Source organism: Strigops habroptila, chromosome 15 (assembly GCF_004027225.2).
Source record: "Strigops habroptila isolate Jane chromosome 15, bStrHab1.2.pri, whole genome shotgun sequence".
NCBI classification, from domain to species: domain Eukaryota; kingdom Metazoa; phylum Chordata; class Aves; order Psittaciformes; family Psittacidae; genus Strigops; species Strigops habroptila.
In genome coordinates, this window is record NC_044291.2 from 10,711,446 (window position 1) to 10,855,624 (window position 144,179).

A 144,179-nucleotide genomic window follows, 5' to 3' on the forward strand; every position below is an offset into this window, starting at 1 on the left:
CCTTCATCGAGCCCAGAGACAGGCAGCGCATCCGGGATCACGCTTGTCATCATCAACGCCTTGAAACTCTCCATGCCAAAGCAGCGCTCCAGCTTCCGAGACAGCCAGGCCTGCAGCAACCGGAGGAGCTGTGGGTGCCTCTGGAACAGGGACCCCAAGCAGAGGTCGGGAAGCCCTCACAAACCCTGGAGCCATTGTGCAGGGTTTGTGCACCCGGGTGATGCTGGCACTGCCAGTGCGGAAGGTCCCTCCTCTTGGGCACTGCCCGACGATGCTGCAGGTGCTGCTCTGAGAAGTTTTCAGAGTCATCTCCCCACAGCGACTGCCGTGGGGGAGCCACTGGATGCAATATAAGCAGCGAGAGTGGTGATGTCACAGTGAGTGGCTGGCGATGGCACCGTGCAGGGCTGGGGCATTTCACAGCGCGTGGCTGGTGATGTCACAATATGTGGCCGGCAGCTGTCACTGTGCATGGCTGGGGGCTGTCGTGCTGCATAGGCATCTGTTGGATGCTACTGCAATTAAAGCAGATTTAAACCCACCATTTTTTAAATTTACTTAAAACCGATTCCAGCAGCAGGCCTACTGCCTGCCCAGGGGTCTGGGAACTCAGCCCTGGTGTCAGCACTGGACTCCACTGAGCCTTGAGACCAGCATCAGCCCTGCTCCCTGCCCTGGGGTCCGGGAGCTCAGCCCCCAGGCCACTGTCAGTTCCTGCTCCCACTGAGGAAGGTAGTAGCTCAGACCTGAGGCCAGCACGAACTCCAGTGCCTGCCCAGAGGGTCCGGGAGCTGAGCCCCGAGGAGAGCACTAACGTTACTGTGTGACGGGGTACAAGTAGCTCAGAACGATGCCAGCACCTGATCCACTGCCTGCCAATGGGGTCTGGGAGCCAACACCAGCCTCGCTGCTTGAACTGGGGGGGCTGGGAGCTGAGACCCGGGGCCAGCACCAGCCCCCCTGCCTGCACAGTAGGGCGAGGAGCTGAGCCTCGATGCCAGCACCAACCCTGCTCCATGACTGGGGGGACAGTAGCTCAGACCAATACCAGCACTAGGTCCACTGCCTGCCCAAGGGTGCTGGGAGCTGAGCCCCGAGGCCACCGCCAGCACCGCTGACTGCCAGGCTGTACCGGGAGCTGAGCCTCAAGGCCAGCACCAGCACTGCTACCTGCCCTCGGGTACTGGGAGCTGAGCTCCAAGGCCAGCATCAGCCCTGGTGATTGCTGAGGGGGACTGTGAACTGAGCCCTGAGGCCAGCACAAGCCACGGTGCCCGCCCAGGGAAACAGCAGCTCAGCGCCGAGGCCAGAACCAGCCGCACTTCATGGCTGGGGGGACTGGAGCTAAGCCCCGAGACTAGCACCAGGCCCGCGATCGGCCAGGGTGGGCCGGGAATTCCGCCCCGAGACCAGCACCAGCCTTGCTGCCTGCCCAGGGGGGCCGGGAGCTGAGCCCTGAGACCAGAATCAGCCTCGGGAGGGAAAGGTGAGCCGAGTAGCAGGACAGGTAAGAGAAGGCAGTATGGGGGGCATAACAATGCCAGATGCTTCCTGTCATGCTCATGAGTTTGAGGAAGGTTTTTGGGTGCAGAGCAGAGCCTTCTGGTCCTGCGGGGTTGGTGGGTGGCCTTGCTGCTGGCCCGGATCCTTTGGTCATCTTGAGCATCACCGGCAGGGCGGCTTCTTGGCGGGTGCAGAGCAGTCCTGGGAGCTGCTGGCCTTCCTCTTGCAAGGGCACCGGGGCCCTGCCATGAGCAGCCTCTGCCCAGGTGGGGAGCAAAGGCCCAGCCACAGTCTCCCCTGGCTCCTGCTGCAGATTTTCCTGCTGCCCTGAGGTGGGAGCAGGGATGCAGCCGGGGCAGCCAGGACTCCCCCGCAGGGCAGTGGTTGAGGTGCCTGGGACTGAGCCTGCATCTGCTGCGGCAGCACTGCTGGAGGGGGCTGCTCCAGGCCCAGGGGTCCGGGAGCTGAGCTCCGAGGCCAGAACAAGCCCCACTACCTCTTCCCCAACAGACACCCCATGCTTCACAGCCATGGAGAAGTGCTTTTGGCAGCATAAAAACTGCCCTTGACTGTAGCATGTCTGAGGCTGCGGTAGGCTGTACCAGAATTGTCTCTGCAATCACAGAGTCATAGAATTACAGAATGCTTTGGGTTGGAAGGGACCTTAAAGCTCATCTAATTACAACCCCATACCACAGGCAGGGACACCTTCCACTAGACCAAGGGGCTCAAAGCTCTGCCCCTTCCTGAGAACAGGAGCACATGGTGGGACCAAGAAATACCCATCAGATGGAATTTCTGCGCACTATGTTTCCCTCTTCCCAACCAAGTCGTTCTTTTCTCAAGCTTAGCGAGATGTGCTGGACTGCTGTGGGTCAGGAATCTAGTGGCAAACTTGGACAATCTGTGATTACAATGTGTTTGTTCCCCTCTGCTACTGAGATGCATCATACATCTATGAAGTGCCAAGTGCTTTACATCCCATGGTACCCTGAAAGCAGAGATAATTCTGTCTGGGTAAACACATCCTGCTCCCAATGCAGCTCCCTTTTTTATGGGTGAAAGCCATGGCACGGGCAGGTGAGAAGAAGCAAATAGTACATCAGGATGTACTTGGAACAGTGGATGCTAATGGAAGAGATCTCCCTGTCACATTCCACATTAAACACAGTCACTCTCCCTCGTGTACATGTTCCCTCACTAACACCTTAGTTTCCACAAAAATATTTATAGATAGTGTTTGTAAACCCTCCAGTAATATTTATAGTTATAAAACACTTCAAACACACTTAAAAGAACCTGCTCTGGAAATATTCCCGATGCTGGGAAGACACTGAGCAAAGCATCTCAGTTTGGTTTTCTTTGGCTAAAAGAACCACCAGCATGTTTTCTCTTCTTCTTGGCTTGTGCCATTCTAATCAGCCTATTAAAAAAAATCCTAAACAAAATACTTCAGCACATCTGAATGACTCGAAAGAATGAAGAAGCCAAAGGAACACTTGTTTTGTCTCCATTTGTTTAGATGGTTGCTCAGAGTTCAGTGGTTTCCAACAGAATCCATTGTTCATCCCATCAATTAGAAGATAACGTACTCCAAGTATCACCCCAGACTTTCCATAGATTAGTCTGTGTTGCTCACACCATTAAATCTGTGCTTGAGGGGTCTGGCTTGTATTTATTTGAACAAGCAACATCTGGGAGCAATTAAGTAATCTGAAAATCTGCCCCTGAGTTTGAGATGTCCTTCTGAGAGACACATTAGCTGCTTTGTCCAGAGCTTATGCAACATGCTGGCAGCACCCAAAATCCAGTGCTTTTTCATTGCCACTATCATGCTGTGGTTTGGGTGGCTGTCAGCAGGGAACTGCTGCAGCTGTTTTTATTTTCTGCCATCCATTGTAAATAAATTTATTTAAGTAATAAAGTAATTGAGAAGAAGTATGTTAGTAAATAAAGTAATTCAGGGGATTTAATGAGCAAAGCTTGACAGCAAATTAAATAGGTCTTGCTCAAAGTCATGAGGCTGAAATTACAGGGAATAGACAGTGTACTTTTCGTATGAAAAGGCAAGGACCAGACATTGCTCTCTGGGATGTGCCTTTGAAGTCCTTCTGATTTGAGTAGGGTTATCCACTCAAGCTAACAGCAAGGGTTTTCCTTTAAAGTAAGTCCAGCCTATGGATCTCTGATCTCTCTTTATGTGGGTCCAGTTATCAGTAAACTGATGGTGTAAACTTAGAATGAATGACCAAGCTCACAAGAAGCCATTTACAAAATAAACACTTCAGAGACTAACCTGAAATCAGTAATTCTTCACATGAGCAAAGAAACAGTTGGTGTCTAAATCAATTACAATGTACTAGGTATGTTTGTGTCTAAATCAATGACAATGTACTAGGTGTTTGCCTACCATTTGGCAGTCAAAGCAATAGGATTGCAGGGATCTTAATCTCTCTGTTTAGACAGGCCTCTGAAACATTGGCCATGATAACGGCAAGATTCAATATGTTGGCTCATGGAAGATGAGCCATGACCTATAAATGGGGATATACCCTTCCAGAAGGTCTCCCAGATGACTGCATGAAATAAAGGTCTCTCTGCAGGGACATAGGAGGGTGGAGAGAGTACCACAAGTCTTACAGTCAGCACATGGACTTGGAATGCCAGGTTTTCAATTTGCTCCTCATGCTTTGCAAAGGCTGTCGGGGTGCACTTAGCTGTGTAGCTGGTAAGTGCTGGAACTTCTTCCTTATATCTAATCTCAATCTCCCCTCTGTCAGGTTAAAGCCATTCCACCTTGTCCTGTCCCTGCAGGCCCTTGTCCAAAGGCTGTCTCCAGCTTTCCTGTCAGCCCCTTTAGGCACTGGGAGCTGCTCTAAGGTCTCCCCTTAAGGAGCCTTCTCTTCTCCAGGCTGACCCAGCCCAGCTCTCTCAGCTTGTCTCCAGAGCAGAGCTGCTTCAGCCCTCTGATCATCTTCATGGCTTCCTCTGGACTTGCTCCAACAGGTCCACAACCTTTTTATTGGGCTGCCTGCCAGAGTGACTCTTATTTGTTAGTTGTATCTTGGGACATATGCGCTTCTTTCTGCAGCATGCAATCATGGTGTGACCAAGTGTTATGGTTTAAGCCCAGCCAATAACTCAGAACCACGCAGCCACTCGCTCACTCCCCTTTACCATCCCTCTCTCCCCCCTCTGCCCTGCTCTCAAGGGATGGGGAGGAGAATCAAAAGAATGTAAATCCCACAGGTTGAGATATAAACAGTAATGCAGGTATAATACAAAACTACTACTGCTACCACCAATAATAATAATAATGATAAAGGAAATAACAAGGGGAGAGACTATAAAACTAAAAGAGGAAAAGGAGAACAAACACAAGTGATGCACAATGCAATTGCTCACCACCCGCTGAGCGATACCCAGCCTGACCCAAGCAGTGATCTGGGCCTTCCGGGTGACTCACTCCAGCTTCTATACTGGGCATGACATGCTGTGGGATGGAATACCCCTTTGGCTAGTTTGGGTCAGGTATCCTGTCTCTGCTTCCTCCCAGCTTCCCATGCACCTCCTCACTGGCAGAGCATGAAACTGAAAAGTCCTTGATCGGAGTAAACATTACTTTTAGCAACAACTAAACACACTGGTGTGTTATCAGCGCTGTTCTCAGGCTAAAGTCAAAAACACAGCACTGCACCAGCTACTAAGAAGGAGAAAAATAACTGTTACAGCCGAACCCAGGACAGTAAGGAAGAGTGGTGGCATGACACGGGTTCTCTTTTACTCAACTGAGGCAAACTGAGACAGGCTGTCCATGGGCAGTGAGCATGGCAGGGATACTTCAGCCCATTCTCCTTCTCATTGCAGAGTCAGCAGCAGCATGGGAATCTGGCAAATGTATCAGCTTTTGTTTTCTTCCTTCCCTTCTGCCTCATGAACAAAAAACCATCCCTTGGTTAGCCTTTGGGATGCCAGTTCAAGGAAACAGTCTGAATCCAATGGTCTCTTTGAGTGACCGCTCCTTAAAGTCCAAGTTTCCAGCTGGGGATGAAAGAATGGCAAATATGGGGTTAATTTTGAGAGAGCAAGAAACAGAGGAGCGGAACAGAACTTTGTATTTAGCATTTGAACAAAGTTTGGACAATGAGAAACTCTGTCATCCACATGCATATTTGTGTATATGTGTTAAATATGGACTGAGCCAGTCTGATGTGAGACCTCATACACAGCTGTGTCATGCACTGGGGTGTCATTTCCAGCATTTCTATAGCACAGAAGAAAGCTAGCTCTTTCCCTGCACAGTCTCTTTTACCATGCCTTGACTTCTTCACATCAACTAGGCAGCCCAAGACTGCTGGTCGATATTCAAGGATCACCTGCTACGTGCTCAAGAGTGTTGCATCCCGACTAGAAGAAAGTGCAGCAGGAGGGCCAGGAGACCTCCATGGATGGATAAGGAGCTGCTGAGGAAACTTAGAGGGAAAAAAGAAGCTTATAGAAGGTGGAAGCGAGGACAGGCAGCCTGGGAAGAATATAGGAGCATTGCCCGAGAAGCTAGGGACCAGGTTAGGAAAGCTAAGGCCCAGCTAGAATTAAGTTTGGCAAGGGATGTAAAAGATAACAGGAAAGGATTCTATAGATACGTAGCAAATAAAAGACAGACTAGGGACAATGTGGGCCCTCTCCAGAAGCTATCAGGAGAACTGGCTACCATGGATTTGGAGAAGGCTGAGGTTCTTAATGACTTCTTTGCCTCAGTCTTCACCAGCAAATGCTCTGACCACACCACGAAAGTCTTGGAAAGCAAATGCAGGGACTGTGAGAACGAAGACCTTAGGCCCACTGTAGGAGAGGATCAGGTTCGAGACCATCTTAAGAACCTGAACGTGCACAAGTCCATGGGACCTGATGAAATCCATCCACGGGTCCTGAAGGAGCTGGCGAATTAAGTTGCTAAACCACTGTCCATCATATTCGAAAAATCCTGGCAGTCAGGTGAAGTTCCCGATGACTGGAAGAAGGGTAATATAACCCCCATTTTCAAGAAGGGGAAGGTGGAAGACCCAGGGAACTACAGACCAGTCAGTCTCACCTCTGTGCCTGGCAAAATCTTGGAACAGTTTCTCCTGGAAAACATGCTAAGGTACATGAAAAACAACGAGATGGTTGGTGACAGCCAACATGGCTTCACTAAGGGGAAATCCTGCCTGACCAATTTGGTGGCCTTCTATGATGGAGCCACGGAACTGATGGATGGGGCAGAGCAGTTGACGTCATCTACCTGGACTTGTGCAAAGCGTTCGACACTGTCCCGCATGACATCCTTGTCTCTAAATTGGAGAGACATCAGTTTGATAGATGGACCACTCGGTGGATAAAAAACTGGCTCGATGGCCGCACGCAAAGAGTTGTGGTAAATGGCTCGATGTCCAGTTGGAAACCTGTAACGAGTGGTGTCCCTCAGGGATCGGTGTTGGGACCGGTCCTGTTCAACATCTTTGTCGGTGACATGGACAGTGGGATTGAGTGCGCCTTCAGCAAGTTTGCCAACGACACCAAGCTGTGTGGTTCGGTTGATACGCTGGAGGGAAGGGATGCCATCCAGAGGGACCTTGACATGCTTGTGAGGTGGGCCGATGCCAACCTTATGAAGTTTAACCAAGCCAAGTGTAAGGTCCTACACCTGGGTTGGGACAATCCCAGGCACTGCTACAGGTTGGGCGGAGAAGAGATTCAGAGCAGCCCTGCAGAAAAGGACTTGGGGGTGTTGGTTGACGAAAAGCTTAACATGAGCCGGCAGTGTGCACTTGCAGCCCAGAAAGCCAACCATATCCTGGGCTGCATCAAAAGAAGCGTGACCAGCAGGTCGAAGGAGGTGATCCTGCCCCTCTACTCTGCTCTTGTGAGACCTCACTTGGAGTACTGCGTACAGTTCTGGTGTCCTCAACACAAAAAGGACATGGAGCTGTTGGAGCGAGTCCAGAGGAGGGCCACGAGGATGATAAGAGGGCTGGAGCACCTCCTGTATGAAGACAGGCTGAGAGAGTTGGGGCTGTTCAGGCTGGAGAAGAGAAGGCTGCGTGGAGACCTCATAGCAGCCTTCCAGTATCTGAAGGGGGTCTACAAGGATGCTGGGGAGGGACTCTTCCTTAGGGACTGTAGTGGTAGGACAAGGGGTAATGGGTTCAAACTTAAACAGGGGAAGTTTAGATTAGATATAAGGAAGAAGTTCTTTACAGTGGGGTGGTGAAGCACTGGAATGGGTTGCCCAGGGAGGTTGTGGATGCTCCATCCCTGGCAGTGTTCAAGGCCAGGTTGGACAGAGACTTGGACCACGTGGTTTAGGGCAAGGTGTCCCTGCCCATGGCAGGGGGGTTGGAACTAGATGATCTTAAGGTCCTTTCCAACCCTTACGATTCTATGATTCTAAGTCCTGCAGTGATCAGGTAAAAAAGCCCAGTCTGCTTGCACTACCTTAAATTTGAGTGAAATATTTATGAAGACTCTGTCAGCCTCCAGAAACTCTGGGAGTGGATCATGGTTGTGCATTAAACCCTTAGGCACTGAAATATCTCATGGCATGGGAAAATGTAAAGCAGCAGCTAACAGAGGACTCTGACTTTCAGGTTCTTAGTCAGAGATGGAGAAAGAGAAAATATCAGTATAAATGGTTAAAGGATGACTCAGAGTAAGTCACATTGTATCTATTATTCCTGGTCTTTTTTTGTGGAAGAAAATTGCTTTCTTTGAAAGAAATTGGGAATTAAGACTATCCATCCTCCCAAGCATCAAAATACACAAACCCTCATTAGGTGGGCTGAAAAGCAATTCTCAGGCCTTTATCTGACAAGCCAAGAACATGGTTCTGTCTGTAGCTTTTAAGGGGAAATGATGATTTCCCTGGCATGGGTTCAATGTCTGAGCTTGGCATTGGATAAACCCATAAAGAAGCTCGAAGCCAATCAAGCCACTTTGTACAAATCCTGCTGACAAGGAGCCCTTTGGAGGCACACAGTAAGGACATATACCAATAAAATCATTCTGAAAATAATGATGAATGTCCTATGCAAGAACATGTGCTTGGAGGGTGGTTTACAAGAGCAGCTGGGCTCAGAGCCTGGGAACACATGGCTGAGCCATGAGAGACACTGGTTGGCAAAAGGAAAAGGGAAACAATTTGGTACAGGCTGTTTTCAGCCCCCGATTTGAAAAATAACATGGTTTAAATGTGATGCTGTAAGCACTTTTATGAGAAATAAATGCTTCTGGTAATGGAAAGTGATGGAGTGGTGTGAATGTGAAAGGCTTGCTGGTGCTGGAAAGACTGTCTCACTGCTTTCCTGAGTGAAACTCTGCTGCAACTGTATTTCTCAAAGTCCATGTTTCCTGAGATACTTCGATATTGTCACCTCAGTGGTAGACCCTTGCAATGCTGAGAGCTGTCCTGGAAAGAAGTTGTTACTGCTGACCTTACAAGCATGTCAGGTACCACACCAGGAGCTGCCACTGCCATCCCTGTGCTTTCACCTCTGACACTAATGAGCACTAGGGGAGTGAGTGCTGTTCCCTAACAGCAGTGTCCCCACAGCCTGGTGCTGTCCCCTGATTTCAGTTTTTGTCCTATCTCTGCCACCGCCCCTGCCCATCCCAGGAGCCTCTCCCAGCACAATTCCTCTTTTGCACTGTCTCCTCATGGGTAACAAGGGGCTGCTGAGGTCTGACCCAGGCCAGGCAGAAGGTTTGCATCTTGCCTGGTGACCAATGCTCCAAGAAGGGCTGTACCCGCACCCTCAGATGAAGTGTCTGGAGGGTGCAAGGCTGGAAGTTGCTCCTTTTTTATCACTAGCATTCCTGCAGATAGTTGACGTGTACCCAGGCACCGTGGTGATGTCCTGGGGATGCCGGCTCTGGGTGATGGAGGGGTGGCAAGGAGGAGGGAGCAGGGTGGGGGGCTCACAGCCAGCTCTGTTCCCCACCAGGTCGCTGGTCTCAATCAACGAGAAGATACTGATCCTGCCACCAGTGTCCTGTCATGCAGGGGTGTCGTGGCATCAGCTGCCGCCCGTCCCAGGAGGTGACAGGTAATCACAGGACAACCACCACTGGGTGGCCCAACTCTGCTGGAACAAACTGCTGGAACACAGATCCTCTCTTGCTTGGTGTTGGCTGGGGGTGCAAGGGACTGTGCCGTGGGTTGCAGCATCAAGGGGCACAACCTGGTCAGTCTGTGATTGGAACGTGTTTGTTCCCCTCTGCTACCAAGATGCATCATTTAGTCTTGGCATCTGTGAAGTGCCAAGACCTTTACATCCCATAGTACATTGTTCCTGTCCTGAGAACTGACTTGGTGGAGCTGGAGAAACCCTTAGCTCCTCTGATAAGGTGCTAAAATCCCTCTCCTCCATGCATCCCCATCTGTACATGGTGGGAAACACAGAGGTCACAAGCATGGGCTGAAGCCAACACAGGTGAGCAGTCTGCAAGAATGCTACAGAGGAAAGGAAGTCCTGATGGTGACAGTGGTGTCTCTGTGTCTCTGATTCCCACCTCATCTCCAGTCTTTCCCATCCCAACTTCTACCTCCTTAAAACAGGCTCTGAACAGTCCCAGGAAATGGCAGGAGGCTGGATTTTGCTCTATATGTCCAGCTCCAGCTCATGCATATGCATTACAGAGAAGAAAACCAGGCATGTGGCTGCGGGGAGGAAAGTCCTTAAGAACTCTTCTCCAGTGGCCTGAAAGGACAGCAAAGCCCATGAAAACAGCTACTGGCAAGTAGGGGACAGGCTCAGGGGATGGGCAGAATACACTGACCTCTCAGCAAGGAAGCTGAGCTTTCAGCAAGGAAAAATAATGATCAGAAGAGAACTGCCCTATCAAAGCAAAACAGCGCCTGTGCACAGCTATGAGCTCCTGTTCTTCGGACTATCAGTGGAGACAATCTTATTTCTCTCCCTCTGAGCAGGCTTTCATATTAAATCTCTTATCAGTGGGTTTGTGCCAGCACAGCACAATGTGTGTCTGCGTAGCCTGAGCGGGTGAAGTCTCAGGAGACAAGTGTTTCCAAACATCCAAGGGTAGAAATGAGCCATGGGAAATGAGATCTGCAGGTGGATCTCATGAAGGAGCTTCTGTAGAAACCCAGAAAGTGGGTTTGCAGCCCCACTGCAGGTTGCTGATCCCTGGACTCTGTCAGACTCAGTTGTGGGGGAATAACGGATCAAGCACAGCCCTAAAAATCTCTGCAGTGAGAAACACTTGGGCCCATGGACTCCTTATTTATCTACTACTTCACACACCATCCAGGGCCTGTTTTGGCTTTAGGCATAGAAATTTGCATGTATCTGTCTACCAAAATGACCTTTCTTCCAGTTGTACGCATACTCCCCCATTGCTTATTCAAGCAGGAAACAAATTCCACCCCCCCTCCCGCGAGCACAGCCCATTTGGAGAAGCTCCAGTTTTCTCAGTTAATGCAAGAAGTGCTGGTAATGAAGCCACTCAGCCAATGTAGTTTCCAGCTTCTTGGGAAACTAAAATGTGATCATTTTTTCTTCTTTATTATGGCAGCAAAAGAGTTTATTGTTCTATCCCTAAGGAAAGGACGGGGCAGAGGTGACTAAAGCAGAATTTTCAGGCAGCAGCACCTACTCCAAGCATCAGCCCAGACGGATTGGTCACCTCAATAAATAAACTGGCTGCAGACAGGAACGTTGTTGTCTAACACTCAGCAGAGCCTTACAATAGATGTGATATAGGGAGTGTATTTGCCATCTGTATCTCACATCATCAGAATTAAACCCTGACAGCAAGTAAAACTAACACTGAGGAATCTGATCCCCATGGGACTGGATTTTGGCAGCAAATGCAAGATCAGGCACCACGTGCGTCACAGGAGCCACACGTTGTGGGGGTGACAGGGGGTGACATGGTGGTTCCTGCCACAGAGGGTAGATGTAGTGTAGGCTCCTGCTGGAGACAGTGGGTGCACTTCTGCTTCCATGAAATTGCCTTATTCCCAAATGGTAGTGGGTGAGCCTGGACTCCCTTGGGTTTGTCCCCAGCTGTACCACTTTGCACCTGTCTACACCACATTTCCTCCCCCATTTCACCGCCTATTCAAACAGTTTGGTAGTGTCCTCCTAAAGCTAGTTACATTTTGCTCTTCTCTTTACTACTTGGATTATCACCCACAAATGTAGGCATTTTGCTGCTCACTGCCTTCTCCAGGCCATGAATGTGCTGGACAGCCTAGGCCCCAGCACAGAGCCCACAGGGTTGGCTAGAGACCTCCCCACCATGAAAGCTGGCCGTTCACCTCTGCCTTTTCTTCTCCACCTGCTATCAGCTACCGGTCCATGCAAGGACCTTCCTTTGTCCTCTGTTTCTCAATTTCCTTAAAACTTTAGATAAGGATTTTGTAAAACATCCTTCAGAAACACAGGTAGACTTTAACAACTGAATCACCCTTGCTCCATATGCTTTTTGGTGCTTTCCAAGGTATCTAGAAGGCTGATGAAGCAGCATTTCCACTTTGGGCAGCCACGCTGACTCTTCTTAAGCAGATCATGTTTCCTAGGTGCTCACTCATTTCCAGCTGAACAGGTCTAACACGGCAGTTTGACCCCCCTCCTGCTCAGCCCCAGTGCACTCCTCTAACAGATCTGGGAGCTTGAAACAGCCCAAGAGATGGGCTACCCACCTTCTAGTGGAAGGTGTCCCTGCGCGTGGCAGGGGGTTGGAACTGGATGAGCTTTAAGGTCCCTTCCCACCCAAACCAGGCTGTGATTCTATGAAACAGCGAGCTTTGAAACCCCTCCTTGAAGACAGGGCTGTCCCTTCAAGGACGATGAGACCTGCACTTCATACACCTCCCTGCAGGCTCCAGAAGGAGATTTTGGGAGGGAGCGGATGGAAGGAAGGTGTATATGGGGGTTTCTTCTCTGCAGCCCCTCTCCCTCCTCATGGAGCAGACGCGTAGCTCCCCTGTGCGCTCTGGTCCAACTGCAGCCTTGGCAATAACCTCAACCTTTCTGGGAAGCATCAGCACAGCTTTTGCATGGCACGAGTGCCCTCTAGTGCAGACCCAGAGCTCTCCTTCACCCCAACCTTGGTGCGTCTCTGAAAAAGGGACCCGAAACCTGAGCTCCAGGCCCTGAAGGAACTGCACTCCCCATGGACCATCTGCACTGATGCCTTTACCATGGGAGTGGCAGGAAAGAGGAGGGACAGGGAATGCTTTAAGGAAAATCACCTTATTGTAATACTTTTCAAATAGGTCCGAGATTTCAGCGTCATTATGGAAACTTCCTTTCTGATTATTTGTTCCAAATTTTTGCACACTTGGTGTCTGGGAAGAAAAGCAGGTGAGAAATGTCTCCCATCAGGTGTCACTGAACAGCTAGACAACACCAAAACATGTCACACTGCAGGATGTCACAGCAGAAACCCAGATTGTCTCCTGAAGGGAAAAGTCCCACTGAGAAGGCTCAGACCATGTGGGAAGGCTTCCCTAAAGGGTCCCCCCACAGCAATCAGTGAAGAGCAGACCTGGGTGCCAGGCCACCTCCATCCCACTGAGATCCCTGTGAGTACTGATGTCAGAGGCATTGTGCTGCAGCGACAGCAACTTGGTGCGCAGGGCTGAGATCCTGGGATGTACCCTCAGATGAAGCATTGAGGCACAGAGGCTGTAAACAGGCATCACCCTCAGAAGAGCCAGGCACTGGCTCTGACCAGGATCAGGTCAGAGTTTTATTGAGACAGGCACATTGCCAGCTCTGAAGCTCCTGGCTCAGGACAGAAGTCCTCAGAAGCAATGATTTGAGTCATTCATGACACTTTACATCTTCTGCTGACACTGATACTTGCAGAATGTTATAAACTCTCCATATAGGCTGTTAACATCACACAGGGCAGTGTCCTCCAAGGGTGTTTGGAGGGCTTCAAGAGGTTTGGGGGAGGGGTTTGTTGCCTTTGCTGTGCCAGTTCCAAGGTGTGGTGCTGTGAGTGGGCATTGCCTGGTTTCTGGAAAGGAAAGGCTTTAAAAAGCATGGCCAAGGCAGGCAGGAAGGAGGTGCTTTTCCTCAGGAGGACTTGTGTGAAGTTATTTTCCTTGGAGCCCTTGAGCCCTGACCTCGGGGCAGTGCCAGCAGATGAGTTCAGGCAGAATGAGGTAAAAGCAGCCTTTTTGCACAGAATATGGATGATTTGTCTGCACTGATTTTTGACAATTCCTTCAGGCTGAGTTGGCTTTCAGGGCAAATGCTAATTTCCTTTCTCTTTTTATTGTTTTTTTCTCTTTAATCAAAGAAAATTCTAGTCTCCTTTCCATTTTGTGATCTACTGCTCTGTGACTATTTCTAATATCCCTCCTTATCCAGCTGAGACAGGACAGGGATGCAGCACCAGCAAAGGTTGTTCTTTCACACTGGTAGCCTTTGCCTTGGGTCCCAGGGATTAGGGAGGCTGGAGTATCCCTTTGGTAGTCTGGGCAAGCCAATTCCTCTCTCTCTGTCTCGTTTGTAAAGCGGGATAATGGCCCAGTCCCACAGCCCAAAAGTGATTCTCTGCAGCAGGGATCCAAAGGCTTTAGCTAAATTTCCTTCAAAAATCCCTAAGTGAAGCTGCCCTAAATTATACTATTTTGACTAATATGACAGCACCCATGAAAATTGCATTTTCCCAAATTGTTGGCTCCTCCTGAATTTGTGAACATGTTAATTTTCTAGAGCAGCTAAATCGTTTCCTCTGATAATTAAAAGATGAATAATAATAATAGCAGTGTCCGCCTTCCCGAGGCTCATGTAGGACTTACCAGCAAGAAATTAAACACAGTATGAAATTCCTTGAAAGAGTTAGAAAACAAATGATTGATACAATCTCTCCCTCCTTCCCGGCTCTGTGATCTGCTTTTAGAATGATTATGAAACACAGCAAAATTCATTTGGTGCTGTAACATGAACAAGACAAATTACAGTCTCTGGAGCTCAGTTAATTGCTAAAGATCATACTGACCCTCTGCAGGTTCATCAGTTATGGTAACTAATGAAGAGAAACGTAAGCCTTGCGACGTGGGTCTGCAGCAAGGCTGCCCTCCTGCTGCATGCAGAGACAGGTCCACCTCAGCCCTGTGTCCTCTGGGGTAAATCGTAGAATCATAGGGTTGGAAAGGACCTTAAGATCATCCAGTTCCAACCCCCTGCCATGGGCAGGGACGCCTCCCACTAGACCAGGTTGCCCAAGGCTTTGTCCAGCCTGGCCTTGAACGCTGCCAGGGATGGGGCAGCCACAGCTTCTCTGAGTACCCTGTGCCAGCGCCTCAGCACCCTCGCAGGGAAGAACTTCTGGCTCATATCTAACCTGAACTTCCCCTGTTTTAGTTTGAATCCATCATCCCTTGTCCTACCACTGCAGTCCCTGATGAAGAGCCCCTCTCCAGCATCCTTGTAGGCCCCCTTCAGATACTGTAAGGCTGCTCTGAGGTTTCCACACAGCTTCTCTTCTCCAGGCTGAACAGCCCCATTTTTCTTTCTTTTGGTGTGAAACTAAGTATCTGCACTACCCTACTGAGCAAAATAGGATGTGGGTGCCCAGGACCCATTGCAGGAATGAGCGATTCAGTGATCAGGCTCCCACCTTTGACTTGCTGCAGCTAACCTGAAGGATCTTGCTAAGTCATTGAGTCTTCTTGAGGTGGGGCTCATCTCACCTAACTTTAGATCTTTGGAAATAATCCAAACTGCCCATTGGCTTCACCAATCCCCAGGAAGCCCTGGGGGTATTTTCCATAGCCCTGACTCCCAAGGGCAGGCAGCAGCTGCCCTGGCAGTTTCACACCTTCCTGAGGGTTTATCAGTATGACCCCAAATCTCATGGCAAGTTGACTTTGAAATGTCACAAGATCCCTAAAAATCACTGGCCAATACGTAGGGATGGGGGGGTGAGGCCACATTCAGTTTTGGTGTCATCGCAGAGGTGGAAGTTTGAGCTTGCACATGGACTCTCTGTGCTCAGTGCAGGCTTTGTGCATCACAGGAGTCATGAGAAATTCATGAGTGCTGACAATGCCGCATGCAGTTTCATAACAGACCCATTGCTCTGTTTTCGTCAAAACATGCCCAAATTATTTTTTCTTTTTTTCTTGTTCATCATTCTATTGTATTAGACCAAGATGTAAAATTATTAATAGAATAGTCCATTAATTTTATGATATTTCATTATTCAATTATTTCCTCCATTATTCTTCCACATTAAATCTGAATAATTTATTCAGTGAATTTTGCAAGCAAAATGTTCAATGCATAATTTTCTCCTTTGTTAATATTCTCCTAGTTCTAATTGTCCATGAGAATTTGATGTAATATTTTACAGAAGAGCAACCTGAAGACAAAAGGCCCAACACAGCACTGTGCTGAGCATGACTGTTGGTGGTTATCCCCCATTGAGGCACTCGATGCACCAAGTGTGTGCTGTGAAGCCAGCAGAAGGAGGCAACAGGCTGTTTGCCTGGACCCAGGCAGTAGGTCCAGGGTCCAGTAGGTCTCACTGCATGTGAAACAGTGTCACTCCATTTGGGAATGTCATACAAAGCCTTGAAAACAGCAGAGTAGGAAAGCGGCAATATGCACAACTCACTTGTCCCAACATCATCCTCTCTGATCCTGTGCAAAGTGCTCACAACCTCTGGGGGTCATTAAGTTGAGACAGAAATAACTTCTTTCCTACACCGTGCATCAGATCTGTGCTGATTTCCACTGGAAACCTCAGGAAGAGAAGGCAGCTTGGCTCACCAGGCTTCTCTACAAACATGCTCTGCAGCCCCAAGCCCGTGTAGGGTCCAAAAACTTCATATCACTGAGATCCCATGTTGGCCGTTGGACATGCAGGATGGGCAGTGACTCACCTCCTGCACAGGCAGACTCTGGTCCAGTGCGCATGGGCTGTGTCCGCATCATACCTAAGGCCTTTCCTGTGGAAAGCAGGAAGTATGAGCACTAGGTAGTGACGATAAGGGCAGGATTAGCACCGTCTGTATTTGGCTGCCTGACAGGGTGGGTGCTGTCCAGACACCCTCAACCATCAGCCATGAGAGAGCAGCTCCTTCTGCTGGTCATTCAGGCTATTTGACTCTATGTCATGATAGACCAACAGCTCTCTGCAGGTACATCTGTCTTTCCTACACAGATGATCAGAGACCAAACATTGAAAAGGCAGAAGTTAAGTGGCCAAAACTCTGCCCCATCACGAATAACATTGACAATTTCTTTGCAAATGAGCGGATCAAGTTTTAGCTTCATTTAAGGTTTGCTTCCAGTTTTCTGTTGTACGCTTTTCAAAAAGAGCCTCACCCTGCCTGATCCCTGTTAGCAGTTACCAGTCTGCTTGGAGGACTTCCAGTCTGGGCAGTGCCTGTGAGCAGGGACTGAGCTGGGGAAGGTGGGAGACTGGCAGCACATGGGCTGCTCCCTGACATCGGTGCATGAAATGTTTTCAAATGACACAGTAGAAAATAATAAATAAGGAACTTTTAAGTCAGACTAACGTTTTCAGACAGAATTTTGGGGAACTTTTGGAATTTACCATAATTTCCATGAAAGCCTCAGCCGTTGCTGGGATGTTTTTAGCAATATGGTGAACTCTCACAATTTCCCAAATGAAAACCACAAGCAAACTGGGCCCTTTTGTTTTCATTGAAACCCATTGCCCAGCCAGTCACTTTCACTGTTTACTCAGCTCAGCTGATGTGCTGATTTATAGACAATATCCAGTTAAAACAGGACACCCTAACTTCATATTAAGAGACTGCCGGAGTCATGATGAACTCAGTGTTGGCATCGTAACAGTTACAGTTCAGGGAACAATATTTTCCCTAGCCTAGTCAATAAATTAGCGGTAGAAATAGTGGTAACGTGAAGTGATAAAAATAGAGTCCCACAAATGCAAGTTTTCCATGGTAAAAGCTAATAACTGCTTTTTTCTAAAATAACATATTAGTGCTTACCAGCTCAGCAGAAACATATGGACTGTATCAATCCATTGCAGGGTTCTCACCAACCCACACAAAAGGAGATTTTCTGATCCACTTGGACAAAAGTCTCCAGAAATACATGTGCCTTGAATTGCCCTGAGGGCACACAGAATAGTGGGGCTCCAGTTAAACCCAGGTGCTCCAGCAACTTGAGGAGCCGAGTCACCAGTTGGAAATATCCATGCCAAGTCCTGCAGAGTGTGAAGGCAACAGCTGCAGACCCTGCTCTCCAGGGAGGGGAATGTCACCCGGAGACTTTGTTGAACTGAAATTGTGTTGTGCCTTTGTGGTTTGTGGTTTGTAATGGCCATTTACAGTGGCCAACAAAAACCAGCCTGGAGTCTGCATCTCTCCAGGGAACTCTGGTTTCTGCCAAGGGGTGTCTAGCTGAGCCATAGCTGGTGCCTCTGGGTTAGTCCTGATAGATGTTTCTCTCAGCAGATCTGGGGCTGCCCTAAGCTCTGCAGGGGCAAGCTGGAGAACCTCATTTGCTCAGGGGGTGAATAGTTTTTGCTACTGGCAGCCAGTGTTTAAGGCACTGGAGAATCTGGGCTGGAGAGAGAAGAGGGGCAGAGAGACCAACGGGAAATATTTCAAATGACTGTCTTCACATGGAAGACTTATCGGGGCAGCATTAAAGGTGTTGTGAGGTGGTTGGACTTCCCCTTCCTCCTGCCTTGTCCAAAACAGACGTAAAAATTGGACCAAGGAAAGAATGCTCGTTTAAAGGCTTCACACATTGTCCCTGCCAAAATTGAAGTGTTAGGAGTGCAACCAAGTACAGCCATACACTACAGGCACCCAGAAATAATGAGCCAAGTTCCTCAGTAGGAAGCCGTGTGTTTTTAGGAATCATGAAGAAAACATGAAGTGTAGATTATAAATAATATTTTCCATGCAACTTGGAAACCACCTTAATTCTGACCTTGCTGCAGGAACTGAACTGAGGCTCCAACGGGCTGAGCAAGGAGCACAGCATGGTGGAGCAAGGTGTCTGCAGTGGGCTTCAGATGGGGATGTCAGCTGTGGTTGCAGTTGTGGTTGCAATAAGAGAGTTTTCTTACCCAAGTCTAGGCATGTTGCTCATAACAGGGGAAAAAGCCAAGAAAATAAATGAAGGTAAGCTTTTCTTTTTAAGTATTATTTCATATGAGGAACGAGTGAGACACTGCTATAAGAGCAATGTCTGATAAGGACTATGACTGTAGACACAAGGACACTAAAAGGGAATATTAGCTTTTTTAATTGAAATCGAAAAGCAGAAAACAGACTTGATACTGTATCATGCAGAGAACTTGGGAATCCACCTAGTACTTTGGAGCCATTAATTATTGCTTAGTTAGAGCAAGGAGCATTTGCAGGATATGTGACAGCAGTTAACGGCTGCTTCTCCTGAGAGGCATGGATCTGAGTACAGAAACAGCAAGTTCCTTACACAGAGAGCAGCTGACTTTCTTGACTGATCGAGTGTGTTCATGAACAGGGTATGTGTTCAAATGGTGGAGCCACATGAGCATGCTTGTGCTAACACCAGTCCCAGTGAATGTTTTAGAGAAATTAAGGAGAAAAGGAAGTGACCTATGGGAGAAGCCTTGGTGCTGGCACTCAACATGTATCCCCACAGAGGACTGGGTTCAGACTCATTCCTGCTCAGCTCTCAGCAATGACACAAGAGAAATTCCTTTCCATATTGTCATTTTGTGTATACTGGTGCCTCTCAGGCCTGGCCTGATGATGGTGGGTGATACTGGGCCACGTGGACATGGGTCAGAGTTTGCAGAAGCAAACCATTGGGCTGCAGGGGCCAGGCATCACACTGCAAGCATGGGGGAATGGCTGCATGGGCCATTTTACATCTTTCATCATTTGGCAGTAATGTTACTCTGACAATTGAAGCAGAAGATCAGATAAAACCTGCAAGAGCCAATAAACCAATCTTTCATTTGGAGTCAGCTACAGCTGTTCTCTAAGTTCCAGTATATAAAGACCATTTGGATTGTGGCCTCCTCAACAAGGTGAGAAAAATATTTCTTGATATTCATCAAAACCCATTAATTTAAATCTGGTTATCTCTTGTGCAAAAGTCAGACATTGGAATTACGACAAAGCTTTGATTTGCTTTTTTGGAGTAGTGTATATACTATTCAGTGCTGTTTAGAGTAAGAAGGTACAGCTGGCTTTGTGACACCCTCACTGTCTCTAGCCATCACTTTTATCCCCTTAACAGATGTGTTTGAAAACCATGGTGTGTCCTAACACCATGTCTCCTGTTGGCAAGCTTACATAACTTGAATCCTGCTGTTCAGGGCCTTCTGACTCCGAGCCAAATCTGTTCACAGTTGTCTACACAGTTCTTGCTCTGTAGAGATCCATTCCTTCCTTAAATTCACTCTGCTGTTTAATTTATAAAGATCAAGCACTCCTCTTCCAGCTTGGCTTCACAAGCCAAGCTTTTCATCTTCTCCTGGAGAACAGACCCTTCATGCCTCTTTGTTGCTCTTGCTCCAGTTTCTACTCACCTTTTTGAACTGCAACTGTACATGGTGTTTCAGTTGAGGTTTGATCAACAGCTTGTTCATCAACATTTACATGCAAAACCTCTGTGGAAACACTTCATCTCTTATTGCCTCATGCCTTTCAGAGTTTTCAGTTACATCATGATAGTAGCAATACGACGACTATGTTTAAGTATTTCTCTACCTCTCTTGCTTCCAGTTGAAAGCTCTGTAATACAGCAAAATTCTGGTACTGAGCCCACAAATGCATGACCTAAAGACTTACTTGGGAATTTCATTACATTTCTGTTGTGCAAGTCCTAAAATTTGCCAAGTTCCTTGGATACGCCCCTGAACCACCCTCACCTTTCAGTGACTTCATGACCTCATACCTGCTTCTCTGCCAAGGTCACTGAGTAGAAGATCAGTTTGGTCTTCTCCAAGGTTGAGTCCTGAAACTTCACCACTCCTGTCTCCAAGCTCAACAGCTCCCCTTTCAGCACAATGTGTGTGTGTTTTTTCTAGATAAATCCTTAGCTCCTTAAAATTCTTGCACTAATCCCCATCTTTTCCAGATTAAATAATAATTTCCCAGGAGGCACTGTATCAAATACTGAAGTCTGTGCAGATGAGATCTGCATTTCCTTTGCTTATAATACCTGGTATCTACCTGAAAGAAGGTGCTGTGTTAGTCTGTCTTGAGCTATCTTGGATAAATAGGTGTCCCTTTTCCTCCTAGTCTCTACCTTCACTTCTCTCATCTTTCATTTGAAATTTGTTTTAAACTCCCACATACCATGGGGGTCAAGTGGGATTGTTCCTTCAGCTTCCATACTACCTTTTTTCAGTTCAGCACAGAAATTCAGTGTATTGAGTGCTCTGATTCAGGCTTTCTAAAGATATCCTTAAAAATCTTAAGAAGATTGTAGATCTTCTTGTGAAGATCTATAATTGCTATCCAGTGTTCATACTAGAAAACTACTAAAAAACATGTTCAAATTCACTCAGATACCCTCTCTCCCTATTGCAGCTTTGCAATGAGATAGATGGTGACAGATGAGCTTATCTGTGAAGAAAATTCATTCATCGATAACTTTGAAAAATTATGAACCATCATCTAAAGACTTTGAAATGTGCAGTAATTTTCCAGTACAGTGCTTAAACTAAACATGCCTCTGCTTAAATCAGTCGTCCATATTGTCTTGTGGTGGACACAGTCTCCAGGAGAATACACAGTGTGTTGGCACAGGGAGGGCAACACACAACTGGGCAGGAATCAGCCTCTGGCCTCTGCTGGTATTGTGCTTTAAATATGATATTTATTAGCAGTACCAGGGGAAGATCAAGTTCAGGTACAGTGACCATGACTGTGTAATTTTAATAGACTCCTAATTTCAGTTTTCCCTGCTTACAGTATTTTAAATCACACTTTAACTTTACAGTCAAGTGATTTCTACAGCCACAGAGTGCAAAACAGGATTAGATTGTTATTTCATGTTTACTGAGCCTTACTCAGAACCACGAAACAGGGACCAGATCCAGCTTTGTCACAGGACATCATCTGCTTATTTCCGCATCTTCCAAGGAAAGAAACAGTATTTGAGGCAGTCAGCGTGACAGTCTCCCTGCAAAGAGCTCAGATGGTTGGGGCTGTACCCAAAGGATGGAGCTGTGGGCATTTTCATGGGTAGTGCTGCCCACCCATCATCCCGCTCATTGGAGCCCGTGGAAGTTTGATGGGCCTATTCAGAAATGCTTCACTTTCGGAAGAGCTCTCATTGCCTTTGGACCGCTAGAGGGAGGCGCCCGTGCTGATGGGAGCTCCGCAGCCCAGAGAGCGCTCCGACTTTAAAGCGGTTGTAGATAACATGCAAACATCAAAAGGGAACTTGAATCTGTGTTACAGGGCTGACAAATGGCAAATGCAATATAAAATAAAAGCTGTCAACTAACAAATGTGCTGCTGAGGGTACGGAGAGCTATCGAAGGAATCACATGGGAAGGGAAGGCTGTGGGTGCAGCTCTGCTGCTGGGTGACGATGGGGAGGGAGCTGGGGGTGAACGTGCCACAGAAGCAGATGGGAAGGAAGATTTTAAGCAGAAAAGATGCCAAATCCCCAGAAATTGCTCTGCAAATTCCACTCTCTGTCAGGTGTCTGGTCTTGAGCATCAAGAGTCCTCCAAACACCAGGCTTTTTCCTGTCTGTATCCCCCAAAACATCACAGCAAAGCTGCAGGGTAGGCTTGTGGGGTGGCAGGGGAGCTACGGGGTGGCTGCGGGGCTGTGTCGACTTGAGCAAGCAAATGGGCTATTGGCCCAGGTCTGGTTTAATCTCACTTTGGGATGGAGGAAGAACCTCACCCAGCAGCAGGGGCAAGAAAATTATTGCATTTCTCCAGCCTCGAGTACAGCAAAGCTGAGAAAGAAGAGGAAGAGAAAAGAGGGCTGCAGTGAGATGGGCCAAGGAGAACTTGTTCATATGGAGAACAAGTCTCACATTTCAAAACTGCTGCGGGGAATGTGCTGTGGCATCTGCCCCCAGTTTTATCAAACTGTAGGTATTCATGTGAATCTACCTGTTCATGTACTTGACCGCCCACTGTCACAGTGCACACCCTGTCTGTGCAGGGAGGGAAACACCGTGCTGCTGTCACATGCTGCCTGCCACTTCCATCCAAGCATCCCAGCCTTTCCTTGTCTGTCACTTTGTTATGGGGAATGTACAGCAATTAGCAGCTCAGACTTCTGACTGTTTCCTGCTTTTTGCTTTTTCTTTCATATATTATTCATTTTTCCTACTTGTATTAGATGTTTGCAAGTCTTCCTCCTTTGAGCTGTGAAGAGATCATTGGGCTTGAAACGCTTGATGGTGGTGACACCTTGGATTTTTTATGCTAGTGTTTGCTTGAGCAATTTTGTATATGAAAGTGGAATTGATGAGGCAGGAAGAGAGGGGTGGGATCTGTGAACCAAGCTGCATCGCTACTCCACTAAGAAACAGTCCTGGAGGATGCCATGCCAGGTCTATCTCAGAGATGCTGAAGAAGAGGCTTAAATGCTTTTAGATGATGAATAATTTTTTATATACTTTCTGCAAGGTATCTGTCCTATAAAGTCCCTTGTGATTCAAAATACCCAACCTTTGTTCACCCAAAATACAAGAGACTGAGCTCTGTGCCCTGTGGCATTGAATTAATTTGTTTATTGCTTCTAAGAAGGTGCATGTAGCTTCTGAAAAATTCTTATATCTATTCCCAAAAAAATTATTAACAAAAAATGATAAATAATATGTATTTTTTAAATCATTTTAGTGAGTTAGCTCACACTAACTCACCCTATTGCATTTCCCAAAACCTCATGTGAACATGCACTTCTATCAGCACCCAAAATGAGCCTCTATGAGGTGCTGGGGTGAAGTATTTCCTGGAGAAGGTTGATAGATAGGCAGCATGTCCAGCCAGAATGGCTGAGAAGCATGTTTCCAGACTCAAAAGCCAAAGCTAAGGTGATATGGGAAGGAATATTAACAGCACAGACTCCAATATAACTTCTATTTGGAAACTGCCAGGCAGTGATTTAAAAATGCACCATCTAAAAAGATGTTTGCCTTTCAGCATTTAAACAATGAATTTAAATTCAGTTCACACAGCAATAATGTTGTTTGAACACAGGACCTGGCATTTATTTCACCTGGAGTAGCAAGCGCTGAGCTCTGGTGAAAACAGGACTCGAGAGCAGAGCTGTCCACAATCCTATTAAAACCCCTTGTTCTTAAATCTTTGAAACATGCTACATGAGTTTTGAAGGGTCTGACTTCAGTGCTAGACATACTCAATATTCCTTTAAAATCTGATTATGGCCCAACCATCACTGTCCTGCTGTTTCAAACAGAGATTGTCAGAGAACAGAAGATTTTGTCAAAAAATTTTGAGGAAGGAACATACGGATGGGGCAATTCTTCGTTTTGTCAGGTGAAGAAAACGCCCGATTTCAGTAGATATTAGACAAAGAATGGGAAGGCAGAGCTGGAGAACTTGTCTGATTTTTCAAAAGAACCAAACTAAACTGCTGCAAATGACCCTTCCATGCAATGCTTAATTTGATCAAAACAAAAAGAACAGCCTCACTCAAGTATTTTCCTTCAGTAGTAGTATTGGTGATACTTTTTGCTCTTCCAACTGTCCTTGAATGTTGTTGGAAGTAACAATATGCCTGTATATGATTTTAGTGGTATCACTGTTTTATCATATCAGAGGAGTGGGTTTATCCATTCTTACTAAGATCTTTGTTAATGCATTCACGTCTGGTGGACTCAGTTTTGTGTCCCCAGAACTTCCTCCAGGAAGAACTTAGAGACAGATATGGAGAAATGCAACAAGTCAATCCCATCACACTGATGATAGAAACATTCAGAGGGAGTTTGCTTTGGTCAGATCTGTCCTGAAGGAATAATTATTTCAAAGTGGATCAAATCATGCCATACGAGATGGACTCGGATGCAATGCCAGGAACTTTTTGCCATTCCACAGAGATTCAGACCTGTGGGGAAGCATTTTTACAGTGGTGGGACTGGCTGGGGCTATCAGGCAGGTTTGGGAGCAGCAAATCTCAGGGGGTTTTGAGGGAGATCGTTTTTATATCCACCACTTCTCCAGATGCATTTTATTACAGTTGCTTTGCAGCTGTGTAGGAATTTTAAGCAGGACGGAGACTGGAAGGACCTGGCAGTGATAATTAATGTGGGAGCTGGGACTCATCTGTGTGAGAAAACAATAACAAAGTTAAAGCGTTTCAGCTCTGTCTGCAGCAATCTGCAGGCTTGGGATAATTCTGTTAAAAAGCCTAAAATATCTTTAGCTATAGATGGTCTGTGCCATTGTATCCACCACATAAGAACCAAGGAGGAGAAAAAGCTGTCCTAAACAAAATAAACCAAATTAAAATCTACACTGGCTTTTAGGATGGAAAATAGAAATGAGACCAAGAAGAAAAGAGGGGGACTTAAAAGGATCCTGTTATGGGGGACAGAGGAGGTGGGGCAACTGATGAGGAGTGAACCTGGGCATCACAGGTTTGGTCCTCGTTCTGCTTGATGTGGTCCTGCACTGACCAAGCAGCTTCCTGACCTGTTGGGGTTGTAGCTATGTAAAGAGACATTACCTGATCTTCCACCTCATACAGGGGGTTCTGCACCTACTTCCCACCATCTGCAGAATGATAGCCAATATGATGGAGAAGGTCAGCAACACCTCAGCCCTGGAAGTCCTCCAAACAGAGCAGTAGCTCAGCACCAAAGGGATCAAAAGCCACTTTCCCATCATTGGGAGAAGCCGGGGGGGGCGGGGGGAATCTGCCTTTAAGAAAATGCATTTGAGGCTTAGTTTGAGGCATGGCACAGGTCCATGGGCTCCATTGAGCAAGGTAAGATGGCAAGAATGGAGGAGCCCAAATCTTTAAATATTAACTATCAGCAGGGTTTTGTACCTGGTAGAGACGTGCCTGGAACTACAGAAACAGCTCTAGGGAGTTGCAAGGTGTACAAAAAAAATTACATTAAAATCTGTCCAAATTGGAATAATTTAAAGAGAGTTAAAAAAGGGTATTCAAGAATAGACTTGTTCTAAATGTCTCCATGCTGATTTCACTGCCTCCAAATGTGAGGTACAGGTATTTGTGGAGTTATAAGTAGGTCAGTTATTTTTGTCACTCATTATTACTTGTGAAAAATGTGTGTAGCAAACGTACTAACACACTGTAGCAGCTGAATTTGGGACACAGCATTTCTTTTACACATTTTTAGGATATGTCTAAATGACATGATTTCCTGATTGCAATGTAACAGTCAATTATTTCCAAAGACCAGCATACCGGGACGTGCCATGTGAAACCCCATTCTGGTATCACAAAACTGCCATTGAAAATACCTGTGTCGATCTGCTGCACTGTGGTTCTCATAGAAGCTGGATGCACCTTGCTGAAGCTTGGTGAGCTTGAGTCTTATTTGAGCTACAGGATTATTTCTTTTGCTGTTATTCATAGATATGTGTTTGGCCAAAAAGCACACAGCACAGTACTCAAGACCCCCTGGCAGGGCATGCATAGTGTCATGGTAGGATACATCTCCTCTTGCTTTAGAAGTCAACACTGGCTGCCTCTGTGGTCAGCAGTAAGACTTGGGCGCCCTCAAAGGGGAATACACCTTGTCTGGAGGTGAAGGCTGAACCTTCTTCAGGAAGCTTTTGTCTCTCTATGGAGTTAAGCTGGAGATGGGCATCTTAGATGATAGTGTTAGAGGAGATGAATCTAGAGTCTGTCAACATCAATAGGGATATTCCCATCAGCTGACAGATACCCTTGGTGTCACTCTTTACAAAACCCCTGTTACAGTCAAGGGGTTTTTATAGATAAGCTCAAGAAGCAATGTCCAGGAGTAATTCCTGAATGTCCACCTACTGCAGAGCCTCAGTTACAGCTAGAAAATGTACACACACCTTTAAAGTAGGGCTAGGTTGGGGTGCAGAGGCTGGGCATAGCTCTTGGAAGAACCCTAAGCTGGTGGCACAGCTGAGCATTTTGGGTAGATGAGGTGCAACCAAGGGCTCATCATCCTTGCACTGAAGGACTGTAAAGAAACGAGGTGCTGCTTCCTGAACTTCTGAAGAGCAGATGGGGACACAAGAGCTTGCAGGGCTGTCACTAAGGTGTGTGGATGGTCACAGGGGAAAAATGAACTTCCAGGCCAAGTGGCATGCTGAGCTGGGTGCCTGGGTAGTGTAAAATTAAAATGGCAGCTAGGCAGATTTCAGGATAAATCAACTCTTTTTGGAAAGTTGCTGAATATGCTGATTCATGCTCTTTGTTCCTGCTTCTTTCCATAGGGAAGGCTGTCTTCCAAAATCTCTGACTTTAAAGGTAAACTGCATCTGCATTTTCACAGTCAGGAAAGACGATTTTTGCTCCTTTCTTTTTCTTTTTCTTTTTCTTTTTCTTTTTCTTTTTCTTTTTCTTTTTCTTTTTCTTTTTCTTTTTCTTTTTCTTTTTCTTTTTCTTTTTCTTTTTCTTTTTCTTTTTCCTTTTTTTCTTTTCCTTTTTCTTTTTCTTTTTCTTTTTCTTTTTCTTTTTCTTTTTCTTTTCTTTTTCTTTTTCTTTTTCTTTTTCTTTTTCCTTTTTTTCTTTTCCTTTTCCTTTCTCTTTTTCTTTTTCTTTTTCTTTTTCTTTTTCTTTTTCTTTTTCTTTTCTTTTTCTTTTAGAAGACAATAAATGACAAATATGTGTCTCTTGGCTTAGGAATATCCTGTTAGAGAACTGCCTCTTGCTCTGTGACTGCATTTGCTTCCAGCGTTGGGCACTGTGGCTGCTGGGAAGGTCAGGTCGGTCCCACTGGCCTTCAGTGGGGTTTTCCTCCTGTTTTTTAGGGTGGAGGGAGGATGGGTTCCTGCTCTGGTGCCTCAGTTTGCACTTAGAAATGTCAGTAGCAATCTGGATGTTCTGTCAGTGTTTCTGCTGACACAGTGGCCAGTGTTCACTGCAGTTCAAAAGAAAATACTAGATATTTTCCAGGTAAAAAAAGAATCCGCCCCCTCCATTTCCTCATTTCAAATCATATCTTGGGGCTTTTCTACTTCCATGGGGAAAAGGATTAAAAAAAATAAAGAAAAGAAAAATATTCTTCTACTTTTTGCACTGTAGATTCTGCTGAAATTCTGGCCTCAAGCCTAAACTGTGACACTGAGTCCCTCAGACTGACCATTTATTGTGTTTTCTTTCACTATTTTTAAACGTAATGTAGTTCAACTTCATAGAATATTCTTTGGTGTTCCAAATATGAAAATAATGAATCGGAAAATTACTTCTTTCCTCTAGACCATTCATTATTTGCCATCACTTTACCTAGTCCCCACCTTTTTTTCTCTCCTTCAAAACATAATACTCCCTATCTTTGAAATCTGTCTTCACAAGAGCGCCCTTCTCTTTCTGCAGTACCTGTTTTGAGATGGAGTTCTGCTATTCAAAGATGCCTAAGGGTGATCCTCAAAGATGTTTAAACATTTAAATTCCACAGAAATTGAAGGGAATGAGCTTTCTAAATGCTTTTGAAAAGCTGGGGCTTGTACTTCTACATTTGAAAGCCCAGCTCTGAGAGGACTGAATGCAGCCCCAGGGATGACATGCAGACAATCTGGGCAACAGTTTTAGGATATCCTTTGGGTTTATTTTTTTCCACTTGTTCAAAAAAAAAAAAAAAAATCAGTCAAAAGGCATTTATAGAAAATTGTTGAGTCCATTTGGACATGTTCTTAAAGTGAATCCAAAATTTCATTCTAACTGTACACAAATAATACCTTGAAATATTCCCTCACTTAAAAATCAGAAAAATTGATCAAACCCAGAGAAATCACACTCAAAATGATAGTTGATACTCACCAGGCAAACAGTGCATTTGCTGTTGAGCAAGTAAACACTTGTGAGCAGTTGTGAGCACTGCTACCAATTGCCTGATTACACCACAGACCTATGAACACAGTTGTCCATGCTGAGATTTCCCATTCTCCTTGAATAAGTTTCCCATCTGTCAAATCTCCCCCCTCTTGTTTAGACCATTCCATTCATCTGATTTTATTTTTAATATGTCTGAGAAAGAAGAGTTTAACTTACTTTTAAAACTTGGACTTTATTAAGGTAGTGGTGCAGTGACAGTAAGAACTGGATTTGGCTGAGTGCATATATATGTATATATTTATATATAATTCCCAGCTCAAGGAGAACCCCTGGCTTCTTACTGTGTGTTCCAGCCAGTGGTAACCAACCCCCAATTAAACAACTTAGGCAGTTAAACAGATAGCAAAATAAAAGCACACATACAGTGCTGCTGTAAGAATATGTTTAAACAAAGCCAGAGGTGCAGGATGAGAAATGAACATCACCTGCATAAGAAAGGACACCTGGAGTTCCTTTAAAATAGCAGGAAATCACCATTCCTCTGAATTATGTAGGAATCCTGGTTCCCTTTTGACTTTGTCCTAGGAAACCTATTGAAAAGGTACAGCCTTCTGAGTGCTATGGGAAATCCCTGCTTCCTCAGAGACATTAGCTTAAAGCTGGAAGTTACATTTGAAAAATGTAGGGTGGGAGGTGCAGTCAAATAAAGGAATGTTCTCTCAAATAAATCTCTCACCACCAAGGACACCCTTTTGGTCAGGGGCATTGTGCATGTGGGATGAGTTGGGGGCTGAGAACACCTCCAGGGAAAGGAACAAGGAGCCTGCCCCAGGTACGGGATGAGCAAATAGCTCACCTAAGCCATTCATCAACCCCTGCCTGTCCAAAGCAGGGCTGACAAACAGCCCCTTCCCTGAAGGAGAGCAGAAGAAGTGCTTGTGGACCTTCTGTTTGTTACACTCTTGTCCCCTGATAAGGGGATGCGGAGGAATGCAATAATGCAGGCAAAGATTAGTTTGTGAAATGCCCACTACTGGTGCCAAGAGATATTACTAAGCAGCCATGTTCAGACAGGAGCCAGAAACATGCTGAATTTTGGATGTGTTACTACCCTGATTTAGTGTTTTCAGCCACTAAGTAGGTTGAAACATGTCATGTCCTTCTGTTGGGCTTGCAGTGTTTAATGGAAGGCAAAACCTGACTTGAATCTGTATTATGCTATGGGGGTTAAAAATAAAACCAGGACAGGCTAATTCCAGACATCATTCCTCATTTTCAAACCGGGGCTTTCCTTTGCTGCAGCTTTACAAACCATTTTCAATAACTGAGATGAAACATCAGACTGTGACCTATCACATCACATTGCATCAGTCAAATTGTGTTACATCCAATAATAAACTACTGCAACTGATGTTACCCAACATGACAAGCCAAATATAAACCTAGAGCTGGAGAATTCAAAGAAAAATGCAGTTTTGATAAGCCAGGATCTTAAAAATATCTGAGCTGCTTTTGATGATGACTCTTAGATTTATTCTGAAGTCTAAAACCCTTGGAGAAATTGGACTAGCTATGAGCAGGCATATTTTGCTCTACAGTTTTGAGGATACGTGTCCTATAATTACTTTAAAAATAAACTTCAGCTACTGTTTCTACAGAAACTCCACTTCTTTGCATGATGCAGGTAGTGGAGGAACAAGAAAACTAGGACCTAGAACTCTTGTTTGAGATTTAGGGTAACAATTGTATCTGGATTTTGTTAAGCCAAACACCCACTTTCAGGATGCTCCAGGCTAGTGGTGAATTCCTGTCTAAATAAGAAAATCAGGACATTTCTGACTTCTCATCGTCATGCAGTTCAGTTGGAAGTTTAGTTATGTGGGAATTTTCACTAAAGGGAAGAGAATTGCATCAATCAAGCCAAACCAATGTGCTTTGGGTGAAACACTTTAGTGATTTTGCATTTGAAGAGTTTTGTTGTTTTAAAACACAAAAAGAACACAGAAAATACATTCTGGATAGTTCTAGAGTGCAATAAAATATAAAATGCTTCAATTTGCAACTGAAATTAAAACTCAGTTACTTGCAAAGTCCTAACTGTTTCTCAAGGAGTAACATCATCTTATTTTCCTACATCCACTGTATTTTATGTGTGTGCACAGGAGGATGAATGACAGAGATCTGTATATTTCAGCAGAGTCATTATCAAACCATGCATATTTTATCATAGTTTAGCCCAGTTTGTTCTTAGTTACTTTTGGTCTGGTTTAGTTCCATATTTTCTCATGTCTTCTCTGTAGCAGTAGTATGGTATGACTTGGATTAATACCATATCTAGTAGGTATCAAGAATAACCTTTCAAAAGTACTTTCATTTATAAACTACTTTGCATCTACATTTGAGGAATTCTTACACATTCAAGTTTAGATATTTACTCATAAATACCTATTAAAATCTACTATCTAAGAGTCTAAATCTCATCAGCCAGACTGCCTGGTCTTTCTGACCAGTAGGATAATCAGGATCACTAGCTATCACAAAATCATTATTTTGAACTGTGAAAAAGTCCTGAGATCAGTCAATTATGGTTATTTTAGGTCAAAAATTCATGGCAGCAGCTGCTTCCCTGAAAATGCAGCCAGAGCTGTATTCCTTTTATTCTGGGGTCCATATTCTCCACATCAGTGTGTTAGAGAATATTAAATACTTTCATACAGTGTAGTTGAAAGACTGGGTGATAAGGTCATAAGGATTTTACATAACAAGTGATGAGTCATTCAGAGGAAAAAACACATTAAATCTGAAAGTATTTTACTGCTAAAATGAAACAAAACGTGGACACCCCCCCCCCCCCCAAATTTTTAAATATCTCAGTCTGTTTACTGAATAGCTCGATAGGAAACAAAGCTCTATCAAGTTGCATCTATCCTTAGTATTTCTGTGTTCATGGGGAAAAAAGATCACACATTGTGTATCCACTGTTTCTTACTCCTTTTCCTTTATTTCACACAAAAAGAGAGAAGAGATTGATAGAGCTGAAATTTGAAGCCAATCTCAGGGGATTAGTTTCATATTCACTTAGTTTCCTGTAAAGCTTCTGCGTTTATAGTTATTTTTAAAGAAAAACTAAACTGAAGCTTGAAAGCCATTAGCAATAACTCACTTGGATTTTAACTCATTCTGATGTTTACTTATTTTGATTTTAATCTACTCTGATATTCTTATGCCATTTGTTGGCATATTCCTGTGTATTCAAGAAGCTGAATTGTTCTTATTTGCAATACTGCAAGAACGAATGCAGGGTACCAGACCCACAAAATAAGAGTACCAGACCCACTAAATAAGTTCCTAAAGATTTAATCTATCCACCTAATTTCTATTGATAAAGATTTAGTTTAACCCCTTCAGAAATTTTGCCTTTATCCAGCCTTATATAAAAGCCTCCAGATTCATTGAAAAGTTTCTTGAAGAAAGTAAAATCTCAGAGCCACAATGGCCAGAAATATTTGTAGCTTGGTGTAACCATGAAGATGAAGAGCAGGTACCAGCCTGCCAGGTCCTGGTGCCCATGTTATGGGGTTGTATGTGGTTGTGGACTCTCTGGTTCTTCTGTGTCCAGGCAGCACTTTTTGGATGGCAGCACACCAATTCAGAGAGTAAAGTGAGAGTTGTGAGATGCTGTCTTCCATGGGGGCTGGCAGGAATTGGTGCTCAGCACAAACAATTTTGTTTGTAGAATAAAAGTGCAGATAACTCAGGCTGTGGGTGCTCACCAGCTTCAGCAAGAGCAGAGGATGCGTGGGTTGCATATAGCACTGTGACTGCAGACCAGTTACACTCCAGAGGGTAATTCCTGGCACTGGTGGCGAAAACACCGAGCATTAGAAAGCCATGGGTCTTGTCACACACTGTGAATAGTGACGGTCTCTTCCCTCCCTTAGACAAAATGTACCAGATAGTTCATAGAGGATCCTCAACTGCAGAGCTGACAGCACAAACTCAGCATTGAACTGCTGAGATGCAAGGGAAGCTATTTTTGGCCAGCATAAATGTTGACAGTGTTTATGTTAAGCTAAAAGGTTCCCAGACAAATCCCCACTGGTGTCCATATTAGATTAACTGGGTAAGGGCTGTCCCTGTGCTTCAGATGCTGTGATCACACAACAGTTTTGTATTTCAAGGATGCTTAAGACTTTCTCCACTGCTTGAGCTGTCTTCACAGGCCTGCTTCAGAGGAGGGGCAGAAGGGGCTTTTTCTTAGTGCCAGGAGGATTTGAACAGGACTGTTAGAAGCAACAGATCTGCTCTGCTGCATCACCCTGAGTGGTTCCTCCTGCACAGACCCTGCTCAGGTCTCCCATAGGTCTTCTCCAGGTCTGCCTGCACCCAGCTTGAGGACATACTCCAAAGTCTTCCAAGCTGAGCTTCACTACCAATTCTTCATGTGCTTAACTTTGACTACACTGGCTCCATTGCTCCCCTGGGTTGCACTGTAGACACTCTGGCACACTCCACTCTATCCGTTATGTCAGCTGCAACCACATCTGCAATGTGAGAAAGAGGAAACCAGGTTTACTTGAAATGGTCTATTTTTCCATAAAATCCTGTTGATTGACATGTACCATATTGCTAGCTCTGCTTTCATTAGCAGCTGGAGCTGATTCTGACTTTTCCAATATTTTCCCAGGACTAATGTTTGTTTGCAGTTTCCTCAGGTATCCTCCCTGCCCTCTTGGCAAAATTACCACTCCCATTTCCTAGGTTTTTTCCTTGAACTCTTGGAGGAATCAAAAGTGGACATCTGTAAGACAGAGATGTCAGGCAGCTCTCTTAGGGCTGTTGGTACAAACTACCCAAGACTGCTGATCTGAAAATGTTCTTGCACAGCAGATGTAGCATAATGTTTTATCATTGGTTACTGATGATCTTGTAAATACTTCATTGACTTTATGTGATAAAAATACATCAACCTCCTTCTTTCCAAGCATATAACAAATATTTATTGCATATAGCCATTCCCATTTTTAAATATCCTCTTGACAGTAAATAACTACCAATGTAACAAGTATCTTCAAAGTACCACTGCTGGGCAATCTGCTGGAAAATAAGCATGTGTGTGGTTGTCTCTAGGCAGTGTGGATGCAATTAGCCCCTCTTCTTTTTGAGATGTCCAGATTGCTGAGGCATCCTTTGCAGAGAATACAAAGCTGTCTCCTAAGTCCACAGCCTCATGCAATGGTAGAAATACTCTCCAGAGTGATATCATCACAATACCACCCTGCCTGAGGTTATTGTCTGCAGCACTGATTGCTGGAGACAGAGGATGATACCAGAATGCAGCCTCAAACATCAATAAGGAATAAACAGCAGGGATGCTCAAAAACCAAATCATGCCAGGCAAACCTGATGGCTTTTATTTTGCTGTATGGCTGAATTGTTCCAATTCTGTGGCTTTTTTTTTGCTGGGAAAATGAGTCTTTTCCAAGCTTTTTATAGTGAAGGTCAAAACATAAAATGTTGAGGACAAGCCTTCTCCACACTGGAATGACCTGATAAACTCAGGGAAGAGAAACAAAAAAAATGTGGGGCAAACAAAACCTTGGAGGGATTTGCTCTTGGAGAAAGAGTGAAAGCATCAACTGCAAGAACTGCAATAACATACTTAAACGAATACAGCAGTGTCACAGCGTCGATATGTGACTCCAAACACAAGAAGTGAAATAAGTTACAGAATCAGAGTTTTGCAGATCTGCATCATCAGCCTCCTGCAGATATGAGAGAATGGGATGGAGTACTGCTGTCCTAAAATATTGTTTAAATGATCTACTGCAAAATTCTCTGATCAGATTTTGGCAGCAGACCAGAACTTGGATTTGACACCAGTGGCAGAGGAATACAACGGGTTTTCCGAGCTTGAAAAGCGAGTTGGATGAGCCAGTCTTTTGCCTATCATCTGGCACAAGAGCAAGGATGCACAGGAGATACCAGACAATACTGATATGAGATGCTTTAGATGTTTAATTTCTGATTCCTTCCCATCGCATACTCAGGATGCTACACCTATTGCTAGTGGTGCTTTTGCTGTAACAGCTCTATCAAAAGTACATTCAAGTGCCACATTGAACTATGCTGATGGAAGATGTCCACCCTGCAGATGAACAAAACCACAAACTTTCACCTGACTTGCAGATTTTCCAGCCCTGGTCTATTGAATTGAGTCTGGTCCTGTCTAAAAAAGGGGTTTAAACCATCCACCTTTAGGCAGCAGCACCTCAGGACAAGCAGGAACCCTCTGGAGGTGTGTATCATCTCTCAGCGTCTTGGTTGAAGATCATGTCGTATGTGCAGTTAGAAGCTCCACCAGGTGAAAGAGGTTTACACATTTATGTGGACAAAACTGATCATCATCAGTTTTAACCTTGTTCTGTCACTTTGGCATCAGTAACAGATGCTCAGATTACCATGAGTAAGGCTGAAACCCACTTGAGAGTCTGTAAAAATTGCTTCAATTTGGCCAAAACCTCATAAAATGGTGCCTTTCATTGGCAGGGCCAACTCAGAATACAACAAACACAACTGATAACAGAGGCTAAACCAAGCTGGGGCATGCATAAGGTGTGTTACCTCAGAGATGGTATCTAGGAGCTTGATTTACCTTGAACAAGTAACAAGTGTCATCTGATACAGCTGTCCTGATGTGACAGCTATGAGGACAAAACCTCTGGTTTTGTCTCAGAGTCATTCTGCAGTGTTGTAAAACAAAAATGATGGGACATTGCCAGTTCAGAGAAGAAATTTGGTTTCATTCCCAAGAAGAACATGAACAAAATGTTGAAAGATGAAAGAAACTGGAAATTTTGGCCAGCTGTGAGGGGAAGCTCCTGCCGGTTCAGCCCAGCCTGCAAGCAGGACCACAGATGTGGTGCCAAGAAAAAGATGCAATTAGAGAGAGGTATTTTATCTTTTGGTGACATTGAGAATGCTCCCCTGCTGCACATGGGATAGTGAGGATGTCTGCCATGAAATAACACAGCTGTAATGACAGTGTCTGTCTCCAAGGCATAGCAAGTCAGAAAGGGAAACTCTTACCTTGACCAATGAGCAGCTTTGTACCTCATCTTTTGATTCAAGCCAGTTTTGTACTTCAGACTCTATCCTGCAGTGGGAAGACACTAAAACTGTCACTCCCAAACTTATCACATCCTAAGAGATGAACCCAACCTAGTTTCAATCTTCCCCTCCCCAACTGTCTTCCTATCAAGTGCAATGGGAAGGAGCAATAAGGAAATTATTGCTCTTGGGAGCATATTCATGTGGTGTGCCTTTAAAATACACAGGAAATGTACAGTGATTAATGTAAATCATCAACACCAGAGGAACTTGCTCAAATACAGTGTTGCTACCATTGATATGTGCGAATAACTTAAAGAAGTGTACCTATGCATTGCCCTTGATGAGCTGTGGTCTTCAAGGTAGTTATTTTGATAGACCTTGGTCTAATCCATTTGCGTTGTGAATTATCAAACCTTCCCTTTTGCTTGCTGCCATCCTGTTGGTCTGCTTGTGATCAGCCCTCAGTCCATGGTTCATAAGATTCCTCTTAGAGCTGCTGCTATGGGGAATCATCAGCACACATTTTGCTATTTCCATCTAAAAATTCCTTTGTCTAGATGATCATCTTACAACTGCAGGAGTGCCTAATGCCAAGCAAAATAAATGGGAGCTGCAAATACCCCTGGCTCAAGGAGGTCAGAGTGGCTTTGAAATGGAGCAGAGGAACCAGAAGGGCCTTTTGGAGCATCTTCTGTCCATATGAGCTTTTCCCGTGCTTTGAGCCCAGCAGATCTCAGGAATCTGTCCTAGCTGACCCTCCTTTAGGCAAGGGAGTTGAAGTAGCTGGTATGCAGAGATCCTTCCAACCTCAGCAGTTCTGTGATCCTGTACACTTGCTCTCTTTCTTCTCTCCTCATTCCAGGCCTTTCCCTCCCTATCCTTCCTCCTAGAAAGTAGCACAAATGAGCTACTATGCTGAGATCAAGCCATCAGGTTGCTCCAAGACCCATCCCTAGTTCAAGCACAGTAACAGTCTGCTGCATGGCAGGAGGAGATTAGTTCATTTCAACATTATCCAAGAGATAGTAAATCATCTGCCTTTGTATCAAAATGTTTACTAACTGTTCATGTGAAGCACTGAGTTGGCACAAACACTTTGCTAGTTCAGATTTATTGAAGATTGTTCACAAGGGAACCTTCTTTTAGCAGACATTCTGGTATTGCCTCTCCCAGAGCCAGCAGAAAGACAGCATTAATGCAATATCACAGAGTCTGATTAATCCAGCAGGAATGTGATCAATGCTCATGCTTGATCCAGAGCAAACTTCTATTGAATGGTGAGCTAAGACTGCACAGACTGCACTAGTAGACACAGCCTAGGAAGTGTTACCTTGAAACTCAGTTAGAGTAAACCTATTGTTTTACTAAAACAGTAAAATTAATTAGGAAAAGTCCCAAACTTTACATTAACCCTCAGCTGCAATGACAGAATAAGCAACAAACATCCTGCAGTCATATCCTATTACCTTCAAACCTCCATCAGCTTAGGACAAGGACCTATGCAAACTCTGTCAGCAGGATGCTTGATCACTCCATAGAGTTCCTGTGGTTCATCTGTATTAGCTGTAATGAAAACCTTCCTGTCACTGAGTCTCATGTGGGCAGATCCATCACTCTGGTCTCTGCAAACAAGATAAAACTCACCTCCTCTCACAGTGCCCTTGTAACACACAGGCAGATTTCTAATATCCTGAGGAGAACTGAAGTGCACAAAATAAAGGGCAAGTTTCAAACCCAGCAGCAGCAGTTGTGGCTGAGAGGATGGTTGAATGTTTTGCCTCTCCCATGAAGTGCTGTCAGTACAAACCAAGGCTGGAATCTCATATAAAATGAACTACTTTTTCCTATCTGGAAACGTCCCAGGACTTCCAAGTAATCTGGTGTCACACTGCCAGCAGAATTGGGCAAATGATTTATTCCACAGTTTTGGTCTCTTTTTTTTTTTTTTCTCTTTCAACATCTGTGAGTAGTTCAGGATGTCTTCAAATATACTGCTTGATCAGATTTCTTCAATGGAGTAAAGGCAGTGCTTTTTTCCACTCCGTGATCATTATGCTAGGAAAATCAGACTTCTGCCTTATAGTGAGCTGTGTTGCAGTTTCTATTCCTGTACAATTTCTGACACCCTAACGGACTGAATTAAGAGCCTTTAGAAGTTACCCAAACTGTGTCTGTACAATGCATGCTGGGATTGAGGTTGCCTAATGTATGTAACTCACCGTTGCTCAAAGCAAAAGGAGCAGTTGTCTTGGCTGAGCCAAATACTATCCCAGTTCCCCTTGTGGGACCACTTGGGATGCATTGATGGTGTGTATCTAGCCCAAAGAAGAAGGCTGGTAGAGATGGCCCAACCACCCATTCAAGAGACCTAAGAAGTTATGTCAATGTCTATTGCACAACTCTAGGAAAATGGTTATAAGAAATCAGGAGCCCACTAAGGATGTTTTAGTGCACATGGACAGATGAATATTAAAGTTATGTTGAGATGGGGGGAAACAGTGGAGGCAGTTGAAGGTTGTTAGTCCCAGCTCAGAAGAATTCAGGCTTTAGAACAAACTAGAAAGAAATATTAAAAGTGTGGTGGAAAATGGGATTCCCTGCGACAAGAAAATTGCCTTAAAAATAATTCAATGTACACTTTAAATACTTGGTGTATCAGACTGCAAGTTGCAGCAGAGTGTTTTAGAGATATAGTTCATTGGGGGAAAACCATCATGTAGTGCAGATAAGTGTTTCCCTCTTGGCAGGCAGCTAAAGAAAATTCACTAAACAAAGAAAAGGCAGTAGCCTAGAAATAAATGTAACTCAGGTGAACAGGTTTAAGGTAGAAACCAACAATAACTGCAGGCAGCAATGCTTAAATGTGCTAACACTTTCCATTATGAGACTCAATTTTCACTTTCTGATAACTCTGCTCCTTTAATTCACTTGGGCTGCAGCTCTCCCAGTCAGGGTCTGCTTCAGACTGTGTTTGGAAAATTGCTCCCATGGATCAGCTCTAGGGGTAGGGTCTTTATGGATTTATTAGCCCTGCCTCTGACAGCAGCACATGCAGGAATGACTGCCCAGTCTTTCCCTCCAGAATGTTTTAAAAATCAGGAAATTCATCCAAACATTACATTAAAAGGAAAGTGAGGCTCTAAAGGGAAGCACCAAGGAATTTGAAGATGGCAGTGAGAAGGTTGCCCTGATCTGTTGTCCATATGGCCAACGAGCCCGTTTTCCTGCCAGGTGGAGGAGTTGTGTAATATCACTGCAAAAAGTCAAGAGATTATAATGCCATACGATACCAGATTTTCCATTTTAGCCTGGAAGAGAAAAGATCTGTAAAAAGATGACTTTCACATTACAATTTCATTTGAAATATTTATTACTGTTTGTGCATAGCTTCAGCAGCAGAGAGAATCTCCTGTTTCAGGTTTGTTATGGCTATTTCAGTGAGGGGCATCAGTTACATCCACAAATGGGTTTTGATGCCTAAACATCTCTTCAGCTGTTAAATCCAACGCACGTGCTCCCCTGACATTCACTAATGCTCTATCGAGCAGTTATCTTCTCTTGGAGAGATTCAGCCCTTCTACGCTTGATGGGCTAACCCACCCCAGCTCCTGGCACTACCTTTCTGCTTACTACCCTGACTGGAGTCTGCTTCTAGCCAAAGCCTGGGTTAAACTCTCTGCGTCTGATCCAGATGCATGTTTAAAGCTTTCTCAACTCTGCCAAGAGATGACCAGAGGAGACCCTGGATGCAGCAGAGAGAGATAAACAACTGTCTTCTGTATCTAGAAGGGTGCCCTGGTGCAGACAGGCCAATGTGGACAGGCTTTTTTGGTCTCTCACACTGAACAAGATACTCAGTGGTCAGGAAGGAAAAAGCCTGTGATGCTTTTGCTACAGCTCAATGGCTTTGGCCTTTGCCAGGGATTAAGGATAGCCAGGTTGGCACCCTCCTTCTTTGCTGGTCCAACACTGGAGCAGGTTGCCCAGGTAGGATGGGGAGTCTCCATAACTGGAGACATTCAAAAGCCAACAGATCTTGGTCCTGAGTGACCTTCTGTAGCAGGACTAGATGATCTCCAGAGCTCCTCTCAACCTTGGTGACTGTGATACTTCAGTTATCTCAGACTCTTGTCTTCTGAAGACCTACATCCTGTTGAGAAGGAAAATTATGAGATACTTTATTATACACAGACTAGATGAATTCTCAGCATTTGATTTTTTTATGAAAAGCACATGCTAGTGTTAGATGACAGGATTCTGGGATAATATGAGCCAAATTTGATTTAGGGTAGTCCTGCGAACATTATTTTGTGATGCTCAGAAAGCTATTAAATCTTAGGCTGACCTTATCAAGATCTTCAGCTTCTTGCTGCTTTTCACACACAGTCCCATAGTGCAGATGTGGGTGCAGATAATGTGACACACTTTTATTTCCATGAGTTTGTTCTGTATTTGGGCATTGTTTAGGTCAATAGTGGCAGGATGTGGCCCTTTATAATCATGTTAAACTGCCTGCCAGTGCTCTCATCTGCAGAAGAGCTCCAGCCCTGCTGCCTATGTCGATATTTCCTTTATCTGGCATGTATTCTTAGATGAAGTTTCAGTGCAGATCCCGCTCTTCCTCAAACATGTCCTAATCTGTTCTTTGGAAGGCTGCTGACTTCCGGATGGAGCTGAGGCACTTCCCAAGCACTCATGCCCATTAGAAAAGCACAAATTGGTACTTGGTGCTTGAAGTTAGCTCCAAAACAGCCCCCCTACAATCAATAGTGGATAAACAGGGTGCTCGAAGTTAGCTCCAAAACAGCCCCCCTACAATCAATAGTGGATAAATAGGGTGCTCAATCCTAAGAACGCCTGTTCTTATCACCATGAAGCCAGAAGAAATCTTGGCACCTCTGGTGCAAATTTCAATGGAATTCAAGGATTCATATGGGTGTAGGCACACGGATTTAGTCTGCTTGCAAAGGAAAATTCATCAACTTAACTCTACCAGGGTAATTATACTCCCACAAGTACAACTCCTCACATGAGCACTTGTATGCAACTCAGTTTTCTGTTTTATCTTGCACTGTGTTGAAAGCAAAGCAAAGATACTAAACTGTAAAAAGCATTTGTAGGAAGGGATGTGAGTGGGAGTTGTACTGGTAAAATTATAATGGTGGTATAATTATCCTGATCAATTTTCTGTATAAAACAGACTTCAGAAGAACTCATTTGTTAAACTATGTAAGCCTCAGCCTTTACTCCAGTGGCATCTCTGTTCACCAATCAACATAATGAACATAGGCAATTAAGGTGCACCAGAAACCTGGTTACATTTCCTAAAGGCATTTCCCAATGTCCAAATGCTTGATTTGCAAAATTAATGAGCTGCTAAGCTCCCTTGGTATAAATCAGCACATCTTGACTGACTTCAGCCATGATCTCTTATACTTACCAGCTGAAGGTTGGGTCCTTTGTAAGCACTGGATTGCTCTGGGAAGCAGAATTATGGTTATTTTCAATATTTACAATTTGATCCTAGAAGTTAATTTGGACAGTGTAACCAGTAATTGAATTAAATAGCAGCCTCGGCCCAACCGCAAGCACTTATGCTAAGAAAAACCTGGCAGTTTCCTGTGGTGTGACTTCTGCCTCTTGAGGTGCCATTCAATGCCCTACCATAATGACTAGGCTTACACCCCCCAGATTTCATCCAAGCAAATTTCTTCCCAGAAAACTGCATAAAACCTGCAGGATTTAGCCCCTCAGAAATCAGGAACCAGCACTGCCTCCTCTTTAGCAGTAGGATATAATAGTAGCTGTGGTACATTTGCCATTTGTTAGGTGAATACCATTTAAACATATAAAAGATTCTGGTACTTGATTGTTCAGCAGCAGAAAGCGAATGGATGTCAAGCCCTTTGCTCACAACTGCGTTGGCTAATGCTGCCCTCAGGGGGTGAGACTCTTTCTAAAACCTGAAGTGTTTATGCCTGATTTGAGTGAAAGTGATTTGCTCAAAACCCATCCTGTATTTAGTGAGTTTAGTGTTAAAGGACCGGCCCTACTCCTACAAAGGATCTGATTTCAATTCTGTTACCAGAATTTTGTTCCAGAAGAGTTTTGAGAGAGTGCAAGGAGCAGTAGGAGCAGTGCCAGAGAGGTAGTGAGTCCTGCCTCAGCAGCAGTGTGACCCCACAGCTTCATCACCCTGCCCACAGGGATCTGTTCTTACACCTGCACTCACACCCAGGAGCAGTACTGATTTGTAGGGAAAGGTGCCGCTCAAGAAAAGGGAGGAGTTTGGGATCTGAATTTGGTCCCTGGGTGCACCCTCCCCAGGGCTGCTGGCATTCCTCAGCCTCAGGCTTAGGACGTATCATTAGGACAAGATTGATTATTGGGCCACCTTCACTGCTCTTTTCTTCCATGCTTATTCTAATTGACAAGGCTCCAGGCTACACTAATCAAACATCATGCAAAGCAGGGCTTGAGTATCCTGAGGCAAACTCCCTAATTTCTGAGGCAAGAGCTAAAGCAGATGTATGGAAATCCTAAAGGAGACATGTAATTTTAAATGGATGATGAATTATAGTTTTCCCATGATCCTGACTGTGTCACTGCTGGCATGTTGGACTTGTGCCGTATCAGAAAGGTGATTGCAGCTCTGCAGCTGAGCTACTGACATAGGATAGGATAGGATGGGATGGGATGGGAGGAATGGGATGGGATGGGATGGATGGTATGGCATGGGATGGGATGGAATAGAATAGGATAGGATAGACTAGACTAGAATAGAGTAGAGTAGTTCAGTTGAAAGGTACCTACAACAATCATGTAGTCCAACTGCCTGACCAATTCAGGGCTGACCAAAAGTTAAAGCATGTTGTTAAGGGCATTGGCCAAATGCTTCTTCAACATTGACAGACTGGAGACATCGGCCACCTCTCTAGGAAGCCTGTTCCAGTGTTTGCCATGTAGTACAGTGAGGCAGCTGGGGGACTTCCAAACCATGTTTAGGGATGAACATCCCAAGCAAAGCCAGCAGAGCACTGTGTGCCACCTCTCCAAATAATCTGAAAATTAGGCTGTGCATGGTGACAATGAAGGACAAAATTTGTGCAGATCATTGGTCCAAAGTATCACTGAGGCCATGGGAACCAAAGATTGAAAAAGAATTGGAAGCTACCCCAAACATTGTATCATAGAATCACAGAATGGTTTGGGTGGAAGGGACCTTAAAGCTCATCCAGATCTAACCCCCTGCCATGGGCAAGGGCACCTTCCACTAGACCAGGTTGCTGCAAGCCCCCTCCAACCTGGCCTTGAACACTGCCAGGGATGGGACAGCCACAAATACAAAAATTATAAAGACCATCAGTGACTCTTAGGAGAGTAAATACAATTGCAATAGGCATTTATGTTCCTGGGCACATTAAAAAGCATTTAGAGGCTGGTAGAACTTCCCTAATGTCTTTACAGGTACAGAATCCTCTTCGCCTGACTCATCTCCTCTCGCAAATGTGCCTCATTTCAACTGGTATCAAACCTGGTGGACCAAAGTCTGAAATACTGGTAAACGGTGACTTACACTGTTGATGCTGGGGTTCATGTCCTATTGGAGACACCATTTATTAATGGTTTTGACAGAAAGTAAGGGGTTGGACTCTAAATCTTACATTAATTCAGGAGTTTTTGAAGTTTTCCTGAGATACCAGCCACTCCACAGGGAGAAGTCGGAGCATATTGGGAAAAAAGAAATAATGGCTAGATTTTGTTTTGCTTTCGATAGCAGATCACTGCTCTGAAAGCTGGGCTGTTAGCAGTAACTCCATTAGAGAAGATGGGTAGGCTGGACATTTTCTTTGTACATTAGTCATGAGAAAGATGAGGGAAAGATTTGATCTGCTGTGTGAGTAGAGTAAAAGATATAAATAGGTGACACGAAGGTGACCAAAACATTTAATGTTCCTTTGACATTTGCTAAAAAAGTCAAATGCAGTCAGACAGAGATCACAATTAAACCTGGTGTTAAATGGGAAGTCCTTAGCCTTGAATATCTGCAAGGACTCATAAAAGAAGAAGATATGCATTTGTATTCAACAAGAGCAAATTGTCTGCCATTTATTTAATTCTGTTCTAAAATTGGGAAAGGAGTTGTATGGGCAAAAAGGGAATTGTACACTTGTACTTTAAGGACATGACTTTCAAGTGCCATCGTTCTAGTAAGGAGGTGAGTCTGATTGAATCCACAAGAGGTGGGCACACAGCTGAGCACCAAAGAAATTGTCATCAGTGGCTACACAGAGGGATGCGTGGAGAGGCGCTCCCCATACGCCTACCGCATGAACAGGATGATGAAGTAAGAATGTGCATTTTAAAGCCATGGAAGACACCAAGATCTGTTAACGTGTCAAAAGACAGGGTTAAATTTCAAAATGTCTTGGTAAACTTGAGAAACAGTCTAGAGAAAACAACAACTACAAAAAAGAAGGGTAATACTCCATAGTGCTTTGGCATCGGTAGTCCTGTGTGGAAGAGCTGGCTGGAGAGCAGGATTTAGGAAGAGATGGAGGAATACATAAGCAGTGATACTCTGCTGCTACAAAGAGACCAAACTACATACAGGGGTCTGTAAATGGGTGTTTCAGCTGCTAGATATGGACAACAACCTTGACATTCTTCTTAGCACTGAGGAGACTGTGAGAGACTGATCTGAAATCAGGTTCCACTGTCCATTGTCTCAAAGATTGGTATGAGAAGCTGAGATGAAATTCCACCAGTCTATTGTATGAGAAGCTGAGATGGAATTTCACTGTCCCTTGTCTAGCTGAGATGGAATTCCACCAATCCATTGTCTCCACCAACCCATTGAGATGCGTGGGAGGAGTTGAGATAAGACTCTTCCCGTCCATTATCTCCAGGACTGGTGTGAGGAACTGCTGCCCATTAACTCAAGAATTGCTGCGGACAGGTGCAGTTGAAGAGCTGGCTGCAAGACCTGGGAAAGTGGTCCACCAGGAACATGACATGAAGAACAGAGGTACTCCCCCCAACTCATTCGAAAAGAGGGAAAAGGTAATCACGAAAAAGGAGCCATTGCCATAAGGATGACTCTAGGAGGACACCTCCGTGAGGACACTCTCCACCGATGACAACTACAGACCCTGAGGGACACCCTCCATGAGACATCGCCGTGAGGGCTACTCCATCAGGAAACCTCCAAGGGTACCTTCAAGGGGATGACTCCAGAAGGCCACCTCCACGAGGACACCCACCTCCGATGACTATTACATACTCTTGGGGGACACTCTGCTCCAATACTCACTACGAACCCGGAAGAACTCCCACCACTGACGACAATGGATCCCTGGGACACTGCTGGATCCACTGTGGTGACTCTTTCTCTCTCCCTTGCTTCATTTCCACCCTTTTTCCAATCTGTTCTATCATTATCCCCTTTATTACAATGATTTCAATTTTAATAATAGTTGTCTTTTTGTAATAAACCAACTGATGGATTACAGTACTTGACCTTGTTTGCATCTTAATTTCACTCTTAGGATCATGAACTGAAACAAGGTCTGGCACTGGGGTTTTCTCCAGTCGGACCCTGACAGAGGCCTCAGCCAGAGCTGGGATCCAGGTGTAGGTTCTGCACTTCAGGAAGAACAGGGGGCAGTTAGTATAGAGGAGAGTGGTGAAGGAGATGAGCTCTAGAAAGCTGTGGGTTGTTTAAGCTACAGAAGGAGGGATAGGGGCAGAACCAGTAGTGCTGAGACCATCTTCAAAGAGACCTTATCCAGTCTCTGGGGCAGTCAGGATGAGAAATGGGGGCTGCATTTGGTCTGGGGGTGATTTGAATTAGCTGCTGGGAAAGACTTCCACAAGCTGCTTGTGTTGAAGTCTGTTAAATGTCTGTCTTTGTTAGTCTTACAGAACAAGAGACTTCTCTTGAGTTTCACATAGACTGAGCTCATCTCACCCAAGGGCAGAGGACGGACCAGGCAGGTCCATGAGGACACTAGTGACCTTCTGACTGTAATTGTGAAGCACTCAGTTGCTTGCCACAGCACTCTAACATGAGGTTTGTGCTCCTGTCTCTGCATAGTGTGAATCATAGACAGACCACTGGCATGGGTGCTTTAAGTGCTTGTACAGTCTCCACCAGCAGCAAAGCCTGGGAGATCAGGTCAAAGGTCAGCTCAAGAGGACTATGAAGAGGGGTGGGGATGATGCAGGGAGCAAGAGCAGAGCCATTGCCCCACTGTGAAAATGCATCTTGTGGTACTGGGAGATACTGAGCCATAATTCAGCAGAAGCACAGAGGCTTTTTGAAGAACCCTACATATTTCCAGAGAAGTTGCATTTCTTGCAGCACACAAATAGGCCAAAGCTGAATGTCCTTCACATAGCAAGGACACAGAAGTATTTCAGATGCAGAATTTAAATCATTTTTGATGACCCACTCCTTACTCACATTCATTATTTAGGTCTGGCTGTTTCAGAAACCTGACTATTTCTCCTTATTCTTAAAGACAGATGCTGATGTTGAGCTGGAACTTTTTCATCTTGTATTTATATTGAGTTGACCTTTCTCTCTCCTCCTAACAGGAACGCTGAAATATGGGGAGACAAATCCAGTGTCTGCATTCTGTTCTTAAGGATACAGAGGATAAAGCCTTTACTACCATTGATAAATTGGTGTATCCCACTGGACATCAGTATCAAACTTCTCTCTTTGTATCAGGAGTGCCTTATAGGTCTTCAGTCCACCCCGCTTTTACCCTGTGGAGCTCATCTAACGCTCAGCTGGTTTTCATACAGCAAGACCAGCTCTAAATAATGACATGTTGTTCCTCAGTGAGCACCCCAAAAGTAACACACGGCCCTATCCTCTGGAGAAGGTCATGCCAGACCCTACAAAGAGCCAGCCTAACTCTGCAGGAGCTAAATCAGGAACGGGCAGAGGAACACAGTGGAAGCATAACATGCTGTTTTTTGAATCAACCAGCTTTATTCATTAGTCCAGCACACTGGCTAGCTTGTTTTTGCTACCTCAGTTAGATCATTGCAGGGCTTGCAAGAAAAAAGGCTGGGTATGTCTGCTCAGCACAGCACCATCAGACGGTCTTGTTGGCACCAGAGACTTTGAGATGGTTCATGCTGCAGTAACAGATATATTAAATAGTGCCTGCTCAGGAGGGACTGAGCTCAGCTGGAGACGTTATTGTGTCATGGTTACTGTAATCATCACACATGCTGAAAGCAAATATTCACCCATCAGCATCCAAATTTTCTGCAGCAAAAGCTCAAAGCGCAGGGATGAATCCTGCACCAGCAGGGTTTCAGAGGCTTGTAATGGTTTAAATGGGGCAGAAGTTGGTCTCTCCCATGCTGTCTGAAGAGGGGAGGATAGGGGTTTGCATGCAGAGCCATTTGTTTTACCCATGTTTCTTATTTTACAGGTTTTAATGTGTTCATTCTGATTTCTTGCTCTGGTAAAGCCTCTAAAGGTTGCACATCAGAAATGCGCAGAGGAGAATGTCAATCTTGCACAAATTCTACAGATGGAGATAGTGTTTTCTGACCTGAGTCTGGGAAGGAAAGACAGGAAGACAAGTCTCATCCTGCATCTGCAGGTACATAAGAAAAAGCCTTTTACCTTTATAACAAGTCTGAGCTGCAGCTTGAATTCTGGAAAAAAATGACTGATGGGGACCTAGCAACCTTTGGTATTTTAGTTCTCATTTTACAGTATCCATAGGCAATTAACATTCGGCAACCTCCTTTAGAAGCTCTTGCGCTCCCTTAGAAATACTCATGTTCTTCTGGGGAAGCTGACAGGCTCTGCCAAGTCATCACATCACTTCAATTCAAAGTGTTCAGAATTGCTGTTATCCAGTCAGGAGAAAATAAAAAATCTTCCTTGTTTCTGAGGCACAGTCAAGCTCTGGGGGTATTTTTATAGTCGTCCTCCCAAAAAACACAATGGAAACTGGGGATGTCTACTGTAGGGTAGCATTCACATAACAGATCCTCAGCTCTTCAAAGGAGACCTGCAAAGGGAAAAAAATCTGTTTGTGGAATTTTCGTCGCACTGCTTTGGTTTTGCTTCTTCTGATGCCTCTATTTCAATTTTATATTCAAAAGTCAAGTTCTGTATAGTCCACAAAAATCTCTGAGGCATTTGGAAATAGCTTATAGGTGTAACAGCCTGGGGAATGAAAGCTGAGGGGTCATGAAGAGAAAACAATGCTGGAAATGTTTTTCCATGTATACAAATAAACTGAACTGTGCACTAAACCTTGAGATCAAGCAAGAGGAAACATCACAATTTGAGAAAAGCAAAAACAAAAGGCATTTCCACACCACCACCACCTTGCCTCTGTGACTAAACATTGCTTCTCTGTCTGGGTCAAAGTGGCCAGTATGATTTCTGGCTTTGAAAATGTCTACAATTTCATATGTCTGTAGGTATCAGACATGACAATATTCTGTGAAGTCAGCGAGAAGGTATTGTAGGAAACATTTGTGAATTCCGGAGTCAGTAAATGGAGGAAGAAAACCTACAAGAAAATAAAAACTCTAAGTGAATGTTAAGAATTTGTTGTTGGTTTTGTTTGGCTGGAAATGAAAATCATGTGGAGTCACTTCATAAAATATTCTGTGGATATTGTATTTTTTCTTTTCTTAGGCTAAGTGGTCTTTCAAGATTAAAAGGCAAAGAAACAATCATCCATGCATGCAAAGGGCAGACAGCTGCTTAGACAGTTTGGGCTGGAGAGGACCATGTGATAGCCTAGGAGGAGATCAGGCTGCCAGCAGTACCTAGGCATGATGGCACTCAACAGCATGAGCAGGTTGCTCCCCTGTGCATTCCCCACATTACAAGATCAAGGAATGCAGTACCTCCCTGATAATAGAATTTCTGAGGAACCATTATCTTTAAAAGAGGCTGAAGACTTCAGAAGCACAGTTCAGAATGAGACAGAGTCTGCTGTTGTCTCTTTTTAGTTTTGCTTTATAGTCCCAACAAACCTATAGACCTGAGAACCTGTAACTACACAGCTGGGTGAAGGACATGAAGGCTGTATTTCCAATCTGAGACAAATGTGGCTGAAGCTATTTCAGTGAGATCCATTTCAGGACCTCCAGCCTGAAATGTTGGGGGGTGCAGGGGTGAAATGCATAATGATTTCTCCTGAAGAAATACACTAACAAGAAAATGAAAAATAGACGACAGGTTTCCCATACGGTGCAAGGAGCTGAATGCTAAAATACCATCAAACAAGTGCAATGCTGCACTCAGCTCTTTCTCAGTTATATATGCTTGAGCTGTCTGGTTGTGCACCTCGGTGTGCTGTGGTGGGGCACACTGACCCACAGGGCTGTGTTCGTGTTGGTGGTGTGTTGGGAAGCATGTGGCTATAGGATGCTGCCAGTGTGTAACTACACTGGAACGTCTTCTCCCCTTGGATCATTTGCTTTGTGCTATGGGTCCTGAGAGTGCCCAGTGCCCCTCTGCCCTCCAAGAACCAGCTCGTTGCTTCCACAGTGACAATGGTGGACACCTTGAAAATTAAAGGTGAGGAGACTGCTACAAGGAAGAACTTAGAGCAGCTTCCAGTAAATAAAGGGGCTACAAGAAACCTGGAGAGGTTATTGCAGGGTGAGTCACTGGGCTTCTGCACTCCCCCTGTGAAATAAGCCATCTTTTGAGGACTTCATGGCTTTTACTGGTTAAGAAGAAATCGCACTGAAGCTCAGCAGTGCCGACTGGCTTTGCGTGCAGAGGGGACATGGGGAAACACAAGTTTTTCTTGCAAAGACACAAGAAAAACTAACAGCCAAATTCAAGTTGAGTTAGTATTTAATGAACTGGTTCAGCCATTTTTCTCCAAAGGCAGCCACCAGGTCACTATCAGCCTGATCCTGACATGACAGCAGCATCAAACCTCAGTGCTGAAGGAAAAGCCATCACCAAAGCTGTGGTGCAGCTACAACCTGGAAACTGCTGGAACTACCCACCTTCTCAGACACTGAATAACCTGACAAACAGCACAGACACCCTGTCCTGGAGGAGCAGGTCACCTCCCATGCGGGGGTTCCCAGCTGTTACAATCTATGTTTGCACATCCTCTACAATGCAGTCCAGAACCAGTGATGCTGAGACTTCCCCCAGCACCTCTGAGATCCCTTCCTCTGCCTCCCACCCTTCTCTTTCTTTCCAGAGTCAACACTGTCAGCCCAAACTGCATCATCAGATGTCCAGAGTATGAAATACCATTCTGCCTGACGTCACACATACTTCACATTCCTGGCTTCTCATTTCTTGAATTTCCCTTTGTATCAGGTCTCAAAAAGCTTTGGTACCCATTTAAAACAGAAACATGACTTCACTAGAATTGACTGTGTTTCTAATTTGCTTTTAAGTACTTCTGACCCATCCGATCCATCTGTGCCCCTAAATCCTACTTACACTGCTTGCCCTACACTGCCAAAATGACCTTCTATGACTCAGAGGCAGAAGGGAAAAGATGCTGCCATAGCTACAGAGGGCACTGTGTTTTGGAGCTGCTGGGGCCACTTCCCAGCAGGTTCTAGGAAGTCAACGAAAAACCCCAGAGGAGCAGAGAAGGCACCAAAGACAAAAGCCTTTGATATGATCAGAAACACCAGTGCCAATGAAGAAAGGAGTGGGGTAGAAACTTCAAGGTGAGAGTCAGGATCAGCAAGATCTTTGCTTTGAGACCTTTCAATTTGCCATGTCAAAGCTTCTCTCTCTTGATTTCTTCCTCCCTGGGCTACCCAGCACATTTAGCCTGGCTGTCAAGTGATGGTCTCAGAGCAAAGCTGGACTTTCTGGAGAGCATGGTGATGAAATCTGCTTAACATACTCCTCCTCCCTCTCCATGCTCTTCAATTCTGCTTCAAAAGTAATTTCCCTCCGTAGCTTTTTTCATATGTATATTTATACATATACATAAAAATGTTTACTTAAAGGTTAAAAAACACATTGGCTATGAGTCAGGGGAGGAATCTGATGTGCATGGTGCTAACACACTCTCCGGACAAAGACACTGTAATGAGGACCTAATTAAATGAAAACTGCCCAAGGAAATCAGGGTGGACAGGGATTTTCTGCTGGCTGTCGACCTCTAGAACCTCTCTAAGTGAACAGGGCAGACGGGCAGAGCTTGAAGAAAAGGTGGCACTCCAGAAACACAAAAACTTGTGATCACCCATAAACAGAAATTCTGAGAACCTGCAGAGCAGAGGGGCATTGGAGAGAACTCTTCTCCTGATGTGAGGCAAACACCTTGCCACAACCAAGAGGTCCTAAACCTGAAGCCATACAACCCACACCAAACTTGGCCCAGGGCTCTACAGCTTTTCCCAGATTTTATGGTTTCTTTGCATGATGCTGTGTGCTTGGGCTCCACATCTCCTCCTTCCCTGGGGAAGGTTAAAGCCATTACCCTTGTCCTGTCTCTACAGACTCTTGTCCAAAGCCCCTCTCCAGGTTTCCTGTAGCCTCTTTAGGCACTGGGAGCTGCTCTAAGGTCTCCCCTTAAGGAGTCTTCTCTTCTCCAGGCTGACCCAGCCCAGCTCTCTCAGCCTGTCTCCAGATCAGAGATGCTCCAGCCCTTGCAGCATCTCCATGGTCCTAGGTATCTTCCTCCAGGGGCTGCTTATGCCCGCACCAGACACTGTTTGAAAAAGCTAGCTATTTTTTGATAAAATGTGGTTTCTGTCCTCTGAAGGACAGGCAGTGCCTCCCAATGCAGGAGCTGTCATGGTCATGTTCACCTTCACTCCGCTGCTGACATGACTGAAGCTGTCCAAGCTAGCACAGATTTTGTGATTGCCACTAATTGTTGTGCTGTGGTAATGAGATGTGTTTTGCCTTTCCTACAAATCCACTAACTCTATTTGCCTGCCTGTTTGCCTTTTCCATATTAAAGTGTTTAGCAGTTGTGCTTTCTAATTCTTACGGTTTTTAGAAATTAAATTAATATATAAAATAACATCATAAACAGCAGGGATCTGATAAACTGAGTTGGCTAAATGACTGATGGCAGTGTTTGTTCCTAAATCAGAAATCACTGGTAAGGTACAGGATTAAATGAATAGTGAGGTTGAGTGTGTGAATGTGTGTGTGCAAATGTAGGTGTGTATAAGCACTTGCGGGTATTTTTTTAAAGCAGCTCAGCATGCAAATATATATTTCTGCTAAAATCATGTTCAAACAGTCAAAGTAGAAACAGATGTATTGAAAATATAAATACAAGTCTTAATAAATATTTTATCATCAAATATTTCAGAAATGTCATCTTTAAAAACATGAAAATTCAGCCTCGGGAGGACCAAAATATTTAATCACTCTCAAGAAATTCTTGAAAGGGAATCTCTTTCTATCAAATTCCTTCTAAATAGAAGAATGAATTTCCAGGTGCTGTGAGCTATATTTATTTTAATCAAAATCAGCCACTCAGTGAAAGGAGATAGAATAATCAGTGAGGTCATTATTAAGTGAGATAACAACTTCTGAATGAATGCTCTCATTAATCTAATTATAAAATGGAATAGTATCTTACTAATCAGGCTGTTAACTGAATCACTGGAAGTGTAAGGCTGTAATCACAGTTATTTGAACCACATCAGGCTCCCAACACTGATGCTGTGGGAAATGAGCAGGAGTCACGTTCCCTGCAGCCATGCAGGGACAACCATCCCCGTTGCACTGGTGGTGCAGATACCTGCTGGTGAAATGTTATCTGCAGCTCATCTTCCCATTGCTGCTGGCCATGTAAAAGTTGTCTGAAAACCAATAATTATGAAATCTGTGTGTGGCAGCACTCAGTGCCTGGGGTGAGGGCTGTGTTTGGGGGATGCACACCTCCTGAACCTATGCCTCCTCCACTGTTACCATATGCCTTAGACATGAAGCAAGACTCCAAGCATTTGGATCACTGGGACCTCCTGCCAGGCCCCTATCTGCTCTGCAGGGGAGGGTTTATAGCCGAGGGGGTTGTTGGAGGAAGCGCATTCAGCTGGGCACAGGCTGGTGAGGAGGGCTCTGGACGGCCGTCTGGACCACCTTTCTGCAGAACCTGGTGTGGGATTCACAGCCAGAGCTCCTGCCACCCCATCTTCTGCTTTGCCTGGCTGCACCTTTATAGACAGAAATATCTAGGTTTAACATTAGGACTTGAAAGACCCAGGTGAACTTCATACAACACACTGGGCATATTCAGATCCTTCAGCACTCAGCTCCACCTACCCCAGTACCCTTTTTGCATCTTCCCAATTTCAGTGTATGTTACAAAATCCCAGACTGTTTTGGGTTGGAAGGGACCTTAAAGCTCATGTAGTTCCAACCCCCTGCCATGGGCAGGGACACCTTCTGCTAGACATGAGGTATGAGATACTGAGTTCTTGAGTGGAAGATATGAGTGACTGAGTGGGAAAATACATGGTGTTCTTCAGAACAAGCAGAGCCTATTGGGTTTTTTTCCCAATTAATTTGTGTCTCATTTCCCTTCATGCTTCACCACAATGACTCAAGATTCTATTATGTATTTAATTAACTTTCGAGGGGTTTTCCATTATCCAAGCAAGATGCCCCCTGGGTCTGTCCTCACCATCCAAAACCACCCTCCCCTGTCTGTCCTTGTGAGGAACCGACATGGGGGTCCTGGAGGCTGGGGTGGGCAGAGCCTGGCAGGACAGGCAGGCAGCAGGATTCTCAGGAGCTCTGACCTCACATCTCCTGCAGACCACAGGTGGTTTTCTTCTCCAGTTTTTCCCTCTAAGCTAGTGATTGCTGGTGATTTACCAGTGTCAGTGTTCATGGTCCACGTAACACCAGGGTGAGGATGTATCAGTAAGAGTAAGCACACACACACACGTGGAGTACTGACCTACCATTAAGGCATATTGCTAAAGGCATAGTGAGTCTTCCTCAGCCTGAATTGCTAAAGGAACTCATGTCTCCTGTTGTTAAGAGCAGGCTGGTCAGTCCTGACCTGGCTGGCCAGTCATCCTTCAAAGTGCTGGCACCTCTGGCTTTTGAGGGTGCAAACAGACAACTTTTTTGTGCAAGTCTCTGTTTCAGCGTCATCCTTCCCTTCATCCAAACTTGCCCACAGGTACTGCTTCTCTCCTCTGCTCCTGTCTTTGCTGCTTGCCAGGCAGGACAATTTGGAGTAGAAAATGCTGCCAGCCCATCTCACCCAGATCCAAGCCATCCAGTAACTCCGCAGTGGTGCCTCTGAGATTGCTTTGCTCAGGAGGGAGACAGAAAAATTCTCCATCTCTAACTGACACCAGGTGAATGAGGAATGGTTGCTTGTCATAAAACATATACTAACAAATATATGCACTGGAGCTTGATGAAAAGCTAAGGTGACATACACCTCAGTGAGCTTTCCAAACAGCATAACAGGGGTTTAAATATTTGAAAAGGAAGATAACATCGTACAAACTGTACAAAATGCATGCAGCTGTACCACTGCACCAGCAAGGAATGCATTTCAAGGGGAGCAAAGGTTTATTTCTTGCCTAGGTGTTTTCATAAATCCCAGCCTGTATCTTCCTGTATTTTTAGTTCCCAATTTCCTTTACATTCTGGCATAATCATTTATTTCCTTGGTGGGGAGAAAAAGAGAGAAAAGATTTTTCTCCTACTTATTAACGCCTGCTAAGAATTTTCACAGCTATTAGTAAAAACACAGTATTTTATTTCACTTCTGCAGATACAGGAGCAAAGTGATGTCCTATCAGACATGTTTTGAAATTTTCAGAAAAAATACTTATCCACAAATAATATGGGAAGTGCAGTTCATTACAACACTCACACTATTTTCATATAAATAGAAAATATAAATGTCCTACAGCCAGATGCTTTCAGATTTTGAAATATGAGATACATTTAAGTTTAAATTAAGTGAGAAAGGTTGGAACCTGTTGCAGAAAAAGCCTTCCTTCCTAAAGATTTCAGGTCAGCTCCTGTGGATTATGGGAAGAAGGTCTCCAGAGAAGTGGAGCATGTGAGGAAAGAAGAGCAGAGTCAGTCTGTGGGATCAGGCTGGAAGTGGCACAGAGGTAGGGCTTGTTTTCTAGTGCAGTAATTGACATTTTCATATTTTCTTAGATGAATAGTAAGAATTAATTCTAAATAAGTGCTTGGTTTTGAGACTGGCCAGAGGAAGGTAAAAGATGCCTATGCTGGAGGATGGATGTTAGCACATGGAAGATGGCACACGATGGGGCAGCAGACTTAGTCCTGCACATAGAGCTCCTCCTGTCTCAGGCCTCTGTATTGCTTCCAAGCTGTAATTTGAACTTTCCATTGACAGGAAATCTTCAACCTTTCATAGTAGCTCTGCTTTCCATAATTTCATGCATCTCGGTCACACTTGGACAACATCTCGGTCATGAGTTTCATGGAGTGGGAATTTGCTGAGTGACTTAGGGAATTTTCATGAACATTTGGAATGTCACATGCCTGAGTTAAGACAAAAAGCTACCAGTGTCATCTTCTTGTGATACTGCATTGATGCATATCACTCTCTGATATTGAAGTCACTGTCATCCAGGCATTTCCAGAGGAGATCAAGCTACCATTCAGGAACACTGGGTGCAGTTTAAGAACATTGAAATTCAAGATATGAGACTATGAAATGAGAATATTAGCCAAGGTGTAAGCCTGATGGCCCAAATCAGTGCTAATATATAGAGACAATTGTAAGTGCAGGTTTCTCTTGCTAAGCTATGCCTCAGACCCTGCTGAAAGCTTGAATGTTTCCCTGGAAAGTATCCAGAGGCAATGGTCCAAGATCGAGACTGATTTCATCTGGCTTGTTGAGGGAATGGTCTTCCAGGCTGTGGTAGTTTCTTACAAAAGCCAGAAGATGCTTTTAGTCCTATTACAGACATCTACCACAATTGTCTCTGCTCCTTGGGAACTGGCACCGTTTGTGGGTTAATGCATAACACGATATCTGAGGGTGGAAATGTCATCACCTTTAACAAGTTGGAAGATTTCACTCAAAGCAACCTGGCTTGAATTGTCACCAAGGTGCCATAGAAAGAGTCCTGCCATAGAAAGATGGTGAGACAAACAGATCATACACAAATCAAAGATGCCTCAGAAGGGATTGCTGAGGCTTGGTGGGCTCTCCATTGCTCACTATGCCAGTTCTTACCTGACTGTCGGAGTGAACCAATTTCATGTGCCCATAGGTTGATATCTGCAGTGTCACAACCCTCATCTATCTAAGCTCTGACACAACCCCAATGCTTTTTACTGTATTTGTCATCAAGTCCCTTCAGTTCCTCTGCATTGCAGCACTCGTGTTTGAGGGAAACTATGGATTTGGAATACAGACCTTCACCATCTAGAAGGTCTCCACAGTGTTTCGTTAAGGTTTAAGGAAGGCAAAACCCAAAGCTGTTACACCAGTCAGTGGAGAGCATCCTCGGGCAGCACTGCTCTGGAGGAGCACCCAGCTATGCTGTTTGAGGACATACTCTCAGTACCCAACACAAAGCCTTACTACATCATTTTAGTGACCGCTTTGCAAGCAGAGGAACAGCACATGACATGATTTCCCTTGGCACCAATGAAGAAGCTTAGCTCATGTGTGACACTGCACAAAACTACCATTCCCCTTGTGCAAGGTGGAGCCAACATCCCAGTGTCCATGTACTAGTCCCTGAATTGGATCTCTCCAGTGGCAAGGAGTGTCCCCCAGTAACATCATCCCCCTGTGACACAGTTATTGTACCCTCAGCCCCAGTGACTGATGGCTCTGGCCCCACTGCAAAGCCCCATCCTGTTCCTTAGCTTACCCCCTTCACTACACCTCCTTTCTGCCCCAAACCAGCTCTATGTGTGGATCCCAAGCCCCTCAGTGCTTCTGGCCTTCCCTTCTCCCCTCATTTCCACCGCAACCCCCTTGCCCCTGGTCCTGCCCACCCAGACAGCCCTCACCACATCACCCTCATCCTGTCCCACATTCTCTGCCCCTGCAGCAGCAACGCTCTGGCTCCTGCTCTGTGGCAGGGGTACCCAGGGACTGTGATGAGGCTGAGAGCCTGCAGCACTAAGCAGGGGTGCTCCATCTGCATCCAGGCATTGGAGTACTGCTACCATGGAAAAATATCTGCAGAAGGCACTGCAAATGCACACAGGACGAAAACCTGATGTTAGCTGCCTCACTGGAGTGGGTGTGTGTCTGCTAGATGAAGGGTGAAGCACTTAAGATAAAGAAGAAAATCCACCATTATTAAACATTCCCTTGCACCATTTACCAAATCACATAACGCTGATACCCTCATTATTTTGCCTCAGGAGAAGCATGGTGGGTTAAAATTAACAGTGATTCTATATTCATTGCAAGCTCCTAATTAACCAGGCTGGGCCATACTGCTTCAACCAGATAATTCCCCAATATTTAGCCATTAGTTCTTTCCAATTTGGCCTGCTGCTGCTTCTGGCAAGTTTTGTCTCATAAACAATTATGCTGAATGCCAGATGTCCCAATAGACTGCTCGACTTTCACTAGCGGCTGCCTCATCAGGCCAGTTCTGCTGGAGCTGGGGAGACAGTTTGACACCCGTGTGTGTGTAAAGCTAAGGGTCAGCCAGAGTCCCAGTGAGGACTTTTAATTACAGCAGCCTCACGGGCTGAACAGACACATCCGTACCACAGCTATTTTCTGACAAGCCAGCACCCACGTTCCATGCTCCAAGGGGACCCACTGTGCATCCAAGCTCCTGCCATCCTCTGAGTTGGATTTGCACAGGAGAAGGATTTGGACACTGACCTGGATGGGGGGACAGGGCAGAGTGTGTATCAGTGTAAAGGTGGTATTTTACTCTGCAGAGAAAAATAAAGCAGAAGTGCAGAAAACAAGGCTCAGGCAGGGTTTTCAGCTACACTTCTGTGTGCCAGAGCCCTTAAGGAGCTGCAGGTCTTTTACCTGCAGAAACCCAGCAGAACTATGCATAGAGTCAGCTCGTGGACAAGATTTACACCTCCAGGGCAGGATGTCCCCAGGCTGGCTCCATGTGCAGTGGGGTTAAAACCAGAGCTCTGGAGACTCCTATATGGGGCACAAGAGTGGTGGATGATACCTTTCAGATGTCATGTCATCACCACAGCCAGGCATGTTCTGCTGAGAGCCTGGGACTTGTCCCATGGCCAGCTCACCCCACAGCAGGGATGCAGAGAGGCACTGGGATTGGTGGGATCCTCCCGTGTGCTGTCCTCCAGGAATGCCCTCCCTCCATGGGGCTGCTCCTGGGATCAAGGATCTCCAGCAGCTCAGGATTGGGGTGCTGTGCTCAGCCATGCCTTGGCGGCCCATGGTGTGCAACTGCAGGTTTTACCAAAGGAACACAGGAGATGGTGGGCTAAAGAATTGCTTTTTTGTTTATTTTAAGGCAAGCTTCACTGAAGAGTTGTGTATTACAGGGAGAACTTATACAGTTGAAAAGGCTTGATTCACATTAATGCCGAGGGAAGCAATTGCCGGCTGAAATTCCCTGGAAGAGAGTCTCATGAGATTCAGAAAAGAAGCAAAGAAATGTGCATTTTAATATAATATTCTTTCAAATTCCCACATAAAACGCTGCATGTTTTTATGCTCAGTGTGGCAGCTTACTTTTATTTTAAAATAAACAATTGCAGGTTTAATGGAAGGGCACTTGTTGACAGACACATTAATTTCTCACTGGAGAAACAGAGAAAAAGCACAGGGAAATTCCTGAGACAAGTGTATTTTGAGATAAAAGGCTAATGATGTTTTGTATTCCTGAGCTGCTGGTGTAAGTAGCTGAGATTAACTGATTGAGGTAGAATAGTTCAAGCTGGCTCTAGGGCAAACAGTGCAGTGGCACCAACAGGTACCACTATGGAGATACAGGGGGGGCACATAGGATAAACAAGCACTTGCCAAATAGAGTTTGGCAGTGACATTTTGCTGTGATTTTTAAGCAAGTTGAGTAATAACGGAGCTTTCCTACTCTGTTGTCTGCTCTGTTGTCTGCTCTGTTGTCTACTCTGCTAAAATACTCCATTGGTGTCCACTCCCCTCCTAGACCATTCTCTAAGCAAACAGAAGTTAGCAACATTCTCTCCTAATCATGAGCATCTTGTATTTTACGTCCTGTTCCCACACTTTATTTGATCATATTTTATATAAGCCCCTTGAAATGGCATGAAATGCACTTCTGAGAATGCACGGTTCACTTCTGTGGTCCTTCCAAGTGACTGTCCTTTCTCTGCCTCTTAAATCAGGTTCTTCATGGAAAGGAAATGACATGTCTTGCTCTTGACACTGGAGCTGTTTCAGTACAAGCAGAGAGGCTGGGCACCTTCCATCAGAGTCAGCATCATGCTCTGGCAGGCAAGACATTGTTCACGACATGATCGTTCAGGCTGGACCACCTCAGATGTTCCTGCCTGTCACAGGCAGCACAACTTTGCCACAACTCTTTTATCAACAGCATCACATTTGGATTTGACCAGCAGAGCCAGTCACAATAAATCACTTTATTTTGAGTTTAGTTCAGACAAATGGAGGGCTCACTTTATTACCTGCAAATAAGGTTCTTGATTTCAAAGGGTAGAGGATAATAAGCCAAATGAACTAAGATGACTGTCCTGAGCAGCTTAGGGACATAAGTGAGGAAGCAGTGGGAATGTGTTAAAATCAAATATGCAAAAGTGTCTGGCATGGGCTTCCAAAGCAAGTGGAAAAATTCCTGGATGGTCAGGCTCCAGGTTTAACACAATGAATAACTTCATCAAAAAGTCTTTTAAGACCAAACAGAGAGGCTGCAAGGACAGGAAGTAAGAACTGAGCAGCAAATAAACCTACATGTTGAATCTCAGGCAGCGCAAGAAAAAAGTGAGAATTGGTAGAAGTCAAGCTGAGTTAAAACTGAATTGAAGCAAATTGTAAAGGACTTACTCATGTTACGACTAAAAAGAGAAGACAGACGAGGGTTTCTGATCGGTAACAGTGAAGATTAAAGATCTGGATGTAGCCTCCAAACTACATATATTGTGTCACTCTTCACTAATGAAGAAAATGTTGAATGCAGAGGCATCAGCAGGGTGCTGCTGTGAATGAGGGTAGGAAAACAGAGCTGATCGCATCCATAGAGGAGCAACTTCTGAACAACTCAATGCACTGGAGCTAGGGGGGCCCGATAATCTCAACCTCAGACATTTAAAAATAAGCAGAACATCAAACTGCAGGTCCAGTAATGATTATTTCAAATTAATCTACTTGAGTTGAGGGTGGTGCTGAAGGAACAAAGAGGAGGCAGGTAAGTTCCCAGGGCAAAAGAAAAGAGTGAACTGGCACCTATCAGCCGGCTGGTTTGATCCCTGCAGTATCTGAGCTGTTAGAGACAATTTGGACAGAGAAGAATTAAAGATGTGGGATAAATGAAGAGGGGTTAGAGCTCAACATGGGTTTATTGAGGTAGGTGGTGCAAGACCAGCCTGATAACTCTGAAAGAAAAAGTGGGTTTCTTGGTAAAGAAATGTAGTACCTCTAACCACTCACACTGGAGGAAAGCTTTTGATTCTGTATCATATAGGAAAAGATTATCTAAACTACAGTAAGGTACATCCAAGAACAGTCTGAAAAGGTACTTAGGGGATAAGATATGGCAAAGCTGCAAGGGCTAGCTGGAGGGAAGCCTCTAGGGAAATTGCTCTGAATTCAAATGTATTTAGTATCTTCGATAATGAATAGCCCAAGGTATGTATGTGATGTGACCATGGGAAAGGCAAATGTGAGGCTGGGATGGTTTCAAGAGAAGTCAGGAATTACAAGTGTGATGTGACCAGACACACTTCATCACCTGCAGAGCTGGGCTTGGGCTCTCCCAGAGCCATAGAAGCCACCAGCTGCCTGAGAAGAAGAGGACACACAAACTTGTGTGGCCATGGAGGAAGGTGATACAGGGTGGGGTGATTTTCCCTAAAGACAATGGGGAAAAATAATTAAGTAGGAAAAGAGTGAGTCTGGGACAAGAGGAATGGCAGCACAGGAGCAGACAGGTGCCAATCAGGGAAATACATTTCAGTTGTGCATTGCGATAAGGTTTGTCCTGCAAGAAGTAAGCCCCAAGCCTGGTACTGGAGGAATGAGGGACACAGAAGGGTCTGAAGGAAGATGTGCCGTGGCATAGGAGGCTGGTTCTTCGTGGTCCTTGCCCTGTGCTCCCAGAATGCTCATAAAACCCAAAACATTCACATCACATCCTATCATGATTGAGCTGGAAACTGCTCAGCCCTCCATCTAAATTTCAACAGACGTTGGCTAATTCAGTAAATGCCACCCTTCCCGGGGTTCTGCCAGAAATTCTCTCTGGCTTCTCTATCCTTTCTCACCCTAAGCCATGATCTGTGTTTTCCCCCTGACCTATTTCACGTATCTGGTCCACTCCAACCTTGCTGTAGGCTCACCCATACACACACCTTTGTTCCAGTCCTCAGCTCGGATTTTCTCAGCCAGTTCACCTCAGTTGTTCACTGGAGAATAATTTTTATGATTGCACTAACACTGCTTTATTGTTCTTTCTCATTAAAAAATGCTTTGTACAGGCTTACCAGCCAATTCAGCATGTTCTCAGCCCAAACCCTGTCCTCTCTGTGTTACCTTCAGCTCTTCCTTGAAGGATCATAGTAGGATTTCTCCAGAAAGCTCCAAAGCTTTTCCTTACATATTCTTCCTGAGCAACCTTCAAGACACTTGTTTTGAGACAACCTTGGTGTGTTCATCACCACAGCTGAGTTTTGTGAATCTGTTTTTTGATGCTGATGCATTTGTTTAGCAAAGCAAATGCAGCGTTTATTAATAGCACTGCAAGAAGAAGTTGATCCCATTTCTTTTTACTGTATGTCTCCATGGGAAAAATCACACTGCTGTTGTGTTGCCTCTGCACTGAAAAGTCACCTGGATGGGAAAATATTAGCCAGTTCTATTTCCAAATCCATCATGCTCAACACTGGATATCAGTGTTGCAACTATTTTGACTTCTAAATATCTCCCTAGATAGCTCAGCTGGCTGCAATGCCAATACAACCTTCTCTCTTGATATACCTACTGAGAGTGTTGGGGTTTTTAAGCCAGACAATCTACCCAGCATTCACTGATCATCGCTCGTTTTCATGGCCCTGAGGCTATGGCAGTGTCCTGCTGGTGGAAATTCTTATGAGCTCCAGCTCAGCTAAAATGTTGTTGCTGGAGCATTAACTTCTGGAAAGGGATGAGTTCATCAAATCCCTGGACACCCTGGTGCCCAACACAGGGCAGATGACAGAACTGCCTTTGGTAGCTGTTGTCACAGCATCTGAAGGAGGCTGTCACCCAGGATACTGCTGGTAGATCTCTCCATGGGCAACACTGATTTCTTTAACATTTTCAACAGGAATCCTGGCTGCTTGCAGGATTTTGAGAGACAGAAAAAAAAAATAATTCTTTTTTCCCTTAGGATTGTTTTCTCCCAAACTTTCTGTTAGTGCTGCCCTCTGAAACCCTTTGTCCAAATCAGGAAGAACTCTCATTTCTCAGTTAACAGCTCCCAGAGAAGCTGTGGCTGCCCCACCCCTGGCAGGGTTCAAGGCCATGTCGGACAGAGCCTTGGAGCAACCTGCTCTAGCGGAAGGTGTCCCTGCCTATAGCAGGGGTTGGAACTGGATGAGCTTTAGGGTTTCTTCTAAACCAAACCATTCCATGATTCTATGATTTCAAGGCACATGGCTGCAGGGTTCACCGCAGTGGTGAGCTGGCCGCAGTTTCTATCTTCGCCTCTCTGTGAACTTTATCTTCTTATTAAAAGAGGGAGAAATAATTAATTAACCAATTAATTAAACTTTCTTTGTTTCTTATTCCAGTTCAACTTGCAATTTAAAACTGGCAGAGTAGCCAAGATAGTGGTAATTAGGAAGGCAGGCAGGTATGTACTGGGATTTCAAGATGAACTTTGTCAGAGGGAGAAAAAATTAAAACAGAGGCCCTTGTCTGCTTTGTCTGAGTCACTTCATTCTTCTCAGGGCTCAAGCAGCATTAAAGCACCTGTATCACTACAGGAGGTTAAATAGAGAGAGGACCAGATATACCTTTCTGCAGAGAGACTCAGCAGAGAGTGCAGGAGCAGGAAAACTCACTATCACAGTTGATGGATGTCAGGTGTGTTTCTCAGCAAAAGGCTGGGAGTGCATCCCAGCAGGAGATCTTTGCAGCCATCCACCCTTTCAGCCAGAACCAAGTGTTCCATCAGCCACATCTGGGCTACGTGGGGGTGAGTTTTACCCTCAAAACTTTTCTTCAACATCTTGCAATTGGTTCCATAAACAAATTTCAACCACTGTTGGGGTTTAAACATTTTCAATCTCTCTATAGCTGGAAAAATAAAGGATTCTTTCCCCAACCATGACTCCAATAGTTCCATGGTAGGTGATAGTTCCTGTCATGGCTGGTGATAAAGATCCTATGCCTGTCACAACTCCGACATGCTCAGATTAATGTCAAAATAACAATTTCTGTGCTTTTGGCACACCGGAAAACTTCCCAGAACTGTGCTATCATCAGCAATTATATTTTACCCTTATATTTATGCAACACATTATAGTGACTTTAAATGAAGGTGGAGTTTGGGGCATTGGACATTGTATAGTATATCCACTCCTCTGCATATTAGACTTCAGAAAGCAACAAATGATTGTTTATTTTTATTACGAGAGGAGTTGGCAGAACTGCTTTAATGCTTCAGGTTGCCTGACAGCTCTGTTTTAAAATGTTGTTCTGAATTACTTAAAACCTTGCCAGATCTTGAGCGTTTTGTCTGAAACTTTCCAAGCTGAGTTCCTGTCTCAGACCAATGCTTTTTTATATTCACTATTTTTTTGGAAACTGAATCTCAAATAAGTCAATCATCTCTTTGGATGCAATTAAGGGAAATATATTACTAGGCTAATGTTTAAAAGCTCTTAAAGTTGTTTTGTTGAATAGCTCTAATACCTTCCTGGTTTGGAGCAACATCTGAAGGTTGGGAGGGATGGCAGCCTAGCTAGATACGTGTTTTATTGTTCCTGTGGACAGTAGCCAGATGAATATGTATTATGGACCACAGGAAAGATCTTTTTTTTGTAAAAGTTCTCAAAGGTGCAGCTAAACTATTGGAAGGTCCATCTCAATGCACATGCTGTCTACAGGGCTGGGGTGGAGGTCTGTGACTGCAAATCTTGTCTCCAGGCACAGGGAATAGTGTGAGGTGAGGATGAGCATCCTTCCCCCTGCATCCCCACAGTCCCCATCAGGGGGTGGAAGCACAGAAAGGGGGTGAGCCCACAGGGAGGACAGACATGTAGCTGTTCCACGCAGGCTCACTGTGCTCCCATGGCACACAGGACAGGACCAACACAGTAAATATCAGTGATAATGAAGGTCTTCTGCAAATAGGTGCAGAAAAAGGGCTGGTTTCCACTTCCATTGCCCTCAAACACCTTTTGTTAGAGATTTTTGAATAGGGGCACTATTCACCAGTCCCCAGTATCTGCAGGGCTCTGATCCAGGAAGAAAGAAGAGTATTGTTGCTGGAAGCTGCTGGTTTTGCTGCTAAAACTCCATCCTATTCTTTTCTTGTCATGCAGCTGGGTCTTCCCTGCTGAGGCCAGAGCTGGGCTGGGCAATCACAGCTATTGCTCCAGCTCGGAGAATCACAGGGGAGAAGCAAACCCAAGCTGGAGGGTGCAGCCAGTGGCTCAGATGCAGGGTGGGCACAGAAACCCCAGAGACCTGCTGGATTATCACTGCTCCGAACCCATGTGAAATGGAAAAGCTTCATTAGCAAGGCAAAGCTGTTTGAAGCAGTGAAGGCTTCCTTAGAGTGAGGAGGAGGGACAGTGCTGGGGCTGTGGCTGGGGGATAAAATGCAGCTGATGGGTGTTTCTTGCAACAAGGTGCATTTTTATTTAAAAATGACAAAACCACTGATGAGGATTTTCTTTCTGCATTTGGCTTTGAAAAAAAAAAAGAAAAAGAATTAAAAATGTATAAGCCCCTCTGTACTGCGCATGTATATTTTATTGCTGTATAATTGGGATCTTCATTAGTTCTCTGGGGGAAGTGACAGGCGTTTCATGTGATACAGACACTAATGCATTGAGATACAGTTCTTTTTTTCTAAGATGCTCCTTCTTAAACACATGCAACACTCTCTAATAAGGACTTATGTACCTTTTGGAGGAATGCTATCACTGAAAGACAAGACTCTGATTGCAGCAGAAGCGAAGGTGGGGGGCGACATTTGGAGATTGAGAAAGTATTAATTATGTAAATCCCAAACCCCAGGGTATAATTGCTGCTGCTCTCAAACAAAATGTTACTTTTATCTAAATTACTAAAGTGGGAAAAATGCAATCCGGATTAATTTAGCAGTGGTGCTGCCGAGCAGACATGCAGAGCCATGCAGAGGGGAAAGTGCTCCTGTCGCTTCAAGGAACAGAGATTTTCCCCATTCCAGAGACAACTCCATCAGAGACAGGAGGGAGAGATGAGGGTGGAATAAACTCAGAGGAAGGTCACCAACTCTGTGAGGGAAAGGAGATTCCCAGCACTCTTCCCCTTTTCCTGCCAGATCCAGGGCCCTCATTTCCTATATAATGCAGAATCAAAATCTTTCCTCCAGTGTGAGTACTAAATACACTTGAATTCAGAACAATTTCCCTAGAGGCTTCCCTCCAGCTAGCCCTTGCAGCTTTGCCATATCTTATCTCCTAAGTACCTTCTCAGACTGCTCCTGGTTGTCCCTTACTGTAGTTTAGATAATCTTTTCCTATATGATACAGAATCAAAAGCTTTCCTCCAGTGTGAGTGGTTAGAGGTACTACATTTCTTTACCAAGAAACCCACTTTTTCTTTCAGAGTTATCAGGCTGGTCTTGCACCATCTACCTCAATAAACCCATGTTGAGCTCTAACCCCTCTTCATTTATCCCACATCTTTAATTCTTCTCTGTCCAAATTGTCTCTAACAGCTCAGATACTGCAGGGTTCAAACCAGCTGGCTGATAGGTGCCGGTTCGCTCTTTTCCCTGAGGAACCCAAAGAAGGCTTTCCCCTGCCAGCTGCTGAGAGCACCTCTCCACCAGTCAGGTTACATATTCCTCCTAGTGGTTCATGCCTTTTAGAGGCTGTTCATTGACTGCTGCTTTCCCTGTTCTGAGGCAAAGAATAATTAGACATATGTAGCCCAGAAGTACTCATTTTTTGGCGGAGCGTGATGAAAAATTCACATCTCTCCCATAGGGATGTTAAAAGCTGTTTCCAATGGCTTGGTGCCTGGACTTCGGGCATCAAGTCCCCAGAAGCAGCAGCATCTCCCTGCTCTTCTCACACAACCTCTCCCATTCTTCCTTCACCCCAGCTCATTGGGCTGTTGCCTCTCCACCCTCCTGGTCCACGTCTGGTCATAACTGAGCTCAGATCTCCACAGACCTCATAGACATTCAGTGGGAGAAAAGTGAATTGTGAGATGGTCTGGTCACAGTTAGAGGTGATGAAGGGCATGGCTCTGCACATGTGCAAGCTATACAACTAAGGAGCTTCATCCACCTGAATCTAATAGACTGCCGGGAACATCAGAGACAAGTCACTGGGTGAGATTTAGAAGTCTCCAAGAGCCTCAGATGACTAACTGCAAGAATCTGACCCTTTATTATTCCAGGTGGGTTTGAGGTTGGTGGGGTTCTGTGTCCTAACACATCAAACTTGATCAATTCATTGTGACACGCTCTTAAAATAAGAGATAGAGTATGCTTATATAAGAGACACTGTGTTCCTGACCAAACCTGACTGTGTGCTCACCAGGATCAAACAGCCTGGTAGAAGGAGCTTCCAGTGCAACACTGTATGGGGAATGAAGAGGAAAGCCAAATGACTGCAGACACAGTCAAGGGCTGGTCCTATCCTCAAAGCATGTGTCAATGATGCATGTTCAGTGATTCATTATAAGCTCATTAGAAGAAGGAGTTACTCTATGCCAAGGAATAGGCTCATGCCGCTATTGAATCAGATGTGACACCAGCATACATTTTAAAAAGTACATTTTAATTCTCAAAAAACGCTGACAAATACATGTCCCAGTTTTTTTAAAGGACTGATCATATTTTTAGTTCTCCAAAACAGAATAAAATCAGCCTTTTCATTTGGTGTCAGAAATTCTCATTCATTGCTGTCCACTACTGTGATTAGTGCTCAGAACACCCAGCCGAGAATCTCTACACTAGAAGTCACCAAACTCACCACAGGATGTAATAGAGATGGATGAAGGGACATCCTGGGTCATATGCATCCTCCTCATTACCTGTCCCTGCCAATGCCCAGTACGAGATGCTCAGAAGGAACAGGACAAGCATGGAGTGGCATGGTGAGTCTTCTGCTTCCAGCAGTGTGTGGCTCAAGGATTTTTTGCTGAACATCGTTCTGCATCACCATGTTTCAGACAAATTCCTTTTCATCCATGAATCTGTTTCCCTGGTTTCTGAACCTATTTGGACCTTTGGACTCCATGACATGCTCAGGCATTGTGTTATGAAGTGTAATTATGCATCCATTCTCGGGGGATCTTCCCTTTGCTGATTTTCAACTTCTTGCTTGATAATTTGAGATATTGATTGCACCGATTCGTGTTTGGGATAATAGTGAATAACTGTTCTCTACTCACTGTATGTCACTCATGATTTTGTAGGTCTTTGTCCACCAGTCTTTCTCTTCCCTGTGCAACCATCCAAAGTGAAGTGTGGTAGCCTTCTAAAATCTCCTGTTATGGAAGTTATTCTAAATCTCTGGTTATTCTTCTTGACCATCAATAAAGCTCTTCTAGGTGCCAAAAGATTTCCAGGCAATTTCAATAGGAATATATATCATATTCAAAATGTGGTCATTCCATGGATTTATACATTTTTCTGCTTGCTCCTAATGTTTTGTTTCCTAATATTTTCTTCATGAGCACTACCAAGATTTTCACTGACATTCTCAAGAACTCTCTATAAAGATTAAATCCTTATACACCTTCATATTATATTTTATGCATCTTTAGATCACACTTGGCATGGCATGACACATGTCCATGCCTTGTATTAATACTTCCCCACCCTCCAGAAAAGGCTGGTCAGACCCACACTGACCATTGGAAACTGCCCTGGGCTGCACCAAGTGCTTGTAAATTGTTCACACGGTGTGAGTTGGCTGGGAAAAACCAAACCAGAGACAAGGCAAAAAACTTAGTGTAATGTTGTAATGAGCAGAACTCCACTGCCCAGGGATGTTCCCTGGCACCGTTTAGTTTACTGTTGTAGGCAGATTACCCCAACTCCTGCATGACTTTGAACACATAAAGGTTTTTACTCCTGCATTTTTTCATGTCATTTACATGGCCATTACACCATATAAGGACCTTTCATTTTATCCCATGACTGCGGACACTTTGCTGAAAGCTGTTGGAAATTCAAGTACTCACGTTTACCTGTGTTCTCACCTTCAGGATCCAGAAGTACACTGTTGGTCAATGTTGGACGAGATAACATCTTGTTCTGCCTTATATGCCTGCATATTTTGCTCTTTATTATAGTATCTTCCAGCTTTCCTTATAAAAATCAAGCTTCCCCATTTCACAGCTTTCCATACTTCCTCTTCAACTCTTTTTAACAAAAGGCAAGAAATTCTAGTTTCTGGTGCCTAGGTAGATTGAAGTGACAGATTTTCCAGCACAGCTAATAGACTGGAATTTAATTTTTTCAACCCTTTGCAGCTCTTTGGAAAATACCATCTGGTCTTGATGAATTTTTATTATTGAATTTTTAATTTCAAGCCTAAAATATAAACCAGTTCCTTATACTCATCCCTTGTAATGAAAATTTCCCATGTGGGAACATTACTAAATTCCTCTGTTTTTTTAACTTTCCTGCTGTGCCCTTTCTTTCACAGTTCTCCCACTGAATTCTGATCTTCCATGAGCTGTAGTAGTCCTATGGCATATACTCACTTTTTAATGCTTGAAAAAAGAAGTGTTATCATTAGCTTTTATGTCTTTAGCAAGTTCTTCCTCAAACACATTTTGGATCATGTTAATTCGGTTTTACATTTACTTGCAGAGTTTATTTTCCTCATTTGAAAGATATCCTTTTAGTTGCTTTAGTTGCTTCTTTTATGCTACTGTATGACCATGGTCAGAATTATTTTTGTCCATTTCAAGTTTTCTAATAATGTCCCAGAGCTTCTAATACAATGTCTTTCAAAAGTATCCCCACCAGTTTCAATCATTTTGCCCTTCCGGCCATTCCCTTTAAATTCCTTTTTAACTAGTCTCCTCATTTTTTTGGGTAGTTTCTCTTTAAACTTAATCAGAGCAATTTCTGCTTCCCCTCTGCCTCCTACAGAGTATTGAACTTCAGTCTATTATGGTCACTCTTATGGAGCTGCTTTTTGATGGTTAGACCTTGAATCAGGTCTCCTGGACTGCTCCATACTAAATCAAAGGTTGCTTCTCCTCTTTCCTATTCTCCAAAGAAACAATCACTTACGCTGCCTGAAAATCTACTCTCAGCACCTCACCCCTTTGTAACAGTCACTAATCACCATGGGGGGAATTGAAGACTACTTTTATTTTTGTGTTTTCTGCCCTGAGAGACCAACTGAAATTACTCAGTGTTTGATGACCCTGTGCACCATCATTGTGCTTACCCACAGAGTACAGAGAACAGCCACCGTGCCATTTCTTCCCACATAGGCATGAAATTTCAGTCCAGAGGAATTGTGTGCTACTATTGGCACAGTGAACTTCTTTCCCTTAATGATCTTTAAGATCCCCCCTAGTGTCTCTTCTCCACTGACGCCAGTTACTCTGGTGTTACTCTGAGTTACACCTTAGTAAGAATGTCCTGCTGATAACTACCTTTCTGCCAGCTATGTGGGCAGCCTGTTAAGTCAATACTTTCCTTTAGAATTGAGTCTCCAGTTCACCTATCTTAATTTTTACAATTCTAGTATTCAAATAGATACATGCAAATATTTGGTATTAGTTCAGCTGTTGGGTTTTTAACACCAAATCATAGAATCAACTCAGGTGGAAAAGACCTTTAAGAGCATCAAGTCCAGCCATTCCCCAGCACTGCCAAGGCTGCCACTAACCCATGTCACTGAGGGCCTCGTCTACACGGTGTATGAACACTTCCAAGGACAGTGGCTCCAGCACTGCCCTGGGCAGCCTGTTCCAATGCCTTAGCACCCTTTGGGGAAGGAATTGTTGCTTATTTCTAGTCTAAACCTCCCTTGGTGCAGTTTGAGGCCATTTCCTCTTGTCTTATTGCTTGTTCCTTGGGAGAAGAGACCAGCCACCTCATCTGAACGGCTGGAGATGGTATTTTAAGAACATATTCTTAAAGCACCATCTCCAGCCAAGGTCTGTTTTAGTGATGTGGGAACCTGCCTCTTACAGGCACGTTCCACCAACTCCAAACATTTATTTGATTTTTAGCAGGTGCAGATCCTGATCCCATACATGCCTTGAGACTTCTACTTCCTCTGCTGTGTACTTGGTTCCGAGAGCATTTTTGCTACATAATCTCCTTATTAGCAAATTCTAAAACTCCTCTCTCATTCCTCCTTGGGCCAGTGGTGCTCACACACACTCCCATTATTGACTTTACTTGGCACCAGGAGCCTAGCTAGACACTTTGAGGTCTCACCTTTGTATCTCACCCCAGAGCAGCTGTCCAAACATCCAACAACAGGATCCTCCCCACTGCATCCTCCATCTAGCACATCACATTCTGCAGTGACATTTTGCAGTGTCCATTGGGCAGGTGTCCCTCACCTCTTGGATTTCCACAAAAGTCTCTCAGGTAGTAAGAATGGAATAGTAATCCAAATCTTCTTCCAATCTGGAAAAATGGAAATAATACAGGTGTTCTGCTTGGGTTGAATTTATTAGAAGTTATTAGGAACGAATGCTACAAATCAGGGTTAATCCCCCAAAATGACTAGCTGCAGCTTTCTCAAAAGCACTTGATAAGATTGCTTGAGATGCCCTGCCAATACTTTTTTCCAGCAAAAGATACTTAGAAATTGAGCCAAACTGCTACAGAAAACTGCTATTTCTAACAGTTTTGTGAAGATGAGAACCCTAACCAGCTTCACTAGGGAAAAAGACTCTTTTATTTCTATTTTCATATCTTTAATACTGGGAGATGCACAATTGGCTTACCTGTACCAAATCACCAAGGAGCAGAAGAAATTAAGTCTGGAGACTAAGTACCAGAAGCTTATCTATATACAGGTCCTATTCCTGATAGTAGGACCACAGGAGAATCAGATGCAATGGAGGTGGTGGAGGAATTAGATGGAGGTGGAGAAGTAGGAAATTATGCCCTTAAGTGATAAAACACTGAGGTTTAAATTGAAATTTTTTACAAGTGAAGACATATATACACAAAATGCATGTCTGAGTGCACTGTCAGGAAACAGAAATGGTCAAAGACCTGAGTGGATGGGGGATTGCCTTTCGAAAGTCTGTGAGGGTTAAAACAATCTCTAAAACAGGTCTGATGCCCTGACCTTTCCACTGCCACCAGCAGCCCCCTGCAATAGCTCGATGTAGTGGTTAAACACTGTGATGCATTACTGGGTTTCTGAGGAAATGGGCAAGGCTTGTGGTGGTTCCTTAAAGCAGCTGGAGTGACACACGATGAACCACTTCATTACTGCTGGATTTCTTTTTCTCCCAGAAATTACCTCTAAACAGTTCGTTTTGTATAAATGTGCTCTGTTATTACAAATGTAGTTATCATGGGAACATTTCTATCCACTGATGGCTTTTGAAATATTCACAGAGGTATTTTCCTTCCACTACTCATTATTTATGGTGAATAAGCCATCACATAAGTCACCTGGCATTGCTTTGGCTCCATGACTGGGTAACAGACATGTTTATAGATAGGTGCAGGGATAGCAGAGCATGTTCAAGCTGGCCAAGCAACCACATGCAGAATAAATGCACTTTGCTGCTTGTTGCTGAAGAAATTGAGAATACACCAAAAACTTCACAGCACAACAAAAAAGAGAACATCCTGCAAGCAACTTGACCACTAAAAGCTTCTAGCAGCAGACAATTTTAACTTAACCATTGTGGAATTCAAAGGGGTCACCAAAGAAAAACATGAACAGGATCGAAGCTGGATCCCCAGTTTGTGTGAATAAGCACAGTTCAGACCACAGCCACATCACTGGTCTAGGGCTGGTTTATGCATCCGGGACTTGGCCTTGAGAGGGGATGTGTTCATCTTCTTGCACATTTCTGGGGGAGATTCAGCTTCAGAGGACCACCAACTGCTTCTGGGTGGAAAAGGATGAACCTCTCCATAAGCAACGTCTTTCAGTGCAGAGGGAAGGCCTGAGATGGAGAAAGAATGAAAAGTGAGGTACCAACAGCATGGGAGAGAATTTGTGCTGAACAAGTGGTGTCAGTGCTGAACTGCATCACTCCAACTGACACCCTGGCTGGCAGCTCTTCAGCTACCTCCGTAAGCCATGTAGACTTGAATGCGATATTAAAATATCTGTAATTAGAACTGGTCCCTTTACCCTTAGCACATGCAGGTGGGAAAGCAATTTTCCACAGCAGTTTTCAGCCAGGAGGTGCAATTGACTTGTTGAGACTCATCCCGCGCTAAGAGAAAGGGCTTTACCACTGCAAAAAGGCAAATCCTTGATGTACGGGTAAAGCAAATCTTTCAATAAAGAAGCCCAGGCCTGAACAGACACTATCTGGAGACAGAGGACACTCACCTTCCCTCAGGACTTTGTGCCAGTGTTTAATCACCTCCATTGTTAAAACCTTGTGGCTTACTTAGTCTGAATTTCTCCAGCTCCAGCTCCCGCTCCCAGCCATTAGATCTTATTATGCCTTTCTACATTAAATTAAAGAGCCCTTTAGTACATGGTATTTTCTCTCCACAACAGTACTTACACATTACTCTAATCATCTCCCCCTCTTCTTTCCTACAATCTAAACAGATTCGGCTTTTAAAAATGGATCACTGTAGGGCATTTTGTCCCACCCTCAAATTGGTTTTGCGGCTCTTTTCTGAACCTTCTCCAGTTCCTTTACCTATTTACAAGCGCAAACATCAAACTGACATCTCATAACCCAGGTAAGCACTTGCATGTGGAGAGAAGAACTCTTTCCTTACTCCTCTTTGTGTTAACATACACCAGACTACATTAACTCTTCAGGCACTAGCAGCTTACATTTGCTCACTTACCCACAGCAATCTTAAATCCATTTTTCGAGTTGCTGTTGTCCAGGAGGTCCTTTTTGCCTTTAGATGGATGAGCTTGCACTTGGCTTCACATTAATACCTGTGAATGGGCCTATGTGATCCCAATCACTCAATTAGCTGCCTTGTCAGGTGCACTGCAAACATCTGCTGCATACAGGCTATGTGCTTCTAAACCAACCTCCAGTTTAGCAAAACCAGGAAATCCAACTTGTTTGGTAGGATCTAATTGCTATAAAACTATGTGGACCAACTTTTGTTGATTTTCTAGGTGTTCAGCCTGTGGTGGTACCATTATTTTGTCTAGGACCTGTGCCAGGCTCATTTGCTTAGAAATGACTCATGTTAGCCTGCTACATCAGCTTGACTATCAGCACATCACTATTGCAACATGTATCAAAATCAGCATCAGAGTATAACAAATCTACTCAACCTGCTATTTTAGGATGCTGAAGTATAAAGGGAGAGATATGCAGATGTTAAAATGTTTGGATCTAATAGGTGTTGCTTAATACTACCCTGACATACTAAGGGTCAGAAGAAATACTCTGTATACCTTAACATACATTTGCACTGTGGGATTCACTGTCCACTCATGCCATCTATGTGCCATTTGTCACTCGAATGCATATTTAGTTTGGGTGTGTAGAAAGGAAAATAGCCAACTGGAGTCTTTCTGTATGTCATTTATTAATTCTTTATTTATAAAACAAGGCTGACATGACTGAATGCATGATAGAGTGGATGTCAGACAGGCTTATGTGAGGGTGATGGGGCTAAAACTATGACTTGCTGGTTCTCAGCTGAGCAGCTCCTGGAGAACAGTGTTTTCATGTGGTGTTAGAGCTCAGAGTCTCTTCAGACTTTTCTCTCTTCAAAAAAAAAAAAAACAAGTGTATGTATGAAAAGCATTTGTAATTATCATACAGTGCAGTGCATTAGCACAGCTATAGCTACAGTGCTGTCACTTTGTAGTGATAATAGTATATTGTTGGTGTTGTGTTTCTCCTACAGTGACAGCACTAAAGGAACATGGATGTGTGGCAGCCCAGATGCAAAGATACAGCATTATTTTACTACAAATATGGGCATAAATACAACAGATTTATGGCACGTACAATGTACACTGTTGGATTAGAGCACAACACAGTCCTTCCTCCTTATGCTGTAAGGGTGTGGGAAGAAATGGTGAGTGTTCAACGCATCATAGATCCTGACTACTGCAGAGTAACACAGCAAAGCAAGGTCTATATTGACCACAAATTCAAATTACAAATAAATGCACATTATGCAGCAACACTGACACCAAACACCCACAGAGATGGCTGAACAGGAGGAAGGACTGTCACTATGGAGGAAGAGAATAAACACAGCCTGACAAAATCTCAGCCTCAGGTGCCAGGCAGACTCTGTCAGCCCTGAGCTCCTCTTGGAGTAGGAGGGTGGGGAGACACCCCACTTTCCCCTTAATGTTTCCTCTGCCCCTTTCTGGGCCTTCTCTCCGCTGCTTGTCCATCTTTGACTGTCCGTCTGCAGTTGCTGTTCTTGGGTCAGAAAGTGGAGAGGATCCCCCTGCTAACCTGGGCACTTCCCCCAAGCCTGGCTCAGGAAGGAATCTTCAGGGATCTTCCACTGCAGCCAGTTTGGGATGTCGAGTTCCCATCCCAGTGCCAGAAATCTTACCAGGCTGTGAGATCTTTACAGGATGGTGACAGCACCATCTGTGCAAAGTATCTCCCGTAACTCCTGCTTTTACTGAAACAGCCTATACTGAAGGAAAGCAACTCCACATGAACACCATGTAAAAAACTGCAATAATACGACTCTAACTACTTATCCATTCTGCCCACAGACAGTGATCTATCCTGCAACCAGTGCTGGTAGTTATCTTACCATCTTAGCACAGGCATCCTCAGGACTGACAACAATTACAGTCTGAAGGAGAAAATGAAAAGATTGACCCTCTGCAAAGTGGGAACGTGGCTGCTGGCAAATGGGAGCTGCTGGAAAGAGCAAGCCCCAGTGTGGCTCAGCGTTGTCCATGGGTCCCCAGTCCCAGGCTGAGCAAGTGCCTGCAAGAGGATTTCTAACAAGTGACCCCCTGGGGCAGCTCAGGAGGCAGAAACCCAATGTGAACACCCTGCAAGGGAACCTTAGTTTTTATTTTTCCAAACTTTCCTCACTTCCTTTTACCTTCCAAGGTAAAATCCTGTCAGTCCTGAGGGAAGTCCTCATGCCTATCTCCATCCAGACAGTAGCAGCACTGTGGCTGCTGTATTCCATTCACCCATTCTGCCAAATAACTGAGAAATACCAACCACATGTTTTTACAACAGTCTGTAGAGACTTACTTCTAGACTGTATCTAATACAAATTTTCTATAGCACACAGACCCTGGATCTTTGCCCAGCATTCAACTTTCTGCCTCCTTCAGCCTATTTCTCCACTTCCAGCTTCAGGCAAAGTCATCAGGACTTGTCTGATGGGCAGGGAGTCACTATTTTCTCCTGGCACTTGATGCCAGCTGCAATACTTTTGTAATATTCTCAGAGGAAACCCACCTGAGAGCAGAGACAGAGCCCAGAAAATACCAATGCAAAAGGTGTTCAGCTGTGTCCAGCCACAAGGCTTGGAAACAGGAGGTTGTAAAGGTAAGGAGTCTGAACTCACAGATGGTCCTGCTTTCTCTGAACTAGGACTCTAACACCAATGTTTTGCTGATGTAGGGTAACACAAAAGCCACAATATGTCTAAAAAGAGCAGAAAGAAATGAAGTGTCAAGGCAGTTGTGTTGTACTTAAGTTTTGATGCCTCTAAGAAACCCCTCATATAAGCACCACTGATGGCTTTTGGGTCTTCACTCTGTTGACTGTATGTTTCCCTTCAGCCTTGGCTGGTACACTCCAGCTCCCCGACAACTCCATGGGCCATTGGCTACGGCAAAAGAAAGGAGCAAAAGACACTTTCAAATCATTTGGCTCTTTGATGTTAGGTAAGTTCTGCCTCCTCGTACCCTCCGAGCCAGGGTCACGTCTCTGCAAGGTACACCATAAGCTCCTCTGAACTGCTTCCGCACATGAGTATTCCTTCCTTGAGGAGCATGTAAGAATGTCTTTTCAAGATAAAAGGTAGGTAAAACAAGTTGGCTTGGCATCCTTACCATCCCTTTGTAAAGGTTGCATTTTTCATAGCAAGTTAAGATTGATATAATTCTTCTGGCATTTTCCAGCTGCTTTATCACACAGGGTCACTTCTTTGGCATCCTCATGCTAAGTCTTCCTGAGACACAGCTGCCAGGAAATTCATAATTTAGCAAGAGTGTTTCAAAGCAAGGTCCAGAGTGCCCTGTGCCATGGCCTCTGACAGGTTTTCCAGCCAGCTGGTGACATTTTCCTCCTGCAGCTCAGCTGAGGAGATCTGCAAAGGGAAACACCAGGCAGCTTTCCTGGTATGGGCTGTCTGAACTGCCACAGCCTGCTCTGAGTTTCCAGGTTCATGGGGGGCTGAAGACATGTGTTCCTGAAGACAGATGTTCCACACTGGCCTTGCAAACATCCATCCTTCACATTGACGCAGGTGAGCACCGCAGTTCCTTTGCTACTTCTCTCAGCTGGAGCCTAGTGACCTTCACATATGCTGAAGATAAATGTTAAGCAAAGGCAGCTCGAATGTACCTACTGAGTGGTGTAGAGCTGCTTAACATTGCTCTAGGTACCAGGGCAGGAGGAGAGGATGTGACACAACGAACACTATTTATTGCCCACTAGACAATGGGTGTGCACATAGGCTGTTACATTTGAGGAATGTCCCAGAGACTTGCCCACCAATGTCACTGCTTGTTGTTCCAAACTCAGTTCTCTATTTCGGGGTGCACACACTGACTCATTTTTCCAGGCAGAGGGGAGATCAGGTCTGGATGTGTGTGTCATGTCAGTGTGCAGTGCAGGAGAAAGCAGCACATCCCCAAGGCATGTGAGTGTTTGAGCTATGGAGGCGGCCAAGCACCCCTGAGGCGTCCTGACCAACAGTCCAGATGTGCCCCAGCAGGTCTCACAAGCTTGCTGACCCCCACTTGTTTCATGACTCCCACAGCTTTTCTCCTACATGATGCAATCATCACCAACACAGTCTCTCATTTCTCTCTGCCAAGCCATGGCATCACTGTTCTGGGAAGCCAAGGAGACCCCATCTCAAATTAACATCCTTACCAAAGTGACAGCTTTTTGATGCTTCCCACCATGTTCCCTGTAACTTTTCCCTCCAGAAAGATGAGGCAATGGCAGCTGAGCTGTTTCAGGCAGTTTTCCTTAGCCACAGACTGCTGGTCTAGGTGTAATTGGCCCATATCAACTCTAACTGCTTGGTGTCTCTGTGGAGGGAGCAGACAATAGAGGTGCAGAGTCTCTTGAGGCCAGGCCCTTACCCCCAAGTCTTCCCTGTGGAATTTGGGGAGCCAGAACACTCACATCTGGGGAGTGCATTTCCTCCCACCACAGACCTGGGCTTTAGCACAGGAGATGCTGTTGGCTGCTCTATCATCCTTTCCATGGGACGTGAGGTGAATTCCCACTTTGGGACTGTCTGTGCTTGGACTTATGCACATTTAAGCGTAAGGTGTCCTGTCAACATGACTCAGTTCAACCTGAGGGAAGGTGCACCATGCACTTTCTTTTCCGTATCAGCCAGGCCTCTTTCAGCTTGCCTAAGGTAATGAGCAAGAAGCTCATTTGAAATAGGTCACTGCAACCATACTAAAAATACCTTTGCATTGGTTGAATTGATTTAACTGGACCAGTTTAACTCTACATGGTAGCAGCAACCTAAATACTCTTAAATGAGAATTTTTGTTTCTCCAAATGTTCCAGAGCAGAGAAAAATAAGGAAAGCAACACATCTCAGTGACCTTCAGGCCTGTATATCCTGTAAGTAGTCTGTAATCTAGAAGAGACTATACTGAGCCAAAGAATTCTGGTGTTACATTTTGTGCTCCTATAGTTAAAGTGCTTCCATTGTAAACTCAATTTTTAGGGGTTTATAACTTTTCTTAAGAGAGTAAACAGCAATGACCTGTTTCTGCATTCTAAGCAGGTTTTAAGGTCATTATGTGAGTGTTAACTTTCTATCACAGTATATCGTAATGAAATGGGTCTTTCAGAGTAAAAGCATTTCACAGTATTGGTAAAAATGAGCATATTCATCTTAATTTTCACATCTACTTAATTTCAGGAGCTTTTACAATTAAATGTTTGGTTGCACTGGCAAATAGAGGGTGCAAATCCTTGTCATCACGAAAATAATCCTCTTCCATCTGTGTGCTCTGCTGGGGAGGAATGAAAATAGCTTTACATGGAACTTCTCCTTAGAAAGCTAAACGATGACTTTTCCATACTGGAGCAGCAAATGGGTGTTATTTTCTCAATGAACTCACAGGCACTGGATCCTGCTCCCCAGCTGGTATCCGGCCATCACCTGCCTGAGAACGTGCACTTGCCAAGGTAACTCTGCTGGATGGAGTTCTACTGCAGCACCAAGAGTGGACAAACACTTCCAGGGAACTGCCAAAGTTAAAATAGAGCTGTGGAGGTGGTGAGTGAGAAGCAGAGTGATGGTCCTGGGGCTCAAGCAATGCCCTGCTCTTTACAGCTGCACAGGGGGGACCAGGACACACAAAGTCTTCTGCTTCCCATGGGTGAAGGGTATGAGGCACCACACATACCATGCTTCCCAAAGGCAGGTAACTACCTTCTCTAGGTAACAAAGCTGCCCAGGTGACCATAAAATACATTGAGAAGAGTCTGGCTCACAGTCATTACCTTTTTCCTAGGAGACCATCATATTTGTAGGATTCCCATTGGGATATTGCTCAGGTGCATGACTGCAGATCAATTCAGGACAGTAGTTTAAGAAGTTTAGCTTCTCTCGGATGTATGATTCTACTTTCATAGTCAGAGTTTCTTTTTCTTTAGGAAGCCACCACTCCAGAGTGAGAGAAGTAGAGTGTTCCAGATACAGATCTTGCAACACAGTCATCCACCTGCAATTGGCGAGCCCGCAATCGGAAATCATATCCATTTGGGGATTTCCTCTTTCATAGAGTTGTTGACACAATGGACAGATGGAAGAGAATGAGAATGATTCATAGGCTGGAAAATACTGTTATAATTAAAGATAACCACAACCTGTTTTATCAGTCCAAATATGTAGCTCACAGATTTCAAGTTCTTCCATGGGGAGATGATTCTTGGACACTGGATGTTTCTTGAACAGTGTAGCGAAAGGCAGACTGAGAGCCAACAGTTAGAAACTGAAGGTAGACATGTTCAGGCCAGAAATAAAGTACAATTTTTAATAGATGAGGTAACTGATGATGGAAATAGCATGCCTGGGGACACAGTGGATTTTTCATCACTTGGAGCCCTTAAATCAAGTATTGCCATCTTTTCAGAGGAATTAAATAGAAGTTATGTTCTCTGAACTATGAGTCCATGGTAGCACAATATGCATGGTAGCACAAAGATGCATTGGGCATAGGTAAATGGAGGATGTAACCTAGAAGGATCCAAGCCTCCAGAGAACTGGGGTTTGGGTGGGACTGGCAAGAAACCAAACTGATTTCCAGATGGGAAGGAAAACATTTATGAGCAGGACTGTCATGAACATGGTACAGCACTTGCACTGAGGGCTTAAGATCCTTCCCTTTTACGTTCTCCATTCCTAAATTTCCCAATACCCACTAACAGAGAGAAATCTCCCATCTAGCAAAGGATTTCCTACTTTAATATAGTGCAATAGCAGAACAGGTCCATCAGCAAAGGAGAATCAAAAGAGACACAGCTCTGACTTCAAAATCCCAGGGAGTCAGATTTGGGGAAAGAAAAAAAGGAGAAACTTCTCCTGGGCCAGATATTTCAACATTTCTGCCAAAAACACATGCAGTGTGTACCATCAGAGTCAGGACAAGTAGGTATCTGCTGCTGGCAGGGCTGTCACCAACCACCTTTCCAGGATGGTCGCCCTGCAGCAGTACTCCCCTTGTTCCTTGAATCCGGGACCTGGTGCTGATGCTGCTCCATCGTTTGATGTCACCACCCCAGGTCACTGTTTCCCTTACACACCTATACAGGCACATGAGGAACATTGTAAAGGGAAGTATGACAGGACATGCATTCCAACACCCTTAGCGTGGCCAGTTTTACTAGTTTTACCAGGTAAAGCGTAAGAGTATTTTAATGTATCTTCAAGATAGAGCATTTCCTGAAAAACGAAGCAGTTTATTGCCTGAGATCAGCTGGAAGCACGCAGAGAAATGCTGGTTTTCCAGTGAGGGAGAAAAAGAAAGTGTTAGGCTGGGATGAAATTGCTGAACAAATCTTTTAATCTCCAATTCTGTAGCCCCTGTGTTTGTGTGCACAGTGTCACCAAGGTCATAGCAAGGATTTGCAGGACAAGGGTTAGCAAGTGGCTTGTGAGAATTAGGATTTTATTCCAAAGAAAGTGAGAGGAAAGCTGTTTCTGAGCCCTTCAATTCACTGCTTTCCACAGCCCCACACTTCCTCCTCGAGCACCTTTGCTCTCAGGGTATAGTCCTGCCTGTGTCTGTAGAAGTTCACACCAATGCCCTGTGCTTGGACAGGGAGCAGGGCAGAGCACAGGCTCTTTTCAGACATATATCAGAGTTCACATGGTTAACTGAAATATTTCTGCTCCTGCAGCTTTAATTCATTCAGTGTAGTTCAGAAGCTCCTGATAATAAGACCTAATTTATAATTAGGCTTTATCAGTAATCAGTTAATTTATAGAACCCTAATTCTCATGAAGGTATTTCACAGGCTTTGCTTATTACATTGTGGAGCTAATGCCCATAGACAACCAAATCACAATGATAGGATGGAAACAAATTTCAGGGTAATCCTGCTCCATAATGACTTTAGTTATTTACTTCAAATTTCATGCAGTGGGTGTAATACCATGTATCATTTATGCAAGCACAGGGACAAGAGTACTTCATCCAGACATGTCAGGAATAGTGTATCAATACCAGGTAATCTTCCCTGTGCATTTAGGCAGCTTTACCTCCTGGGGATTTCCAGAGGTCTGATACATGCTGAGAAGTGAGTCCCACACAAGGGAAGGGAAGATGGTGGTGTGGAGAGATGCAGCCAGGGCTGGATGGTGAGACACACCACCTCCAAGTCTGAATCAGCAGCTCATGGGGAACCACAGAAAGCTTCTCATAGGTTTCAGGTCTGATGGATCCAACACTGCCAGTCAGGATCAATATAAGTTCCCAAAAATTCCCAACTGGCGGGATATTTCTGGTGGAGCTGATTCCCTAGATGGTGGTCACTGTTCTCTTCTGGCTCTTTGGGATGCATTCCCAAATTGTTCCCACCTTCCCTGCAACCATATCACCCTGCAAACCCATCTTCACCTTCCCATCAGCTCTCTCCATGCTTTCAGACCTTTGCACGACTCTCACTCCTGGGTTCTCACCTACGTGGCACTTTGCTCTCACATTGTTCCCTCCAAAGCACTGAAAACAATCAAGACAAACCCTCTCTCCCTCTCTAAGCCCTTTCAAATCACATCTCTGTCTATTCAATTCATGCTTGTTTCTCTGCCAAATGAAGTGCAGACCACAAATATAGTTGTTGTGCTTGCTTTCAGAGTATTGATAACTGTTTTAAGACCAAGCCCAGGCCAGATTGTTGCCTTGCAGTACAACGCTCTCCTTGGTTCACTGTCATTTCTCCAGCCCTTAAGCCCTCTGAGAGCTCCCAGCCAACCCGTTTCAATTAAATTTCAATTACCGTATCTGAGCAAAGTGTTACATGCTCCAAAGTCACCAGGAGGGCTGGATTAAAGCACCAACACGAGCAGCTCGCCCCTGAGGCACCCACTTCTGAGACTGTGCGGCCATACAAAAACCTCACTTTGCTCTAAGGAACATGGCTGTTCACAGTGGTGGCAGGGTTGTGAGGGCAGAGCTGGCAGGAACTGAAAGGAGTCACCACCGCACCAGGGACCTCCTGGCCTGCTGAGGTCCTGGGCCAAATCATCAGGTGATGCTGCCCATATGGCACAGTATGGCTGTTGCCCCAGGAGGATGCAGAGCCTGGCACTGGCAGTGAGCCTTGGTCCGTGTTTTCTGATACATCCCATTAGCTCCTGAATTCCCTTTGGATTTGTCTTGTGAGTGCCTCACTCACCATTTGTATTTGTGTCAGAGGAGATTCAGGTTAGATATAAGGAAGAAATTCTTCCCTCTGAGGGTGCTGAGGTGCTGGCACAGGGTGCCCAGAGAAGCTGTGGCTGCCCCATCCCTGGCAGTGTTCAAGGCCAGGCTGGACACAGGGGCTTGGAGCAACCTGCTCTAGTGGAAGGTGTCCCTGCCCTAGACAGGCAGGGGCTTGGAACTGGATGAGTTTTCAGGTCCCTTCCAACCCAAACCAGTCTGGGATTCCATGATTTGTTTTACTGAAATTCCCTTTGTGAATAGGGATTTTATTACTTCATCCAGTCTCTCAGCTCCAGCAGCTGTATGTCACCATCCGTTTTATTTTCCATATGCACTGCTTTCCCCAATGTTCTTCTCCCAGTCCATCAGTCCATGGGATATTTCTATTCTCCGCATCTGCAATGGCAGCACAGCTCATGCTGTTGTTTTCCAGCTCCTGCCTTCTCCCTTTGAACTCCACCACTCCTTGACCAGATCCCTCCCACTCCCCAGTCCACTTCTAGCACAGGTTTTCTTTTATCCTCAAATCTACGAGCTGCCTTTTCCTGATGCCACATCAGCCAATTCTCCTTCCTTGTAATTGCAGAGGAGCTGCAGCCTGTTGTGCTTTAATTAAAGTGTATTAGTAGTGGTACGTTATTGATTTACTATACATTTGCATTAGCTGAGTACTTTACACTCTTATCTGATGGGCAAAGGATTGATACAATGCACTGAGCCTCCCTTGATGAAATACAAACAGGAGATGCAGAAGGCCCACCTGGGTAGATCTGTGGAGTGCTGGCTGCTTGGCAGTACCTTCTGTTACTGCCAGCCACAAATGCAGATGATAAGGCATGAAGCTTGAAAACCAAGCTTTTTATTTGGACTGGCAGAACTTTCCAATTAAAATCTTTAACATTTCATGCTTCGGTCTTTATTTCCCTGCTTACAGCATAGAAAAATGCTTTGGCTTGTGCCCCTTCACGCAGGGTGGGCACTGCCCAGAACACTACAGAGCATGCAAGATTGCAACAAGTTCATCCCTACAGAGCAGGCTCACAGTGTGTGGAAGCTGCATTATCAAGGTTCATGCTTTATGGTTTTGTGTCTGTGAGAATACCCTCTAGGTCTGCAGGGAAACCTGGTTTTGTCCCCACCAAGATGAAAAGGCAGGTCCTGTGCTCCAGTGTTTCACTTTGGCACAGCTGAGCCAGAGCCATTCTGGTACCATGCCATGAGATGGAGCTTATGGCTTCCTCTTTCCACCCCAGAGCCTTTGCAGAGGTGGGGACATTTCAGGCAGTATTGCTTCTCGCGTGGTGAGTGTCTCCTCTCCATCACATGCAATGCTCAGCAACCTATTTATGTGGCAAAGAGAGGAAGGGGACATGGCACATCTCAATAAGCTTAAACTGCGCTCCACACTGGTGAGACAAGTTGGGCAAGAGAACTGGTCATTCTGCTGTGATTTCACTTCACAGATGGGTTACAGCATGCTGAGCTGTGAATGGGGATCAGGGTACCAGAAGGGCTCTGTAAAGGATCCCAGCTGATCAGACCTGGGTACCTGGAGGTGGGCAAGCTGCACTTCACAACTTTTGCTTGCTGTCATGGTCATGTGCCAGGGGGTTGGAACTGGATGAGCTTTAAGTTATCTTCCAACCCAAGCCAGGCTGGGATTCTATGCCCCACTCTGGAAAGGCACTTCTGCTCCACAGCAGCATCCCCTTGACATCACAGCCTCTGCACAGGTCAGGTCCTGTGTGCCAGGTTCTCTGGCACTTGTGCATCACCTGCTTTAGGTGGAACCTTTCCCCTCAGTCTCCTCTGATGGCATCTCAGTGACAGCTCTCACGTAAATCAGGCGGGGATCTGAGCCAAGCAGCAGAAGCTGGTCATGGTCAGCATGCTGGTCTTGCATCAGAGCAGCTTTTCTGGTCTCTTTGACTGCTTTGCCATAGGGATTGCCTATTTCCAATAGCAGCTCCAGTTCCAACAGGTGTGCTGGCTTATCTGCTGACAAACCAGCTCACAGAGGGCTCCAGTATCTTCAAGAGGAATGTTCCTCCCCTCCTGGCTCTTCTGAGCATCTGAGCAGCACTTTGCAAGTACCAACAGCGAAACCACATCTCCCTGCATCTGCAGAGCCTGGAATTCCCCATGCTCAGGCTGGCAAAGGTGCCTCCCTGAAAAGTACCTGTACCAAAATGTTAGAACTGAGTGAAATTTGTGTCCTAAAGAGCAGATTTATCAAGATCCAAAAGTGTCACAGAGCTGTATAATTCTCAATAGGTATTTGGGGTTTAATCTGTTGAAATACTTGAAGAAAATCATAACTAATTTTTCTGCACAAATTTATTACTAAGAGTTACCGCACAACATTTTCCATCTACTGGTAAGTTCTTTTTTCATTTTCCTTTTAGAATGACTACTCTTCTACAGGTTTATTTTATACAAGTTGCAATGTATTCCTTCATAAAATACATGTTATGAAATAGAGCATATGCTAAATAATAACAGTACTTAAAAATGTGCTAAATTTCTTTTTGCCAGACATTTTTGCACTTTTAAAGTATTGAAATACACATTGCAGGGGAGCTTTACCTTCCTGTCCTGCTCTAGTTGCTGCATTCCCTGTGCACTGAAGCACATTTCGTCTTAGACTGTACGTTTCCATTTTTAACAAATCAAATTTGTTAATTCTCCAGCAAAAGGGAGAAAACTCAGGGATTTGCTGCTCAGAGCCCTCACCCGGTGCCTGTGAGCCAGAGCTCCATGTCGCTCCCAGGGCCACCATGAGCCATCGGGTAGAGATGCAGAGCAGCCTGCATGAGTTCTGGTAAACACTGTGTTGATGTGGGACCATAGGACCACATTTCTGCTGTAAGTGTCAAAATCTCAGCATCAATTCTTGCAGCGACAAGAAGAGATTCTTGCTGCTCCAGCATGACTGGCATTGCCAGGAGCTGCAGTCTTTGAGCTCTCCATCAGACCCAGCTCACCTCCTGGTTTTGGGCACCTTGAGGAGCAGTGTGACACCACCAGATGGTCCTGGGGGGTTGGACCAGACATGGGGGTTGTGTGCCACATCATCCCAGCCCTGTGCCAGCGTACCACCCCATATTTCAATGCCATTTCACTATTTTAGAGCTGAACAGAATCAGAGGTGGTAATACTGGTTGTACTTTTACCAAGGATTTTTTCATTGCTCATTAGATGGTCAGTGAGACCATTAGCAGAAAATGCAAACAGAAACAGCAAACCGACACACTGGACATAGAATCATAGAATGGTTTGGCTTGGAAAGGACCTTTAGATCGTCTAGTTCCAAACCCCTGCCATGGGCAGGGACACCTTCCACTAGACCAGGTTGCTCCAAGCAAGGAGCTGCCAGGGATGGGGCAGCCACAGCTTCTCTGGGCAAGCTGTGCTAGTGCCTCACCACCCTCACAGTTAAGAATTTCTTCCTTATACTCAACCTAAATCTCCCTTGTTTAAATTTGAACCCATCACCCCCTATTCTATCACTACCCTGATGCAGAGTCCCTCTTCAGCATCCTTGTAGGCCCCTTCAGATACTGGAAGGCTACTATGAGGTCTCCACACAGCTGCTCTTCCCCAGACTGAATCCCCACATCCCCAGTCTGTGTCTCCAGCAAGCCTGAATAAGACTTTTTGCCTCACGGGAGGGTTTGCACCTCCCAGCCCAGTGCAAAGTATAGACTCCCAGGGCAGGAACATGCTCAAGGGCTACATCTCCTAAGATTAGCCTGGAAAAGAAGCCAACACTCAGCCTAAGTCTACATGGTCCCAGCCCAAGACCAGGGCTAAACCCAATGTCAGCTAAATGTCGTCTTGGGCTCTGGTCCCAGCTGACCTTGCAAGCGTGAGGAGAATGACCCTCCCTTAAACTCCTTCCGCATAGACAGCATGGCCATGATCAACATGCCCCTCAGCACAGGAAAACTGACCTCAGACTCAAGGAGGGCTTCCAAATACAGTTTAGGAACAACCTCAGCTTGTCTAGATTCAAGGCACAGAGGGTATGTGGCTGCTCTGGCGGCAGACAACAGCTCTCCAGGTAGCACTCTGGGCACAGGTACAGCACTCCTGCTTTGGCCAGGTTGGTCTAAGCATGCCGTTCCCTCCAAGAGAGCAGCTGAACATTTGACAGCTTTAAAACTCCAGGCTTTCACATTCACCTTCTGCCTTGGGGGAACAATTTCGCTGCAGAAGCCAACCCCACCCCACTGGAAAATCCCAACACACACTGGGAAGTCCCATGTAACAGGTTATCTGCAAAACACCCTGTGGTCCTGCCTGTGCAATGGCAGTGCAGAGAGTCCGCTCTGCTCCCTCACCCAGGGGGGGCCCTTCCCACCCCAGGGCAGCCTCTGCCCACCCAGGGGCAGTCTCTGCCTGCACAGATCCATGGCATTTCCACACTCACTCTCTGTCAGTGCCCATCCGAGCAGGCAGGGCAGCCTCAAGCAGTGCCCCGAGCTGCTGCCTGCTGTCAGGGTCCAACTGGAGAAAACCCCAGTGCCGGACCTTGTTTCAGTTCATGATCCCAAGAGTGAAATTAAGACACAAACCAGGTCAAGTACTGCAATCGATTAGTTGGTTTATTACAAAAACACAATTATTGTAAGAAAGGGAAATTATTGTAATAAAGGGGATAGCAATAGGACAGATTGGAAAAAAGGTAGAAAATGAAGCAAAATTTCAGGGTACAGAGAGAGAGAAGTAGAGAGTCACCACCGCGGATCCAGCAGTGTCCCAGGGATCCGTCGTCGGTGGTGGGAATTCTTCAGGGTTCATAGTCAGTTTTGGAGCAGAGTGTCCCCAAGAGTCCGTAGTAGTCATCAGAGATGGGTGTCCTCATGGAGGTGTCCTTCTGGAGTCATCCCCTTGAAGGTACCCTTGGAGGTGTCTTGATGGAGTTGCCCTTACAGTGATGTCTCATGGAGGGTGTCCCTCAGGGTCCGTAGTTGTCATCGGTGGAGAGTGTCCTCATGGAGGTGTCCTGCTGGAGAGTCATCCTTATGGCAAAGGCTCCTTTTTCGTGATTACCTTTTCCCTCTTTTCGAATGAGTTGGGGGGAGTACCTCTGTTCTTCATGCCACGTATTACACGTTCCTGGTGGACCACTTCCCCGGGTCTTGCAGCCAGCTCTTCAACTGCAAGTCTGCAGCAATTCTTGGGATAATGGGCAGCAATTCCTCACACCAATCCTCGAGGTAATGGATGGAAGAGTCTTATTTCAGCTCTTTCCCACTCACCCTCAGGCAATGGACAGTGGAGTCCCAGTTCAGCTCCTCACACCCTTCCCCCAGGCAATGGATATTGGAGTCTTAACTCCTCCCCTCCATCTCTGAGACAATGGAGTGGTGGAATTCCATCTCAGCTTCTCATACCAATCTTTGAGACAATGGACAGTGGAGTCTGATTTCAGATCAATCTCTCACACCTGCTCCTTGTGACATGACTGACGTCCTGTTTTCCCTTCCTTACAGATGGGAGACAGTGCCCAGCCAATACCACTCTATGATGAATCCCACAGCCTCTCCTTCCATGTGAACTTTGGGGCTAAATCAGGCACTTTCCTGCCACCCCTTAAGATCTAGTTGAAGATGTCCTTGCTCATTGCAGGGGGTTGGACTAGATGAGCTTTGAAGGTCCCTTCCAACCCACTCACAGGCACCGGGTGAGGGCTCTGAGCAGCAAATCCCTGAGTTTTCTCCCTTTTGCTGGAGAATTAACAAATTTGATTTGTTAAAAATGGAAACGTACAGTCTAAGATGAAATGTGCTTCAGTGCACAGGGAATGCAGCAACTAGAGCAGGACAGGAAGGTAAAGCTCCCCTGCAATGTGTATTTCAATACTTTAAAAGTGCAAATATTTCTATGTTCTGCTGCACTTAGGGCAGACCTTTAGGAACCATAGTATCTGCTGCTTGCCCAGGTAGGGCTTCCTCACAGCTTGGGCATCCCTTCCCTGTGGTCCCTCTTGGCGCCCCAGCCAACTGCACTTCTCACTCCTATCAATGTAGAGTCCAATTCCATCTAGTTTGCAGCGATATCAATTCAGTGACTATATTCAAATGCTCAGACAGTTGTAAATAAACAAATCTTCAGAGTAATTCAAAAGAAAACTGAAATGAGAGTTGGCCTATATTGATCTCAACTAGTTCTCAGCAAAAATTTATGCAAAAAGCACATTTCCATATGGAGGCTGTTTCATTAGTTGACAAAGATGAGCTAAATAACACAGTCATCTGTTCTTTGCTACAGATGCGGCAGCTATTGTAAATGTTTGGGAATTCTGAGTTATCTGCTCCTGCATCTTTGTTTCAATCGATTTGCAATGGCGCTTTATTGACCTTGCTGTATAAAGCAGCTAAAGAAAGTAAGTGTTAAACCCTCATTAAAGGATCTGGAACAAGCATCAGCCAAACTGTGGACATTATCCACCTACTACCTGGAGAAAACTTCAGTCTGTGTTTGCATCTAATTTAAACTCTCATTTAACCTGCGTTCCTTACTGCAGTCCTGTCTGCTTGGCGGGTGCAGGGACATCACACACCACTCCCCGCAGTGAAGCCCAGGCTGGGCAGTGTAATCCACAGCAAAGGCACCAGTGGGGCTTGCAGTGGACACAAAAACAGGCTTGGAAAAGCCCCCAGCTAGAAACACTGCTAGGAAGCCCACTTGCTCTTACCCTTCAGCCCACACTTGTCTTTCTGCTTGTTGCTGGCTGCCAAGATCTCACCTCCTGCTGCATTAGAAGGTACTGGTCTTCCCAGTAAATCCTCTAACTTAATTACTACCCTCTTTATTGTGTGATCCCATCCAGAGATATTCCCTGCCCTAATTTTAATCCCTGCCTTTCACAGGCCATGTGCCACAAATGTTCTAGCTAAAGGAACTATTTCAGCCTCCATGAGAACACTCTGTTTTCACAAACTTGTACCTTTTCCCAAAATCCTCCTCTTGGAATGAATCTGTTTTATGGAAAGTTGGAGAGAAATCAATTTGGACACGCTCGCATTAGGACAGAAGGGGAAAAGCATGATATTTTCCTACCTTGGAAAAAAAAAATTAAAACTACGTTTTTCACACAATGCAAAGAGCTCTAAAATCCTGAAAGTTGAATTCTACCACCACAGCGGAGGGTGCCAACAGGAGCAGGACAGCAAAGGGGAGAGATGAAGAGGAAGAAGAGTCATAGGGCTGAGCATCTTGACATTGTTGGCCACCAATGTGATACATCCGGAGAAGAAAAGAAGAAACTGTTGAAGAGATAAACAAAACTTTACAGGCCCGGTGGAGCAGTTTCCTTCCAGTTCCATAGTTTCTACAGTTATGTCATCAGTAGTCATGCTTACTTATCTTTGTATATTCCATATGTTTTAAAGGATTGGTTGGTTGACCTGGATGCAAGTAAGCCTTCTGCCAGCAAACCAGATAAAAATGCAATAATCCCAATCCCTTCCCAAATGGCAGAGGGACGAAAGCAGGGAGAGTTTCAGAGAAGCCTCCAATGGTACGCAATCTTTTGAAGGCATGGCAGTAAAGCTCTTGTACATCATCTGGCTTGACCTCCAGACCAGGACAGGGAGGAGCTGGGAGATCTTCACAGGGTCTTCCTAACTTCCTTGCTCTTTGTGTGTTTTCCCCATGTGTTCTGGCTGCAACAGCAATCTCATATTCCACAAACCCCAGGTCTTCTTGTGGCTTATTGCAGTAGAGACTGTCAAGCCAATGTCAAATTTTCTTCAAGAATTTGTTTCTCTGAAGAGAAGTTTTATTCCACATTAATAATCTCCATCACAGTCATGGAGCACAACATTTTTCTTGGTGATTTAAAATAAAGACTCCATCCCTCCATGTTTTCTGTTCTGGTCTTCAGTGGCTATTAAATGATGCTGTTCTCCTCTCACTGCCTCCAGAATGCTGTTGGTGTTTTGCTAACACAATCACACCTGAGTGGGAAATGAAGGAAGACTTCAAATATTTTCCCACTCTAATGAGACCAACCCAAAACTTTACAGTGTTTGGTATGAAGCTCTGCAACCCCCCCACCTCTCTTATGCCAAATAAGAACTTCATTGAAACCAAGCAGAACAACTGCAACCTGCCAAAGCATGCTAAGAAGCACAATTGTGTCTCTGGTCACAAGGTTTGTCTGTGATAGTCCAAACTAAGAGCTGGACTGTCCCACCACACTGTTATGCCCCGGCTCATAGAAGCAATGGGAGCACCCTCTCAGATGGATCCATCTGGCTGACGATCCCTTGGCCTGTATGAGATATTCCTCTGGGAAAGAAGGCTGTGCTCAGCACTGGAATAAAAACCAGGAAGGAGTTTCTGTCCTAGATCCCACACATCCCAGTATCACCCCATTTCCATTGGGCTGGGACCAGAAATGAACCCCACCAGAACACACTCAGTTTGGATGCTGACCGTTCTGTGCCAGCTGTTTCACTCTACACAGCTCTTATTGAGCTGCACAACTTGTTGGTGTAACAGCTCACCACTCTCCAGACAGAGAAAAAATAGCTCCAGTTTGGGCAGGGCCTCTTACAGAACAGTGTAAAAGGTTGGCAAACACACAGTGTGCCACAGGGAGAGAGGAGATATTGAAAGCCTCTAGAGACAATGTTCTGGCTAGCAGGCAAATGGCTGAACACAGCAGTGTCATCAAGTGGCTTTTTAAAGGTTTACCTTCTGGAGTGAGTGAACGTCCTGGCTGTATGGCCATGATAAGATTGTAAGGCTCTTGAAAAGACAGTCTTCCTCTAGTCTCTTCCCTTTTCAAATGGTTTGTTCCTATGGACATCATCATCTTCATCGGGGGTTTATTGGCAACCCCATCAGCGGCCACAGAGAAGCTGCTATAGAAGGAACTGTACAGAAGTCACTGTCCTGGTCTACAGGTGTGCAATGATTGGGTTTCCTGGCAAGCAAGTGGAAGCAGATGGTGATGGAAAGGGTGCTGGGTGCTCTTGTGTTGAAGGTGAAGAGGGATGCAGAGGAACCACCAAGGGGACAAAGCTTCAGCTGTCCCCAGTCACAACATGGGTGACTTGGGATATAAAACTAACATTGAGGTGCCTACAGGGTGGTTTCCATCTAGCTTGTCTTTCTGTCTGTCACAAAAAGGTACAATTTTACTTTAGCTTAAACCAGTTTTGAATTGGCTAAAAGTAAACAAAGGAGACCTGGTCCCATATTTAATGGAAGGATCTATAGGCAGACTTTCATCATTAAAGATGTCATTTTTAAGCCATACAATGGTCTATACGACTGGGTTTCATTGGCTTGACACAGTTCAAAACCTTTTGTTATGTGCTCAGTTTGGAAAAAGATGGTTCACAAAATGTGATGCTCCAGCTGAGCTGTAAGTAAACACAGACCTGCCAAATTATTGCAGCTTTATGAGCTACCACTCATCAACTGAGCTACTGGAACTGGCCTTCTGTGCACCCTCTTTGAAGGGTAATGTACTCATGTAAGCCACCCTAAGAGGCTTTACGTAGGGATCCTTGTTTGGGCAAAGCTGCACAATGGCTGGTACTGGGACTGTCAAGAATTAGGTGGTTGCTTTGCTAATATTTTCCTCCTGTCCTTGCCTCCATTTGAGTTTCTACTTCATAGACTAGCTCTAAACAACATCCCCAAGCTTTTATCTACAGGTGACAACCAGAGGCATACAAACTGGATTGGCAGGAACACAAAGAAGGCTTTCATCTCATCACTGCACGAGGCACTTACAGTAACTTCTCAAGGAAAAAAGAGATTATGCATCAACATTGTGAGCATAAAGACAATTTAAAAGAGATGTTAAGAAACTTCATGTCAGGAAAATATAGAACATCTGCAAACAGATGAGTATTCAGCAATAAGCTACGTCAACAATCTTGGAGGAAAGAGACTATTTTCTTGCAGTGACAAGCCCATAGAACATCCCGAAGGGGATTTTAACAGGCTGAAGTGCTCCTTGCGGTCAGAAAAATTAGCTGGCTGCGTGCCACAGTTGGGGCTGTTGGTTGGGTTTATTTCACCTGCTTGAAGCACTTTGCTGCCTGTCTCTGCCACACCTCACAGCCAGGTTCACTCTTGGTGCAAGGTGGTGTGAAGGTCTGCCCCAAGACCTTGACAGAGGTCCTAGATTTCTGGATTTGACATATACTACTTGGTTTCCTGGCAGTCTATGGTATTTTGCCACCCTTCTTCAGGACTGGGGTTTCAGTGCGGGGTGAAGGAAGGGTCAGGGTAGCTGCAGGCTGTACTGTGCTCCCTTCTGGATGACACTGTGACTGGTGGTGCTATGCAGAAGTATGCATAAGAATTGTTCCTACTAATTCAGGATGAGAGAGAAGACTCAACCACAAACAACAAGCTGGCTTAACGGGTTATTAGTCTACTGATTAATGGATAACTAATGGTAATACATGTTTATTCCCAGTTGTCAGTAAACACTACTTAAACTTCTGCAGCTGATGGTTCAGAGGTGCTTACACCCACCAGGAAAGCCCTGAGCTGAATTTTTGTGCTGGCACAAACACTTACAGGGTGCACGATGCCTGGGTTTCCTTGGCTGTCTTCACCTTTTCCGGGCTCTGTGCTTTAGCCTCTGCCAATTGCATACAGCCCATGTGCCAGCTGGTGGGATTTCTAACTTCTCTGAGGATGTGCATTCACCTGAGCTTGTTGCCTTCTGCTGTGTTAACAGTCAACGGAGAGCTGGCTTGGAGGTTTCCTGTGGTCCAGAGTGTCATCACCTGAGACATCCTGAGGTGCATAAGGCATTTTGCTGACATCAGCACTGATGACCACATGCAAGTCAAAAGGAGCCTCTTTGGGTGCAGTTAGCAAATTGGCTTCTGCAATATCATCTATTTGTGATGCACTTTTTCAACTACCTCCCTACCACTGCCCTGTGCCAGGATGCCCATGAGACAGAATGTCCTGTACCCTTTCCAACTGCTCTTTTAACTTGGGGCAGCAAAAATGTCCTGACAAATGAGAACCTGGGGAAGCACACAACTTCTTGAGCACTACGGTCCCTGTTTCTGTAGAAGAAACTGAGTGAAGACCCTATCACCTCCAGCCACTTGTTGCTCCGTTTGTCCCTTCCAGTGCCACTCTGACGGCAGAAAGAAAGAGGTTGACTTGCTTTGCCCACAGTGGATTTGGGAGTGCTCCCACTGCCCCTGCACTGAGCAGGAGTGGTTGATGGGCAGGAGCAAGTAGCTGGGGAAGAGGTCACATTTTTTCCCCACTTCAGCCATTTGAAAGTGAGCTCATAGCTTGCGAGGAGGACAGGGAGAGATGGAGGAGCGAGGAGGGGGGGGGACACAACTACAAAACCATCGGAGCACAAGCTGCTTCCTGCATGAGTTGGCTCAGCAGAAAGCAATATTTCGACTGAAATGTTTTAAGCTGCAGTGGGCATGAAGGGTGTGAATTATCTGACTCACAGCAGATGCCTGGTGCTGTTTAAAGCACCTAGATGTTTGGCAGTGATTCCTCTCGACTACCCCAAACACCAGCTTCTGTGAGTGACTGCATTTAGCACACTCTGTGCACAAAGATGTCTGCGCCGTCTGCCATGGGCTGGCTCACTGTGCACAGCCCAGGGTGAGACTTGCTGAGATTCACCTCCTCAAGATGTCTTTCAGCCACTCCTGGTTTTCCAGCTGCCTCCTGCTGTTGGTCAAATTAGCCTTTTCTCCCCAGATCTGTTTTTTTAAGTTAAGGAGTGTCTTTCTATGAGCTCAGGCTGCAGAATAGTGATCCCTGGATTACGCAGGCTTGTGCCTTCCCAAGGACACATGGCTCACCAAGAAGGCAGGAGCTGGCTGCAGGAGGGAGGGATCCTGAGCACACTGCGATGGCAAAGCTGCACCTCTGCTTTTGGCATGTCTGATCCTGAGGCCTCCCTCCTGCCATGGTACAAGGTGCTGATGGCCTCTGGGGCTTCTCTCAGGTGTGAGCCCTGCAATACTCACACAGGTCTTCTGCTAGAAGAAGACCTCAAAGATCTTCTGGTAGAAGGTGACTTAGGGCAGGCGTGATGGAGGAGGAGGAGTATGTGCAGAAGAGAGTAAGCAGGAAACTGCATGTGCTTGTGCCTGGTAAGGGGTTTACTCATTTTGACCACCTCAGGAGCATTTTTTACATTCAAATGGCTGCTGATTTGAAATTTGCTGATTGAGCTCCCCACAAAGCAGACTATTTGGTTTGCACGGGAACCTACTCAGCTGAAAAGCCTTTTGTGGACCAGCTGATGGATACATCTGGACCACAAACAGGCATCTAGTTTGGAAAAGTCACCTCTGTTTACTTGGAGAAATTCCACCCCAGATAGTTACACACACAGGCACTGATACATGGATGTATAAGCCTCTTCCCCTACGTTAATTGTTTGGGCTCTTCCATTCTAGACTGAAATGACACAGATGAATCATAGAACCATAGAATTGTTCAGGTTGGAAAAGACCTTTAAGATCATCGAGTCTAACCATTTCCCCCAGCACTGCCAAGTCCTCCACCAAACCATGTCACTAAGGGCCTCATCTACATGTCTTCTAAATACCTCCAGGGACGGTCACTCAACCACTGCCCTGGGCAGCCTATTCCAATGCTTGACAGCCCTTTCAGTGAAAATATTTCTCCTAATATCCAGTCTAAACCTCCCCTGGCGCAGCTTGAGGCCGTTTCCTCTTGTCTTATCACTTGTTCCTTGGGAGAAGAGATCAGCCACCTCCTGGCTCCATCCTCTTGTCAGGTAGTTGTAGAGAGTGATAAGGTCTCCCCTGAGCCTCCTTTTCTCCAGTTGTTCAGCCTTTTCTCCAGGCTGAACAACCCCATCTCCCTCAGCTGTTCCTCATAAGACTTAAGTACATGGTGCTTCCTGCCATCAACTGCCTTTCCCAAGTTTTGACTGAATTTCTACTTAATGAATCCAGCTTTGTCATTTAGGGGATGTTCCGGCAATAAGATATGACAAGGTGTGAATTATCGTACAATAATTCATGCCTGGAGCACTGTCAGGCACAAGGCTGAAAGCCGAGTGCCGGCCACGCAACTCAGCGTGAATTATTGCACCATAATTCAAGCCCTGAGGAAACAATAAGGAACTAGCCAGAGACTATCAGTATGAAAGAAAAAATGGTTAAATCTATTAATTTTATTTAGGTTGCTGGATTAAAAGGGAAAATTATGCTCTTTGCAACATTCCTTTCTGTTCATCCCCATGTTTTGTTTTCAGAGAAGTCAAATTTTAAACAAAAAAGCAGTCCAGATTAATGTGAAATGAGAGAGATGATGGTCCGGGCTCCTCAAGGGGAAAGTGATAAGCTGCAGGCAGAGCAGCTGGCAGCTACCTGCTCATTTTTCCCTTTCCCTGCTTTAAATATTCAATACCTGTCACTGGATACTAAAGCCCTTTAGAAACTCAACACAAAGTAAGAACACGGAAAGATTCGCCAGCCAGGGCAACAATGCAAAGCTCAAAGGAGGGTTCGGAGGGTGCAGATGAGAGCATGTCCTACGAGGTAGCACCTGAAGCAGTGGGTTGGTGACACACAAGGTAGATCTGTTATGAGTTGTGTCTGCTGCTGAACACGAAGATCACCTTCCCCTTCACCCAGGCAGATAAAACCTGAGTGACTGGAAAGTGGAAAGTGGATGAAGAACTTGTAACAGCAAAAGGGAGGTCACAACACAGCCTCTGCCTTAGGTCAACTGTTGGGCTTCTTCCATTTTTTTACCCCTTTTGATGTCCAGTGGAAGATGCAGCAGACTCTAGAAAACAGTTTGCTGAACATTTTAAAGGCTGCCTCAGTTTTGTTCACACCTTCCTAGAAACATGCTACAGTTCAAAAATAAACCAGCCAGTTTTCCGGGGCTCTGTGAGAGGTGATCTGCCTCCAGGCGCTCCTAAAAACAACTCTATTTTGCAGTAGGCATGATCCAGTTTGCCCCTGGTTTGGGACTACAAATCCAAATGCTCTAAGATTTCCTTCCAGGATTATTTCTGTTGAACAAGGAGGCAAGTCTTCCCCCTGAAATATGTGCTTCTCTCCATATGTCTTGATTTCTTTGTAGGGGTGTCTCCGATCTTTCCTCTACAATGACAGACCTGGGACAGCCCTGAACAAGAGGAAGCCCTCTTCTTCCCAGAGCTGGAATCAGGGCAGTTGGTGGTTCAGGGTTGGCTGCTAGTTGCAGTAGGCATAAGGTGAAAGACAATTTAAGGTTCTCCAGGGCAAATTTTCAGACATTATTTGGACCTCAGCTGCCCAGTCAGTATAGATCTTACTCCAAAACATCTCCAGGTTGATTGATTGCTGTTTCAGACAGATATTGATTTCCAAATAATTATTCTAATTCTTTTTCATCTCGCTATCTTTCTGTCCCTCTGCTCAGGCAGCCTGATACAGTCTTAAGAATATTTTATTGCAGAATCCCACACAAGAGGCTGATTTTTATTATTTCCATTTGACAGTGGGACACTGGACACAGCGAGGCTCAAGGAGCTCCAAAAACTAAGGATGGTCTTTTTCCAGTCTAAAACCAAACAAGAGGAAATAATAATGGACAAAATTACAATGCCAACGTTGATGTAAAAGTCAGTTGTACTCAATAACCTTGATTGTGTTTATTGCACTTCTCAAAATCTTGAATTATCCTTATTGATCCAAATATCTTTATAACGTAACACATTATAGGTGGCCTGGATGGCTTTCCCTCCATTAATCTGGTTGGGACACAATTTTGAAGCTTTTCCATTCATGCCCACAGATAGATTCATAGAATCCTAGAATGGTTTGGGTCAGAAGGGACCTTAAAGCTCATCCAGTTCCAATCTCCTGCCACAGGCAGAGACACCTTCCACTAGAGCAGGTTGCTCGTGTGTGCTTGCCTGGCATTGCACAGTGAGGGTCATGGAGAAGTTGGAGGGTCTTATGAAGAGCTGGAGGATCTTCGTAAGAAGAAATTCAGGATGATGTGACCATATTGAAGCAAGATAGGAAGGAATAGAAAGAGAAAAAATAGTTGTTATATTTGGCCACAAATGAGAAGAAGTGGCAATTCTTGCTAATTTGATAAGCAGCAACATGTGCGTGATGCAGTGTGTTAACTAACATGGTGAGAAAGGGTTGGCTGGGAGGTGGTACGTGCCATCATGCCTGATGCTGGATGCACCCATCTGGAGGGTATCAAAAGGAAACCTGCCCTTTTCCGCAGGACATCGCTGTGGGAGGTGAATGCTGGAGACCTCCTGCAGGCAGTAATAAAACATCAGTGGCATCTCTGAAAATTATATATGATAATTTTCTAACACAAAAGGGATGGCACCTAACGTGAGGTAATTCTATTTTAGATCTTATTATGATGGATAAAGATGAATTGATCACTGAACTAGAAATCGGTGGTTGCCTAGAGACCGGTGATCATGACCTGATTACATTAATTATGGGATAATAAAAGACAGTCCCAACCAGTAATATCTACCTGATGCTTCTCCCTGGATCTGTGAAGCTGAATAAAGAGATGAGTGAAAGTCACTGGGAAGAGAAACAAACACATAAATAAATGAGTGAAAAATGAAAAGTTTCCACTAAGAGTTCACCACCCAGCTAAAAGTTACATTTCCACTATAATTTTAAAAGAATAGTGTTTGATTTTGAGATCTTTTTAGGTGAGAATGAAAGCAGCAATTAATTAGAAAAAGAAACAGCATATAAAGAATGGGAAAAAAAGGGGAAAACTTGATAATTTAACATTTCTGAGTGGTAGAAAATTGATAAGGGAAGCCAAATGCATTAAAGAAAAATCTAGCTGATGAGTTACAGATACAAGGAGCTGTTATTATCAACAACAACAAAAAAAGAATCCCAATTGTGGTATAGACCAACTACTTGAAAAAGATGATAAAAATGATAAAATTAGATCAGAAAATTAATAACAGCGACACAGAGAAGATCCAGAAATGTCAGAGTATCATTATCTTGGTCAGGAAGCTCAAAAGCTCCTCGGGGCACTGGGGGAAGCTTAAATTTAGAGAGTCCACAAAAGACTTTTTCTTTGAGGGCTGTAGGGCAGTGTTGCAAATGGTACATTGCATATTGCCTTGACTCTGGGATATGGCACTTCTCACCCTCTGCTCATGGTTGTGAACTGTGCCACAGATTTCCATTTCTCCTGAGCTTGTCCTCTGTCATTGTTCTTACAGTATTTAAAAAGCATGTCTTTAAAAATCATGGCAAATTGCCCTTTCTTCCTCTGTATAGATTTCATCCAGGGACAGGAGCTGGCTTATGGCCTGCTGCTGCAGAATATTTTGTGAAAAGCAGACAAAATCATGATTATTTTAATCTAAACCCAAGATTATTCATATAACCAACATTATTAAAACAGCTGAAGCCTCTGATGTATTTATCCTTGCAAGAAGCAACGAAGTAGAGAGCAGGGTTAGTGTAAATCTCCGCCACAGCTCAGGGAGGGTTTGTCTGCACGGAGGATGGGTCCCACTCCCAGCAAAGTTGCAGCCATGTCACCACCAGCATGTACCCATGCCCAAGGGTCTGCCTGAGCTTGTGAGCAGGTTTTCCACCCTGTACTGTCCCTTGTGGCTACTACAGCTATGGACGCGGACCTTGTCCCTGAGCTACATCAGCTCCAGCACCTCAACTATGGGTTGAGGTAGGATGGTGATGGGGTACAGGGCCCTTACAGGTGTTTGTAACAGTGTTCCTGCACAGACCCAACATGAGACAACAGCTCCCAGGCACACAAGGAGCTTGCAAAATGGTTGGAATTGGATTTGGATTCAGTCTGTAAGCCCACAACCATGTCACCATCCCACTATGGTGACTGTACAACTGCCCTGCTGCAAAACAAATGGGCGCAGGTGGATCCTGCACCCACAGCCACCACAAAACTCCTTTTGAGTTAAAAATTTACTTCTGCCTTATTGTTTGCATGTCTACAGTATCCCTGTCCCCATTGGGAACAGGGCTTCCTCGCCAGCCTTTGCACAAACATCAAGATGATTGCTCCCTGTCCCAAAGAGCCTCCAGCCTCTCCAGCAAATGGAAAGGGAGGAAAGGCAACTGTTTCAGAAATTAGTTGCAGTTAGTAAAATCTGAAGTTGATGATTTTTGCCAAGCTGTTCAGCTCTCTGGATAATCCAAATGAATCCAAAGCATTTCAGAGCAGCTTGAGTTCCTCTGGCCATGGGTGGAGCTGGTTGCAATGCTGCACACCTCAGAGCTCTGGGGAAGGTCTCCTGTGCCTGATGGACATCCCTGCTTAGAGGGAGGTTTTTAACTCAGCAGCTTTGGGACCCTTGAGCTTTTGGTGCCTCCCAAAGACATCAGCTATGGCCCTGACTTTTTAGCAAATACCAAGACACTCTGGTGCCCACATGAGCAATCTGATCTGATGTTTGTGTTCTGGAGTTTTGCCTTTTTCATAGAACCATTTAGGTTAGAAAAGATCTTTAAGATCATCGAGTCCAACCGCAAACCAAACACTGCCAAGTTCACCACTAAGCCATGTCCCTAAATGCCACATCAACATGTCTTCTAAATACCCCCAGGGATGGTCACTCAACCACTGGGCAACCTGTTCCTGTTCCCCCCTGTTAGGGGTCCCCAGTTGCTCAGTGCAACCATGAGGGCAAAGGTGTTGAGTCTGAAGCTTTCTGACCACAGGACAGTGATCCCTGCAAACACTGTGTTCCACATCATCCTCTACAGGCTAAGCCAGGCACGGAGGTTTATAAATACTCGTTCTGATTTCTGAACTAACTATTCACATTGCTGCAGAGGCAGGAGAGCTCATGTCCTCTGGGTAAGATAGAACCACAGACTGGTTTGGGTTGGAAGGGACCTTAAAGCTCATCCAGTTCCAACCCCCTGCTACGGGAAGGGACACCTTCCACTAAACCAGGTTGCTCCAAACCCTGTCCCAGACCTGGAGTCCAGAGGTGCAAATCTCAGCATTTAAAGGCAAAGGACCAGCTTTGGATCAGAGGCTGCAGCTGAATTTCAGAGCTCAGTTGGTACCACAGCCCCCAGGAGGGGCAAGGAGCTGCTCCGTGCTGTGGAGGGTGAAGCCCTGCCTGGCCAGGCTTGGGGTGCTGCCCTGGCAGGGAGCAGAGGAGAGCGGGGGCTTGGTCCTGGCTTGGGGTCGTGTTTCCCTTGCTCTGGGATGTAAAATACAGCTTTCCAGAATGCCAAAAAGGTAATTTAAATGTTAAAACATTTGTGATTGCATAAATTGCATGTATTATTCCAATTGAATCGTAGTGGGATTAATCTGACCTTAATAGAATACTACTAATAATTTATATTATTATCTTTAATAATATTAATTCTACTTAATTTTTTTCCATTTACTTTGTTCATTTAAGGGCAGCTCCATTGAGCTCTGGAGCATTTAGCGCTTGGTGTGCGGCAGTCACTTATCATTTGCACAAGTAGGGATTCCACTAGGCAATTTTCAGAGAAATAAAGATCATCTTTCAGTGAAAGGAACTTAAAAAAAAAATTATAGTATTAAATGAGTAGATATTAATGTGTCATATTTAGAATATAAAACAACCCATAATCTGTTCTGAAGTCTCTTCCACCTAAACATATACTTTTTTCCTTCAAGAGGGATCTTTTATTCTGCTGTTTAACTTATTAGGCAGCACTATTCTAACTGTTAAAATAAAATTGTTAAGATCATAATGTCAGGGAAATAAAACCCTTGGCAGTGTGATGGTGCCTTCTGAGCAGAGCATCGCTCTGTGTTGGTGATGAATTGGAATTGCGCATTTCATTAGAATTTATCTCACAAGCCAAAGGATGAAGCATTATTTCATTAAGTATCTGGAAATTTCACCAACCTAATGAAGCTGTCAAAATTCTATTAATAAAGCACTGGGAATATTTATTTGTTTGTTTGTTAGTACACATTTGCCATTATTTAATGTTGTATTTGCAATTTGTTAATTTATGAGCACGGGCTCAGCGGCGCAGCAGGAGGATGAGTGCAGAGGGGCACCCGGCTCAGCAGAGGAATCAGGGGGTCCTGTGGGGCCAAGGAGCTGCTTTGTCCTGTGGTGGGATTGGGTGGCCAGCCCTGCTTCAAGAGGGGGGTGGGAATCCCTAATTGGTACGTACAGCTACAGGAGGTGCTCAGGGATGGAATGGGACTGTCTTCATAGAATCACAGACTGGTTTAGATTGGAAGGAACCTTAATGCTCATCCAGTTCCAACCCCCGGCCACAGGCAGGGACACCTTCCACTAGAGCAGGTTGCTCCAAGTCCCATCCAACCTGGCCTTGAACACTGCCAGGGATGGGGCAGCCACAGCTTCTCTTGGGCACCCTGTGCCAGTGCCTCAGCGCCCTCACAGGGAAGAACTTCTGCCTAAGAGCTCATCTCAATCTCCCCTTGTCCTGTCCCTACAGGTCCAAAGCCCCTCTCCAGTAGCCCCTTTAGGCACTGGAGCTGCTCTAAGGTCTCCCTGTTAAGGATCCTTCTCTTCTCCAGGCTGAACCAGCCCAGCTCTCTCAGCCTGTCTCCAGAGCAGAGCAGCTCCAGCCCTCGCAGCATCTCTGTGGCCTCCTCTGAACTCGCTCCAACATCTCCATGTCCCCCTTCTGTTGTTGCCCCACAGCTGGACGCAGGACTGCAGGGCGGGGGTCTCATGAGGGCAAAGCTAGTGTTATCGGAAAACCCAGCACGGTTTGGTCCAAGAGAGCTTTGCTTTTAAAATGCATTTTTAAATTGTGCCCTTTTCTCACTTACTCCATTTTACCATTTTTTCTTCTCAGTTCATCTCTGAGGGGTAGCAAACTCCAGTGAGAGCTGAGTAACACCAGTGATTGTTACCACTAAAGAAATCTCAAGTTTTACTGAGTGCCATTCAGTGAGGATCTGTGATTTTCTGCCAGTTGCACAACTGGACTGGGCACAGCCCAGACTTACCTGAGGCGGGTCAGCAGCTCTGGCAGGATTATAAATGACAGTATGTTAGGTTTTGGTTGGGCTCTTTGTCTTGAATTAGCCCATGGAAGTTTATGGGCTGTTTTCAGAGTTGATGCTCTCTGTGGTGGTGCAGCTCTAAGGGTTTTACTGGTGTGCATCTGGGATGGACACATTACTCATGCGCGGTGAAGCTGTGAGTGGGCAGTTTGGAGCACCCCATCTGAGTGCTAATAAAATTAATTATACCAGTTCAGTCCTGTATTTAGCATCTTTTATTCGTGATGGTAAAAAATAGTCACGAAATCTTTTGCTTCTTCACCCTCCCACCTCGTGGCCCACATGCAAAGTGCTAAAGGTGTTACAGAGACTTTGAAAGACAGCTTATGTTCATTATTCAAACTAATGCTTGTCTCCTGACTCTCCCACATCTCTGGCTGCTTCATGTTGGTCCAGAGCAGCCGCCAACCTCCAGAGCTTGCTGCTCTGTGAAGCTTCATCCAGCTTCACTGCATGAGCACCCTACCGAACACAGGATGGGGTTCGGCTTGTGACCCTGCTGTGGGGGACCACAGGAGCTGGAAGGGAGGCAAATCCTGATGGGAAACTGAATGAAAACCATGCCTTGCTTGATAAACCTTCAGTTACCAAGTACAGTCTCATCCAAGACCATTCATTGTAGAATAAAATCTGAGCGAAATTTATATATAAGGTTTCAGTGAGTATTAATTAGGCAGGGAGGTTGCAGGGTCTGCATTATTCTGTTAATAGGATCTTCAGGAAAAAAGAAGACAGGTCTGACACAATGCATTAGATTTGTTAAAGGACTGATTTTTAATTAGTTTTAACTGATAAGTTAATTAGTGAATTTGCAAAAACATACCCAGGACATATATTCGATACTCACAAAGTAGAGGCTGGGATTTTGCAGGGAATACTCCTTAACAAAGTGATTGTGTGCCTGCCTGAAGTGCAAAATCCAACACAGCCATAACTACAGATCCCTAAACAGTGATTTCCATAATTACACAATTAAAGCAGAAAGACTCAATTTAAGGCATGCAAATATTCTTAATTCTGCTCTGCCATGACACTGTAAAGAAGAGACAGATGAATCTGATTATGGGCCCAGAAAGCTACAATTCCTCTCTAATACTCAGATGACGGTTGCGTGTTATGGCAGATCAGAGTTAGGATTTCCTCGGTGAACTGCGTGTACTTCTTTTAAGTACAACTTTAACTTACAATTTCTTCCATTTATACTACTTAGCATGGGGATAGCTGCAAATCACTTTAATCTAATTTACCCCCAAATAGTGATGATACATCTCTCAGTATAAACTCCTTAACGTAACATCTCTCTAGGAACATCAATACCGCATAGGATTTTTCAATTAAAGGAGAAACTCAACTTTTTCTGTCTGAGGAACATTTTGTTATCTCTTTCTAAGCTTACAGCACCTGATGTGTGGATAAAACCCCCTGTCTTCTGGGGATTTTCAGCTAAATCTATTATTTAAATCCCATTTATTAAGGTTCTTTGCTTCAGTGTCCAAATTTTCTTGGACAACTTTTTTCCTGCCAAATACAATCCTCGGCAGAACGTGCATCCTGAGCTGTACCCAAAGCACATCTCCTGGGTTACCACCAGGCTGACAGCACCCAGGGGCTCAGCCCTGCAATGCCCCCCTTCCTTCCAGCCTGTATTTCAAGCATCCTTCTCCCATAAAGGTCAGTGGCCAAGCACTTTCAGCTGCCACACTGACCCATGAGCAGGGATCTGCTGCCTTGCACCTCCAGGTAAAGGCAGAGGTGATTCCCATGCTGGGAGGTCGCCATTGCACGATCTATTGGAGGCAGAAGGAAGCTCTTTGTTGTACCAATAAACCTCTCACCATCAGCAGAAATGTGTTGTGTGGTCATTAAAGAGTAGGTAAGAGGTGCTCCACGTCTTGGGATTTTATTGCTTTGCAGTTTGCTCTGGAGAGTGTCATGTTCATACAGTCTTAATGCCCTTAAAACCCAAGGTTTCTTTTTGTATATAGGTAAAATATGCATCCACAGGCTTATAAGTGCTCCCACACCCTTAAGTTTGCTTCTGAAATTCATCCATGTCTTGAGGTGTGCACAGCTCTGGCCTCTTCACAAAACCACCCAGAACAGGAAGCAAAGCACCGTGTGCATCCAAAGTTATACTGTCAGTTCTGAGGTCAGGGGCTATGGCTTCCACCAGAACTTCCCCAGGACAGGGGTTTATCCTCATCATCCAGAGCTGATCCTAACGACTCAGCCGCTGTGATTTCTGAAGGTGCTCTGATGCAAGTGAAGAGCTTGTTAATCATCCTGCAGGGAAAAGGACCTAAAACTTATTTTTGGGGGCTTCCTGTTCGACACAGCTGGTTATTCAATGCGTTATTGGCATCAACTCCCTGCACAGAGCACCAGTCTGTGTTGGGGGTGAGATCACTGTGGATCCCTTGGAGGGACTTGCAGGCACTGACAATGAGTGCTTGAAGCACATATGGTCCCAGCAAATGAGGGGGTGAAAGGGATGCCTACAAGGATGCTGGAGTGGGACTCTTCATCAGGGACTGTAGGAACAGGACAAGGGGTGATGGGTTTAAACTTAAACAGGGAAAGTTCAAGTTAGATATAAAGAAGAAATTCTTCCCTGTGAGGGTGGTGAGTCACTGGCACAGGGTGCCCAGAGAAGCTGTGGCTGCTCCATCCGTGGCAGTGTTCAAGGCCAGGCTGGAGAGGGCTTGGAGCAACCTGCTCTAGTGGAAGGTGTCCCTGCCCATGGCAGGGGGTTGGAACTAGTTAAGCTTTAAGGTCCCTACCAATCCAAACCATCCTGTGATTCTATGATCCCATCTATAAGGGGAAGGAGCCTTTCAGTGCTGACAAGGACAAATACAATCCAACACTTCCTTTTATATAACCATTGGCAAACATTTCTGATGAGCTTTAATGCCTCAGAGTAAGGCACTGGGGTCAGGAAGAGTGAAGTGGGGAGTTTTTATTCTAGTTTTTTGCTGGTCTCACAAATACCTTTGCAGATAGCGGTGATTATAAATAGTCCTTTTGCCATTTCCTGACTGTGGTTTGCCGACTTTGCCTTATTTATGGCAGCACACGGGAGGTGTTCAGCATTTCACTGCATCACTGGGCTTGACCTCAGCTGTTCAGATGCAGAGTTCAAACTCCAGTGAAACAGAGGATCCCCTGCGTCCAGTTGGGAGAACCTTTGGTGCAGAGGAGCAAGTGCTGTGACAGGATTAAGAGGATCATGAGCTCTAGATTTACTTGAGCACTCGGCTATCAATAACTTCCTCCTCTGGGCTATTGTGCACATACCCTGTGAAGAGGCTCCTTGCTGGAAAAAGCACAAGTGCCTCATGCAGAGTCCTCATCACCTTGATGGGCTTTGCCTCCAGCGTGTCCTAACTTTACCCTCAGCTGCACTTCTGTGAAACAAAGTTCACTGTACATCCTTTCCAGGGGCAAAAGTGGCATCTCCCCAGACTCGATCACCCAACAGCCTGCTCCCAGCAACCTTCCCACAGTAGCTCAAGCAGAAGTCTACACGTAGACACCTCATAATAGATGCTGTGCTGGTTGTGACACTCGTACTAAATAGAAACTGACTGTACTGCTGCCTTGAAAACACACTGGGGTCACTCACACACGTCAAGATTATCAAGCTCATAGAACCAGCCCTTGTTCATATGTGTGTCATTACAATTCTCACATCGGTTTACTGTAGCTGGGACCCTACCTCCTCCAGCATATGGGAGGTGGGCTCCCGCCAGGAACCTACTCCTAGTTCCTGCCAGGCTGGCATTCCCAGTCTGCAGTGACTACAGAGCTTCCCTGGGCATAGGGAAACATTGCTGCTGCCCTGTTTTACAGCAAGGAAAGCAAAGAGAAGTCACTGAGTTACCTGTAGCAAGCCTGGTGCTGCACAGACCCTGAGGTCCCAGGGGGAATTTGAGGCTTCCAGACTGGGAATCCTGTGGGGGTGTGAGCACTGCTGTGCAGACACCAGGAATAAAAGAAATTGATCCTTATTGGAAAGTCAGTTTTGAAGCATGGTGGGGAGAGCTCCCTGCTGGAATGGGCAGCAAATAAGGATGTGGGTTATCAGGCTCTGGTGATCCATCAGGTCTCCAAACTCATCACGGAGAAGTTTGGAGAGATAAAACAAGAACTTGGTACCAGTCAGGATAGAAGAGCCCACCAAATGCCACCAGGGTCACAGGCTGGCCAACACATCTGTCCCTCACACACAGGAGAAAAGGTCACCTCATCATGGGGGACTTCAGCCTGAGCGACATGATGCCTATATCATCCTGCCAGAATTGAACATCCTTGGAATTCCTTAGACCTAAGCAACAGAAATTTCCTAACTCAAAATGCCTCAACTTGCAGAAATTCTGCATCAGATCTCACCCCAACAGAGGAGAACAGAGGTCCTTCAGGCAGAAGGGATCACCACTTGATGATCTTATGCATGAAATCCACGCTCAGCAGTAGAAACACACACTGGTTTTGGAGGGACAGTTTCACAAAGCCAAGACCAACCAACAGCAAAATCCCTAAGGAGGAAGGCTTCAGACTCTGGGATCTGACCAAGAGCTGGCAACTGTCTCCTGTAGGATCCCAACCCCACCACCCAGCGCAATGATTGTCTCAGTCGAAAAGCCAAAGCAGACTACAAGCAGATCTTAAAAATACATGTGGAAGAGAAGAGCCGGTTGGTGTTTCTGGCAGCTCCCTGGTTGCTGCTCGATTCCTGCATCTATTCTGTGTCCACAGTCAGAGGAAACAGGAGAAGGTTTGAGCTGAGAAAGCTTGAGGAGCTCAAATACTGCCCTTCCAGAGGGAAGAAAGACCCCAAAAGATGGCAAAGGGATGATTTACCCACGTGCATCATGGACATGGGGTGGCAGGAGGCTCTTCCATGTTACAAACATACTGAACAGGAGCAAAACAGGGTTAGACTAGAAGTGAGCCACAGTTTTGTCTTTCAGCAGTGGAGGTGGCCAAGTCACCACGAGTTGTTATGGATTCTCCATCGCTGAAGATGCTAAAAGCACACAGAGGCTGCTTGAAATGGGCCCCTGGACATCACTGTACACAGAGCAGCGGAGACCTTTTCTCTCCAGGCTTTGACTTCAGGAAGGCTTCCCGAAGGCTGTTGAGGCCATCTACATGCACCATCTCATTCTGCAAATTCCACGTCAAAACAGCATTCTTCCCCCAAAGCATTACTGAAACTGTATTATTTGTTTAACACCCTATTTTGCTTTCATCTGGTCCATAGGGAATTCCTTCCGGCTCCACTTCACACTGAGGGTGAAAGAGCCTCACGAGTGGTTTTTGCCTCTTGACTTCCCACATCCCTTCTAAGCTCACTGGGAAAACATCTTTCTGTGCCCAACATCTCTACCAATTCCCCTGTCCCTTTGTTTTTATTTAGCTCTGTAATTACATTATCTAACTGTACAGGGATTGGGAATGAAATTTGCATGAAAGATATTAAGAAAAAAAAATTTTTGTGTTGCAGTATCTTTGAAGCTCTCCTTAGTCTACTAGTATCAACTCTTTTTGGCAAGTGCTTCACAAGGGAGAAAAACACCAGGTATGAACAAGGTGGGATTATGTGTATAGTTAACGCTGTGTGTTTTCCAGGAGAGGAAAAGCACTGCTCTTTTGATTCTTTGGGGAGGAAAATCACAAAGTTTGCTGGGCGGCACCGAGCGTCGGAAGCACATGCTGAGGAAAACCTCTTTGCAGCAGGAGGTGGTGTTGGGATGAGTTTCATGTGAGGGTGGGAGAAGGCTTCACTCATGGTGAAGCAGCTCTCGGGCATGGTGGGGACAACATCTGGGAGCTTTGGGGCTACAAGGGTGTGTTGCATGGGTGTGCTGCAAGGGGAGTGCAAGCCAGGGTGATGCTGCCCAGGCCCTTCTCTGATCCCCTCTCACCCATGTCCCCTTGGTCCTGCTTCACCCCAGGGCCCTTTGCCTTCAAACACCCCGAGGTGCAGCCGGTCGCTCCCGGGGGAGGCTCGGGGGTGCGGTGCGAACCCCGGGCCACCCCCTTTTCCCAGGGCCGGATCCCCCCTCGTTGCCCTCGGGGCCAGGCCGGGGCCGCACGGGCGAGGAGGGGTCCCGGTCCCAGTGCTGTGCCCGGGCTCCCGGGCGCAGGCTGCGGGCCGGGGTCCGCACCCCCCTCCCCTCCGCATCGCCACCCCACGGGGGGCGCCGCGGCGGCGGCCCTACAGCGCGGAGCGGCCCCGCGCCCGCCGGGCGGCGGCAAGCGGCGGCCGGGCTGTACGGCCGCGGCGGTGGCCGGCGCGGGGCCGGGCCGTGCCGGGGCCGCGCAGGGGCGGAGGGCAGCGCGGGGCCGGCCGGCGGCGCGGCGCGGCTCCCGCGCTGGGCCAGACTCAGCCCCTTTCTCCCGCCGCCGCTGGCTGCGAGCGCGCTGCGGCTGGAGCTGCCCCCAGAGCGGCTCGTGATGGCGGCGGCGCGGGCTCGGCAGCGGGAGGCGCCCGCCCAGCCCTGCGCGCCGCGCCGCTAGCGGCAGCGCCCGTGCCCGCGGCGGCCGCCCCGGCCCATGCCCCCGGGGGGAAGGGGGGCTGCAGCAGCCCGGCGAGCCGCCCACCCGCGCAGCGGGGGCATCGCCCCCACTCGCCGCTCCTGGGAGGGCGGAAAGGAGGCAGCAGCGGCGGCGGCGGCGGCGGCGGCGGCGCCGGCATTGTGCGCGGCGGATCGCAGGCCCCGGCGGCGCGGGGCTCGCCTGCCTCCAGCCCCAGCCTCATGAACCAGCCGGACGGCTCCGCTCCGGCGGCGGCGGCGGCGGCGACGGGAGCGCAGGTAACGCGGCGGCCGGGCGGCGTGTCCCCCGGGGGGAGGCGGAGGGAGGAAGGGAGAGGGAGGGCGGCAGCCGCAGCCGCCCCGTCGCGGAGCCCCGCCGGCGGCGCTTTGGCGCAGTGCGCGGGGGGCGCAGCCGGGGCAGTGGCTCCACGGGCCGCACCGGCCCCTCCGCACGCCTCGGAGCGCGGCGGAAAACAAAGCGGCGCCAGCAGCCATGTCTGCGGGGACGAGCCGCCGGCCGCGGCCCGGCCCGGAACCCGCACCCCGGCCCTGCCCTGCCCCGGCCCGGCCCGGCCCGGCCGCCCCGCGCTCCGGCCTGCCGGGCGCCGCCGCTGCCCCGCTCCCCTTCCCGGGGCTTTTTCTTCTTCTTCCCTTTTTTTCCTTCTCTAATTTTCCTCCCGAACGGTGGGTGGATTTTTTTTTTTCCTTTTTTTTATATTTTTTTTTCCATTAAAACGACGCCCCCTGGAGGAGACTATTCCGTAAATAGAAAAAAAAAATTAAAATTGAAAAAAAAAAAAAGAGGAAATATTTTGCTATTTTTTATTTTCCATAAAGTTGGGGCGGGGGGTTTGGGGCCCATCCCCGCAGCCTCGCGGCGCGCCCCGCTGCTCCTCATCGCCTCAAATCCAGATTTTGTCCCTTTGGATTCACAGCCCAGCTCTTATGGAAATGAAAATTAAGCTGGAATTTGAATGAATTCAGGTTTCTGTGTGTCCCCCAGCACCCCGGGTCTTTCGGGAGGAGAAGGGAGCAGAGTGCTGGGAAGGGAAGTGGATCAAGTTGGAGATGGGCACCCGAGGGCTGGGAGCTGCAGTCAGGGATTAGTTTGGGAAAGTGGGAGAATTGCTGTTCCGGAGCAATTAGGAATTGTACTTCATTGTAATTTTGAACTTGTGCAGCACGAAACTGATTTTCTTCAATTTTGGGTGGTTTTTTTTTTCTTCTTTGCTGCAGTGCTGAAAGTTATTTGTGTCAAATAAGGAGTTTTTCAGGAAAATCAGAGCCCAGAAAATTTGCTGTGGACACACCCAAATTTTCTTTTTTTTTTTTTTAATTTTTTTTTTTTTTGGGGGGGTGATTTTGGATTTCATGCAAAACTGCTCTGAAACAATGAGCTTCTTAAACACAGGCCAGGAAAACACGAGGACAAGCAAAATGAAGAGTCGGATGTCAGTTTTATTTTTGAATTTCTTGGCTTTTCTGCTGGTTTCTCCTGGCATAATTAAAACATACTTTCCAGCATTTCATTTCCTACTTCTTTTGTAAAGAAAAAAAATTTCCATAGGAGGGATTTTAGTTGGTTTTTTTTTTTCACTTCTTTTATAAAACACTCTCTATCAACTCCAGATCCTGTGGCTCACACAAATCTAGTATTTACACAGGTTTATGATAAGGTCCGCCATGATATTATGAATATGCATAATTAACAATATTGTGAAAAACAGAATTGCAGATTTAGTGATTTTGATTTTTGTTTTTCCTTTAAACCAGCAAAACTAAAGTGCTTTTAAAGGGCTCAGCCATGATATTTTTTTCACAATTTCAAAATCCTTTTTCTCTTTGACTCTTACTATAAACCCTTCTTGGAGTTTGAATTGAAAATCTTTTATTTTTCCATAATTTTTTTTCTTTTTTGCTTCCCCCCCCCCCCCCCCCCCCTTTTTTTTTTCTTTTTTAGGTCTATTCTATTCCTATTATTTTGCTGTTACGGGGGGCCTGTGAGTTCTGGACTGTGCATACACTGGTTTATTATTGTAGGGTTGCCCTTGAATACTGGGGTCTTGGTATTGATCTTTTTAAAAATAAATAACAAAAAAGCACTGAAACACGCATTGTTTCAAGAAAAAAGCAATATAGGAGAGAGACGTGGCCTTTCCCCCCCAAAGTGGGGGAGGGAGAGGAAGGGAAAGATTAGGTCAACATTGAGTTTTACCAACCTTGACACAGTCTCCTCTCTAAAATGGGGACAAAATAGCAAGATGGCTGGCTCACAGCTGCAGCAGTTTGGGCTTTTTTTGGTGTTTTTTTTTAATTCTTCCCCCCCCCCCCCAAAAGGCATTTTTAAATTTTGAACTCAGAAGTGAGTTCCTGGAGCTGCCAGGCAGCAAATGCTGAAATCCAGGCGTTTAAAAGAAAAGATTAAATTTCAATCCAGAATTTATTTTTAAATCTGAATCTCAAACCCCTAAAGTTTTTTTTTTTTTTTTTGATGGTTGGTTTTTTTGGGTTGGTTTTTTTTTTTTTTTTTAAGTTTTGCTTTTTATTTAACTGTAACTTGATAATTGCTGGAAATGAGGCAGGAGTGGCTGGTGAATTCAGGGTTTCGGGGGGCTGTTTTCTCTCCTCCCCTTTATTCATTTCACGTATTCATTTCAAAGTGGGGGGGTGATGGAAAAAAATTGTCAAAGCAGGAGAACTGTTGGGTGGAGGAGAAAATGCTCTGAAATGTCAACTTCATGTTTTTATTTTTGCATTTATTTCCCCCCCAACTCCCCTGAAAAGGACCCACCCTCTTCCTGAATCTCTCTTTGAAGCGAGTACCTCAATGGCAGAGCAGCGCTGGGGCAGTTAGAGTGGGGTGCACACATGGGTAAAGATGACATACAGTGCTCCAAATTGGATTAAAGGATCCCAGAGAATATTTTATTCATGGTTTCATCCAGGAAGCGTTAATGTGGTGGCTTTTCCATCATCTTGTAGTCCAAGAATTCCCTTCCTTGAGCTGCACCCCGTAACTTTCACGTACTCTGTGGTCATACCCAAAGAAACTGTTTAGCTGTAATTTATTTTTTTTTTATTTTTAAGGTGTAATACCTTTTTTTTCCAAACTGAGATCTTCTGATGCTGCTTTTTCTCAGCCCGGCCCCATCCCCTCACCCCAAGATCTGGGAGGTGGCACCATGGATGTACTTTGGAATTGAGGGACACACACTGATGGGTGCTGCATATTAATTACAAGTCATGACATACGTTCAATTTTGGGTCTCAGTGACAAGATTTAACAATTCCATCTTTAAAGTTTCTCATGCTACCATAAAATAGAGGATTTGAAGCTTGGAAGAGCCTGTTTTATGTCTGTTTTAAACTGTTTTCAGCCATTGTGGGAATTCAGTGAATTTTGGAGTGGGTTTGTGTGTTGCACATCTCCTCTGCAGAGAGGAAAATGCGATGCCATAGCACTGGGCTGCAACTTGTGGGGATGCTGTCATACCGTAGGTGTGCACGCCACAACCTTTCCAATCTTTAACTCTGTGTAGATCAGTTTCTTTTAGACAACGGCTTCCATTATATGTTCCACCAGTGATGAAAAGCTGCGCTTGAGGTTATAATGGGTTTCTGAATCTCACCTTTCTGTGTGCTGGTGTCCTTCCAGCAGAAACCTCCTCCTGCTGGAAAAAGATTTCATAATTTGTCATTGCAGTCTCGCTTTCAGGGGGATTTTTTATTTCTTATTCTGGAAAGTTGATCAATATTTATCATTTTAGAAATTGCTCTTTGCCAGCCTGGAAGAGGGAGGGGAAGGAAGGCAGAGCCACACCAACAGATTTCTTGTGACATCAGTGAAATGTATTTTGCAAGAAAAAGAAAAATTTCAAGTACCTCATCCTTGTTGAGAACGAAAATAGGCATATTTTCATCCCTGGATGAAAATAGACATAATATTATTAAAGTAGTAGATAATATTTACACAAGCGCCATATAAAACCTTACGAGGCTCTTCACATAACTCCAGAATAATTTAAATCTATATCACTGCCATAATGCAATGCTGTGAACAGTTCAGTTCACGGTGCAGTCACGTGGCCCTGGTGGTGCACAGTCAAGTTTGCAATTCTGCAAGTGCTGGAGTGAAATTAATGTTCTAAAAATTAGATTAATTTAATTTTTCTGGGGGCCGTTGAGACCTGCTGCAAGGCTCGTGCTGATGCACGTTCAGGGTTTGTGCCTGCTTCTTCGGATGCTGTGTCTGTGGAAGGATTTAGACCTTCTCACAGGTGGTGACCTGGTGGGTCCCTTCGTCCCTGGTGCCGGCTGGTCCCTGTGGCACAGCTCCAGGTGGGTGAACGGTGTTGGGAACTGCACTTCCAGGGTCCTGGCATTGCGAGTGGAGCCTCAGCATTAGCATCTTGGCCATCACTTGGATTTTGAAGTTGTGACGGCCTCATCCGTGTCAGTGTTCAAGGCCAGGTTGGATGGGGCTTGGAGCAGCCTGCTCTGGTGGAAAGTGTCCCTGCCCGTGGTAGGGGGTTGGAACCGGATGAGCTGTAAGGTCCCTTCCAACACAAACCAGTCTGTGATTCCATGGTTTTGGAAACAGCATGGTGCAGGTGTTATCCACGTAGGGGAGCATGTGGTTGCCCAGCCCAAGTAGCTTCTGTTTGACTGTGTGCATGCCTGAAGCATGTTGCATATGCAGAAGGGTTTGCTGGATCCCGCCGTGCCTGCTGGCATTCCACGGGGCGCTATGGGTTGCTCCAGTTCATGCTTGGATCCACATCAGCAGTAACGTGTGTGCTCATCGTGCTGAGGGCTGTAATTGGCTGGGGTCAGTTGTGCAGTCGTGGGGAGCTGCCTATGAACATCAGTTCTGTCAAAGGAGCCGTTTGCAGGACTGGGCCGTGTTTGTGCGTGGATGTGCTGAGTGGGAGGGCGATGGGAAGAGGTGCCTGAGCAGGGGCTGCAAGTGTGGCTGAGGCTGCGGTTGTCTTTGGTAAGGGACATGAGAAAATGGCACCAGGAAATACATATTTCTTGTAATTTCTAAATTTCTGAGCATCTAGAATTACATATATTCAGAATTTCCCACTTAGATATTCAGTTTGGCCACACCGTGTTTTCTGGGGAAGAAGTTTCTAATTTTTAAAGGTCTTTTATGGATTAATTGCTAGTCATCTGCCTCCTTGTTGCTTTTGTTTGGTTCCTTGAATGTCTCTTGATTATTTTGTGCTATGTGATGCCAATTTAGTGGTTAACTAGTATGTAAACTACATCTGGACGTGTTGACTTTGCATTAACAATCATTGATTTGTCTGGAGCAAGGGAATAGAAATGAATGATGCTGTTTACCGTGGATAGTATATGAAAAATAACCATTTGTGATGTGTCTCTCATCAGTGGCACATGGCTCTGGTGTAACTTATCCCAGCCTTGTTGGCAGTCAGAGCTAAGCCATGGCACCAGGAGTGGGAAGAGGCACCCAGGAAGGCAGCAGCACATGGTGTGCAGTGAAGGGTCTGGGTACGTGTTGATATGTAATAGATATGTAATATATAACTTGGGGACAAAATGAAGAAAACGCAAACTTTAGTAATCATAAATAATAAGCAGCAGATGGGGCTAATGGGTGGCTTTAGTGACAGTTGGTTCTCTGCAAAGCCCATGACTACAGCGGTGCAGTTGGCTCTGGATGGAGCAGTTTGGTGCCTCCTGTCTTCTGCCTGTTCTTGGGAAGCTGAGATGCACCCGCAGCTGCTGCATACTCAGGTGAGTCATGTGATGTAGGTCGCATTGCTACACGCTTGTGTCTTCTTTGGAAGAAGAGAAAGGCTGGAGGAGTTGCCGTTTTTGTGGAGCAGGTACCTTCCCAAGGCACATATGTGTTGGAGATCTCAGAGCTGCCAATGCCCCACTCCTTGGGCAGTGTGTTTGTAAAGGCAGGGTTGCTTTCCCTTGGTTGATGTTGGATAGTTAGTCCTTGAATCTCTCGTGCTATAGTCCTGGGCCTTATTTGCAGTCTCCTGTTGACTGCTCTCATTGTCGTTAGTGGGACTGGTGGTGTGTGAAGTTTAGTGGAAGCCCTGGTCTTCCTTTTGGGCTGGGGTCAGCAGTCTGGGCTCTTCCCACACAGAATTTGCTTTGCTAGTCTCTGAAACATGCATGTGCTGGTCAGATACCAAAATGATGGATGTAGGTGATCTGTAACATGTATTTCATACACTGATGCTATGAAGTGTGTAAATGTATGTAGAGGTGCCAGGCAAGCTGCATGATGGCTTTTCTGAGTTACTTGGGTTTTACTTGTTTTACTTGTTGTGGCTGCCCCATCCCTGGCAGTGTTCAAGGTCAGGTTGGACGGAGCTTGGAGCAACCTGCTCTAGTGGAAGGTGTCCGTGCCCATGGCAGGGGTTGGAACTGGATGAGCTTTAGGGTCCCTTCCAACCCAAACCAGTCTGTCATTCTATGCTTATTGAGTCTCTGTTGCTTCCAAAGTGAGCAGTGTAAGATGTGGCAGAAAAAAGAGATTAACTGGAGAAAATCCTCCTCTGTACTCTTTGAAAGTGCAACTGCAAAGTTTCTTACTAGAGAGGTGTTTTTGGGGAAGGGTACGGCATTGAGAAAGGGTATGAGTTGTGTAGAAGTGATATTAGCATATATTTGTTGCTGTCCCTGTGTGAAGGGCCTGGGGTGGCCATACATGATGGTTTTCGGTGGTGGGACCAGTCTGACTACCAAATCCTCTGCTAAGGTTGTTCTTCTTGGGAGTCTTTCTCCTCTGTTTCTCTCACCCGTATTGCCAAGGTGCTCTGGTGTGCTGTACCTGCAAAGATTTAATTATATAGGCAAGATGTTCCTTGCTTGTAACTTAGAGTACTCCTGTTTGTCATCTATATTAAAATAAGGCTGGAAGTGGAAAAGCAGCATCTGGAGATTTTTGTCTGCACTGCTAACGGGCTGACACAGGGAAATGTGAATGTCAGTGCATGGAGCAGAGGCTGGGGGCTGCCCACACCATTGAGGAGTCACTGTGTGTATGTGTACTTGTACGTGTTTGTGCATAGGGACGTGTCTGAGGGCCTCATCAATGGAGAGTGCAGATCTCTGGTGAGCCTGGGTGCTGCGTTGGGCTGGTGGGTCCATACCAGCAAGAGGCTCAGCAGCTCTTGGTCAGATAACACGGGAGCTCAGGGAGCTGTTGGTATCCTCTGTAGTGTGTGAGAAATTAGGGATGTTATCACACAAGGTCCGATATCTCAGCGGCGGCTAGAAGTAAGAACAGCCGTGTTTGTCAGACGTGTCCATCAGCAGAAGTGAGCAGGGCTCTTGCTGCGATGGGTCAGACATGGTCGTGCTTGCCCTGATGGCACCACTGTGTCTCCAGGGTCTTCAGATTTTAATACTTGTTGTGATTTCCTGTTACTAGATACACTCAGGCAGAAAGTAATTTTTTTGAAGTTAATTTTTTACTCTGTGTGGGTGTAGGTATCCTTTCCTGCCCCAAAATAGCAGTAGAAATGAGTTTTCAGCAGCAGTTGGGTGTGCTTTCATTGAAGGCCTGTCATTTAGGTTCTGCTTCCAGTATGGTGAGAACAATTTTAGTACAAGTATTTAATTGCTTTAGACCTATTTTTGGAAGTATTAAACCTCAGTTTTCAAAACTCTGCAACCAAAGCCAGAAGCTCTTATGGTGTGGAAGAGTTGAGAGAGGAACCCGTGTGGGTTGACCCCACTGAGGGCAGAGGGTGGTCGTAGTCCTCAAGGGCTCAGGGTGCTGTGGAGCTTTTGGGGTGCATGCTTGGAATTAGTAAGAGTTATGCTTATTTAGTAAGAGTTATGCTAATAGTAAGAGCTATTCTAATTACTTGGCTACACGAGGAGAGGATGAATGAAGCCCTATTTTAGTAGATTTGTACTATTTCTTCTGTTAAGTCTGCAGACTATTGGATGTAGTTTGGAAACTGAGCCGAGAGCATCCCGGTGAACAGTGAGCAGGCGGGCCCGGCAGGTCCTTAGCTTGAAAGCCAAGAACAGCTACTGCTTCCTAAGTGTAAATCTGTCACTGAGGTCTGATGAGCTTTAGTCTGCGGGCTGCAAATCCTGAGCTTTGACCGGCATTTGTGACATTAGTAATTTTGAGGGTGGGAAGGGAGCGCTGTGAGGACACAGGATAATTATTTGCTGGAAACAAAATACCTTTTTGAATTTCTCTGTGCACTTTTGAAACCTGTGTAGGGAGGCACAGCTGGACTTGGATCAGGTAACAAGGGATCTGAAAATCCCCTTGGGAATCAGGAGATTTCTCTGTGCAATCAGGTGATGCTGTCGACAGGAGTCCACATCAGGCTCTCGAGATGCTCAAGTGCATCCTTGGGGTGACGGTGGTGGCAGGGGGACGCCAGGGGACAGGTCAGGACCTGGTATTGTGGCCCTGGGGTTGCGTGGGGGGTGGTTGGTGGTGAGCATGAGCTGGTGGGACCACTGCAGGCTGGCACGGCTGGAGATGAACTTCGTCAGTGAAGGAATTAATAGTTGAACACCAGGAACACTGTTCCTGGGTGTGTTTTGACTCTTGTCATGTTTAGACTGTTTCAGGGCATGTGGCTTCAGCTATCTGCTTATGGTTAATGCCACTGAGGCATACTACATATTAACTCTGAGGGAGGGATATTTTTACCTTCTTATCTGTCTTTATTTTAGAGGCCTATAAATTTGGCTGCTTGGTGATAACAGCAGTTAGAATTAGTGTTTCTCCTTAATCAGGTTTGTTAGGACACTGCCAGAGAGACAGCCTTGGAGGGGAATCCGCTCTGCCACACGCCAGGAGGATGCTGGGCGAGGAATAAAACATGCAAATGGATCTAAATAAATGGCATTAGGTGTAGGCAAAATAAATCCAGAGCAAGTTTGCAAGGCCCAGGCTGTATCCCACGTGGTCTGAGAACACTGATATGATTTGCACTTCTGGAAGTGGATGACAGATGTTGGAGGGATGGAGGTGTGAGTCCACTGGAGCATCCTTAGTGAAAATAGTGGTGCCGTTCATAAATGAGAAAAAATACTCCAAAATTGAGAAAAGCAAGAGGCCCTTTTCCTGAAAGCTTGCACATGTATTTAATCCTTTATGCCATAGTTATAATTGGTTTAGTTGCTAAAAAGTAGATTTCACTGAGAATGCTCTGTTTGCTTTTGGTTTCTGATAACATGGAGGAGATACAGTCACGCGGTGGGGATGGTTGTTTGTCTGACTGGTAAATGTGCTTTTCTGGGTTTATGGACAGCTCTTGGGCCTTCCTACTCCAGAGTAAAGGGTGTTTGTGATCGTAGTTCATTATGTGCTATTTAAAACGTATGAAATGAGATGTTCCTGTCTACTTTAAGCAGACATATGTCTACGTTTTACAAATTAACCTAATTAAATATACATGGAGAAATTTATGATATTCAGCTCCTAGCATAAGGTATGCAGTTAGCATCCACAGAGCCAGGAAGGAATTTTCCATTTGTATCTTGACTTTTCCCCATAGGATGTGTGGTTTGCCTTTTGTTAATTTTTCTTTTTAAATCTTCAATGCTTTAATTTTTGTTCTGCTGAGGAATTCTCTCAGGGACCAGCCCTGCAGGGATTTAGGCTTGTGGTTAAATTTCCCCACAAGTAACTTTGACTGAAGTCAGTAAAATGGTACCTAATTCCCGTGCTTCAGCCTATCCCTTTGACTCTGCAAGACAGAAGGATTTCATTTTGTTAAGAGAATATCATCATGAGCAAAATAGCATTCTGGAGGGAAAGTGGCATTTGAATATTTACATTTTTGAAGCTTCTTCCTTCCTCCCACCCAAAAATAGCAAAAAAAAAAATTATCTGTCTCCTCTGGATTTATGTAATTTTCAAGTGTTTGGCCAATGTTGTTTCCAAAACACACTGTCCCTCCACCTTAACTCCCAATGGCAAGAGAGCCCTTACACAATAAGTACAAGGAATATATTCCATTAACACACGTTTTCATTTGGAAGTATTCTGGCACCAGAAAGAATACATTTTAGTTTCTTTTCTGCCAAAGTATTGGGGTTTCTTCTTAATATTTCAAGTTTGATCACGTTATAGTGGTGTGTTATATAAATAATCATTTGGTCTCTTTTGCATATCAATAGTTGAATCCATTTTACTCACAAAAAGCCTTTTTTCCCCCATAAACATCCCCACTGTTCCATCCCAGAAGGTACTCTTTATTAGCGAAACCAACCAAGTAAATGACGTTCCCAGCTCAGCTATTTTAATGATTCCCACAAACCCGAAAAAGCAGTAGGAAATTTTTCAAAAGCAAACTGCAGAAATCTTTTTTTGGGGGACATTGTAACTTTTAAACTCTTTGTCCAATTATTTTTGCCCAATTATTAGATTTTTCCAAGTAGATGTTGCAGCAAGCTGTAAACTCAAAGAATTTGGGACTGTTCTTTCCCCAGGGATTTAAAGGTGACCCAAAGCTGACTCAGTGAGCCAGGACCCAACAAACACACTGTCTCTGTTACTAATTTCTGTGCAAGAACTATTAATAATTCTGCGTGGGGAAGGTGAGATGTTGGATTATAACCATTTTCTCCCTCTTGGACAACTCTACGAATCCATCCTCCAATGTTTTCCTTTGACTTTCTGCATGGCTGTATTTCCCTATATCTGTACTTCAAGGCAGAAGAGATTTTACTCTAAGACAAGTCTCCAAATCTGTCCCTTAGTATGAGCTCTCTGCTGTCTCAGGTTGAGGTCATTGGTTTCTCCCACCCTCCCTAGATGTTTTTGTGTCCCTTCTCTTATGGGGAATGCCTTTTTATGTAGAGTCATGGAATGGTTTGGGTTGGTAGGGACCTTAAAGCTCATCCAGTCCCAACACCTTCCACTAGACTAGGCTAGGTTGCTGCAAGCCCCATCCGACCTGGCCTTAAACACTGCCAGAGATGGGGCAGCCACAGCTTCTCTGGGCAACCTGTGCCAGCGCCTCAGCACCCTCACAGGAAAGATGAGGTGCTTAAGCCATCAGCAGCTTTGATTCTCATTTCTCCATCACGAAGTCTTGACTGGTGACCAACTACATACATTAGAAGCAGAAAACAGTGTTGAAAACCTTTTTTTCTGGAGTTCCTTGAGAGCCTGCAGCCTTGCCAGAAAGCTCTGCAGGGCAGGAACTGTCTTGCACTCCTGTCCTGTGTAACTCCAGGTATGGGGCAGATGATTTACTGCCAATAGCTTTATTTACCACTCCAGCAGGTATACCATCCAGCTGTTTCTTTCTCACCTCTGATCCTCAGTGCTGTGCCCACCCTTTGGAGGCTCCTGGTATCTTGTCCCCAGGACCTGCTGCAGCCCCTCGTTATGTGGATTTTCAGCAGCCTGGCAGCAGAGGCAATGGTTTGGATAATTGCAGCATCTGCAGTTTATTTAGGCAAATAGGAGCATGAAAAATATTTGCTTTCCTTTGCTTATGGGGTTTATTTTGGGGGTTTAGCTTTGTGAAGCAGGTTTTTTTGGAAAGCAGTGACCAGCCATACTCTGTGCACCTTCTCCCTGCCCATCCTTGGGGTGCTGCTTCTCGGGGCTGTTTATGGACACCCTGTATCACCCTTGCTGTCCTCCTTTTTTGCCTTCCCATTTTCTTTCTGCCAAGACTTTCAAGGTGGGATCACCAGAGCTGTGCACAATGCTGTGGATTCAGGTTTGGGCATTAGTACATTTTCTGTTTCTTTACTCATAATCAGTTGTTGTTTTGCTGGCTACCATCAAATGTGCGCCCGCACTGCTGGAGAAGTGCCCTCAGTGTCTCCTCCATGCTTTTGTGAATGCTGATGTCTAATTTAGATACCTTGATTTTGTGTGTTGCATCGTTTTTCCTCTGGTGTGTTATTTTCTGCAAGACTTAGTGCATGAAGCAGATGTCTGTGGGACCCCACTGTGATAACAAACTATTTCTGCCCTTTATTTTCCGTCTTTTAATCAGTTGTTAATCAATGAGATGACTTCTTACTTCACCCTGTGCATATGAAAGTATTGTGAGTGTGCTCCGAAAGGGCCTTCATAGAGGAAGGTTGTGGAAGGCTTTTTGGAAATGCAGGGGTGCTACACCCTCACTCACCCGTTTCTACTCACACATTGACTCATAAACTACTGAGTTACAGAATCATAGAATCACAGAATGGTTTGGCTTGGAAGGGACCTTAAAGATCATCTAGTTCCAACTAGATTCAGCTAGAACGATGACCATCTACAGAAGACGTATTGATTCCTTGTGTTTCTTTTTTATCTGTATGAACACTGATTTTTAGTTTTATTGTTTAATTACTATTTATACTGATTTTTCTGCTATGAAAGTGAAGTTCTGCAGTTGCAGTTCCTTGGATCTCTTCTCTACCTCTTTTAGAACAGTTGGATCACATTCATTACCTTCCGGTTCTTGGGTGCTGAGGTTGACACCACTGATTTTGTGGTAGCCAGGTAATTTTAATAGCTTAATGCTTTCACATTTTGGATGGATACTCTCTGACCCTGGAGTTTTTGGGGGTTCTCTTTGCTATTAATTTTGCTAGGCAGGTCTGCATCTTTTTCTGGTGACCCTGCAGCTTGAGGCAGGTACTCGTCTCATTCCTGATGAAGAGTCCAGGAGGGGAATTGCTGAGCCCTGTCACAAGTGAGCACTGGTGCAAAGAAGCTGAATTTTTATGCTGAGGATTTATCTTTCTTCACTGCTTGATTTATATCAGTATCTGGCAGACTTCTGGTGCTCGGTGTTTGATTTTATTTTTTAATTAGGTTTTATTCCTTCAAAATCTTCCTGGATTGTTTTTTTATGGTTTTAAGTGTAGCTTTTGAATGTTTAACTTCTTGTAATTTTGATTTCTTTCTGAGGGTGTCTTTATGTTTCTAATGGTCTTTTCACTCTGCTGTTAAACTATACTTATTTGTTTAAAAAGCCCCTTTTGGTAGGTGATAACCATCTTCAAGTTCTCCACCTCACCTGCAAGCCCTTTTAGCTGCTCCATTAACACTCTCCTAACACATTTTCTCATTGAAGTACCCTTTTCTTTAGTTAAGTGTTAGTGTAATGGACTTTCTTTTGTGTGGCTTTTGTCTTCTGAAGGCACTTTTAGCTGCATGGTGTGTAGGCTCTACAGCATGGATGGGGTTTGGTGGCTCTCTCTTAAGTCACCTTGTGCCACCAGCCCAAAGGTGCAGGAGGAGCAGGAGGGCTGAAAGTGCAGGAGGGCTGTAGGTACAAGAGGAGGAGGGCTGTAGATTGAGGAGGAGGGCTGTAGGTACAGGGGGAGGAGGGCTGTGGGTATAGGAGGAGGAGGGCTGTAGGTACGGTGGAGAAGGGCTGTACGTACAGGGCGAGGAGGGCTGAGCGTGCATTGAGCTGCTTCGCAGTGTCCATGCTTCATCCCTGGGAGCGTCTTGTTGCCTCCTGCTTGTGCCAAGGTTCATGGTCCATGAGCATCAGAGCAGGTCTTACGGAGAGCTGCGTTCCCTGACTATGGCTGAGGGTACAGTGTGGGGAGAGGCCCTGCGTGGGACCCAGAGCAGCATTTCTTCATTTCTGCTTTCACATTTGCAAGTCTCTGTGGGATTAACTGAATTCTCCTGTTACTGAAGTTGTGTTTCCTGCCTTGGCAGAGACTTGCAGCCTCTCTGGTATTTCATGACATTTTGAGCATCCTTCTGTGCTTGCCGATGCTGTAGCTGTACTCTGTCTTCCTTGGATGGGCTTCCAGTCCATAAAGGTTCTTGGAGAAGTTTCCGGTGCCTAAAGGGGCTACAAGAAACCTGGAGAGGGGCTTTGGACAAGGGCCTGTAGGGACAGGACAAGGGTGAATGGCTTTAACGTGCCAGAGGGGAGATTGAGATGAGCTTTTAGGTAGAAGTTCTTCCCTGTGAGGGTGCTGAGGCGCTGGCACAGGGTGCCCAGAGAAGCTGTGGCTGCCCTGTCCGTGGCAGTGTTCAAGGCCAGGTTGGACGAGACTTGCAGCAATCTAGTCTAGTGGAAGGTGTCCCTGCCTGTGGCCGGGGGTTGGGACTGGATGAGCTTTAAGGTCCCTTCCAACCCAAACCAGGCTGGGATTATATGAATTTATTGGACTGCACTTTGCTTGTCTGTCAACACAACTTCATCATTCCTATGGACTTTGGATGTGGACTGTAATGCCTTGAGTTTTTTGTTTCCTACCTGAATTTGTATGAAGTTTTTCAGGGATACAGTACATTTATGACCTCATCAGTAGAAAATGCTTCACTTTAACTGGATGTTCTCCTACTCTTGTTTGATTTTCTCAGGCTTTAGTTTAAATAGGCCTTTATATGCTGACATCTGGTTTCATTTTAGTTTTGATGATGTCTGGCTTTCTTTTAGGGGCTGCATTCCCTTTGGTGGAAGCCCTTCTTCAGATCCCACTTCACAGCCCTCCTGACCTGCCTGGCCATACAGGTGGATCCTTGTGGGATTTCAGAGGATTTCTGTCATTCACAGGTGCTTTTTAGCGAAGGATGGTCTCTGCTGTGAAATAAGAACCATAGTCTGGGTTTAAAATTGGTCTAAAACTTGGAAACAGCTTGTGTTGTGTAGGACCCTGAGCTGCCCTCTCCTGCCTTGTATCCAACTGGCCACTGTCCCTCATGAGGAGGCTGAACTGGGCAGAGCTGTGCTGGGAAGGATTAAAGAAAAATAGGAGAAAAATAGGAGGGAAAAAAAAGTGAATTATAAAAGGAAGAGATGACAGTTATTCTTGAGTTAGGAGTTATTATCAAGTGCAGAGAATTGATAAAGGAAGTTAAAAACACATGGGAAAAAAAAATCTGTGACTGTCAGCACAAGGAACAGTAAGAAAGTGTTTGTATTATGAACAAAAGAGATTCTAATAATGGTTTGTATAGACTTCTCCTGACTGAGGAGAGGTAAAATGCATAATAAAGCAGAAAAACTAGACATGTTTAATAAATATTGCTGTTCCCTATTTGTAAGGAGGAGGTATGATACACTGGCAGCCCATGTGCTGAGGAGCTTCCAGGTCCAGCGTTAACCAGGGCTGGTGAGCAGAGGCTGATGGTCACTGAGGGCTCCTGTGGGGTCTGGTCATTGGGTTTCTGTCTTTTTTTCTCCTGTAAGGCTTGGATATAGTGAGAATATTCCAGAAGAATAGGCTAATGCTGCTGTTGTACCGTCCTCAGTGTGGGGGTGAGGACTGGCAAAGCAAAGGAGTGCATGAAACATAGGGGAGGAGGTGGTGGCAGTGTGAAATTGAATTTGCTCTTTGGCAGAAGTGATGGAGGAAGTGTCGTTACCCTCTGATAGCATCAAGCTGGTGTGAAACAGGTTGTGAATGGGGTCTTGGATGGCCACATGCATCGCCAGTGGCCCCATGGGGTCCAGCTCCACCGCCCTGGGGGCTAATGGTTCTGCTTGCAGATGGCCGAAGGATTGGTGGAAATGAGGTTACAAGGACGTGTAGCTGCTCAAAGGGATTTAGATCATCGGTTGGTCTCCATCGGGTGAACTTTGGTATAGTGGATCACAGGATTCATCCATCTGGAGGTGAGAGCTGGAGGGAGTGCTTTGGGATGGGGAGGCCAGAAAAGGAGCAGAGCTGCCAAACCAGGCTTTAGGGTGGGAAAGGGACAACAGCTGCAAGCATAAGCAATGACACTGAGTCTGTGGAAATAGGGTAATGCAAACTGTGGGTGTGCAGAACAGGGGAACCCAGTCAGAACAGCTCTGCTCTCTTCTCCTGTTGCTTCTGCTTTAATACAGTATCCCCATTGCAAGTCCTCTCATTATTTTTAAGAGATGTTGAGAAGTTGGAGAAGACACAGACCATGTGAGTGGAGTGAAAGGAAACCCTCCTAAGGATTTAGGGATGTGCACCACATTTGGGAAACCCTGACAATAGGAGTCTTAAAGCAAAAAACAGATCTCATTTGGTGGTTTTTATCTTCATGGAGTCAGTTCTTCATGGGTTTAAAAAAGAAAAGAAACATAAGCAGGTACCAGAGCCCTTCGTTTTAGCAAACTGGAGCAAGAAACAATACCTGGAAACTGGATCCAAACAGTCAGATGACAAAATGAAGACGCAGAATATTTGGAAGAGTAGGAGTTGGATATGTTGAGCAGCAGAGGAGGTTGGCTCTTAGAGCAAGCTACCAAGGGAAACTGTGGACGCTGCATATCTCCATGCTGTTGCTTATTCTCTGCATCTATGGAATATGTGTTTCAGAGTTTTCTGGCAGAGCGTAGCAGTTAGACAGGGGAGAATTGCTGTTGTGTTGTAAAGAATGGCTATTCTGTGGTTGAAACAAAAGATCTCCCTTTCTGTCTCTCTCTTTAGTATCCTGTTTCCCAGTGTCCAGTAGCAGATGGTTGAGGAAGGGTTGTAAGGAACAGAGAAAATATTGAGTGAGCCTCCCTTTAATGTAGTCCCTTGCTCTTGCCGAATGGACCCTGCATTAGTCTCTCTTCCAAACCCTTAGGGATGCTCCCAGCCCTCCACTGCCAACATCGGGCTGTTGCGTGTGAGCACGCACACCCTGGCATAAGCCCTTGATGAAAACAATGTACTTGCTTTTTCCCCCCTAGTAGAGCTATAACTAATGAAATTCATAGGTAATCTGCTGTAACGTTGAGCACAAAAGGCTATTTGTTTACTTTTTCAGGCAGGAAATGATAATGAATAAGGTAGTTAGGGAACACATGGGACACAGTCATTAAATAATCTGCTTAATATTCCTAATGCAAAAGCGATAGACAAAGCAGTGGAAAGAAGTGTGCTTAAAGCAATATAGAAGAATATGGATTTTTCTCCGAGTGCTTCATGGTCTAGAGGAGGCTTCAGTCCTCCCAGGTACAAGAGGAACGTATTATAGAAAAACCAGGAGGTATTTACAAACTGCTGTAGAGATCAGAGAGGAAATTTCCCCTGGTTAACTCCAAAATCAGGCAAAAAGCAGCAACTGAGCTGAGGTGGCTACGGGAAGATGTAAACAGTATTAGAAGCAGTAAGCAGTAGGCTTTTAAAAAGTGTAAACAGTCTGGTAAGGAGGAGGGTAGGAAGATCTATTAAAATAAGCAGAAGGCAGTTAAAAGGATAATTAGGAAGGCAAAAAGAAATAGAGAAGATCTAATTGCTAAGAATATTTTTACTTCAAAGGATTCTTCAGATATATTCAGAGCAGACAGAAGCTAGCAGCGGGAACTTGTCCACTGAAGATGGTGATAGCGATTGGAGGCAGGAGATATGGGAGTAGCATATTTGTAAATGAGCTATTTAATGACCCTGGTAGGTGTTGTGTGCCCCTGGTAGGAGTTTTGTGGCCCTGGTAGGAGTTGTGTGCCCCTGGTAGGTGCATACACAGGCATACCTGCGTCCAGGACCCTGTTTGTGTCACGTGCTGAGCGCTACACGTTCACCAAAGGGAGCTGCAAAACACTTGGGCACATTCATTTTGTGCTTAGTTTTTAAACTGAGAGGTACGTGCAGCTTGCCAAGGAGCTTGAAGTCTTCTCATTGCACAACAAAAATGCCTTGTTGCTGCACTCACCTGCTAAGTATGGAGGTGACCTCATGCTACAGACAGTCCTGAAGGATTAGCTTTTCCTTGTGACCTTCATGACTGTCAAATACACATATTGAGATACACATGTATGTCTGTGTGTATATATATATCTGCATATATTTGTATATATGGTATGAGTGTGTATATAGAAATATTTTGCACAGAAACACAAAGCTTGTCATCTAGAAGTGGATGCAGCCTTCCAATATATGAAGGGGACCTACAGGGATGCCAGAGAGAGACTGTAGTGATATAGGACAAGCAGGAATGGCTTTAACCTGCCAGAGGGGAGATTGAGATGAGCTTTTAGGCAGAAGTTCTTCCCTGTGAGGGTTCTGAGGCGTTGGCACAGGGTGCCCACAGAAGCTGTGGCTGCCCTGTCCGTGGCAGTGCTCAAGGCCAGGTTGGACGAGGCTTGCAGCAATCTAGTCTAGTGGAAGGTGTCCCTGCCCGTGGCAGGGGCTTGGAACTAGTTTATCTTAAGTTCTTTTCCAACCCAAACCAGTCTGTGATTCTGATTATGAAATATGATGATTTTTGTGTATGTGTGTTTGTTGTATGCTTCACCTCCGAAATCCTCCCTCTCTAAGTTCAACAGGCATGTAAATCAGAGGAAAAGGTAATGCCACAAATGAAACGCATTCTGGCTAGAACTTCCTGAGTTCTGCCTGGGGACAATTTATGCAGTTACTCAATAAGCTCACTAGATTTAGATTTTCTAGCTTTGATCAAAGTTGCTTTTCCCAGCAAGCTGCCCTTGCAGTAGAGCTGGAGTGTTGCGAACTCCTTTGTGTATGTAATTAAAAGCCGTCTTCTATCTTGATATCATGCTGTGGTTAATGTTTTATTTAGAGAAATGAGTTGACTTTAACAGGCCGGGAAGGTTGGTGACTCTTCTGGAGGCTGGTGCAGGGGCAGATGGGTCTCTGGGCTCCTTTGCCTGCTTACCCTGACCTGGAGAGCAGGATTAGCAATGCCAGATCTTGTTTTGTTCCAGTTTTTGTGCTTGTGAGGATGAATTGCATGTGTTACTACACTAGATAAGTTGTCACAGCCTGCAGCTGGGTGGTGGACACCTCCTCTTGGGTCCACCAACATGCCTCATCACTGGCTGGTCAAAGGCATTTCTGGATTCCAGGGTTTGAGTTCCTGCTTTTCACCCAGCCGGCACCATCATCTGAATTTCAACAAATTTGGGAGGAAATTAGCAATGTTTGAAGCGGCTGCAGCACGCAGCTCCTCAGTTGTGTTCCTGGGGTGCTGTGGTTGCACGGGCAGTGCCCCGCCAACAGTTTCCATGTCAGCAAGCGCCGGATGCCTGGTGTCACATCTTGACTGGAGGGTGGAATTCGCCTTGTCGGGAATGTGACCAGATCTATTGTTTTTAGATTATGACTTGTCCCTTGAAACATTACAACATTTATGCAGAGCGTTTCAGAGGCGCAGCATTGCCTGCGTGTATTTAGTTTGGGGTTGCCAACTCCATCTGCTTGAATGAAGTGTCCAGCTGTGCACGGCGTTGATGCTGTTCTGCGCAGCCTGTGCTCCATGTCCTCATCCCAGAGAAGCCCTTAGGCCTCCTGGTTGCTTCTCCCTTGCACAATCTTTCCTTTCTTTGCAATGAAACAGCAAGATCCTTCCTCAACATAAATAAGTTGGTGGGGTGGGAGAGGGGCAGCAGCACCCTGGATTCACACCTTGGGGCTCGGGTGCAGCAGGTAAGTAGTTAGCCCATTTCGCGATGGCAGCAGGATGGTATTCTTTAAGCCGTTACATTTCTAGTGGAGTGGAGAAATATCCTAAATGTTGAATACTTAAGTTTTCAAATGGGATTTGAGAGGTCTCATATTGAGCATTATTGGCCCAGATAAGGAGTTACAGTCTTAGGAGTGAAAAAGCTCCTGGTATAGAGAAAAAGCTTGGGCAAGTTCCAACAGGTCCAGAGCTGATGTTTCCATGTGCCCGTGTGTTTTAATATTAAACCCCTTTATTTTCACCTGCATTAAATGCTAATGAGAGCAGGGTGTCTTTGGGGCTTGAATGGGAAGTTAAGCAAGACAGGAGCATGCTGCATCTGTCATCGTACTCTGCTTTCCTCTTTTCCTCAAATCTGATAGCCTTCAACTTTATATTTCATTGGACCAAATTCTGATCAGAGGAAAATGGTAATTTGATTCAAGGGGAGAAAAATTAAAGTAAAAACCCAATATGTGGGAGATATTTGTGCAAAGGTAATGTAGATCTTGAGAAAAAGCTTTTGTAAATCAGCAGATGTAATCGGTGGCAAAGGAAATCGCATGTTGTACTGGAAAAGGAAAGGAGGGCTATGGAGTCCTGGAGCCATCAGTCCAGACAAAGAGGTGAAAGCAACAGCTTCTGATGGAGGAGGTGGTTGCTAATGAGATGTGGTTACTGCACCAGGCCTTGCTTATGCTGGAGCTGGCACTGCTGCTGTTTTCAAATCACAGCCCGCTTTGGAGAGGAAAGCGAACATATTGCTGTGAGCCTGCCTGCAGCAGAGGACCTGCTCTCCCTCCAGCTTCTCTGTGCCTGTATGTTGCATCTATCCAGTAACTTGCTTGGACAGAGAAAGAGAAGGCCTTCTGGTTAGTATTCAGATGCGGGAGGACATGGAAGTACCCAGCCTCAAGTCCTGGTGTCTATTGTAGTTTGGAAGACCTAAGCTGCACTATAGGAAAGTCAGAAATATGTGCTATGAGTAGTGAAAACTTGAAATTTTTGAATTTCAGGTCTTGGTCTTGAATTCTTGTTTGCCTTGCAGTGATCCTGGGGTTAGGTAGCCAGCTTGCTGTCTTCACTCCAAGGTTCACTGCTGCAGCTATCAAACTGATGGTGCCAGTCATCAGATGATTTCTTCTGGGAGCAGAGTGACCAGGAGGTGATGGTTTTCACTTGACCAAGGGGCTTAGGTTGGAGCGAGAGCAAACCAGAAGAGGTGACTTGGTTATAGAGTGCAGAAGTTAAGCTGTGGTGAAGAAGTGTCAGGGCTTGCTGTGTAGCTTGGCTTGAATGTGCACCAGTGAGCCGTGAAGACCCTGTGCCTCAGAGTAGCCCAGACCTGTCCATGTGGTACTGTGGCCATGTGCTGTGTCAGCTGGGCTGCTGGCTTGAGGTTCAGAGTGGGCAGGGCATGTTTGCAGGGTCAGAGGATGACCAGTATCTGTTTCCATGGTGCAGATGTGCCATAAGCATCTTTCTCAAACCATGCAGACTCAGCTCTGGGGTCATTTCATTAAGGCCCAGATCACCCCTAAAACTATAGCTCCTTGCTCTTTGGGGTAAGATCCCACCAGCATGTTCAGATGGAGGATGGATATCTGTGAACTTCCAGGACCTTTGCTGTTGAAAAGCCTGCAGTTGCTGGATGAGAGAGGAGATTTAGATTAGACATTGAGGAGAAGCTCTTCCCTGTGAGGGTGGTGAGGCACTGGCACAGGGTGCCCAGAGAAGCTGTGGCTGCCCCATCTGTGGCACTGTTCAAGGCCAGGTTGGACAGGGCTTGGAGCAACCTGCTCTAGTGAAAGGTGTCCCTGCCTGTACCCGTGGCAGGGGGTTGGAACTGAAAGAGCTTTAAGGTCCCTTTCGGCACAAACCATTCCATGATTCTGTGATAGATGGGCTGAGCCTTACTGTAGAGCCTGAGTGGTGTTTCAGCATTGGAAGTTGTGCCAGAGATACGCAGCAGAGGAAGAAGCAAGAGATAACAGTGTGTATGTTTTCCAAAGGGCTGAAGGACAGGCATGCTCGAGAACTCTGTTAGGAAGAGCACCGTGCTGCCATGGTGGGAAGGATGAGGAGAAGGGAGATCATTCATGGAGGCGGTGGCAGAAAACGAAGGGTGAGATGTGTATGCTGTGGTGCTGAAAATGTCGTGATACAGTAATATTTTTGGGGCCAGCCTTGTAGATGGAGCTCACTGATTTGCTTGTTGTTCAAAAAGAATATAAGATGAAATCTGTGCCGTGCTGATACCTCTGTTCTCTCGCCACACACTGCAGTTGGGTACCAACTCCCATCAGCCCAAATGGAAATGAAGGGAAGGAAGGGGATGACTGAAAGGAGGCCCTTGATGTGCCTTTGGGATCATGGCATGTGCGTGTGGCTGCAGCAACATCACCTTGGGATGCGGGACATTGTGTTGGGACTCTTTGCCCTCAGGAGACCTTGCACTGGGAAAGCACATCTCTGGAGCTCAGGTCCTGGCAGAGGAGAGGTAGTTGCATAGACCTGCCTGTAGGAGTAGTTGTGGATGGGACCAAGATGTTGCCTAAGGTGCTTCCTATGAATTGTTCTTCCTCTTCTCCTGCATTGGTGGGAGATTTTCCAAGAGTCCTGTCCTTCAGAGGCATTTAGTTTGAGGTCTTGGTGGTTTTGATCCGTCCCAGTTACTGGATTTGCAGTAAAATGTTATTCCTAAAAATTAGAAACTCTGTTCTTTCCATTTTTAGAGATTAAACCTTTTTCTTCACCATTTCTTCCATGAAAGGATTGTTGGGAGCCTTTAAGTGCTGTAATGTAATTTCCAGTAAAATTCTCACTCCAGTGAGCTTTCACTAACTGACGTGTTTGCATCAACTCTTACAAAGGAAGCAGAAGAGTGACTACCGCCAGACTTGTGCATTGCTGGGTGTGACGTATGCTGCATCCCAACAGCCACCAGCACTGCTCTGTGTTGCATTAGTGATTTCTGACCTCCAGCAAACAGCTCATGTGTCCTCTGGAGATCCTCCTGCCATGCTCCTGGCTACGCTCTTGTGTCTTTTGGCATCCACCACCAGGACCGTGGCTTTGGCCAGCACTTCAGCCTCATTCCCTGCTTGGCTGCTGCTGCTGGAGCGGTGTAACGACATGGTGTCAGACGCCCAGATCCAACCCATTGACTTGTTGGCTTGATGTACCTTTGTGGCTGCTGCTGCATTCAAGACCAGAAGCATCCAGGATTTCCTTTAAAAATAGCTGTGTACTTTTTACGAGGAGTGTTTTCCAAGTGCAGGCTGAAGGCAGACTAGCACATTGGAGTTTCCTTCAGCTTGCCAGCAGTGTTGCTGAATAACTGGAGGTGTGAACTCCCCAAGCCCTCGTTTCTGGATGCTAATGGCATTGCTAGTCATCCCTGGAAGGGAGGAGTGGGTGGCAAGCAGAGCCTGCAAGATGGGGAAGCAAGCCTGGCCAAGAGAATGCTGTTGCTAAAAGATGGAGGTGCTGGTCCTCTGCCTTCTGTCCATGCTCTTCTGCTACCTGTCTCGTGGGCTAGTGTTTGCTGGAGCCTTCTATGAGTTGATTTATCTCCTTAACCCAGGAACAGCACATTAGGAAAAACAAGCTGTGGAGGGGAGGGAGAAGCAGGGCTTTGAGCCAGACTGGTGAGTAAATTGGCTTATGAAGGGGGGCAGTGAGTGGGAAGCAAGCAGAGGGAGAGGAGGAGGATGGGGTGAGGAGGAAGGCACCACACACCACACTCTACCATTACGCCACGTCAGCCACTCAAGGGCTCACCTCTGGTGTGGTGTAGGGGCCTAGGGATTGTGGCATTAAAAATAAAGAGAATTCAAGTTTGGCAATGGTGTGGGTAGGAAGGGAGATGTTTCCTTCAGCAGATTTCTCTTCAGTATGGTCAGCAGCTCACATGGCCATTCCCACCACTTGCTTTAAGGCATGGCAGGGTTCAGGCTCAGCACTGAATCCCTCTGTGATCACAATATCAAGGGTCCAACACCATTTTCAGGCACCACTCGATAGCGATGGCACTTCGGTTTGTGTTCCATCAGCTCCTCAGCATTGCTGGCTGAGGTCAGGTCTCATGCAGCTGAGCAGTGTAGAGTCACACAGTCTGTAGCCTGATTACGAATGGTTGAAGAATAAACTGGTTCCAGCTTTGTCAGAGCCATGGACAGGGGCAGGACCCGGGTTTCTGAGCCCTGGAGCAGTGCCATGTCCTTGGGGTCATGGTGCCACTCCGCTGTACGCCACCTCCACCGGCCTTGGACTGGACCCAGTGCGAGTTCCTGTCATGCCACAGAGTCCTGGGACAAAAACACCTCCAAGCAACACAGTCACACCTCCTTTGCAGCCCCAGGGCAGTCCTGTAAAACTCCAAGAATCATAGAATCCCAGACTGGTTTGGGTTGGAAGGGACCTTAAAGTTTATCCAGTTCCAACTCCCTGCCATAGGCAGGGACACCTTCCACTAGAGCAGGTTGCTCCAAGCCCCATCCAACCTGGCCTTGAACTGCCAGGGATGGGGCATGTGACAGGAAGACACAAGCAAACCCTCAGCCTTGCTCCTGTTGCCCTTTCCAGCCCTCTGCCCTCTCCAGAAGTCTTGCAGCCCTGCTGCGCCCTTTGGATGCTGGCTTTGAGCAATTGCACTCGCTCACAGATGTGGTTCTTGAGCAGGTTCCTTGAGGTGCACCAGCCAGTTTGGGTCCCACAGAGCAGAGCTGTTGAGTGTGGGGGCAGGAGCCCAGCACTCCTGTCCTTCAGCTGTGGGTGCTGCTTCTGCAGCATGATCGCTACTGGGCTATGACCCACTAATTCAGAACCTGTGGATGAGGGAGACCTTCATGTCATGTGGTGTGACCTGTCCTCTCCCAAGGGACTGGGAAACGAGGTGTGCTCTGGGCAGCTCCAGCTCTGATGCTTATATTTCTTCCAAAGTTTGCAATGATTTCCCAAGCATAGCTTGCCAGGGGGTATAAAAGGTTGGTAACGAGAAGTGAGATGAAAGTAACCTTCTGTTCCTGACTGTGGAGGAGGCTGGAGTGCTGGAGCATGCTTTTGGCCGACACCATTCCTCAGGAAATAGGGTAAAATCCCAGAATCGGGGCAATCCAGCAGCTTTCCTGAGATGCTGCTCTTCATGCGAAACCTCTTTATCAGGAGAGTGTCAATGGAGGGCAGCACCTAATTTCGCCAGGGACCAAACTCATTTCTGAGCAAACTCTGCTCTGTTTGCTGGTGATACCAGCAAAAAAAGGGATAGACATGAATGAACCAGTTGGGTTCTTCTGCCACGGTGAGAACTTATCACGGTGTTTTACTTACATCAATATCTACTTCACCCTTTCTTTGTGATTCGGATGTGCCGTGAGGACGGGCACTGCTGGTCTCCGAGTGCTGGGGATGGAGGTAAAGGGCCTTTTGCCTCCTAAATTTACAAATAAGGCGCACTCCACTTTTATATTTTAGGGTTTTTCCCCATAAAATGCTGATTCCCATAAAATGCTGATGGCCAGAGCTACACGTGGCTACCCTCAGAGTAAGTACCTTCAGTATTGTCTCTGATGGTTTATCAAGACACATTGCACTGCTTAACTATACCTGAGGATTTCACTCCGTTACTGGGATTCTTTTGACCTCAACTGAAAAATGTGAGAATAGGTATTACTGGTTCAAAGCACTACTGCGTAAAAAGTTGTCTTTTTTTAAGAGCTAAATAGCCTGCTTGAGTATTTAAGAACACGCATTTTGTACTTCTGTACCTGAAATGCCATTGCTGTGTCCTCCCTGCCTCTACACCAGTCCTGGCAGGAATCTTGGCACCACGGCCAGCAGCACTGGGGTGATGAAGTCGTGAAACTCAATGGGTTTCCGTTCCCGAGGTCAAACAACACATAATTCGTCCCTGCTTCCTTTCCCTCTAACTTGAAGGATGTTCCCCAGCAAGCTGTAATTGGACCAGGCAGCACTAGATACTGCACCTCTCTCCAAGTGCAGTGGCTGCGCTTCAGGGTCTGCACCAGCCCCACGGTGCAGAGCATGGGCTCTGCTCTTCCCCACCTCAGCAGAATGCTGCTGTGGGCATCGCTGTGTACGCCAGCTCCAAGCTTCGCCATCCTGGTGATGTCCAGGCGGGAGCATGAGAGCAGTACAAACCTCTCCCATGCTGATGTCTGCAGCACTGGAGGATGCATTTAAACATATTTCACCTGAGGTGTCCTGTCTCCTTTCCTCAGCACTGGAGGATGCATTTAAGCATCTTCCATCCTTTTGAGGGGTCCTGTCTCCTTTCCCCCATTGCCTGTTCTCAGCTGAAAGGTTTTTTTTCATTTTAGTTCTGCCTGATGGTGTTGCTCTCTCCCTTCCTCAGAGGTAGTCTTGGGGCAGGATGGCCAAACCTGCAGGCTGTGCTCAAAATGCAGGTGTGGAAGGGACATTTGGGTTTGGCACAGTTGGGTTTTCTGTTTATTTTGCCTTTTTTAACAATTCCTTATCTTCTCTTTTCCTCTTTGACTGCTACCAAGCACTGATCTGATGTTTTCCTTGCACATCTTAAGACATAAAGACCAAATGAGATCAGGTTCGACCCTTTCCTACCATAAGGAATGGATCTGTTGCCCTTTTTTTTTTTTCTTTTGTAATTTTACTCTGATCTGAGTGGTTTGCTTGATTTTAGTGGTTTCTGCCCATTCTCCCACTGGTGGTCTTCAGTCCCCCACATCACCTGTAGAGCTGTGAAAGGTCCTGTGAGGCATGCATCTCCTGTCCTTCCATCAGACCGTGGTCAGCATAGGGGATGCTTCAGCTGTTGTGTCTTTGCGTTCCCTGTGAGGGTGGTGGGACACTGGCACAGGGTGCCCAGAGAAGCTGCGGCTGCCCCATCCTTGGCAGTGTTCAAGGCCAGGTTGGACAGAGCTTGCAGCAGCGTGGTCTAGTGGAAGGTGTTAAGGTCCCCTCCAACCCAGACCATTCTGTGATTCCATGATTCTGTGATGGTTCCACAGCGTCCAGGGAGTGGGCAGCAGTCCAGAGGTGCTCGCAGACGTGGTGTTATGTGAAACTACCTTCCTATTAAGCATTAACTGAAGGGCAGCCTTGCCCCCAGCTGTGCGGTTGAGGCAGTGCCAGCCTATTCCTGTTTTCTTGGAAGAGCGGATGCCTGTGCCCGCTCCCTGTGCTGCCCATGGTCATGTTGCTGGTTGTGGTCTCGTGTTTGTCACGGTGGGATGGAGCTTGTGCTGGTTGTAGCTAATCCACCTCTGTTTGCTCTCTCCCATAGTAGAGAAAGAGGCTTCTCTAATCTTAGACATCCCCAGCAAAGGAGAGTGATGTTCTGTCCAGTTGACCAAGACTGGACACCTCACTCCAGCTGTGCCAGCACAAGCTCATTGTGTGGGACCACATGCAACCCTCATTGGAGACACTTGAGTCTCAGCTCTGGTCTTGCTGGTGCTGGTGCGTGTGAGGCTGCGGCTGAAGGGCTGGTGGCACCTTTCCTGATGGGAATCAGGCCCCATACTCAATTTGTGCGCGCGCTTTGCCATACACCCTTTAGCAGTGAGCTCACGGAGGGATATTTCTTATCTCCTCCTTGCTTAGAGGGGTGATTCATTAGAAATGTGGGGGGCTGTCCATAGAAACCAGCTGGGATAGCAGCTGAGCAGCGGTGAGTGGGGTAGGGGATGAGGGTAGGGAATGCACGCAGGGGATGCAGGCATTGCAGGCAGGGGATGCAGGCAGAGGATGCAGGCAGGAGTGGCAGTCAGGGGATGCAGGCAGGGAGAGGAGGCATCTGGCTCCAAGCGGCTGCTGTTTATTTAGGAAGGGAAACGTTCCAGCTCAGGTCATGCCCTTTGGGAGCGTGTCTCTGTATGGGTGAAGGAAACTGGTTGAAAGGTTGGATTTTTCTGTACTGCTCTGTAAGTGGTTTGAAACTGTTCTTGAAGTTTTATTTGACTGGAAAGCATTTAGGAAGTGATTTTGAATCCATTTGGTTGATTCACTGCTATTCCTGCAGTAGGATGCAGAGCAGTGATTCTGTAATTAATTTAATTACATGCTTATTCAATCTTGCCTAAACTAGTAAAATTTCAGAATGCTGCTGAATTCAATGCAATGTGATTTTCAGGGACAGGAGGAAGGGAAGGCAGGGAAATCTCCAGTTATTTTCTCCCCTGGTTAGGGAGCCAGCGCTCCCTCCCCACAGACCCGCAGTACCCAATGAGGTCACCTCTGCCCCCATGGCCATGGGCACCCCCAGTCACATTTTGGTTGTTCACCAAATTCCTCCCTCTGCTCTATACCTCCCTGCTGAAGGGAAGCCTTCTAAAGAAGCTTCATGGATAAAATAATAAAAAGCTTTTTCTTTTTTTCCTCTCCACCACGTCTTCCATCTTTGCTGTTACCCAGTGTCTGTTTCTCTCACTGCTTTTATTCACTTCAAATTTGGCCAAAACTTTATAGCATCCTTCCAGTGCCTAAAGGAGCTTACATGAAAGCTGGAGAGGGAATTTTTGCAAGGACATGTAGTGACAGGACAAGGGGGAATGGCCTTAACCTGCCAGAGGGGAGACTGAGATGAGCTCTTAGGCAGAAGTTCTTCCCTGTGAGGGTGCTGAGGCGCTGGCACAGGGTGCCCAGAGAAGTTGTGGCTGCCCCATCCCTGGCAGTGTTCAAGGCCAGGTTGGACGGGGCTTGGAGCAACCTGCTCTAGTGGAAGGTGTCCCTGCCCATGGCAGGGGGTTGGAACTGGATGAACTCTAAGGTTTCTTTCAACACAAACCAGTCTGGGATTCTGTGATTCTATGGTTATGTAGGTGGTCTAATGAGTTCCAACCCACTTTCGCATCTCCCCATCATGGCACAACAAGCAGCTAATCGCTTCCCAGTTTACCTTCTTCCCCTTTTTGGTTGTTAATTTAAACATATCATTTCTAAATCTGCTGCTTCTCCTCACTAAGTCTCATTTTTATTTTCTTTTTTAAACTCTGCAGAAGGCCTTGAATGAGTAACCAAATATCTCCTGGGCTCTGGAGTTTAACAGTCGTTGCCCTTTGTTCAGCTGGGTCAATGCATGAATTCACAAGTTACTAAATGAAAAAGGAGAAAAAAAGGCAAATGTCTGATTGTGGATTGGGTTTGTATTTTTTCCCCCCAAAGAAATGAAATACAGAGAGGAACTAGTGTTTTCGAATAGTTTTAAAAGTAGTAATTTATTTTAAAATCTACTTGTATCAAGGCCAATTTTTAAGACAGAACTAAACATTGAACTGTTTTCCTAAAGGGAAAGTAGTAAAATCCAGCTTTCAATATTTAAAAAGTTAGCAAATGTGAATCTGTTTACAGCATAAATGGGTAAACTGGATGGTTTGATGGGCAGAGGTTATAGCTGGAGCATAAATTACTGTGAAGTCAAGATGATTGCCTTAATTTTTCCTGCATGAAGAAGGCAATGCTGCCAGGCGTGCTGGGTGACAAGTCAGTGTGAAGTAGCAGAGCACCGATGGTGCACAGGTCCTGTTTGCAAGGACAGACTGCAACAGCCTGGGGAGCCTGAGCAGACCCTCCACTGAATGTGTTATGAGTGTGTCCTTATAAAACATTAAAAAAATAGTGATGTTTCCATTAAAAAAATAATTGAGAGCAGCAGCGCTGGGTGGTGGGAATGGGTCTGGTTTAGACCAGTTGAGGGTTCAGCCTTGCCTGTAGGTTTATTCCTAAGTTGGGAGGCATCCCCTGGCCAGGAAGGCTCCCGATGTGGGAAATGGTCTGGGTTGGTGACCAAGGCTGGAAGATTGGGGTTGGGATTGCTCCGTCTTTGTTGCTGCTCTTTACAAACATGAGGATGCTTTTCTGTACCTGCTAAGCAGAGCTTCCTTGGCAGGGACGGGAGAAGCTTCAAGCTTTTTACAGGGATCCTACATGTGCATGAGGTGGACTTTATAGTGCTCTAAATCTCCACCAATGACGTATTTACAAATAACAGGACTCAATCTCAGCAAGCTGGTCACTGGGTTTGGTATTTTTGGGAGGGATGGTTTGAACTGCGTTTACCTTCTTGCTCCCACATGGCAGCACGTGGAGGCTGAGCTCTGTGTTTGTGCCATCACAATGGCTCTTTGAGCCCCAGCAGTGCCTTTAGGGGCTACTTCATGCTTTACAGCTTCACATATTTTCCATGTTTGTGGGAAACGCTTCCCACCCACCTCGCGGTGGCCTTTGAGTCAATTCTGAAACATGCCTTCCTCTGCTCCAGCTGCTCAAGATGACTTCCATGCTGCCGCCTCCTCCTCCTGTTCCTTCCTCGTCATCATCTCTCTGTTTTTAAGCTCCAAATGGAGGATTTCCAGGAGTTGAGCTAGCTGGTGGCAAGCAGAGCTGGTGGTGTTAGTACCCGGTGCTGGTGTGAGCCCAGTCGGGTGGCAGGATGACTTGAGGACTGTTGGGTCTGCCATGGGAAATGCTTCAGCCCCAGATTTTAGTGTGTCTGTGTTTCATGAAGCAATGGCAATGTCTGGCAACGTGCGACAAGAGGAGACTTGGAGCTTGGGTTCTCTTAAACAGAAATCCATTTTAGTGTATTAAGATTGGCAGCCCGGTTTAGGTGACTTTGGCTGTTGGCCCCCTCAGTGTTGCCTTTGCCTTTGAGAATGTTTTGCATTCAAAATGATAAATGCGACTGGAGACCTGAAGTGACCTTAATTTCTCCAAATTGGATGCCTCGTGCCCAATGTGACAGCCTCAGAGTTAAAATTAATAAAAATTTTGTAAATCAGTAGCCTGACCTTTTGGTGAACTGGAAAGAAATGTCAAATTTCTGTTTCCCTCCCCCAGCCCTGTAATCAGGAGTCTGTAATGAATGAATTATTCCTAATTTCAAGATTGTAGCTCAAAAAGGGCACTCCGATGGCTGAAATCCCATAAGAAAGGCTGACCTTTTGGTTGCCTCTGATGAAAATTCAAGATTTTCCCTGAACTTAGCAGTCTGTAATGGACTGCACGAGATACTACTGTAGCTCCCCATTTCTTTCCTTAATGTATTTATAGTAACTCTTTATGATCCCCCAAAGTGCCTTCACAGTCTCATAGGAGCATTCAAGGTGTAATTAAAGATTCGGTGCCAAGACTTCTCTTTAGGTACAACGCTACTGTGAAATGAGTGAGTCCCCTCCTACGCCATGAAAAATTGATTATTCATTATCCCCTGCATTGGACACGATGGTTGAATTTTCCCTGTCTGCTCTGAGTCGCTACTGCAGGTTTTAGTGATGCTGGGTAGGTGAAGGAGGGTCCTTCAGCTCTTGTCTTGCTTGGGGTAGCAGGACATGTTCAGCCTGGAGAAGAGAAGGCTCCTTAAGGGGAGACCTTAGAGCAGCTCCAGTGCCTAAAGGGGCTACAAGAAAGCTGGAGAGGGGCTTTGGACAAGGGCCTGTAGGGACAGGACAAGGGGGAATGGCTTTAACCTGCCAGAGGGAAGATTCAGATGAGCTCTTAGGCAGAAGCTCTTCCCTGTGAGGGTGCTGAGGCGCTGGCACAGGGTGCCCAGAGAAGCTGTGGCTGCCCCATCCGTGGCAGTGTTCAAGGCCAGGTTGGACACAGGGGCTTGTAGCAACCTGCTCTAGTGGAAGGTGTCCCTGCCCGTGGCAGGGCTTGGAACTGTATGAGCTCTAAGGCCCTTTCCAACTCAAACCAATCTATGATTCATAGCTTTTTCCACTGTCTGTGTAGCATGGGCTTCCCTTTAGGTACAGAAACATGTTTTGTAATAGAAAACAACTGAGTTTAATTTGTGGAGAGAAAAAGTTTCATACAGTTCACTCATGTTGTGAAATACTAAAGCTCGCGGGGCTGGAGGAACTGGCCGCCTTCGCTGGCATTGTGCCTGCGGCAGTTGTCCTGCCACTGTGTTTCAACATCCTTCAGCCACGAACCCCACCAAAACCCCACTGAAAACCCCGCCAGGGCCAAGCCTTCCCCGCAGAGTACCTGAGCAGTGCACTGGTGTCTCTGACTGCCACATTTTGGTCCCTTCCCAGGTGCTTGTAGTGTCTCTCACAGGCTGCGGTCAGGGCTGTTGTGATTGGTCATCACTGAACCTTTAACAAACGGGATTCAAATTTATTGGGAAGTCAACACCAAAGAGGATGGGATAACTCCTTCCTTAAGTTGCTGGCAGAGACAAAAGTTCCTAAAATCAAATGAGGCAACATGTCCATCCTGTAAAACACTCTCTTGCATCTCCTTTAGAGAGGAAATCAGCCTGAGATCACTTTTGCACTTCATTTTCTGGTTCTCCTCTGCAACTACAGCACAGGAAAATTTTGGAGGCAGTGATGTGAAACCAATATTTAAACTTGTGCCCAGTTTTCATTTTAATTGTATTAAATCGTGAAATAGATTTTAAAATAGATTTTGCAAATTGTACCACCAGCAGCTTTAGAATAATAAATGTCAAGTGTTGAATTATTTGGCGCTGTTTCTGAAATGTCCAAATCATAGAGCCACAGAATGGTTTGAGTTGGAAAGGACCTTAGAGCTCATACAGGCACAGGCAGGGACACCTTCCACTAGAGCAGGTTGCTACAAGGCCCTGTGTCCAACCTGGCCTTGAACACTGCCAGGGATGGGGCAGCCACAGCTTCTCTGGGCACCCTGTGCCAGCGCCTCAGCACCCTCATAGGGAAGAACTTCTGCCTAAGAGCTCATCTCAATCTCCCCTCTGGCAGGTTAAAGCCATTCCCCCTTGGCCTGTCCCTACAGGCCCTTGTCCAAAGCCCCTCTCCAGGTTTCCTGGAGCCCCTTTAGGCACTGGAGCTGCTCTAAGGTCTCCCCTTCAGGAGCCTTCTCTTCTCCAGGCTGCCCCAGCCCAGCTCTTTCAGCCTGGCTCCAGAGCAGAGCTGCTCCAGCCCTCGCAGCATCTTCGTGGTGTCCTCTGGACTCCAGCAGCTCCACGTCCCTCCTGTGCTGTTGCCTAAGAGCTGGATCAGGACTGCACGGGGGTCTCCCCAGAGTGCAGCAGAGGGGCAGGATCCCCTAGCTTGACCTGCTGCTCATGCTCCAGGGGTGCAGCCCAGCACATGGGTGGCTAATTACAATGTCAACCAGGGGTGAAGGGCTTGTGTGTTGAGTGGGATCTGTCAAGTCGTGCACTGAGAAGTGGGGTTTGATGGCTCTGCTCTCTCCAAGTGGCCTTTCAGTAACTCCATCTCCATTTCTTTTATGTGTGTGATGTGTTGACGCTTCAATGAACAAGGCCTTTTAAATGGTTTTTATGGGAATGCTTCAAGCTCCTTCTGTCCTGTCTGGTTTTGAGAGTCTGGCATTTTATATTTATAAAACAATAAAAATGCAGCAACTGGATAAATTCATGAAAGAAATTTCTGCCAACAGCAGCCAAGCATAAAGGCAACACCTCTTACTCTTAAAGCTCCTGAGCTGCAGCTCTCTAGAGGATAGGTGATTATTCTGCAGATATCCCACGTAGGCTTTTCCTGATTTTATAGATTTTTCCTAACCCAGCTCCTGCTGGCGACAGAACAGTGTCTTATATGGACCCATGGTCTACACCTCCTCAGTCTTCCTCTCATTGACACCCTTACACAACAGTGGTCCAGCTGCTTTTCAGATGTGTTTTCAAGTGCTTCGTCCTGCATGAAGCCAAGTGAGAAGCAGGATACAGGAGCCAGAGCAAGTTTCGCGCTCAGTGTGTGAAGACTGGCAGGTCTGGGTCTGGAGCAAGGCCAGGACTGCTGGCATCTTGCAAGGTCACATCCTGAACAAGGGTGTCCACCTGTGCCGTGTAAGAGTGATAATGATGCTTTCCTGTCTGAAAAGGGCTCTTTCCTTGTAAGAAATGCTGGAACAGCCAGAGAAGCGTTTTTCATTCAAGTGTGCTTTCACTTGCTCTGCTCACTTGGAGAGCATTGCTGGAAAGAGGTGAAGAGCCTGAGCCTTCATCTGTATCCAGGAGAGCATAATGATGCAGCTGATGATGTTCCCCAGCTCAGCTGGGCCCAGCAGCTTTCATACTTGTACAAGATGTCTCCATTCATCACTGTCACGAGAGTAAGGTTGGTTATGGATTCAGTCCATATGCAGAACTCTTTGGTGTTGGCTAGCTGGAAGATTGTGTCTTCTAGGAAGTGTAGATGTGGTATAGGGCATGAGATGTGCTTGGAGCGCTGAGGAAGGGGTGCTGTGCAGGTGGATGGAGCTCTGAGCAGAGGTGGTGGCCTCTGTGCTCATTCGGGATGCAGCATGGCACCCCTCCTCTTCCTTTCCCAGAGATCCTGCTTGCTACAGAAGTAGTTTTCAGAATGGTCTTAAGTTGCCTTTATCTTTTGGTTCAGGATTGGACGTCACATTTATTCATAGATTCAAAATTTGTGTTTCCTTTTTCCTGTGCCTCACCGGGCACTGGGAAGCACGTGTCAGGAAGCTGTTGTTACTGGCAGCCTGCAGAGCGAGAGTGTAACTGTGCAAAGGAAAAGCACTCTGTAACCACCCCTACTCCTCAAACCTTGGACATGGGCTTGCATGGAAATGTAACTCCAAGCCATGACCTGCTCTGTGATGTTGTTCTTGGGTTTCACCAGGCACTGAAAGCTTCTGAGCCCATGGCAGTGAGTGTGTAAATGCAGGATGAGCTCAGGGCTCTGGTTCCTGTCCTCCCAGGCTGAATTAAGGGCAAAAAGTCCTAACAGTGTTATTGTTCTTAATGGGTAACTGGTCCACCTGAGCCAGCAGTGGTGTGGATGGACCTTTGGCTGTTTCTCAGTTTGAGGCCCAGCAGCCTGGATCATCCCTGCTATAAACAGTGATGGTTGTGCTCTGAGTCCACCAGTATCTGATGGGAAGGGGATGTGGTGGCGGCGCTGGTTGTCCCAGGGGTGTGTAGGCACCCTATGGGCTGTACATGGCTGGAAAATCAAACCTGTAGGAGTGTGCACACCTCTGAAATGTTTGAGAAGACCCAAAAACCCCAAAGATTGAAACCTTGTCATCCAGAGCAAAGCTTTGTGCTTTGAGCAGAGTAGCCCATGCTGGGGCTGGGAGGAGCTCTTTGGGAAGGAGCACTTTTGATTTAGCAAGTCCTCCCCTGCCTGCCCAGCAGCTTTCTGTCAGTTTTTTCGCTCCAGTTGGTGTAGCTCTCTCCTGTGCATCAGAAGTTTTCAGTTGGTTTCTGGTGGGGGTTCATATGAACCCCTTTGCTATGTTACAGTCTGTATCTGCAGAATTTGAGATTCTAAAAGCTCCCATCCCACCTTTCTGTTACATCCGCTCTGCCTCATCTCTGGTGTAAGATGCAACTGGAATAACGTGTGTGAGTACCTTGAACTTCTCAGGGGTGGCTGAGAGTGATGAGGAGCACCCTCCAGGAGTACCCAGAGACATGGCACTGAACCTCTCACCATGGAATCACTTGGTGCAGTGCTGAGCTTTGCTCTGAGGCTTTCCTTCCCTGTAAATGAGAGAATGAGAGAAGGCGCGTGGACATAGGCTTTTCCTCCAAGCACTGTGAAAGGTGAAGGTGCTCCCTCATCACACTTTTATTGTCTGTTTCATAAATGAAAGGAGAAAAAAGATAAAATTTCATTATTTGATGCTTCCAAATGTGTCTCCACATATGATAAAAAGCTTTTGCTATCCAGCTCTTGTGCATAACTGCTCTAACATAGTCAGCCTCCTGTTTTCAAGAAAGCAAAGAACTTTGACTAGATGAAGGCTCTTTCCACTGGCTTTGCAGCTCATCTGTCTGCCCTTGCAAGGGATGTCTGAACAGTAACAGGCAGGAGGGCAAGGACCACTCTTGTCCAGGAGTCCAACCCGACAGGGTCGTAGGTTTGTATGTCAGAGAGCCAATATAAAGGCAAAAACCCTTTGAACCAAAGTATGTAATTCTGAAAATACGCTTTGGTTACAGAGCCTAGATTGTTTTTTGTAGCCTACTTCATCGTAGAGTTCACAGCAGTCTTTATCTGTCTGTCCTAAAGCTGCTAGGATGGGTAGTTTCTCAGCTACGTGGCTAATGTGCTGTTTGAAGTAGGATTTTCTCATCTGGTATTCAGAAGCTTTAAAGATAGGAGCGGTGTAGTGCAG